At 37.5% G+C, this 144,179-nt stretch overlaps 1 pseudogene; it reads right to left on the bottom strand.

Moving 5' to 3' along the window:
* Positions 1-121,347: 121,347 nt before the first annotated feature.
* LOC104665614 lies at positions 121,348-122,309 on the bottom strand (annotated as a pseudogene).
* Between the last annotated feature and the right edge of the window lie 21,870 nt (positions 122,310-144,179).

The following is a 144,179-nucleotide window of genomic DNA, read 5'->3' as shown; positions in this document are numbered from 1 at the left end:
GGTGTCTTTGAAAGTATCACATTGGGAGAGCTAATAAAATGCCCATTTATGGATGAATGATAAAATCATGCTGTGAACAAGAATTAGAATCTAATTCTCTTCTTTGAGTTCAAATGCTGGCAGAGGGAATACAGTTTCTATCTTTGTGCATGCATTATTTCATATATGTGTAAGTATATCTATAAACTATACCTGAGAGTAGAATTTTTAGTGAAAGAATATTTTGAATTTTAAATGTTGGTAGATAATGCCCAAAACTCTACAGAGATTGAACTTACACTCCCTCCAGCAATACAGGAGAGTACTGATTAACTCCCACTTCTATCAATACAAAATGTTGTCATAAAATTGAGATTCCTCAGTGTGAAAGAAGAAACATGCCTCATTGAAATTATTACTGTGCATTACCGTTGAGAATTATCTTTTGTTTGAGAACAATTCATGTTTCCTTCTCTGTAAAATGTCCAACTTTTTATCTTGTTTGAATTATTTCTTTTTCATTCTTAGATCTTTACATGTTAAAAAGACTAACCTTTCCAATGTGGCAATATTGCAAATACTTCTCCCAATTTGTTTCTTTTCAACTTGAGTTCTATTTTTTAGCTATGTAGAAATTATGTATTTATTTTTGTAGTCAAATTTGTTAGTCTTCACTTTTATAACATTTGGATTTTATGCCTTGCTTTTATCACTTCTTGCTTCTTGATTATTTTTTTAAAAAGTTCCTCCCTTTTAATATTTTAAATCTCATTTTCCAAGTTGAAATATTTGTCCCAGCAGACATTTCTTAGATGTCCGTAGTGCAATCGATACTCATTTTTTCCAACATGTCTGTCTAGTTATCCGAACATCATACTACAATTTTCTCCGATGTTTTCAAAATGTCATCTTTATTATTTACTAAGATTCTCTATGTCATGCATCTATTTTTGCATTTTTCTACCATGTTTCATTGATCTGTTTGTCTATTGATTGTCAGTGTCACATTGTTTATTTTAGGCACTGCTTTATTGTCTGGTAAGCAACAGGTTTTATTATTACCTGCATTGTATAGATTTTATAGATTGTGTGATAATTGGGATAGTTTTCATTGTTTTTTACACTTCATTTTCATTTAAGGGACATATAATTTTCTGCTCTCATTGACTGGAATTAGCAACGTGACTTGCTTTGGCCAATGAATATGAGTGGTTCTGGGGCGCCCTGACCAGTCCCACTTGACAGAGGCATCTGTCCTGTCATTGCCTGGCTGCTTGCTATGTCACAGAAAGGGCACATCTTAGCAGGGAACAGGGATGGGGAAAATATCATTTGAGATTTGAGGCAAAGCTTACAAATAGAGTGTAGTTCATTCTTACAACTTTTTAAGAATTTGGCAGTTGCTTCTCACCTGTTGATATGGTTTGGCTGTGTCTGCACCCAAATCTCATCTTGAATTGTAGTTCTCATAATCCCCACATGTTGTGGGAGGGACCTGGTGGGACGTAATTTAATCATGAGGCTGTTTCCCCCTTGCTATTCTTGTGATAGTGAGTTCTCATGAGATCTGGTGGTTTTATAAGGGGCTTTTCCCCATTTTGCTTGGCACTTCTCCTTCCTGCCATCATGTGAAGAAGGATGTGTTTACTCCCCTTTCTGCTGTGATTATAAGTTTCCTGAGGCCACCCTTGCCATGGGGAACTGTAAGGTAATTAAGCCTCTTTCCTTTATAAATTACCCAGTCTCTGGCAGTCCTTTATAGCAGTGTGAGAACGGACTAATATACCTGTTTATATGGATTAACGTCTAAAAACATGATTCGAGGTTGGATGTGGTGGGGCATGACTGTAATACCAGCACTTTGGGAGACTGAGGTGGAAAGATCACTTGAGGCCAAGTTTGAGTCTAGGCAACACAGTGAGACCCCGTCTCTACAAAAAATGCAAAAATTAGCTGGGCGTGGTAGTGTACATCTGTGGTACCAGCTATCCGGACAGAATAAGAACGATGAGGATGAGTTCTGCTGTACAGGAGTTACCATGATGTGCTACACGACTCAGACCACAGTCACATTTCTCCCAAGGCTTAAAGTGTTTTAGGGATTCCAGCAACTTTTAATTTTTACTTGTTTTCATAGGACCAATGCTGTGTTACACTTTCAGCTTTTTTCTGAGCGTGTAGACTCATGATTGTTTTGATTTTTTTTCCTAATTACTTTTCATTTGTTTCCTCTGCATAGCTTTTCAGCATGAGGCCGTGGTTTGACCTGGGGACATTCAGAATCACAGCCCTTGTCACAGCAAACATCAGAGCCCTGCCCCAGCTGTCAAGCCTCCTCTCTACCCATAGCCTGAGGGCTCTGCCTGCTGATTCTTCAGCCATGCCAAACCCTTCTGCCTCCTGGCATGCACAGGCTGGTGTTTTTTTTTTTTTTTCTTTTTGAGATGGAGTCTTGCACTGTCACCTGGGCTGGAGTGCAGTGGCACAATCTCAGCTCACTACAACCTCTGCCTCCCAGGTTCAAGTGATTCTCCTACCTCAGCCTTCCAAGTAGCTGGCATTACAGGGGCCTGCCACCATGCCCGGCTAATTTTTTGTATTTTGAGTAGAGATAAGGTTTCGCTATGTTGGCCAGGCTGGCCTCAAACTCCTGACCTTAGGTGATCTGCCCAACTCAGCCTCCCAAAGTGCTGGGATTACAGATGTGAGCCACTGTGCTCGGCCCAAGCTGTTTTTTAAATCTTGACTTTGATAAGTTGAAATTAAATTGAAATTAGACTTTTGTTCAGAGTGATGGAAATGACATAAAACAAGGTAAGAATGTCGTGCCTCATCATTAAAAGCACATTTTCATACTATTGAAAGTTTTAAAATTTTTGTCTAGCATGAATGATCCAGAGTCTATTTGCTGTTTCCAGTGTTACTTATTTCAGGCATCTTTGTCCCATGTTAAATGATGACTTTTTAAAGGAAAACAAGGTCATAAACCTTTTCCCCACAAATGCCAAAACATTGTGGAAACAACCTGCAACTTTATCTGGTAATTTCAGATAGCACACTATTTATCTTTTCGATAGGTAGGGCTAGAATGGCATCTTTTTAATATTTTCTAGCTGCCAAGATTTCCAATATGTGTGGAGTTGTGAAAGCAGCCAGTGCTGCCATGATCTAAAACATTCCTCAGGTGTGACATGTTTGGAAAAGAAATGTTGGAAATATTTGAACCTATACTAATGGGATGAAGCCCCACCCCTTTAGAGTTTAGTTACCTTGTGTGGTAGGTATATGTGCATGTGTGTATATGCATGTATGTAGAACATCTATCACAGACTGCCCCCTGCCCCAAGACAGTATTGCTCTACCATCGAGGCTGGGGTGCAGTGGCGCAATCTCAGCCCACTGCAAGCTCCATCTCTCAGTTTCAAGTGATTCTCCTGCCTCAGCCTCCCAAGCAGCTGGGATTACAGGTGCCTGCCATCACACATGGCTAATTTTTGTATTTTTAGTAGATATGGGGTTTCACCATGTTGGCCAGGCTGGTCTCAAACTCCTGATGTCAGGTGATCCACCCGTCTTGGCCTCCCAAAGTGCTGGGATTACAGGCATGAGCCACTGAGTCTGGCCTATTACAGCCTTCTTAATGCAATCATAAAAATGTTTAGCTGCACTAAAATACTTCCTATTTTTAGCAAGATTCTATAGAGCACATCATAGTCAAAGTTTCATTTTCATTTTTTAATCCATATTTTTGGTCCCTTTGTCTACTGCACTATTCTTTCAGTTGTTCCAATCTGTTTTGTAAGGGTCTTGGGCTTTTTATAAGAGTTTCATTACTTCTGTCAAAGATGTCCCATTCTTTCTGTATGCATGCATTCAAGGGCTAAATTTCAATTAAAATTGTCATCAAAACTAATTATAAGAAGTGCTTCTCATCAATGGGCCCTGTACATTCTCTCAGTTATTTTTGGGAGAGAGCTTCCTGATGAGAGAGGTGCAGTGGCTTTGCTACGCGACTCTATCTGCTCTGATGACTCTGCCCTTTGATGTCTACATTTGAAATTAGAGATAAAGGTTGAAAGCCCCTAGCCTCTCAGCTGGAGGATCATTTCAGGTTGGATTACAGCAGAAGTTGGCAGAATAATTGACTCTTCCATCTGTCCATTGTAACACTATCAAACATCTTCCCTAACTGTGGTGGCCTAGAGTTTTACAAGGTGATGGTTTTGTACCTGGTCATGATTTTCTTGTCAATAGATCTTTATGTTTGTGGACATGTAGCTGCTGCATCTCAGGCACTAATTTATTTTCATATTACTTCATTCCTTGGGCTTCATTCAAGGGCTTTGTTCCCTATATAGGGTCTTGTTCTTTCATCTTTGGAGATTTTGTAGAGTATACTATACTCAAAATTCCTCAAAGGGGCTATTTCTTCTGTGATAACTTTGATTATCAAGTAAAGTATGTTTTCCCACAAGAAAATGATGTTGATTGAGTTTAATATTTCCACTACTATTAGATGACCATCCCTCTTTAATGAAATATTTAAATGCTTAATGGAAGGCATAACTAATAATTATGAAGAGTTTTTAAATTCTTGAATGGGGAATGTTTCAGAACATGTGGTATTGTGTGTATTCTGTGTATTTTCTATTAGTGTAACATATGCTTGCTGCAGTACGAAAGAAAAAACTAAAGACCAAATAAAAATAGTTGTTTTAGTTGCTTCTTGCTTCTATTACAACCTAATGCAAGTGTGTGTTGGCCTTCTAGGGTAACTCAGAAATCCAGGCAGCCTTTTTTTATGTGCTGCCATGTAAATACAAGTTCTTCCAAGTCTCTGTGAAAGCAGGAAGAACTGGGATGGTTGAGAGTGCATTTTATGGGCCAGGTGCCATGGCTCATGCCTGTAATCCCAGCAGTTTAGGAGGCTGAGGCGGGTAGATCACTTGAGGTCAGGAGTTCGAGACCAGCCTGGCCAACATGGTGAAGTCCCATCTTTACTAAAAAGACAAAAACTAGCTGGGTGTGGTGGTCTGTCCATGCCTGTAATCCCAGCTACTCAGCAGGAGGGTCACTTGAACCCAGGAGGCAGAGATTGCAGTGAGCTGAGATTGCACCACTACTGTAGTAGATTCAGCTACTCAGCAGGAGGGTCGCTTGAACCCAGGAGGCGGAGATTGCAGTGAACTGAGATTGCACCACTGCTGCACTCTAGCCTGGGTGACAGAGTGAGACTCTGTCTCAAGGGGAAAAAAAAAATAAGTGTGTTTTATGGCCAGGCCTGAAATGGAGCACATCACTTCTGCCCCTAACTCACTAAAGCAGAACCCAAATCAGCTGTGAAGAAGGGCAGTGACAAAACCCAATTGGTAATTATTTAAGAAGTCCCTGCTACATTCTTGTTATGGGCTGATTTTTGACATCTGTTCTCCCCTGCAAAATCCATGTGTTGAAATCCTAACCTCAGAATGTGACAATTTGGAGATGGGGCTTTTAAATACGAGATTAAGTTAAAATGAAGCTTTGAGAGTGGGCCCTAACCCAACTGAATTGGTATCCTTGTTAAAAAAAAAAAAAAAAAAAAAAAAATGAGGACACACAAAAAAAGAGACACCAGAGGTGCAACACCGTGTGAAGATGTAGGGAGAAGGTGGCTGCCTGCAAGCCAAAGAAAGAGGCCTCAGGAGGAACCAGCCCTGCCGACGCCTTGGTCTTGGACTTCAGCCCCCAGAACTGTGAGAAAATAGTTGGCTGTTTAAGCCTCCCAGCCTATGGCACTTCCTTATGGCAGCTCTAGGAAACTGAAGAAATTCCATAAAAGAATGACATATAATTTATAATTTGGGTAAATTGACACCTTTGTCATATTTCTTGCTGTTTAAGAATTTTCCATTTATTTAGGCCATTTCTTAGGACATTCTATATGGATCTGTAGTTTTCTTCATGTAGTTATGTACATCTATTTTAAAGGTGATGTTCTTGTCAACATTTTTTAGTAGTTTTTGGGAAAAGGATATTTATCATCATGTTTTCCTAATGATTATCTATGGTATAAAGGGAAGCAGTTGATTTTTGTGTATTATTTTGTAATCCATATATCCTAGTGAGCTCTCTTATTAATTCAAACACATTTTCATTTGTTTCTCTTGAATGTTGCAAGTAAAACTTATATCATTCTGTTCATGTGGTAGATAACCTATGCTGAGTGCATTTTAATAGATTTTCTATATTTTGGTTATTTAAAATACAAATGAGTGAGGGTGCACAAGGTTCCCTTTCATGCCTATCAATTTCTCTTTTTTAAAAATCTTTTTTTTGCATTGTATATTTCTATGATATGCATTTTTGAAGGGATGTTTTCCTGTTATATATTCATAATGAACTATTATAAATATCTTTTTAACTTTGAATTCTACATCATTAATTTTTATACTGTAATCCTTGCCTTTTGGTTATAATTGCTTGACATAGCTTATGAACATTTAATTTTAACGTTTGTTGACAGTTTCGTATTGGTGGTGTTGCTAGCTTATTTTGGAAATTAAATAATCCAGCCTGAGAGTCTTGCCTTTGAAAGAGAAGCTTTTCCCATTTTTCCCACAGTCTTAACTGACAATTTCTCTCTCTTCTGTCATCTTTTAATGCCTTCTCAGTCTTTCCTTATTCCTTTTTTCATGAATGAGCTTCCTCACCACTCCTTTCCTCTGTCTGTAATATAGAAATGATATATGCTGTTTGTTAGGGGCTGACAGTTTGGGTCACTCCAAAATTCATAGCCTGAAGCCCTAACCCCAGTGTGGCTGTATTTGGAGTAAGGAAGTCATTAAGGTTCAATGAGACCATAAATACGGAGCTCTGGTCTGATGGGATTAATGTCCTTGTAGGAAGAGAAGCCGGAGCTCTTGTTTGCATGCTCTCTCTCCACCTCCATATCCCTTTCCACCGCCTTCCCTGCTCCTCTCCCGCTTTACCTGCCTCCCTTCTTAGCTCCCTCAGATGCTCCAAAAGAGGTCATGATGACATATCAAGAAGGCAAGAAAGCAGCCACCTGGAAACCAAATGAGAGCGTTCATCAGAAACCAAACCAGTGACACTCCGATCTTGCACTTCCAGCCTTCAGAACTGTGAGAAAAAATACATTTCTGTGGTTTAAGCCACCCAGTCTGTGGTATTTTGTTATGGCAGCCCAAGCAGATGAATACACTGTTTTTACTTATTTTTATTTTCAATCGTTTTGGGGAGTACAGAACCAAACATGTGGTTTTGGGTTACATGGATAAGTTCTTTAGCAGTGATTTCTGAGATTTTGGTGCACCTGTCACCCGAGCCATGTACACTGTACCCAATATGTAGGATTTTATCCTTCACCCCCACCCCGCCCTTCCCCCTGAGTCTCCAAAGTCCATTATATCCTTCTCATGCCTTTGCATCCTCATAGCTTAGCTCTCTTGTATGAGAGAACATACAGTATTTAGTTTTTCATTCCTGAGTTATTCTAATAAGAATAATGGCCTCCAGCTCCAACCAAGTTGCTGCAAAGGCCATTATTTCATATCATTTTATGGCTGAGTAGTATTTCATGGTATATATATACATTTTGTTTATCCACTCATTGGTTGATGGGCATTTAGGTTGGTTCCATATTTTTGTGACTGCGAATTTGTTTTACATTATGTAAAGTTTACCTATTTAAAAGCAACGCAGGCCGGGCGCGGTGGCTCAAGCCTGTAATCCCAGCACTTTGGGAGGCCGAGACGGGCGGATCACGAGGTCAGGAGGTCGAGACCATCCTGGCTAATACGGTGAAACCCCGTCTCTACTAAAAAATACAAAAAACTAGCCGGGCGACGAGGCGGGCGCCTGTAGTCCCAGCTACTCGGGAGGCTGAGGCAGGAGAATGGCGTGAACCCGGGAGGCGGAGCTTGCAGTGAGCTGAGATCTGGCCACTGCACTCCAGCCTGGGCGACAGAGCGAGACTCCGTCTCAAAAAAAAAAAAAAAAAAAAAAGCAAGGCAATTTTTTTCTAATAATCAATATCAGCAATAAACTGTTGACATCCACATGAAATTCAGGGCAATTTTCATGCTTATTTATTTTAAACCAGTACTGGCTGTTATTGATCTGAAAACTGAGATGAATATTTTTTATTTTAGGTTACAAATCTTACATGTCAAGACATAAAATTATGTTTGCATTCTGGTTTATAACCATACTATAAGAATTACTCAGATAAAAATAGTTTAAATGGCATTGTGTGCTACTCATCAGTCCTTTTATCTTTTGGCCCAATGGCAAAACTTAGCCAGTGCGACTGAGGGTGGTATATGTGGTTTGAGGCTATGACGGGCAGGTGTGGCTGTGTGTAGGATCTTCAGAGGGGCTGTCTGTAGAGTGAACCTGCAAAACTCCCTCTAGACTGAGTCCTACAGCAGCGCATTCGTACTATGAGGCACTCACTGTCACTGATCCATGGGAAGTTTTTGGAGGATGGGGCTGGGAAAGGGCAGAAAGAGGAAACATGACAGGAAAATACAAAAGGAAACTGTGCTCCAGGAGGCCAGTGCCCCTCCTTGGGACCCTGGACATTGGATAATCTAGGAGAAGAGTGCTACCCTCTGGGAGCAGAGAGACCAATTTTGTTTTCTGGAACCCTGTGGCAGGATCCAATCGTAAGCAATTGAAATACAACACCAATGCATCTGCCTTCCACTCCTTAGCAAACTGCCTCCTGCCATTTAAGGATAACAGAATCATTTCTCTTCAGCACCTTCCCATTTCCAGTGTCAGGAAAGTATCCTGGACTAATGCATCTAGATTTTCGTATTAGCCATGGGAAAGGAGGTCAGCTCGCTAAGGCCACAATCTCTACTCAGAGGACAGAGTGTAACAGATGCATGTCTGGTTGATTATTTTCTAGTTATATCACTTTTGCAGCTTTTCTACTTTGGAGTTCCTCAGTGTGATTTATCAGGCTGCATTCTGTGGATACTCCCCCATAAAGGGCTGTAGGAAGTCTACTTTCTAAGCCTTTTGATATGGTTTGGCTGTGTGCCCACCTGAATCTCATCTTGAATTGTAGCTCCCACAATTCCCACTTATCGCGGGAGGGACCCTGGTGGGAGGTAATTGAATAATGGGGGTGGGTCTTTCCCGTACGGTTCTCATAATTGTGAATAAGTCTCACGAGATCTGATCATTTATGAAAAGGAGTTTCCCTGCACAAGCTCTCTCTTCCCTACCACCATGTAAGATGTGACTTTGCTTCTCCTTTGCCTTCTACCATGATTGTGAGGCCTCCCCAGCCATGTGGAACTGTGAGTCCATTAAACCTCTTTTTCTTTATAAATGACCCAGTCTCAGGTATGTCTTTATTAGCAGCATGAGAACAGACTAATACACCCTTCTATTGTCTCCAAACATAAATGAAGACCTAAAAGTATAGCACTCCTAGTCCACTGTTTGGTACAAAAGTGGTCTTTAATAATATTTGTCAAATAAATTACTGAATATAGAATTTTAGGTCATATGCTTTTCTATTTTTAACTCTGAAAAGTTCTGATATCAGGAAGAAGAAATCGGCATTCAGCATAAGTTTTCTTTCTGTGTCATTGATCTAATTTTTCCACTTTAATAATTCAAGATTATTTCCTTTCCCTTCAAGTGTAAAACTTTCATCAGATGGGGTCTACGTGTTTGATTTTTTGTAAAGGAAATTTTGCTGCTATCCAGAATGCTCTTCAACTAGCAGATTGAGACCTTCCATCCCAGAATTTCTTTTTTCCTATTATGCATTTAGTGTTGCTTTTCTGTCACTCTGTGTCTTTTCAAGGAACACAAATTACATGCAATTTCATGTTAATTATGCCTATTTTATATCTTCTCTCAGATTACGTTTAACTCTGTCTTTCTTATTCATGAACATGGGGTGGTTTCTTAAGCTTTTTATCTACTCTATTGATTCAATTTTCTACAGTATTGGTCCTGTTCAACTGATTCTAGTGTACATTATATTTCTATAATTAAACTTTTGCTTGTATTAAATACAAACTATTCCTTATTTGACTCTCCTTAGATTTTTGTTTGCCTCTTGGCCATATATTTTTAGTATCTGTCTATAGCCTTATAATCCAAGATTTCATACAGTTTTTTTGAAAGATAAGCTTTCTATTGGGATTATGAAAGTAGATACTTCAGAAATGTCTTTGTGGTGAATCGTGTGTTCTCATTTTGTATTATGTTTTCCTTCCCTTTTATTTTGTTTTAAAATCTTTATTAGGCCTTTCTTTTTCTGTTTACTCATTGTAAGTCATGTAAATTTTATCCACGTCTGGTACTTGACTGGATCAATTCTTGTGGAATCTGTTACTGCATGTCTTTAGTGACCTAATCTTTTACTTCAAAAATGTGCTTAAAACTAGGAAGAGAAGGAACTCAATCTAGTCCAGGGGCCTTTAAATGCCTCCTGAGTTCAGAGATGTCTGCAGGGCTTAAAGCTGATAAGCTGTTCGGTACACTTTATTTGTGATTAGGGCCTTAAGTAAAGCATATTCTTTTTATCAAATTAAAATCTAATTGTTAAAAATACATGGGTTATTTTATTAAACACTTGGTTATACTACTTGGTCCAAAAAGAAGTATATAAGTTCAGACTGTATAAAAGGAGAATTTATTTTCAAGAAATTATTCTGAAATTATTCAGGGTCACTATTCAGTGTGAATATTCACATAAAGAAATAACCTTTATGATAAACAATTAGAGTTCTATGGCACAGTTTCCCAGAATACATAATAACTACAGGTCAAGAAAGTGTGGTCATGGTTTAAACTGCATAAAATTTCAGCATCACTATTCTTTTTTATTAATCAAAAAGAAAGGATATGTGGGAATGTTATAGTTTTATGAGATAATGGAGAATTCACATAGAATTTATATTCATATCTATATATCTGTAAGAGTATCTCTATATACATCTACATCTATTTCTGTACTAAAAGATAAGCTGACCAGTCTGAACTTCTGTGACTTTTAAACTCACCACTTTCTGTAGCTTTTTAGTAACACAGTGTTTTCAGGTAAAATATAGAGCCACCAGCTGAATATAAATTTCAGATAGACAATGGATAACTTTTTTCAGTATGAGTATGTCCAAATATCACATAGGACATATTATTTATCCTAATAAAATACTGTTTATTTGAAATTCTAATTTAACTGTATATTCTATATTTTATTTGCCAAATATGGCACCCCTATATTAGAATTATGTTTTAAAAATCATTCAAAATGATGCTTACAAATTTATATCTAAGTATATTCCAGTTATGAAATTGGAATGTAATCTTATATATCCAAATCTAATTTTGAATTAAGAAAATAGAATTTCTAATGGAAAAGCCCACTGACCTTTGGATTAAAGCAGAATGTCATGAATAGTCAATAATCTTGTATAACAGCATTCTCAATGAGATATGTTGTGCAAGAAAGATATAAAGTTATATTCTTCTGATTCTGTAGGCTGTTTACTCTGTAGAGAGTTTCTTTTGTTGGTGCAGAAGCCTTTTAGTTTAATTAGATCCCATTTGTCATATTTTGCTTTTGTTGCAATTGCTTTTGGCATCTTCATTATGAAATACTTACCTTTGCCTATGTCCTGAGTGGTATTGCCTAGGTTCTCTTCTCGGATTTTAATAGTTTTGGTTTTATGTGTAAGGTTTTAATCCATGTTGAGTTGATTTTCATATTGATACTGTGGTGTAAGAAAGGGGCCCTTTTGGCTTTTTTACCTATTGCTAGCCAGTTCTCCCAGCATTTATTACACAGCGAATTCTTTACCCATTGCTTGTTTTGTCAGGTTTGTTAAAGATTAGATGGTTGTAGGTGTGCAGTCTAAATACCCATTAATGATAGACTGGATAAAGGAAATGTGGTACATATACACCATGGAATACTATGCAGCTATAAAAAAAGAATGAGATCATGTCCTTTGCAGAGACATGGATGGAGCTGGGGGCCATTATCCTTATCAAACTAAAATGGGAACAGAAAACCAAATACCACTGTGAATATTCAATGGCAGTAATTTACTCAAATTTGTGCTTTATTCTCCTAGAAATCTTTCCTAGATTCAAGCTACAGTGAATCTCTTCTCCTGGCTTGCATTTTGGCTTTTTTAGGGAAGAGAGGAATTTTTAGAGTGATTAGCTCAGAGTGCTTATATTAGTAATTTAGTATATTACATCAGTAAATTGTGTGCCTGTTTTGCAATAGGCACTATGAAGTTAGTTCACTATGGGACTATGAAGTTAGACCATGAGATATTTGGTTCTCTAGATGGCTAGAAATGATAGTGCCCAAAGAATGAAGGGAAAAAGAAGGAAATCAACTAAAAGACATATATAGCAGGGTGGGTAAGGGCTCAGGTGGAGAGGACAAGCATAGGGGGTTGGAATCTCAGGTCCACTAGGTACTAGTTGGGTAAACTGGGGAAAGTTATTTGCTTTCTCTGCACCTCAAATGTTCTGTGTGTAGACAGACAATACATACATAATAATGAAGGCTACATATGCATGTATACATACATATATGTAATATATATACATAACGCACTTATAACTAGTGAGATCACAATAAATGCCATTATCAATACTTGACTTTAATATAATCAATACTTGCCAATTGATTTGTATGAGGCTTTTAACTCTAAGCTTTCAAACCTGGATGATTTTGGAGTTTGTGTTGTGTGAAGAACTGTTAAGGGTTTGAGGTTTTACCCTGCTTGCAAACTAACAAATTAGCTTTCCATAGTTTCCCAGGTTCTGGTAGAAGCCATGAGCCTCTGGGATCAACAGTGAAGGACAGGTTAGTACCCACAAGCGCGGTAGTCAGAGAATCATCATTTTTATGCAAGTTCCCTGAGTCCTGATTCCCTCAGGATGATACATGGAGTCCAGATGTCACTTGCATGTGTAATGGAAGCCTGAGGTTGGGAAACTAAATCTTTTATAATGGGCAGTAAGCCTGCTGCCCTTTGCTTTAGAGAGAGACAAGCTGCCTTCTGAAGATGTTTGCTATACAACCATTCCTGAAACAATAGTCTGGAACAAGGAGAAGTCACTTCCATACATCACAAGACTGACACAGAGACACAGGAGACCCATGGAAAATTCTCTCCCCACACAGAAGGAACATAGAATTAGGCTGAAGGGAATGAGTGGGCTGGTATGCAAGCTAGGGTGTGTGTTGCCCATGCAAAATAGCAGGTCTGAAGATGAAAAGATAAGGGTAGAATAAGGGTAACAATTTGAGATTATTGCTTTCTTACACTACCTCTTTAAAATCTTGGCTCCAGGGTTGTTAAACCTGATGTTCCCATTTCCCCCAATATCTTGAGAAGTGTTTTATCTGAAATACCTTTCCATTTTCTGTATCTAAGAGAAGAATTAAATGTGAATTTTGCAGTATGCTAGCTTGTGGTAACACATCTTCGAAAGCAGTGTCTTTTTGAGTTTCCTGTTACTTTATAATCTTGCAGAAATGCAACTCCACAACCTGTTTTTAGTAAAATGGAACATACTATCCATTTTATGACTGCCTTTGTCAGCATACTATGACTACTACTAAGTATCAATGTGCTTAAAATCCTGTGATGTGAATATTAAGCAAGTTTTAGTGGTAATCCATTTCTCTATTCTTTTTTTTTCTATTTATAGAACTTCTAAAGTAGTATTTACCAAGCTTGAGGAGTTTAGAAAAATTCAAATTATCTGATAAGGGAAGAATATGGTAACATCATTGAAATGTGCTTAGAACCTGCTATTTCGGTTGACACCTAATAGTATTCATCACGTGAATGTCCAGGACCAGGCAGAGGAAGAGAACAGCTACTCCAAAGCCGATTTTCAAATTTCATACAACTGTGCCTGTAAGACAACATGGAGAGAACAGCTACTCCAAAGCCATTCTCAAATTTCACACAACTGTGTCTGTAGGACAACATGTCAAACTCCGTATAAAGTAACCAGATACAAAACAATCCTTGCTTAGGGTGAGCAAATTATCTGGACATAATTCTCTGAACCTGGCTTATATTTGGCCTCTTCTTGAGGGCAGGGAAGTATATGTTCCCACATTTAAAAGTGTAGGCAGGAATTTCTTGTCTTTAAATTAGATCACAAGATGATTATAATTCTAGATAATTCATGTATATGAAAAAAACTCATTGGTGACCAAAGGTCAAAATTTATTTTCTGACAAGTATGGACAGAGGGAAAAGGAAACTGAATTAAGTCACAGACCTAAAGATCTTCCACCCTTTCGAAAGACATGAGAAGAAAATGCAGTGACTTCTAGATAACGCTTCAGGGTGCATGGTGCTTGTACTTCACTTCACAGTTATGTGACATTGTATTATTATTAACAACTACTTTCTACAGACTTGCAGCAGGTCACACCCACTTAGTGACCTACAAACATTAATTTAAGGCGAAAAGTCATGCACTTTCTGTAGCTTTATTGTTTGCTTTTCAACTGTGTGTGCGTGTGCACATGTATGTATTCATAGTTACACATGAATGGACAGATGGAAGAATGTATGGATAGACAAACAGATATGGATAGGTCAATGGGGTGGATGGATAGATGAATGATTGGATTAATGAATGGATGAATGATTGGGTGGGTAAGTGGTTAGTTGGTTAGAGAGATGCATAGATCGGGAGATATGCATTGGAAGTTGCTGTGTTGCATTGACTCTTTTAGTATCACACATTGTGAGTAGGATGAGGGAGAAGGAGGCAAATGGCTTGCTTTTTCACTGTGTTAATGGTGTCTTTTGATTCAGAGGTTTTAAAATTGCAGTTCCAATTCAGTGATGTGTCCAATACACATCACTTAATGATAAGGTTACCTTCTGACAAATGTACCATTAGGTGATTTTGTCATTGTGGGAACATCGTAGAGTGTACCTGTATAAACACAGATGCTGTAGTTTCCTGCACACCTAGGCTCTATGGTATTTGAATGGATGGATGGATAGATGGTTGGATCAATAGTTGGGTTAGGGGATTGGTGAGTGGATGATCACGTGGTTGGACAGGCAGGTGGATACATGAATGGTTGGATTGCTGAATGGATGAATGATTGGGTGGGTAAGTGGTTAGTTGGTTAGAGGGATACTTGGATAGGGAGATAGATATGGCCTATTTCTCCTAGGCAGCTGTAATGGAGTACTTCATCTTAATCCAATAAACTAATTTGGGGCATTGTTGAAATCTTTCAATGTTTATTCTCCCATTATCTTTTCAACAGTAATAGCAAATATTTGTTCCAATGAGACTATGCAGATAACTCTTGAAAACTATACTAGTAACTCTATGTTGTGAAATTCTAAGCTCAAATATCGTTTTTTATCTAACTTGTCTTCTCTAAAAATTTTTGGCAGGATCAACTACTTCCTGTTTCACTTATTTATTTATTTATTTATTTATTTATTTATTTATTTTTTTGAGACGGAGTCTGGCTCTGTCGCCCAGGCTGGAGCGCAGTGGCCGGATCTCAGCTCACTGCAAGCTCCGCCTCCCCAGGTTCAGGCCATTCTCCTGCCTCAGCCTCCCGAGTAGCTGGGACTACAGGCGCCCGCCACCTCACCCAGCTAGTTTTTTGTATTTTTTAGTAGAGACCGGGTTTCTCCGTGTTAACCAGGATGGTCTTGATCTCCTGACCTCGTGATCCACCTGTCTCGGCCTCCCAAAGTGCTGGGATTACAGGCTTGAGCCACCGCGCCCAGCCTCCTGTTTCTTTTAACATGTGTAATGGTGTATATATATTTCAGAAAATAAAATGCACCGATTTTAAGTGTACAATTCAATAAACTTTATAAAATTTACTGAGTTGTGCAAACATCACCACCATCCAATTTTAGAAAATGTTTATCACCCCCAAAATGTCTAGTGTGTCTATCAGCGAGTTACTCTCATTTCTACTCCCAGCCCCAGACAGCCATTACACTACTTTCTGTCTATGTAGATTTGCCTTTTCTTGAATTTCGTATAAATGGAATCATATGATATATGTGGTATTTTTGTCTCTCTTCTTTTACTTAGTCTAATGTTTTTGAGGTTTATGTATGTTTTAGCATGTATCAGTTCTTTGCTCCTCTTTATTGCCAAATAGTATTCAATGTTATGCATATACCATGTTTATTTATTCACAGATGAGTTGATGGACGTTTGGATTGTTCCTACTTCTTGACATTTATGAATAATTATGCTATAAACACTAGTGCCTTCCCTTTGTCAACCTGGTGCCAACCTGGTGAAACCCCATCTCTAGTAAAAGTACAAAAAATTAGCCAGGTGTGCTGGTCTGCACCTGTAATTCCAGCTACTTGGGAGGCTAAGGTATGAGAATCACTTGAAATTAGGAGGCGTAGGTTGCAGTAAGCCGAGACAAGCACCACTGCACTCGAGCCTGGGTGACAGAGCAAGACTCTGTCTCCAAAAAATAATAATAATAATAATAAAATTAAATAAAACTAAATTGATAAATAAATAAATAATTTATCAGGTAGCTATCTAGGGGAGTAATTGCAGGATCATGTAGTAATTTGTATTAACTTTTTCAGAATACGCAAAACTATTTTCCAAAGTGGCTACAACATTAGACGTTCCAGCCAGTACTTGCCTCCTCCCATCTTTTTTGTGTCTGGGGGCGGGGTGGGGAGTGGAGCTTCTGGGTCATCTCCCTGTCTTAGTTCACTGACATCAGCCCCTATTTCTTGGCTGCCTTTGATGGGCTGTTCTCAGGCCCCTAACATCTAAAATTGGAAGGATCTTAAAGTTCATTTTTTAGATATGCTTTCTTCTCTTATCTATAATTACATAGGAGGGGATTTCATCCAGTCTCAGGACTTTAAAAACTTTTTCCCTGATAATTTTACATATTTGTATCTTCAGGCCAGACCTTTCCCCATGAATGGACACTCCCTTCTGTCTACTGGATATCTTCCCTTCGATATACAACAGACACTTCAAAATCAGGGTGTTCATAACTGAAATCATGATTCCTGCCCCACACTCTGCCTCCCAAATTCCTCTTTCTATATTCTATGGTCCTTTCTTTCTCAATAAATGCAAGCTCATCGTTAACAGTTGATCAAGCTAAATATTTCTTCACATTCAAATCTGTCAGCAAATCCTGTTAATTCTACCCCCCAGTATGTTTAATAATCTGTTCCTTCCTTCCTTTCATTCTACTTTCAAATAGTTCCACGAATTCCTATTTTACTAAGAATAAAAGTCAAATTACTTACCACAGTCACTGGGAATTACTACCTTATATGAGTTGGATTTGTTGCTAATCCTATTGTCCTTCTCCTGTAACTTTTCACTTCCTCACTCCATTCCAGACACACTGACCTCTTCACTGTTACTTTAAATTTCCAATATTCTCACCACTGGCTTCATCTGCCTAAATCCCAACCCTCTGCCCCAGCTACCTTTATGACTTTCCATCTCTTCTTGCTGAAATGTCACCATATCAGAGATAACTTCCCTATCTTTTATGAAACATCAACTATGTGCATCCTTCAGCCTTGCTACTTTTTACCTTCCTCTGATAGATTTTTCTCTATTTTGCTAATTTTTACATGGCATACAGGTTGTCCCTTATTCAAAATGCTTGAGACTAGAGGTGTTTTGGATTTTGGAATATTTGCACTTACATAATGAGATATCTTGGAGGGAACGCAGGTTTAAATATGAAGCTTATGTTTTATATATACCTTATACACACAGCCTGAAGGTAACTTTATACAATAGTTTAAATGATTTTGTGCATTAAACCAAGTTTGGCTGCATCCCATCACAAGAGATCGGGCGTAGAAATATTCTCCTTATGTTGTCATGTCAGTGGTCAAAACATTCTGGATTTGGGAACATTTTGGATTTCGGACCCTTTCATTCGGATGCTTAACCTGTGTAATATATTTGTTATTGTCTATGTCCTTCCATTAAAATGGAAGATCTATAAAAGCAGGGAAAGTGTCAGATTCATTCACTGCTGTATTCTCAGGGCTTGAATGATTCCCGGTATTGTAGTTTCTTAATACATATTTATTGAATAAAAGATTAAATAATAAACTACTATCAGAACAAGAATAAAAGATAGAAGACTCAAGCAAAAGTAGACCTGGGTTAGTGCTCAGGTGATTAGGGTGTTTGTAAAATCAAATTTCTATTTTACCTCCCTTTTCATAACAGCAGACTAGTTTTTCTTTGAATAAACATTCCTCCTCCATCCTAAAGTGCATGTGGCAGAGTCAGGAAAGCTGATTCATTTATAATAATTTTAGGACCCTCTAGACTGTTTTCATAGTGGCTCCACCAATTTACAATCCCGGCAACAGTGTACAGGGCTCCCTTTTCTCCATTTCATCATCCCACACTTGTTGTCTTTTTGATAATGGCCATTGTAACAAGTGTGAGGTGATATCTCCTGATGGTTTTGATTTGCATTCTCTAATACTGATGCTGAGCAGATTTTCATATACATGTTGGCCCTTTGTATGTCTTCTTTGAACAAATGTCTTTTCAATTCTTTAGCCCATTCTATAATTGGGTTTTTTGTATTTTTACTTTTGGGTTGTAAGAGCTCTTTATATATTTTGGATATTAACCTTGTATCAGATATGTGGTTTAGAATATTTTAAATAGAAGCACCATAGTATCCAACAATACTACTTCTAAGCATTTATTCAAAGAAATTTAATCAGGGTCTTGAAGACATAGCAGCACTGCCAAGCTCACCGCATTGTTATTCACAATAGTCAGGATATGGCAGCAACCTAAATGCCCATTGATACATGAATTGATAAACTATGATATCTACTTATAATGATATATTACTCAGCCTTAAAAAATAAGGAAATCCTGCCATTTGCAGCAACATGGATGAAACCGGAGAACATTATGTTAAGTGAAATAAAAGAAAGCACAAAAAGGATAAATACTACATGATAGCACATACATGAAGTATCTAAAATAACCAAACACATAGAAGTGCAGAGAGGATAATGGTGGCTGTCAGAGGGGCAAATGGGGAGGTATTAGAGTACAAAGTCTCTCATGCAAAATGAATAAATCCTAGGGCTCTATGGGGCAGCATGGTGCCCATAGTTAATGATACTGTGTTGGATACTTAGACCTTTGCTAAGAGGGTAGATATAACATTAACTGTTCTTATTTAAAAAAAAATAGGGTGGGAGGAAACTTGGAGGTGATGGATAGGTTTATGGCATGGATTATGGTGATACATTGATGAGTATATACTTATCTCTAAACTTGTCAAGTTGCATACATTGAATATACATGCACTTTGTATATCTATCATACCTCAATAAAGTAGTGTAAAAACAAGTTGAAGTGTTCTGGGCAAATTGGAATAATTGGATACCCTGAAAAATAAAAAGGAAATTGACTCAGTCTCATTGTAGAAGGTTGGCACATGATCCAAACTGGACCAATCAGGTGCCTTCCTGGAATTTTAGTGACACAAAGTCTGAAATCAACAGAAGCTTATTCATCCTGACAGGGGCATCTATCAGTCATCTAAATGCCAAGAGCTCCTCTGACTTTGACTTTTGTTGACTCTTAAGGTTTTTAGCCTTCCTTTTGGTTCTCTTCGCTATGACTCTCCTACCAATTAATATATATTTGTTAGTTTATTTCTGCTGTTAAGTATCTCAATAGATATTAACAGATTTAAAAGGTCAACTACATTTTCACAACTAAGTGTAAACTATTCAGGAGGTTCTTAGGGGAACTGAATGAGTTAATGCCTCATTTGACATTCATGATTCATTTGTTCATTCACTCAACATGTATCTACTGAGCCCCTGTCATATACTGACAGAACACTCTGCTTTGTATGTACATATATGGCTCTTTCATTAAAAATCTCAGAGCCTAATAGAGAATAATCACATTTCAATGTCTATGCAGGGTACATAGTGTCGGTATGAAGACAAGAATGATTGTACTGGTGACTGAGAGGGCCACGAAGGACCAACAGAGATTCCTAAGCTTCAGCTGGAGCCTGGGAAGATGAGTAGGCATTTTCAGGTAGACAAGGAAAGGCAGGATAGGGAATGGGGAAAGGCTTTGCATTCAGAGTGGGCATGTGGAATTTCCGCGAAATGGGAATTCCAGGTAGTATGCTGGGCAGCATAGGGAGCCTCTTGGTCTTAGTTTATCTACATAGATACCTAAAACGAGGTTATGAGAAAATGGCATCTCATTAGTATCACTTTCCCCAGAAGATGGTGAGGGTGCTTGAAGTTCTCTGGAAGTTCAACATCCAAATCTCTCTTTTTTCCACACTGCAGGTCTCAGTACCTGATACAGTGAGACACGGGCAGAAACCTAGGAAAGTGTATGGCAGATAAACGCCCATCGATCCAATATTTGGACAGTCATAGAGAAAATGATATTTTGTGAAATTATCTTTCTGCTGTATTATTCCTAAGGATGCTTAAAACGAAACACAAGCACTCTGAGTAGCTTTGAAGACAAAGACAGAAAACTCTGAACAGCAGGTGGCCACTTATGCTTTCTTAGCACAGCTTAGAAAAAGCAACTCCTTGTATAGTGATATGATCAAAATAGGGATCTGATATGATTGAACTCATTTTATTGTACAGATTCACGTGACTGAAGACAGGACTTAATGTTTAGAAACCATGCAGGAGAAATTAGAGAAGACGCCTCCTGATAGGAACCATAGTACTGTTGAGTCCAGGATGCTTTCGTAGCCATCCAGTTTAAAAAATGTTTCCTAGTGAACTGTCTTTTCAGACCATACAGAAGTATGTAAAGAAAGATGTTTAGAAATGTGAGGAACCAACATGAAGTTCATTTTCTGGCCTTTGGCTGAGCTAGAGGGAAAGAATTTGATATGCTAATTTTTGATGAATCAATTTGTTCCCCTTGGAACTGGTATGCCACATTATTACCAGAATATAAAAGAGTTAAACCAATCTCCAATGCTTGACTTGTTGATCTTCTCTGGCTTACAAGTGAAACATTTGTGAAAATAAAGAACAATGCACCCTCCACAATAAACTTAGTTATTGAAAGGCACAAAATTTTTGTGCACCTGCCATGTGCCTGGTCTTATACTAGGTCCCGGTGATACGTGAATGACCATGATACACGACCTGGACAAGGTCCTTTCCTTTCGCAGCTTCGTTTTAGTGCTATGGAAAGTAAAAATTCTCTAGGAAGGGAAGCTTCCCTAAAACTACTTCCAAATTCAAAATCTATGTAGTAAACATTAAAGTTCCAAAACAAATATATTGTTTAATATACACTATACATTTTAATTTTGAATAGCTTATGCAGTTAATAGGTGAATCAGATGATTATTTATATAGAACCATGACCTAGGAGTATGGAAATCTTTGTATGTGTATGTGACCATAAGATCTTCAAAACAAAGCTAGTCTCACAACTGCTCAGGAAGAGGAAATATATCTTTTCTTGTTCTAATGAATCTTGTGTGTTTTGTGACTGAAGAATATTGCCAAGAATTTTTGACCCCTCTATATGGTTCATACTGGTAGAGTTGATTTTATGATCCTATAATAATAATTTTTCCTTCTGTTCTAGTTAAAGGCTTGTCAGGTTCTCATTACACTCAGATTCTAATTTCTGAATTGAGTCTGTTTCGTCTTGGCAAATCAACAAGTACAAATCACATCACAAATCATTGTTGGTTACAGCATTATGTCTCACAGACTATGGTATGGAGTTTTGGCTTCTGTACCTTTGTCTCAATTTTATGTCAGTTCTGTATAGTTTGGATCGTGGAGGGTTGTGGAGTGTGTGTGTGTGTGTGTGTGTGTTTAAGCAAAGAGCAAGGTGAGAGGATTTTAAGAATAAAGAAGATGCTGCATTCCAGGTAGATGGTGGACAATTCACTTGGTACAATGCAAATCAATTTAAATAACAGCACATTAGAGGATAATTAGTATTTAGAAGAATGGCAAAATTTAATTACCCCTGTTAAAAATCCGTATTCCTTCCTTTCCTATGAATTCTCATTTTGAGCAGTGAGATGGCATACACACATTTAATATATTATTAGTAGATCATAGCAGTGTTACTTCTGGATTGTCAACATTCTGACTATAATGAAGGCAAGATCATCTTTTGTGTCTTGTGCAGCATATTGGAAATATGTCACGCATGCCTCCTTTTGACCTTTTTAGGAAGAATTAGTTATATTCAAGGTGCTATTTTGACTTGTATTGCCAAGGGACTGTAGTTTGTTAGTAAAAATTATTGAGTGTTAAGGAAGGCTATAAAGAATGAACAGGAGAGGAGAAAACCCAGTGGGTATTGGCTGCATCTGCTCTAATCCCCTGGGATGAAGTGATAGCAGAAATGATAAACACTGGACCACTTTCCAAGAGTTCCAAATCACATGGCACCACACCCCAGGGGAAGTATAACTTCCTAGACATCTGTTGGGTTACAAATACAGCGATCCCATGCTTCCTAAATTATGCTGGGGACAGCTTTATGATGCAGCAAGTTAGAATCTAACCAGACTGGAAGTCATTCTGACTTAACTTGAGAAAAACAAAGATAACTTGTATCAAAGTGTTGGGCAAAAAGAGAGGTGGATGCATAGGGCTTGGAGCAGGTCTGGCTCATCAAGACAAGGGCAAGCTGACATAGGGGCTGGAACAAACATATATTTAAGCAAAGAAGTTCACAGAAAAAATTTCTTTGACTTATTTCTTCAGAAAATTACATTTTTGAGAAATCTGGATTAGTGACAGCAACAGCAACTTTTTCTCGTGAGGCGATTGTGAATATTACCAAAAAATCAATTTTTCAAGAAAATATATGAAGTCTGAGGAAAAGAGTTGTTGGACAATTTAAAAATGAAATATTTATCTCATACAGAGTCTGTATCATTTCTGTGCTACATTCACACACGAATCCTCACATATTCCTGGAGATCTTTGGAAAAGGCGTGTTAGACCCTATCAGTGGCAGAGATACTAAGATATGTAACAAGGAAGAGCATGCACATCATTTACTTACTTTCTTCTCTAGGTGTATGATTATTCTACCTATCTCAGCCTTCCTTTTTCAGTGTGGTCAGCACATGACTGGTTTCTAGCCAAGATGCTAAGTTGGCCAGGCCTAGTGGCTCATGCCTGCAGTCCCAGCACTTTGGGAGGTTGAGGTGGGTGGATCACTTGAGATCAGGAGTTCAAGACCAGCATGATGGCCAACATGGTGAAACCCTGTCTCTATAAAAAAATTGTAAAAAATTAGAGAGGGAAATGGACATGATGAGTGTGCTCTCTTTACCCACTGGCAAAACGCAAGGACTCTGAACCCCAGCAGGGGGCAGAGCCATGATGTAGGGGGAGCCTAGGAGTTTCTAAGTCTACCTGACAACCAGGAGTATCTCTTTTCAACTTTCTGTGGGAAAGAAAGAATTCTGTTGTTCTAAGACTATCAGATTTTATGGATTTATCTATTCTAGAAGCTAGTTGGTTTTGTTTTTCCCCCTCTAACTAATATGATTCTTAAATCAGACTTCATGGGAAGGAAAATCTATTAACCCTTTTCTGTTTCAAGGACATTGTTCTATCCATTTTACAATCAACTTTACCTCTGTTTATCTGGACTGACTTAGGGATGTCTATTCAAATCAGGATGGAGCTGGAAGCCATTATCCTCAGCAAACTAATACAGGAACAGAAAGTCAAATACCGCATGTTCTCACTTATAAGTGGGAGCTGAACAACGAGAACACATGGAGACAGGAACAACACACACTGGGGCCTGTCAGGGGTGGGGGTAGGGGGAGGTAGAACATTAGGAAAAATAGCTGGTGCATGCGGACTTAATACCTGGGTGATGCGTTGATAGATGCAGCAAATCACAATGGCACACATTTACCTTTGTAACAAACCCGCACATCCTGGACATGTATTCCAGAACTTAAAATAAAAATTGAAATAAAGGCTGGGTGCGGTGGCTTACACCTGTAATCCCAACACTTTGGGAGGCCAAGGCGGGTGGATCTTGAGGTCAGGAGTTCAAGACCAGTCTGGCCAAGATGGTGAAACGCCATCTCTACTAAAAATACAAAACTTAGCCAGGTGTGGTGGTGGGTGCCTGTAATCCCAGCTACTTGGGAGGCTGAGGCAGAGAATGCTTGAACTTTGGAGGCAGAGGTTGCAGTGAGTCGAGATCATGCCACTGCACTCCAGCCTGGGTGAGAGATCAAGACTCCATCTCAAATACATACGTACATATATACATACATACCTACCAGTAAATATTTGGTTAGAGCATTTATCTCTCAAGGTACCATCCTTGGTGTTGGGTAGATTTCATTGGATAGACTATGAAGTAGGAAATTCAAAATTATAAGAACAAACTTAGAGGAAGTGGGTAAACTGTCACCCAATGTCACCAAGCATGCCTTCTCCATGACTACAAAGGAAAACGGAAGAAAGCAGTTTACAAATGCGCTATCAGATTGTATGGTTTCCACTTCATGGATACCTTTCTTTTTCCTATACGGTGTTTTTTTTTTTTTTTTTTTTTTTTTTTTTTTTTTTTTTTTTTTTTTTATTATACTTTAAGTTCTAGGGTACATGTGCATAACGTGCAGGTTTGTTACATATGTATACTTATGCCATGTTGGTGTGCTGCACCCATCAACTCGTCAGCACCCATCAATTCATCATTTATATCTTGCATAACTCCCCAATGCAAGCCCTCCCTCCTCCCCCCTCCCCCCTCCCCATGATAGGCCCCAGTGCGTGATGTTCCCCTTCCCGAGTCCAAGTGATCTCATTGTTCAGTTCCCACCTATGAGTGAGAACATGCGGTGTTTGGTTTTCTGTTCTTGTGATAGTTTGCTAAGAACGATGGTTTCCAGCTGCATCCATGTCCCTACAAAGGACGCAAACTCATCCTTTTTTATGGCTGCATAGTATTCCATGGTGTATATGTGCCACATTTTCTTAATCCAGTCTGTCACAGATGGACATTTGGGTTGATTCCAAGTCTTTGCTATTGTGAATAGTGCCGCAATAAACATACGTGTACATGTGTCTTTGTAGTAGAATAATTTGTAATCCTTTGGGTATATACCCAGTAGTGGGATGGCTGGGTCATATGGTACATCTAGTTCTAGATCCTTGAGGAATTGCCATACTGTTTTCCATAATGGTTGAACTAGTTTACAATCCCACCAACAGTGTAAAAGTGTTCCTATTTCTCCACATCCTCTCCAACACCTGTTGTTTCCTGACTTCTTAATGATTGCCATTCTAACTGGTGTGAGATGGTATCTCATTGTGGTTTTGATTTGCATTTCTCTGATGGCGAGTGATGATGAGCATTTTTTCATGTGTCTGTTGGCTGTATGAATGTCTTCTTTTGAGAAATGTCTGTTCATATCCTTTCCCCACTTTTTGATGGGGTTGTTTGTTTTTTTCTCGTATATTTGTTTGAGTTCTTTGTAGATTCTGGATATTAGCCCTTTGTCAGATGAGTAGGTTGCAAAAATTTTCTCCCATTCTGTAGGTTGCCTGTTCACTCTGATGGTAGTTTCTTTTGCTGTGCAAAAGCTCTTTAGTTTAATTAGATCCCATTTGTCAATTTTGGCTTTTGCTGCCGTTGCTTTTGGTGTTTTAGACATGAAGTCCTTGCCCATGCCTATGTCCTGAATGGTACTACCTAGATTTTCTTCTAGGGTTTTTATGGTATTAGGTCTAACATTTAAGTCTCTAATCCATCTTGAATTAATCTTCGTATAAGGGGTAAGGAAAGGATCCAGTTTCAGCTTTCTACTTATGGCTAGCCAATTTTCCCAGCACCATTTATTAAATAGGGAATCCTTTCCCCATTTCTTGTTTCTCTCAGGTTTGTCAAAGATCAGATGGTTGTAGATGTGTGGTATTATTTCTGAGGACTCTGTTCTGTTCCATTGATCTATATCTCTGTTTTGGTACCAGTACCATGCTGTTTTGGTGACTGTAGCCTTGTAGTATAGTTTGAAGTCAGGTAGCGTGACGCCTCCAGCTTTGTCCTTTTGACTTAGGATTGTCTTGGCAATGCGGGCCCTTTTACGGTGTTTTTTTATAGGCATCATTTTTAAACATGTTCTTTATAATGTTATTTTTTTCCTTTTGAATAATTGTATTTTTTCTAATATGTAAAAACTACCAATATTTCAGTTCCATTGTCCAACAGGAATCTCAGAGAATGCATAATATTTATAGGTTTATCAAAAGGCCATGCCAATAATGGCACTATTATAACAAAATACCCTAAATGGGAACTATTTATGACAGATTAAAATACCTTAGTACCGGAATAAGCTGACTTAAAGGTGCAATAACAAATGGCTACATTTGAACTCTAAATATTTAAGAAATTGTGAGAGTCTTGTATTAGATTATTTAACAAATAATGACTGAGCACCCAATTGCATGTAATGCATAGTGTTAAGCATTCTGTAGAATACAAAAAAAAAAAAATAGAAAAAGGAAAATCATCTCCTAAAGCAATCATCTTGCACTTATAAATCTCAAATAGGAGATTCAGGATGCTCTTGCATAATCAAGATTTATTCCTAGTATTGTACTAGAACTGAAGAAAACATGCTCTGAGTAATTAAAGGAAAGAAAACATAGCTCCATGGTTGACATAGAAGAGGCCTCCTGTTGGAGAAGCTATTTGTAGCGCTGAGTAGTAAAGTCTAACACACTGGCCCCCAGTACTGATAGATTTCCTGTTATACAGCGTTGCTAGTGATGTAGATTTACTCCTAAAATTGGAAACCAGCCTAAGCAGAGGCTCCTCACAAGACCTTCTGAGGCACTGCATCTGACGTCCTCAATGGGTCTCACTCATTTCCCCCCACAAGGCACTGCTGCTCTATGGGTGTTAGTTATTATCAGGGACCTCCTATCCTACTGAGGTCACAGTCGATTTGAAAGTCTTTGGAAGAACACAGAAGGACAGAAGTATTTTTTTTGTTCAGGTGACTGAGACTCAGCATCATTTTTTCTTTTTTTTAAACAGGATCTTGCTGACACCCAGGCTGGAGTGCAGTGGCGCAATCTTGGCTCACTGCAGCCTCCAACTCCTGGGTTCAAGTGATTCTCCTACCTCAGCCTCCTGAGTAGCTGGGACTACAGGCACCCACCACCACACCCGCCTAATTTTTTGCATTTATTTGGTAGAGATGGGGTTTCACCATGTTGGCCAGGCTGGTCTTGAACTTCTGATCTCAAGTGATCCACCCACCTCAGCCTCCCAAAGTGCTAGGATTACAGGCATGAGTCACTAGGCCTGGCCAACTTAGCATCCTTCTTAAACACCATAATGCAATTTGACATGACTTGATAAGAGGCATTGGATGAAGAAAGTGCTTTGGGGCTAGGGACTCTTTAGAGACTGCAAATAATTGCCCCTGTTGATGTTGGGAAAGATTTGCAAAAATATATTTTGCACTTTATGATAGAAATAAGATAATCTAAAAGAATTTAACCACAAATTGTCTACTAACTGATTTGGGGGACATCAGAACTGAGAAACCAAATGGAATAATGGATGCCAGCTAAGTTCCAGCAGTGACATTAAAGACTAAGAAGAAAGGCAACAGGCCACTATAAGTTAAAAGTTTGGCTTGGAAGTTCCTCATTTATTTATCAGCTTAATGCTGTTTCTAACACTAAACTTTTTCCTGTTGTAAGATGCAAAACTTTTGCACAATACTCACTGAAATCAGGAGGAAAAGTGCTTATTATATCTTGCTAAAAAGGCAAAATTTATTCCAGCAGCAGTAGATACATGGAGAAAGATACCTTCAAAGTCAGTTATATACATTTCAAATGGGGAGTTAATATATCTATCTCTTATTTCCTATCTTATTTTAACAAAAACATTTCTTAAGGATTAAAATGTTATTTGAATACTTTGCTCACTCATTTAGTGAATTATTTTATCTAGTCTTTCCACTTTGCTACTCGTATTTTTTGCGTCTTTTGACAAACCTATTTAAACATAGTATTATATTAGAAATTAAAGTTTGATTACTGTTATAATTTATTCCACATCAGTGCTCTTTCATGTATATTTCAAGTAACTGTGACAAAAATTATATGAGGCAATCACCCTTTTCACAATATGCTCTTTTATGTCTTTTGTTATCGGTGCTTGTAAAATTTGTATTTGTTATCTGAATTTATCATATCAGCCATCAACATATTGCTTAATGAAGCAAGTACTTTTGTTCAGAGAAAATGAATGTCTACCCTTTGATTAGCTGTTTCTTTAAAATGTGCTGATAAAAGCAAATTAGTTAGCTTTCTATTGGCTAATTTGCATTGTTACCAACTTTGAAAGAAAAACTATGTGTACATATTTACAAATGTGACTATGACTCATAATTCATCTAGAGGTCAACTGGCAGATGTTTTTAGATTGATAATGGAACTAAAGTTCCAACTTTCTTAAGGTAATTTAAGGATATATGTGAGGTCCTAACATCTCAATTTTAGCATTGAAAATTCCTTGGAATGGGACACCTTCTGATTTTTACACCTTTAACCATAAATAACATCAATGGAGTCTCAAAATGTCATCGGAACTTGCACTTATATTTCAGCACTTGTTTTGGGCTCTCAGCATGGGGTGTATTTTATGTAGCTGATAGCTGTTAGCCTTATCACTTTCAAAGACGTAATTTTAATCTTGATCTAATGATACATATTTTTATTTGTCCTTGGCAAATGTAAAAATGCATTATAATCAAAACAATTTTTATACGTTGTAACTCTTGATTCAACCAATATTATGTTGGCATGCTAACAGGCACTTATAAGCACAGGATGTGAGGGCGATCTGGCTGTGACATCTGTCACCCCGTTGATCACCAGGGTTGATTTGGCTGATCTGGCTGGCTAGGCGGGGGACCCCTTCCTCCCTCACCACTCCATGTGTGTCCTCCTGAAGCTGCATGCTTGGTCGAAGAGGATGACCATCCCCGATAGAGGGTGACCGGTCTTCCATCAAGGGTATATGAGTAGCTGTGGTCCCCTGCTAGAACCTCCAAAGAAGCTCTCAAGAACAATAACCGTTAATACGTATAGATACATACCCTTCTCAGTTAATATAGTGTCCTTAGGATGAACTGCTGCTGGATAATTAAAGCCATAGAAGTTATGTGTGGCAGTCCTGGAAATGAATCTATCAGCAAAATACCAGATACCAGGAGTGCCCATGTAGAAACTGAAACTCAAGGGAGAACACTAGCGAAAAAAGAAAGTTACAACAATAGTTATTGTAGAGCTGTGGAGGGGCATGTCAGACACCCAATTTTGGAGTTTGAGAGAGGAAACTGATGATGGAATGGATCTGGGACCATTGTCTGACTCTGAAACACTTTGCCATCTCCATTGCCTTCGGTTCTTAAAGTGCTCCCAGTGGGGACGGGGACACATCACAATTCTGAAACTGCCTTGTGTGGTGTGTTAGGGTTTGACAATAGGGCAGGGAAGAGAGCTCTGAGCCTGGGCAATGTCCAATAGGAGAGGGGTGGTAAGAACTTCTGGCTACGGTTGGAGAAGCAGGATAGGTAAAGTATGCACCACCAGAGATCAAGTTTGGGAAGAACTATCTTGAAGGGGTGTGAGACCACAAAAAACCTCTGCGTGCACCAAAGCAGGGAAGAACAGAGCCATAGTACCAAGAGTCAGGAAACTGGAGTTTTACAGAACTGTCACTAGCTGACTGGATGACCTCGAATCAAATCATGACATCTTTCTTGGCCTGTTTTGTTACTTAAAAAATAAAGAGGGTATTCCTCCTTTATTGCTATATAATGAATTGCCAGAAACTTAGCTACTTAAAATGATGCAAACTTACTGTTTCAACAGTTTCTGCTCATTATAAATCGAGGGAAGACATGACTAGATTCTCTGTTCCAAAGAGCTGAACTGAAATCAAGGTGTCCTGGATGCTGTGCTTCTCATCTGGTGCTTAGAGCCCTCTTCCAAGCTCACAGGTTGTCTACATAATTATTTCCTTGTACTTGTTGGACTGAGGGTCCCATTTTCCTTGTGGCTGCTGTCTGAGGAACACCAGGCTTGGAGAGGCTGCCTGCAGTTCTTGCCACATGGCCCCTATAGATAGCTCATGACATGTTTGATTTCTTCCTGGCCAGCCAGAGTGTCTCTCTCTCTGACATTTTCTGCAGCCAGCAGGAGCAAACCCTCTGCTTTTAAAGGGCTCATGAGGTTAGGTCAAAAGTACCCAGATAATCTCCCTGTTATAAGGAGCACTGATTTGGGAACTTAGTTATGTCTTTATATTCCCTTTACATCAGCACCCAGATTAGTGTGACTGGGGCAAAGTTTGTGTACACCAGGAAGCAGAATATTGGAAGGTGCATCTTAAAATTCTGCTTCTTCCAAAGAGGTTTTCTTTTAAAACTCACTCTGATTCTAAATTCTATAAGTTTGTTAGTCAAGTAAGTACAGTGGCTTTTGTGAAAAGCATTGTGATGTTGAATCTAAGAGTTCATCCCCCTGAAGATTTAGGCATCTGTAGTGCAAACAAGGTCTTCAGACAGACACCAATATAGTCTGATAATAAAATAGATAATATAAAACTAGAAAACCTAAATGTGCTAGATTTCATGTTACGTTTCAGAGAGGATGGCACTGAATTTGGCCAAGGTGTTGGGGTTGGTCTCACCTGTTAATCTTTCTCTTATATTCTTCTAAGTTAACTCCTACTTTTTTTCTCAAAATGAAAGTATGCATTCAAATGGAGCAGAAATAAAAGCATCGATTTGTTCTTAAATGGCACCTATGTTATTTAAATTATACTTTTACCATTATTTCCAGGCTCTTATTTCCTTCCTCATTTATTGACATCTAATTTATATAGCTGTTGCTTTCACAAGAGATCTTGGGTTTAGGATCCCTGGATTCTGGTCCTGTTTCTTCTAATTATAACATACGAAAGTTGCTACATGACCAAAACTCAATTTCTTCTTTATTTACAAATGGAAATAATGCTACCTCCTTCACAGGTTATTGTGAATATATGAGACAATCAACATAAACATTTATTTTTAACTATGAATCACTCTACAAATATAACATATTAATAGTTACAATAGCCCTCTAGTATTGAAATTTTATCCCATAAGTCTATGAATTAGACACATCAATGGTTTAAATATAATTTAAATTCATCCCACATCTATAGAAACCTCCTCTGCTTCCACTTGCTAAGAAATCTTCAATGCTTACTTATTAAAGCCTACACAGATTTTTCTGGCATTAAATTCCTTCTGTTCCTGGCATTAAATTCCTTCTGTTCCTGGCTCTAACTCATTCTCTGACCTTGTCATCTCCTCCTTCTCCCAGCCTCTATTCCTGCTGGTCTTAAAGCAAACTCCATGTGAATGCTTCACTCCGTTATCTCCACCTGTAATGATTTTACCTCGAATCCAAGGTACACCTCAGATATCTCTTATGGGAAGAATTCCTGGATTTTGGACAGTTAACCTCTAACTCACCTCTGCTTCTCATGCAGCCCTTCATACTCAAGCATTTCTTATATTTTGCTGGGAGGAAGGTTATTGGTTTATAGATCTTATCCCACAAGAACATAGGGTACTCAAACACAGGAGCCACGTCTTCATCCTCCCTGTTTCTTCATCAGCCTAGTGCTCTCTTTGTGAAAGATGCCTAAGAAACTTTGAATAAATCGATTTGAATGAATAAGAAAGTCCACAAAATCTGGCTCAATCAATGCTTTTCAACTGAGGTCAAATTTATGTCTCCAGTCTATACAGAAAGCCCATTGACTGTATTGTGTAATGAAGCATCTGGCTATGGAAGTCTGATGGCGTGGCAAAGGAATGTTCCTGCTTCTGAGAGTGGGAGGAGGCATTCGCTTTGAAGTAAAACACGTATCTGCATTTTCTTACTGGCATTTTGATAGCCCACAAATAACAAAGATAAAATGTGTAAGAATTAAAATTATCCAAGAAGAGAAAGACTTTTGTTATTTTTGCTTAAATCAGGGAATGGTTGCTTTAGACATGCATTATTTTGTTTCTAAGAATGCATGTGAGACTAGTGCAGTGATTTTCTGCAGGAAATGATGACATTTTACAAGCTCAGTGTGTGTGCAGATACCAAAACCCAGAAAAGTAGGGTAAACATGAAACACTCACTAGTTTAATAGTTAAAGTGAAAAACAGCACAGGGAGAAAATCCCCTTAGGAGACCAACTTAATTATATTATCATTACAACATAGGCTGGAAATTGCCATGGGTGTTAGACATTTCCTATTAGCACTATGGCCAATTGTTTTCTTCCTCTCAGTATCATATACATGTGAGAGAAGGAAAATGCGTTCATTTTCCATGTTGCTTGCTAACAATTCTGACATATTTATTTGAATCAACCTTACTCCCTCCCTCCCTCCCTCTTCTTCTTCTCCTTCTCTTCCCCAATTTGGTATGGGCTCCTTTTCTCTATGGCTATGGATTTACTTATGTCATAATTATTATAATTACAATATATTACAATAGTAGCATGATATTTCAAATGGTTCCTCGTATCAGAGTCTAAAAGTCTCTTCTGAAGATTAAGAAAATGTAAAGCAAAGGGGCAGTTCTGAGTTTCTCCACGGTGCAAACCTTGCCATGTGGTCTCCCAGGTAAAGTCCTGGTTTGAGAGGAAAATGTCTGTGTATGTCTGCCAAGGTGAAGGACTTTCTACTTTGAATGAAAAGTAGAGAGAAAGCAGCAGTCAGCTTTCCAGCATTTCCAGGGGAGTCGGAGAGGAGATGGAGGAATACAGAGACAGAGGGAGGGAAAGACAAAGAGGCATAAAGTTGCATGTATTTGTGAATGAATGCATGCCTGGATGGATGAACACATGAGTGAATGGATGGAGAAATTAATGAACGATAGCCAGGCAGGTAAGATTTTAAAACAACTAGCGACTTAATTGGTTTGAAGGACATGGGATTACAGGTAGAAAGCGGTTTAAATTATAATTGTCTTAAAACTCCAAAGTTAACAAAAAGTGAATCGATATTTACATTAACATAGCTATTAATTGTTAATAGATGGCAGCTTAGTATTTCTCTCAAAATTAATTCCACTATTTCTTCCTATTGCACTTCAATTTCTCTTCAGTTTAAGTCATTCGTTTTTATTCACTTAATCATCCATGTCTATTGAGCACCAACTCTGCTGGTTGCATGGTAACCATGGCCAGTATAACATGAGCATATCAGAAGTGGATGGCTCATAATTCACTGTTTTAATAGTTATTTTATCATCAACATAAACTCTTCTCCTTTGAGAATTACACATTTGAGAAGGAATCACAATGTATTGATTTGTGAGCTTTATCCCAACTTTTAGGCATCAATGCCTTGTCATCTGCCGGTGCACATCAATACTCTTTTGCCACCTGTAGCTCTTTCCTGAATCATACCCACGGCAGGCGATGAATCACATCAGCTGCTAGGGGAGCTTGCCTTGCATTTCGATACTATTTCTCATGAATACATCTCCTAGCCCCTTTACGATCTCAAGTGTCCCTGTTGTGGGTGTTGTAAGTCATGTTCTCCTTTGCACAGGGTCTTTACATTTTTTTTAGGAACAGCCAAATGAAATTTTACCTACTACCTCCAAAAAATTAGGATCTGTATCTGAGCCCCTGAAGAAGTGTTAATGAATACGTATAGTCAGGGCTGCCCTTGTAGGTCAAACTAAATACCAATCCTAAACTATGCGGCTTAGGTACCAAGTAATTCCAACTATGTCTCAGCTGCTTTCATTTCCTCATTCATCATTTTCAATGAGAAAGCATGAAACAGGGCAGAGCACCGTTTATCAGCACCGTCACTTAGAGATGCATGTGAATTTGAGATGTGCACATGCGATGCGCTTTTTTCTTGTGGCATTTACCTGGAATATGTTCAGATAACTTCTGGAGGCACAGTCTAATCTACTTTCACCCCAGGCTCTCGAACAGCCTGACAGACTCTTGGGTAGGAAGTATACTGGCTTTATTTGCTTACTGTTTATTATCTTCCCGGACTCATTTCTTCCCACCTGGGAAGGGTGGTTGTATGATATAAGGAACTTAGACTTTCTACTTTTTGTTTCTCTTTTGTGTATTTTAGTTGAATATACTTGCTTTTAATTTTCTTTATCACATCTTCTCATTCAAAAGATAGCCATTAAGCAACTACAAATGCCAAGTGCTGTACTATGTAATGCGGCTGCAGTGCTGAGCAAAACACCCACAGTGCCTGACCTCATGGAGAACTCTGTCTGGCAGAATTACTTCATTTCAGTTATAGGGCTAGCTGTATTGTCCTGTGGGAAAAATTTTTGCATTTACACTTTTGAACACCATCCACTTTGCCTGAATAGTATCCCATCCAGGTTTATGGGGAAATGTCTAACCACCCTCATTTCAATGAGCTTATATACTGTTGCCATGTTCTTAAACCCATTCTCACCCCCACTGCCGAAAAATCCACAGCGCTCCACGTTTCCCTCACAGCGCTGCGTTGGTTCTATTAGGTGTGGGTGGGCATTAGATCCACACAAAAGAGCTCCGGGACCTTCCTGGGGGCTTCAGGTGTTGCCTCAGGAGGAAGTGGAGGCTGTGAGAAGTTCTAGAATTCCCTCTCCTACTCCCTTCAGAATAATTCAACCATTAGCTATTCATATATTCCTGTCACACGAAGTTTCTGAACAACACTAACAATTCCACTGTAAATACACAAAACAAACACAGAAATAGAAAAATCAAGGTTTGGAAGCAATTTGCTAGGTGCAACACCCTCACGTTGGAAATGTTGACAAGGAATGGAGGTCTACATATGTAAAGTGGCTGGATGGTGGCGAAGCCAGGGCTACCGACTTACCTCCATTCCCTTTTGCTGTCATGGGCCACAGAGCATCCACCCTCAGCCCAGACACTGTGTTAAGTGTGGTCCCTGGAAAGAGCGCCCCAAATGACATTAGCCACACTGAATTTTGAATGCTACTGTCATCGTGGTCAGAGATGGGACTTGGAGAAAGAGAAATGTGTTTTTCAGTCTCTGCATTGCCTCCTCACTGCCCTAACAGCGTCCTCTTTTCGCTTCTCATTTTTAAACAGGTACATACAATCAATTTAAAGCATCCAGGTGTTTTATATTTGGAAAGGTCCTCTGACAGAGACACTCTTCAGATCTGTCTCATCTACCTGGGGGTGGAGGGGGCGCTACATGATTTCCAGGCCAGCTCCAGTGACCTTGTCCATAAAGTCATGCCAGAGCCATCAGGCAGCACTGAGCAACCTGCCCCTGCACCTTCCTGTGCCACCCATGCTTCTTCCACAGCACGGATGGGCCGGACTCTCGTCTTTCTCTGCTAGAATGTGAACTCCTTTAAGGCAGGGACCATTCCTATTTATCTTCGTCTCTCAGACCAAACTAAAGTACTTGGCCCAGGGTGAGCTCTCTCTCCCGTTGTGTACGGAATTGGTGGGTTCTTGGTCTCATTGACTTCAAGATTGAAGTCGCAGACCCTCGCGGTGAGTGCTACGGTTCTTAAAGATGGTATGTCCGGAGTTTGTTCCTTCAGACATTCAGATGTGTCTGGAGCTTCTTCCTTCTGGGGGGTTTGTGGTCTCGCTGACAGGAGTGAAGCTGCAGACCTTTGCAGTGAGTGTTAACACCTCTTAAAGGCAGCGCGTCTGGAGTTGTTCATTCTTCCCAGTGGGTTCGTGGTCTCTCCGGCTTCAGGAGTGAAGCTGCAGACCTTCCGGGTGAGTGTTACGGCTCATAAAGGCAGCCTAGACCCAAAGCGTGAGCAGCAGCAAGATTTATTGTAAAGAGTGAAAGAATAAAGCTTCCACCACTGCAGAAGGGAACCTGAAAGGGTTGCTGCTGGCTGATTGGGCAGCCTGCTTTTATTCCCTTATCTGGCCCCACCCACATCCTTCTGATTGGTCCATTTTACAGAGAGCTGATTGGTCCACTTTACAGAGAGCTGATTGGACCATTTTGACAGGTTGCTGATTGGGGCATTTACAATCCTCTCACTAGACATAAAAGTTCTCCAAGTCCCCACTAGTTTAGCTAGATACAGAGCACTGATTGGTGTATTTATAAACCCTGAGCTAGACACAGAGTGCTGATTGGTGCATTTACAATCCCTTAGCTAGACATGAAAGCTCTCCAACTCAGGAGCCTGGCAGGCTTCACCCAGTGGATCCTGCACGAGGGCCACAGGCGGAGCTGCCTGCTAGTCCCTCGCCATGCATCCACATTCCTCAGCCCCTGAGCAGTTGATGGGACTCAGCACTGCAGAGCAGGGGGCAGCGCTGGGTCAAGGAGGCTCAGGTCAAGCGGGAGCCCAAGGCGGGGTTGGGTGTTCAGGCATGGCGGGCTGAAGGCAACTGAGGCCTGATGAGAACTCTAGTGTAGCACCGGTGGGCTGGCACTGCTGGGGCACCTGGTGCACCCACCACAGATGCTGGCCGGGGTGCTAAGTGTCTCACTGCCCTGGGCTGTGGGCACCAGTGGGCTGCTCCCAGTGTGGAGCGCACGCCTGCCGGGACTGAGCGGTGGCCCGCGAGGGCTGCGTGCAGCCCCAGTTACTGCCTATGCTTCCCCCTCACACCTCCCCGCAAGCGGAGGGAGGCGGCTCCGGCCTTGGCCAGCCCAGAGAAGGGCTCCCACAGTGCAGTGGCGGGCTAAAGGGCTCCTCAAGTGTCGCCACAGTGGATACTAGAGGCCGAGGAGGTGCCAAGAGTGAGGGCTGCTAGCACAATTGTCACCTCTCACCATGAGGACAGAAAGCTTGCTTAGCATGGCCAATTTGGTATACCATTTTACTAATATACCAAATATATTTAATATTTAATAAAAGTGTTACCATATTAGTAATAAATACATATATTACTAAATAGATAATACAATAAAAAGAATATTAGTAATATATGTTTATATGTTATAACAAATATATAAGTATATTAACATATATATTTATTAAATGACTTAATTCTGTCTTTTCCCAATATTATCTGTGGTATAATGAAAAAGTCACTTAACTACTTTGATCCTGTTTTCTTAAAAGTGGGTGCTTTTTAAAAGTTTGTTACAATGATAAAAATAGAAAATATGTGAAAGTGCTTTGTGAATGTGTGTGTACATGTATCTATACATATACTTCTTCGAGTTTGTTTCTATGCAATAACACATTTTAAAAAGAAAATAATTGTGAAATACTAAACCACCGATTTGTCAACCAAAAAAGAAAGAAAAGAAAAACAGCAATCATGGTAGCAATCCTTCAAATATTTCTCTGCATGCGATCAACAAGCTGTGTTTGTTCCTTTCTTTCTCATTGGTCTCTTCAACTTCCGCATGAATTATACACCTTCCTCCAACAACTCTGTGCTCTTTGCAAAGTAAATCAACTGGGTCTGTCTCTGTCTTAGGTATTTCCTCTATATATTTTTCACATCAGGCAGCAAAGACAGTTTCTCTGTGGTGGGCCGGAGAGGAGGAGAGCAGGAGACAATGTTAATTCTGTTTTATGTATGTATAGACTCATATACACCACTGCACCTCACACAAATGCAAGCAGGAAATGTTCACCATGTTATCACTTCTTTCCTACTGTTCTCTGTTTGATACTTACTAGATCTATAGCCTTAAAACTGTAATGTTTTCTTGTATCTGTGGGCTAACTCATATTGAAATGTGAAGAATGGAACATACACAAAGCAAATGCAATAATCAGGGAAGTATACTTTTAGGAACGTGTGTGTGTGACAGAGAGAGACCTGTTTTAAATATGTGGTGCATTCATGTTTAAAAGTCGAAACGATTAAACAAGGCATGGTCTCTTTTCTCCATTTCATACATACATGACAGCATGATATTTACTATTCTACCCCTTGCTTTGTTCAGTTTCCTTATCAGGGACACAAAGGCTTTCTTGATTCTCTAACTGTACAGTATCTCTATAGTTTATTTAGCCCTCTATTGAGGGGTTGCAGCCAATCCTTTTTTATTATGTACAGCACTGTTGTGCGTAACAAACACATTCAGTGTATGAGGGTGACTTTTCTAACTGGGAACTTTGAACAAGAAATACTTTATAAATTTTTTTTTCCTCCTCTCTCTCCATCCTATTTCTCTTCTCTTTTTTCATTTTGTTTGGCAAACTCCAGTGACACAATAGATCACAGCCTAAAATAGTCTAAATATTTACACTTTTTGAGAGCATATGACATAAAACTCATTGTCTTTATTCTTTTTGAACATGGAGTCTTTCACTGTCTCTCTGTCTTCCCCTCTCCTCCTCTCTCTCTCTCCCCACTTTTCCTCTTTTCCTCTTTTGTTGCACTGATCCCTATCGCTCCAACCTGTACCCAGGGTGATGGGAATTAGAGGATTCTTATTCCCCTGGATACCTGTTGGATCTTCATTATTGGTCCCTTCCTCTTTCTAAACTCATCAGCAATAAGAACATTTAATCATAAAGAATTGAATTTTTCTGCATTCTATTGAGCCTGTCTGCAAACTTTAAATAGTTTTAGTGAATTATCTTTCAGTTCATTTATTAAACTTTTATTATATACAACGTATTGGGTAGGGGACCCAGTAGAGACAGGGTGAAAAGACAAGAAGAAGCCATTTCTTGCTTTTCGTAAGCTCATCTTCAGAATGGAAGATTTTCTTTCCCTATGTTATATATTTGAAGTAATGTTTTCAATAAATCAAACTTTTCTATTAAACAATTAGAAGCAATTAATGTCTGTACATATATGGAAATAGCAGACAGTGGACTGTTTCACTCAAGTTAACTTTTCATATTGCGACAGTTTACCCTTAATGTGTTCAACCTTTTGAAGGTGCTCAACCATTTTAGATGGAAATTTTCCTAAAATATATTACAAATGTTTCTACCTTAAAAAAAAATTATAATATGACCTTTACTTTCCTCACTAAAAAGTGAGAAGGCTGTTCAGGGTGTTCTCTGAGGCCCCTGTGCTTTCAACGTTTTACAATTAGATGATGATTATACCAGTCCATCCTGCAGCAGGACTGTGATACTGCCATGCTCCATGGGCTTACTGTGGGCTCAGTCCTATTTGCTCCTATAATAAATGGCTCCAGATAACTCTGCTTCTTAAAATTACTAACATAAAGACGATACAGGGAGCAATTGGGAAATATTAAGATAAAGTCATAACATCCCACCAGCCTCCCATTTTCTTTCCTTGACTTTTCTCTTTGTAGTCTAGCTCTTCCTATGGGAGCACTTTGCTTCTTTCTCATGTACATTCTTTAGAATTTCCTTTAGTGACGTTTTCTCAATTTTCTTTTGGCCTAAAGATGCCCTTATCTGCTATGCGAAGATTATTAGGATTCTTCTTAGTAAATTCTTTCCACGCTTTTACTATATCATTTTACTTTTTTTCTGGTTTCTAGGGTTTGTCTTGAACAGTCTACCCTTTGTTTCCTTTCCTTCATAGGTAATTGTCCTTCCCTGGTAGGTAATTTTGCTCTTCCTTTGTAGGTAATCCTTTTAGTGTTTTCGCTTTGTTTGGTGTTCTGTAACTTAGCACAATTTGAGACTGTATTTTCCTTTGTATTTCCTTTTGTCTTCTTGGTCATTATTGCCTTGAATTTTGCTTCTTCCCATGCCATTGGCACTTTCATAACCCATCCAGCTTAGTTTGGCCTCTTTCCTGTACCCTTTCATTCTCTTTACTTCTCATCTAAATTCTTAATGTCTCATTTTCTCTCTGGTGCTGCATTCTGTGTTGCTCCTGATTTAGCTACTAATTCCACTGTCATCTTGTCTATTCTTCCACCTCTCTATTGTGCTTCTAACTGTATTTATACTTGTATCTTCTAAGATCTTTACTATTTTGGTTATCTTGTTACTTATAATTTACTTTTGAAGCTATTTTTTTAATACATATAAACATTATCTTATATTTCATATCTTTTAATTCTAATGCAACCTCTGTAGGGGTGTTAGGGGGTCTGAATCTGTAGTCTTTGTTTCTGTAGATTCTTTCTCTCTGTGGATAGACATCTTCGATTTTGTTCTATGAAAATCTAGGCCAAATTTTGATACATAATTTCTCTCCAAATCAACTTCATTGAGATAACAAAAAAACTATTCATTTTTGAATTTGAGATTTGTTGGTGTATACCAACAAATCACAATGGGAGAGCATTTTTATGTGTTCATTCTCATTGATCATTCATGTGGCTTATGTCTTATGTACTGGTTCAAATATTGCCTCGTTTTTACTGTGTCATCTGCAATGTTTCATTGAGTTGTAAGAGTACTTTTTCCCATTCTGTAGCTTGCTCCTTCATCTTCAAAATGGAATCATTTAAGGGGAAAAATTTTTAAAATTTGGTAAAGTTGCCCATATTTTATTTTATGATTTATGCTTTCTATAAACCAGGTAAGAAATTTATTCTTACCCCTAAGTCACAAGTATATTCTTCCATGCTTTCTTCTAAGGAATGTTACACTTTTAGGTTTCACCTGAGTTTATGATTCATTTTGAGGTTTTTTTTCTTTTCTTTTCTTTTTTTTGGAGACAGTCTCGCTGTCACCCAGGCTGGAGTGCAGTGGTGCGATTTCAGCTCAGGGCAACCTCCACCTCCTGAGTTCAAGTGATTCTACTGCCTCAGCCTCCCAAGTAGCTGGGCACCCACCACCACGCCGGGCTAATTTTTATTTTTATTACAGATGGAGTTTCACCATGTTGGTCAGCCTGGTCTGGAACTCCTGAGCTCAAGTGATCCTCTCGCCTTGGCCTCTCAAAGTGCTGGGATTACAGGCATCAACCACCATGCCCTGCCTTTAAGTTTTTTATTTGCATGTTTTGTAGATCTAAGCTCTTTTTGGCATATGAATACTCAATAATTCCAGGATTTGTTGAAAGGACTATTGCCTTTGCACCTTTGTTGAAAAGCAGCTGAGTATATGTCAGTCTAACTTGGACACTCTATTCTCTTTCATTGATCTATTCAGTTGACCTAGTTGAATAGTGTCCAGTCTTACTACTGTAGTTTTATAATGCTTGAAGTCAGAAATGTACATTTTCCAACTTTGTCCTACTTCTTTAAAATAATTTATTGGTTCTTCTATATTGTTTGCATTTCACTGTGACTTTCATTATACAATAGTCAATTTTTACACAAAACCCATTGAGATTTTGATTTCAATTGTATTGAACTTACATATCTGATAAAAGTCCATGTCAGTTATGGACCTAGACATATTCAGTGTTCCTCCAAAATTTATATATTGAAGCCCTAATTCCCAGTGTGATGCTATTTGGAGATAGGGCCTTTGGGAGGTACTTAGGTACAGAGAAGGTCATGAGGGTGAGGTCCACATGATGGGATTAGTTTTCTTAGGACAAAAAATACCAAATAGCTTATGGTTTCTCTCTTTACATGTGCGGACCCAGCATGAAGGGGGCTGTCTGTAAGGCAGGGTAAAAAGCCCTCTCTAGGAACCAGTGCTGTCACCTTGATGTCACACTTCAAGCCTCCAAAGCTGTGAGGTAATACATCTCTTCTGTTTAAGACATCAGGTCTGTGGTATTTTATTATGGTAACCAGTACTTACTAAGGCAATATCTTAACAACATTGAGGTTTTTGAGCCATGAATATGATGTGTATCTCCATTTATTTAGATATTATTTAATTCCTGTCAACAGTGTCTTGTAGACTTCAGCATATAAATCTTTTGTCAGATTTATCCTGAGTATTTAATATTTAATGTTATTGTAAATTGTATTGATTTTTACATTTTAATTTCTAATTCCTTGTTGTTAGCACATAAAACTAAATTGATTTTATATGTTGATCTTTTATCCTGCAACTTTGAGGAACGCATCTATTTATTAGCTCTGGTAATTTTTTTTGTAAGAGTTAATATTTCTTTTTGAATGCTTGGTGAAATTTACAGACATGGAGTCTTCTTTCTGAACAGGTTTTTAACAATTCACTTTATTAGAGATAGAACAATTTACATATTTTTCTTCTTGTGTGAGTTTTGAAAGTTTGTGTCTTTCAAGGATTTAGTCCATTCCATCTATGTTTTCAATTTTATTGTCATAACATTTTTTGTAATATTTTATTACTGTTCTTTAAATATCTGCAACATATATAGTAATGTCATTCTCTTTCCTAAAATTAAAATTTTTTGTTTTCTCTGATAAGTTTTATGTGGAGGTTTACTGATTTACTGCTTCTACTAAAGAACCAGCTTTTATTTCACTTATTTTTCTCATAATTTTCTAGATTAATTTTTACTTTATAATTTTTATTACACTCATTTTAATTTTTATTCTGAATATATAATTCTATGATTTTTTTTTTTTACTTTCAACACATTAAAAATATTCCTTTGTTGTTTACGTGGTTTCTAAGGAGAAATATGAAGTCATCTTTGTTTTTTCTCCTATGCCTTATTTCCTTGGTGGATTCTAAGATACTCTTTTCATCTCTGTTCTAAAGCAATTTGATTTTAATTGTGTTTTATTCATATTTTTTGTGTTTGGAGTTCCTTGGCCTCCTTAGATCTGAAAGTTTCTAGTTTTCATCTAATTTGAAAAAATTTAGCTAATAATTCTTCAGATGTGATTTCTACCATCGCTTTTATCTCTTTTCCTTCAGAAACTCCAATTAAACATATATTAAGCTCTTTAAGTTATCTCATTTCTCATGAATGCTTTCCTTCTTTAGTCTCTTTTCTCTCTGTTTCACTAAAAAGCTTTTATTACAATGTTTACAAGTTCCTTAATCTTTCATTCTGCAGTCTAAACTGTAATTCCATTCTGTGTGTTTTTCTACTTAGTGTTACAGTTTTCATCTCTAGAAGATTGATTGATTGTTTACTATCTCTTGTCTCTATTTATCCTGTTCAGCCATCCCTCTAGCTTCTTGAACGCATGGAATACAGTTGTAAAAATGTATTAATGTGTCATGTCTCAGCTGATTTTAATTTATTGACTTTTCATTATCATTTGTTTTTTGGCTTCTATGTGTGCCTAGTAGTTTTAACTTGTATGCCAGTTGTGCATTTTACCTTTTGAGGTGCTGAATACTTAAGTATTCCTATAAATGTGCTTAGCTTTATTCTTAGGATACAGTTAAATTACTTGGAAAGCTCTTTATACTTTGGGTGTTGCTTTAAGCTTTGCTGGGAGTCAGCAGAGCAGCATTTGCTTTATGACTAATTTTGCCTGATTACTGAGAAAAAAACCATTCTGATTACTGTTCCTGATGGCCTGTGAATTATGTTTTCTGCTGTGACTGTGGAAGCAGGAATTATTCCTGACTCTACATGAGCTAGCTAAGGGGAGTGTTTCCTTTGATCTTTTTGGGAGATTATTTTCTTGGCTTCCTATAGTTTCTTTAGATGCCTGGGCTAATAAGAACTTACTTTAAGCCTCAAGACTACTCTCTTCAGATCTCTGGGTATCTCTCCCGTGCCTTGCTCCTCTCTGGTGGTTTTTCCCTCAACACTCCAGATTCCTTACCCTCCCTGAACTCCCAGAGATACCACCAGGTTCTGCCTGGGCTTCTCTTCTCTGTGCCACAGCCTGGAATCTAACTCCAGACATTAAGCTGGGGCAATCATAGGGCATATCTGCATCATTTGCAATCTCTGCAGAATCCTTGTCCTCTGTTCCCTGATGCCCAATGTCTTGAAAATACTACTTCATACATTAGATCCCTTTGAAATTGATTGTTGATTAGATTGTAAATCCATTCTGTTATTACTTCATCTTGGCCAGCAGGCAGGTTTCACTTTCACTTTGAAGGATGGTCTTGCTGGATATGAAGTTTTTGGTGCGCAGTTTTTTTCTCTTAGTGCTTTGATTGTCTTTCCATAGCATTTCTGCCTATCATATTCCTAATGAAAAGTCAGCCATTAGTCATATTTTTGTTCCCTTTTTTGCAGTAAGTAGTTTTTGTCTTGATGCTTTCAATGTTTTATCATGTCATTGGCTTTTGGCAGTTTGACTGTGCTTGTGTGTGAATCTGTTTATGCTGCTTGGAATGTCTTGGGTTTTTAGACATGTACGTTAATGTCTACCATCTAACTTGGGAAGTTTTCAGCCATTATTTCTTCAAATTTTTTTCTACCCCTTTTCCCACCTGTCTTTATCACATGTATGCTTGATATTCCCTGATGTGCTTGGTGTTTAACCATGCAGCTGTGAGGCTATATTCATTTTTTCATTTTTTTTGATTTTTAAATTGAATAATTTATCCTGATCTACCTTCAAGTTCATTTATCTTTCCTTCTGTCATCTCAAATCTATTGAGTTCATCAAGTAAAATTTTCACTTTTTAAAAACTATTCAATGGTAATATTTCCATAGATTTGATAGGTTCTTATTTTTTTTCTCTTTTTGTTGAGTCATTGCATATTTTTTTGTAATTATGTAAACATACTTTTCATTCATTATTTGAACATATTTGTATAGTTGCTTTAAACCATTATCTGCTCAATCCAACATCTGGGTCCATTCTGAGTTAATTTCTATTGACTTTTTTTTTTTTCTTAATTTTGCATCCTTGGTTATGCCTTCTGTTTCTGTGCACACTTTGTAATTCTCTTTGAGAACTGGTTATTTTAGTTATTATATTGCAGCACTTCTGAGCTCAGAATTTTTCCCTTTACTTTTTTTAAAAAAAATGTACTTGGACTTAAGACTCTGTCTTCCATGTTGTTTACAGTTGCTGAAGTCTATGTTGTTTTTGAATTCTTGTTTTTAGTTTTTAGTCTATCTTCTTAGGGTTTGATCCGGTGTCAGCGTAACTTAGTGGTGAGCTAATGATTCGGGCAGAGCTTGTGCTTGAACATCACGAGGCCATACATTTCCAGTCTCTGCAGATGGATGTGTATGTGTGAGAGAAGTGGGTGTGTGTTGGGGGAGCACATTACATGTTTTCCAAGTTTTCTCAGCTTTTACTTTCCACTGGAAATTCTCAGTTCTCTCCTCCAATATGCAAATTGTTTCCCAGGCAGCTAAGGCTTTGTGGAGAGCTTTGATGGCTCTCTGATGTCCAAGCTCTTCCTGTTAAATTTCTGGCTGTCCTTCATTGTTGCCACTAAAATGGAAATCAGGCTAGCAGAGCTACAAGTTTTCCCCATGCATTGCTCACAGAATTTGATAATTTTACTGATGCTGCTGTGGGTGTTCACTGACCACCTCAAGTAAACTTTGCTTCCTCTGGTCTTTGTCACCAGCTCTGCCTGATAAAATACCATTCTCTTCAACTAAATTTGGGGAAATGAGAGAATCCCCAGGCAAGAAGCCCCCAGACTTCCGCTTTTCTTAACCAAAGCTCTATCAGCTCTTGAATAAAAACTTCTCAGTTTGCCTTTTATCAGTTTCCAGAATCTGAAATGTGGTGTTTCTGAAAATGCTATAAAGTGTGTGTGTGTGTGTGTGTGTATGGATGGAGGATACTTACCAATCTCTTCATGCTATAATAGCTCGAAATCTTATTTATCCTCTAAAGATATAGAAAATGAAAAGAATGTTATATGTATATGTAGATACAGATATAAATTTATGAATATATTAAACATCCCGTGATATATGTGTGCCTGTGTGTGTATATGATTTTCTTCTTGTCTGAAGAACTTTATTTTACCCCTATTTCAGTGCAGATATGTTAATTATTGCAGTTTTCTGGGGGTCTGAAAACATTATTTTGCTTTCTTTTTTTTTTTGTTTTGTTTTGTTTTGTTTTTTGTTTTTTGAGACGGAGTCTCGCTCTGTCACCCAAGCTGGAGTGCACTGGCCAGATCTCAGCTCACTGCAAGCTCTGCCTCCCGGGTTCACGCCATTCTCCTGCCTCAGCCTCCCGAGTAGCTGGGACTACAGGCGCTGCCACCTCGCCCGGCTAGTTTTATGTATTTTTTAGTAGAGACGGGGTTTCACCGTGTTAGCCAGGATGGTCTCGATCTCCTGACCTTGTGATCCGCCCGCCTCGGCCTCCCAAAGTGCTGGGATTACAGGCTTGAGCCACCGCGCCCGGCCGCTTTCATTTTGAAAGATAGTTAATTTGCAAAGAACTCTAACTTAGCAGTTACTTTTCTTTTACAATGTTTTACCCTTGACTGCAAGGCTTGTGGTTTCTGATGAGTGATTGCTCACACTTAATTTTGTTTTTTCTATTTAATGTGTAATACAACCATCATCCACCAGTCTTTGATGGAAGCATGTAGAGTTTTTCTCTTTATCACGGGTTTTCTGCAATATAATTATGATTGCCTTGGATTCTTTTTTTCTTATGCTTATTCTCCTTGGGATTCGGTGAGCTTCTGGAATTTTGGATTGATGGTTTTAGTGAAATTGGGAAAAAATGGTATTAGTTTTCAAAATTTTCCCTGTCTTTTCTCTTTCAATAATGTGTATATTTGACTGTATGCTAGTTGACCCACAAGTGACTGGTGACCTGTTATTTTTTATCTTTTTTTCTTGTGCTTTACTTTAAATAGTTTCTATTGCTATGTCTTCTAGTTTACTGGTTATTTCTTCGGGAGGATCTGATCTGCTGTCCATGGCACTCAGTATGTTTTTTCACTTCTGCTACTGTATTTTTTCTTATCTAAAAGTTGTATTCAGTTCTTTTGTTTTATTTGCTTCCTCATCATACTTGTACTTTTCTCAAGCTTCTTGAACATATGGAGCCTATTTCTAATTGCTTGTTTTTGTCCACTGCTGATGTATCATCCCTGCCATTTATGGGTCTCTCTGTCTGGACTGACTTTACTATTTTCTATGAGTTATGTGATTCTGCATCTTTGAATGTCTTGTAAATTTTGATTGAATGCTAGGTCTGGAGAATTTTACGTTGTTATATTTATGTTTTACTTCTATACTGCTGGAGTTTGTTTTGGCATGCATTTAATATACTGAGGATCCTTTCAAGACTTGTTTTTAAGCTTTCATAGGGGTAGGTACAGGGAAGCCTTCAGTCTAGGGCGAATTTATGTCTTTGGAAAGGCAATAAATATCCCTCTGAGGAACTCTTCTCATGTATTCTAAAGACTCTACCCAGTATGTTACCAAGTCCTCCACTGTGGTTGGAGTCCCATGTGAGTTCTAGAGCTTGTTCAACCTAATCCTTTTTTATTGTTCTTTCCACATTTAATTCCTTCCCTCTATGATTAGAGTCCCTTCTTTTGTCAATATCTGCCATATTCTGTACAATTTCCTAGTTTAACTATGGCTGGTGGATAAATACAGTTCCTGTTGTTTTGTCTCGGCTAAATGTGGAAGTCAGCTTGAATGATGGTTTAATGTCAAGCAAGCTCAGATTGCTAGAAAAAAAGAATCCTATTGTTTTTATTATCCACTTTATATATTGTATTTACTTATGACAGATTTTTACTTCTATAAACCCAGGGGACACTGATATGTAACATTATTTCCCCCATCTTTCCAATGTCTTTGTGTTTTTGGTATCAGGATACTGGTAGCCTCACAAAACAAGCTGGGGAATATTCCAACAAAATAGAAAATTTTGTGAAAGAGTATATACAAAAAAGTTATTTCTTCCTTGAATGTTTAATAGAATTCACCAATGGAACCACCAGGGATTGACATTTTCTTTGTGGGTAAATTTTTTATAATTGATTCAATTTCTTCAATTGATTTTATTTTTGTGCTAAATTGTACTAATTTTCTTTTGTATTTTTATGACAGTATCATGCTGTTTTCTTTATAACAACTTTAGAATATATTTTGAGATTAGGGAGTGTGATGTCTTCAGTTTTGTTATTCTAGCTCAAGGTTGCTTTGATGATTTGGGGTCTTTTCTGGTTCCAGATGAATTTTAGGATTTTTTTTTTTTTCTATTTCTGTGAAACAGGACATCGTAATTTTCATATAAATCATATTGAATCTGTAGATTGATTTGCGTAGCAGAGACATTGTAACAATGTTAATTCTTCCAATCCATGTAGATAGGATGTCTTTCCATTTATTTATGCCTTCTTCATTTTTTTAAACTGATGTTTTATTGTGTTCACTGTACAGGTCTTTTATATCCTTGGTAAGATATATTCCTAGTTTCTTTTTGATGCTTTCGTAAGTGGGACAGTTTTCTTAATTTCCTTTTTGGATAGTTCATCATGTATAGAAACACTATTGATTGGATATGTTGATTTTGTAACCTGTGGCTAAACTCAATTGTTTTTATTAATTCTAACCATTTTTGGTGGATTTTTAGGAATTTTGTATATGAAGTCATGTCATCAGTAAACATAATTTCACATCTTCCCTTCCTATGTACATATCATTTCCTTTTTCTTGCCTGATTTCTCTAGCTATGATTTCTGGTATCGTGTTGAGCAGAAGTGTTGAGACTAGGCATCCTTATCGTGTTCATGATCTCAAGGGAAAAGCTAAGGGCTCTTTTCAGTTATACTCTCCAATGCAAAGCAACCCATCTCTCCATTTTCATGTGTTCCCAAACCTGAACACTATCAACATGTTTTTGCCATCCATATGCGTTCTTTGATGACAGATCTGTTCATATTTTTGGCCCTTTATAAAATTGGGTGTTTCCTTATTGTGCTTTGAGAGTTCTTCATATGCTCTAGAGAGAAACTTTATTAGATATGTAATTTGAAAATATTTTTCTAGTCTGTGGTTTGAGATTCAGTATTTACAACAATGTCTTATGATTATTAAACATTTAATTTTCATGAAGGCCAAATGACTGAAAATAAATTGTGGGGTGAAATATATCAAATGTTTGTCTAATGTAAGTTCACAAAGATTGTCTCTATATGTTATTCTAAAAGTTGAATATTTTAAGGTTTTACACCAAGACTTATGGCCAATTTTGGATTATTTTTATGGTGTGACATTCTCATCAACATTTATTATTTTGCGTATGGATAGCCAATTACTCCTGCGTCCTTTACTGAGAACACTATCCTTTCTCTAATTTGCTTTCATACCTTTGTCAAAACTCAGGTCTATTTTTCTCTACTCCCTATTCTATTCCTTTCATCAGTTTGTCTCTATTTATGCTCATATCACACTTTTTATTACTTTAGTTTATAATCTTTTATTGTAGGTAATTTTTGTCCTTCAAATTTGTTTTTATTTTCCACAGGTGTTTTAGCTATTAAGATTTTTTTTTTTTTTAATTTGGTGGTTGGGATTTTGACTGTATTTATTCTTTAGATCAAGTAGGGAAATGTGAACATCTAAGAGTAGTGAGTACTCTGATTGGCAATGTTACTTTTAATGCTTTTGGGTAGTGCTTTCTCCTGGTTGGTGTGGTTTCCTAAAGTTCGTGTGCTGATTACTACTCTGCTGCCTACTCAGGGTAGACCTTCCCACAAGATCTGGAGTTACTGCCATGTGCCTCTCCTCTTAGGTATTCTTCCTGCAAATTCTATTCACTTCCTTGAAACTCAGCAACATCTCCTCAGCTCAGAGACTGCCAGACTCAGCTTCAGTTTCCCCTACCTGAATTGCAGTCTGGAAACTCAAATAAGTTAATTGAGAAAATCAGAGTTCACCTTAGTTTTCTTGGCTTGGTAATCACTGTTCGTTATGGTGTGATATGCAGTGTTTGGAAACGATTATTTGATATTTTGTGTTCACAGTGTCATTTGTTAAATCTGTACACTATTTCTTGTTCCTAAATGTTATTTTTGATTGAAACCGAGTACTAAACTTGAAATATAAAAATTCGAGTGTAGTAACTTTCCACACCTACACTTATAAGTGACTTTAAGTGCTCTCTGCATGAATTTATTTATCTGTGAAATAACAACAGTAATAGATGCCTTGCTTCACTCCAGAATTTTTGGCAGATCAAATGAATGATGTTGTGAGACCGCTACTCAATCGTAACTCATTACACATTAAAACGATGAGGATGGTGATGAAGGTGATGATGATAATGAGTTATACTTGAGTCATTCCGACAAGAGGGATAGCTAAGACGTTTGTCCACCAATCTAGACTTTTGCCTTTCTGCAACAATGGAGATACTAGCAACTATTCTATAACAAAATTAAATCCTTTCTTCAGTTTAATGAGAAGATTAGAGTTATATGTGTTTGAGGGATAAAATAACTTATTTGAAAATTAAGGAAAATGTGCCTAGAAAAATGCTGCTGTTTATCAAAAAAAGAAAAAACCTAAAGTAAAACAAAATGAAACCAAAACCAGAATGAGTATTTTTGTTTCCCTGGTGAAAAAATGTCAAAGCTAAAAGAGAAATGAAAACAAAAGTAAGTAGTCTGCTAAGTACAGTAAACACACAGAGATTGGAAATCATTCCATGAGAGTTAATTCTCTTTAAAACTCCATCAGATAAGAATTATTATCTCCATTTTTAGAGAGAGAGAAATTGAGGATTTTATTAAGCAGCTTGCCAGAGGTCACAAACAATAATGTTGGGCAAAATATTTTTTTCCCAGGTGTGTCTAGCTTTTGAGATACGCCTTAAACCACTAAATTACACTGTAATTTATCTTCCACTAAAGAGAGAGATACAAGTTGTGGAAAGAAAGATATCGTCATATAACTTTAAAATACCCATGGCTTTTAAGAAATCCTCACTCATTTTCCTCTTACTCGAATCAAAAGCAGCCCATATGTCAGAGAAAAAGGTATTTCTTGTTTTCTTTAAAACACATCAGCAACAGAAATTCATTTCTATGTATATTTATTTACCAAAACCTAACATAAAGGAGATATTTAATAAAATTAGATGTTAAAAAAGTAACAATATTTTATGTTGTCTAGGCTAATGATTGTTGTGAACTTGTCTGACTTAAATATCAGATAAGTATAACTATAGCTTAAATCTATTCTAAAATTTTTTCTGAATTATAACTAAATATTTGCTACATCAATAAGTAATATATTGTGATATAATATGAAACTTCATTTTTTTCTTGATATAAAAATATTTTAACTTAAAAATGCCAAAATATTAAGTATTCACTACAAACCACTATATGAATATAATCTAACCATGGCCTGTGGAGTTAGGCAGAAATGTACTCAAATATTTTTTTCCCTTCTTACGTATGTATATTCTTGAGCTTTTAATTTAAATGTTCTGAACTGAGATTTTAAAAAATGTATATGTTGCTGTAGACTAAATGTTTCTCTCTCTCTCTCTACATTTATATGTTGAAACCTTATCCCTAATGTGATGGCATTAGGAGGTGGGTGCTTTAGGAGGGAATTAGATCACAGGAGTAGGGCTCTAATAGATAAGTGTCCTTACAAAAGAGACCCCCAAAAGATCCCTTGCCCCTTGCCTGTGATGACACAGGGAGAAGATGGTCATCTATGAACATGGGAGTGGGCCCTCACCAGACACCAAATCTGCCACCACCTGGACCTTGGACTTCCAGCTTCCAAAACTGTGACAGGTGTGTTTTTTATAAGCCATCCAGTCTATGGTATTTTGTAATAGCAGCCCAGACTGACTTGGGCATTTTCCTAACTGGTGGCATTGTTTTGATAATCCTGAGACATGGAGAGTATTTACTAAAAATAAGTCCCCTTTCTTCTTTTCGTGAAAAAAAAAAAAAAAAAAAAGGTTGAAGAACAGGAAGTCTACAAACAGCATAAAAACTTTACAGAGCAGGACCATTAGGGTGTCAACTTCTTCCTGATGATTATACCTTCCTGAAGAGGTGAAGAATTCAGATACGATTGTTTTTCATAATGGCACCTAACTAGAGAAATGGAAAGATAAGGCAGTAAATAATGAGAAAAATCAAGGTTCTTTGCTAAATACTACTGGGAAATTCTTCTTCTTATAGTTTTTACACATCAGGATGATGATGATGATTATTATTTTTACAAATTATTAGCACTACTTATCATCACTGCCTGGCAGACATGCCTTTTAAAGCAAAAAGAACATATGACTAAGGTTTCACAAAGTGCCAATTCTTTGCAAATATATGTAATATACATTAAAATAAGGTATTTACCCTGTAAGCAATGAAGGGAAATAATTTTATTAAATTTTCAACTTGCAACCCTCAACTCAGTAGACAAATACACATCCTCTCTCTAATTGTTTATTCTAAAAGAATGCAAATTTGTCATAATTTACAAATAGAAAGTGGCAATTTTCCTTGCACACAAATAAACCTCTATTTGTAACTACTTTCAGATAATTATACTTTCTAAAAACTTTAAGCCTGAAATGACTGACTGTGATCTTTCTGAAAATATTTCTTGTTTCTCAGAAGTATCTTGTTTACTGATAAAATTTCTTCTCATTAAAAATCAGTTGGGAAACCTAAGATTTAAAAAAGTTGATATGTGAGTTGAATTCTTAAGAACAATTTTATCTTGACTTGCAATGTCAACTGTTTTGAAGTTGATGGGCACATTTTTTATTAGGAAATGGAAGCTAAGAGTTGAAAAATATTAAAGAACTATAGAAGCCATGTAATCTATTTTAGGGTCTTTACAAATTAAGAAAAAGTAGTCACTAGGTAGTATTCAAGAAAAAGTCTATTATATCCACACATGCACTTGTACACAAAGATTCATAGCAACACTAGTTATAGTAGCCAAAATAATGAAAACTCAAATGTCCATCAACTGAAAAATAGGAGAAACAGAATATGGTGCATTCATACAGTGGAATATCATTCAGAAATAAAAAGGAACAAATTCCTGCAATATATAACAACATGGAGGAAGCACAAAAATTGTCATATGTAAAAGAAGCCAGGCATAAAACACCACATATCATATGACTCACATATCATATGACTCACATATATGAAACATCTTCAAAATGTCAATCAATAGAGACAGCAAGTATGTTAGTCACTACGTGAGACTAATGGTAGGAACATCGAAATGACAGTATTGCTCTTACTGGTTGTAAAAACACAATAGGGTTTTTGTTTCATTTTGGATTTCATTGGCAGGACGGTTTATTGTTTGTTTATGTTATTTTCACCAAAACATATTTTCCCAAGTAAGTTAGAAAAATAAGTTGAAGGTTCATAAAAACTTAGGTTTATGTTAATATTTTATTAACGAATTCATTTTCTTTCTGGCAATATAAGAAAAGGGAAGAAGACACTGATCTGATGAATTAAGTATCAATTCATAAAATATTTTTATTTTTTTAAACTATCATTCAAAATATTAAGTATTAAATATAAATAAAATGCCTAATGTCTGTGAGAACGTTTCTTTATTATGCTTTAAGTTCTGGGGTTCACGTGCAAAACGTGCAGTTTGTTACATAGGTATACATGTGCCATGGTGGTTTGCTGCACCCATAAACCTGTCATCTACATTAGGTATTTCTCCTAATGCTATTCCTCCTCCAGACCCCCACCACTCAACAGGCCCCAGTGTGTAATGCACCCACTGTGTCCATGAGTTCTCATTGTTCAACTCCCACTTATGAGAACGTGCAGTGTTTGGTTTTCTGTTCTTGTGTTAATTTGCTGGGAATTATGGTTTCCAGCTTCATTCATGTCCCTGCAAAGGACACGAACTCATCCTTTTTATGGCTGCATAGTATTCCATGGTGTATATGTGCCACATTTTCTTTAATCTATCATTGATGGGCATTTGGATTGGTTCCAAGTCTTTGCTATTGTGAACAATACTGCAGTAAACATACATGTGCATGTGTCTTTATAGAATGATTTATAATCTTTTGGGTATATACCCAATAATGGGATTGCTGGGACAAATGATATTTCTAGTTCTAGATCTTTGAAGAATCATCACACTGTCTTCCACAATGGTTGAATTAATTTACACCCCCACCAACAGTGTGAAAGTGTTCCTATTTCTCCACATTCTCTCCAGCATCTGCTATTTCCTGACATTTTAATGATCACCATTCTAACTGGCATGAGACAGTGTCTTGTGGTTTTGATTTGCATTTCTCTAATGACCAGTGATGATGAGCTTTTTTTCATATGTTTCTTGGCTGCATATATGTCTTTTGAGAAGTGTCTGTACATATCCTTCGCCCACTTTCTGATGAGGTTGATTTTTTCTTGTAAATTTGCTTACATTCTTTATAGATTCTGGTTACTAGCCCTTTGTCAGATGGATAAATTGTAAAAGTTTTCTCCCATTCTTTAGGTTGCCTGTTTACTTTGATGATAGTTTCTTTTGCTGTGCAGAAGCTCTTTAGTTTAATTAGAACTCATTTGTCAATTTTAGCTTTTGTTGCCATTGCTTTTGGTGTATTAGTCATGAAGTCTTTGCCCATGCTTAGGTCCTGAATGGTATTGCTTAGGTTTTCTTCTAGGGTTTTTATGATTTTGGGTCTTACATTTAAGTCTTTAATCCATCTTGAGTTAATTTTTGCATAAGGTATAAAGAAGGAATCTAATTTCAGCTTTCTGCATATGGCTGGCCACTTTTCCCAACACCATTTATTAAATAGGGAATCCTTTCCCATCACTTGTTTTTGTCAGGTTTGTCAAAGATCAGATGGTTGCAGATGTGTGGTGTTATTTCTGAGGCCTCTGTTCTGTTCCTTTGGTCTATATCTCTGTTTTGGTACCAGTACTGTGCTGTTTTGGTTACTGTAGCCTTGTAGTATAGTTTGAAGTCAGGTAGCATGATGCCTGCAGCTGTTATTTTTGCTTAGGATTATCTTAGCTATGCAGGCTCTTTTTTGGTTCCATATGAAATTTAGTTTTTTCCAATTCTGTGAAGAAAGTCAGTGGTAGCTTGATGAGGATAGCCTTGAATCTATAAATTACTTTGGGCAGTATGGCCATTTTTATGATATTGATTCTTACTATCCATGAGCATGGACTGGTTTTCCATTTGTTTGTGTCCTCTGTTATTTCCTTTCGCAGTGGTTTGTAGTTCTTGTTGAAGAGGTCCTTCACATTCCTTGTAAGTTGGATTCTTAGGTATTTTATTTTCTTTGTAGCAATTGTGAATTGAAGCAAAGTCTCAGGATACAAAATCAACATGCAAAAATCACAAGCATTCCTATACACCAATAATAGAGCCAAATCGTGAGTGAACATTTCTTAAATTATATGTATGAGAACCTCTAAGATACTGAGTTTCATCAAGAGTAAAGAATGCCTGACAAATCAATGCTAGCAACTAATGTGGAAAATAAAGGGCCATACTCTAGAGTAATGTAGCTGAAAAGGCTTTTTTTCCCTGACAACAATCAAATTATATCAAGTGACTCTGAATCCTAAGTATTGTTTAACACTATGTTTAAAACTCAGTTATATAATTATGTAAATATGTTCATTTAAGAAAATAACCCCCACCCAGCTTCTCTTAGTGTGAACATCTTATCATAGTGATTTTATGCATACTATGAAATTAGAATTAGACAAATCTTGGTGGCATGTGCCTGTAGTCCCAGCTACTCAGGAGGCTGAGGTCAGAGTATCACTTGAGCCCAGGAGGCAGAGACTGTATTAGCTGAGACCTAGCCATTGTACTCGTGAGACAGAGAGGGAGAGAAAAGAAATTAGAATATAGTAAAATACTCATGACTAATTCTATAGCTTTTATCTGGATTTCACCAACATTTTTACCAGTGTACCTTTTTGAGTTTCAGTACCTAATCCAGCAGACCATGTTCCATTTAGCCATTTTGTCTTAGTCTCCTCAATGTAAGACAACTCCTAAGTCTTCACTTGTTTCTTGTGACCTTTACTTTTCTAAATAGCCATTTAAATTAGACAATTCATGAACAAAAGTGTGCACAAGACCCTGGTGGAAAAAGCATCCATGTGAAAAATAGTTGAAAGTTTGGTATAATAAACATTTTACATCAATGATGATGAATTCTGGCTCTTCAATTCAGAATACAAATCATACCCTATTAGAAGGGTAAATATCAGACATTAATATAAAAGTAGAAAATATTTAGAGCATAGAGTAGCACCTTTAAAGGTATTTTGGGTATACAGAGAGCTATCTAATGTTTTGTTGGGATTTGTCAATTATTCTAGTTTGTGTAGACAGTCACTCTACAAATGCATATTCATATAAGCAAATAGTGCCAATGAATACTTATAGTCAATATCAAGTATTGACACACTCTGGTGTCTAAATTATCTTTCCTGTAAGGTACACTTTATACACCCAAGAAACATTTTTTCTTACTTTCAGTCTGTTGTCCTATTTTTAGGGTTGCTATCTTAGAGTAATTGTAGGTATAATTTGAATAAGAATTCTAACTATAATCCTAGAAACCTTTAAGGTTTTTATGCAAACTGTATCTGCTGCATTTGATGATGGAGGATTGAGGTCCTTGTACACTGGGTTGGTGATTCACAGTAAACAAATGTTTAATAAACTACCACCTACACTGCTGGTGATTGTGGCATTGTCATCTAGTTCAATCTCTAATGAGTATTGGGAGAAAGGTATTTTCTTCATGTTTTTATTGCTGAGGAAACTAAGGTTCAGAGAACGACGTAATTACTGAAGTCATATGGCTAACATGCAATTGAGTAAATAGACCCAATTTTGAAAACAAACTCAGTTCTCCTTTCACTGCACCACAGAATCTGTTTATTCTTCAAACCCTCTAACAAGGCACAAATATTTTTTTCCAGCTTATTTTTATTTCTTCCCCAGATCATGAATTGCATCTTCTCTCAGGATCCATTCTTAGGTGTGTTGCATATATTTTCTGTCTTTAAGCAAGATAGAATTGCACCATGATGCTGAAATAAATGCAGTGAGTGTAGATGTATTATTTTCTGTGAAACATTTTTTTTCCCCCAGTAATGACCAGAAAATGATACCAGTCTGATGCTCCTCCCTTCACCTTTTCTCCACATGTGGCTTGCTTTCTTCTGTCTGGGTTGAGGCCTCTCTCATCAGCACCTTCTTCTTTTACTGATGCTGTTACTGCTTCCAAGATCTCCCTAAATCTGAGGACTGATTCTCCATTATCTCTCAGCTTTTCTTTTCTTTTAAAGTCCCCAAAGCCGTGGTCTTTACCTGCATGTTTTCTGTATATCTACATTTCTTATTATTACCATCTTTTGTTTTTAGCTTTTCATTTCAGCTCTGGTAACTGTTTATTGCAATATGATTGAGTAGTGTTTTTCAGGCAAAGTTCAGTAATATCATTGGAGATGAAGATAAAGATCATTTGATAATAAGAACAGGTGGCCATGGCTATATTACAGGAAAATGAAATTCAGGTACAAATACCTTTAAAATGGAATTTAAAGTGCAAGTATTTATTTGCTTTTAATATTTAACAAACATAGGAAGATGATGAAGTTTTTCTAAAGAGTGGAAAATATATATCCAAAGAACAACTGTGTTCCACATGGAAAACAAAATAAGCAATTTGCTAATATTGTATATTGAGTAGTGTTGCCTAAATAACATATAAGTAAATATAAAATTGACATGTAAAATGTGCTTGAAAGACAGTTATGCTGTAAAATACAGCTGTCTAATCCTAGCAATTGTTCATACTTAAGGATTTCTTAATGTAAACACTACTATATATCACATTATTATTTCATGGAGAAATATGGAGCCTGATGAGATCATCTATGTAGGCTATAAATTAACTTTTAAAAGTTCATGTGCATTAATTGATTTCACAAGAGCCACAGTGAACTTTAAATCCTGTAAATTTAGAAAAGAAAAATAAATTGTACCTCATAAAAATTAAAAAAAGCTTTCGTTCTTCAAAAGACATATCAAAGAATTTAAAAAAACCTACAGGATAGGAGACATCATTTACAATTTATTGCAGGTAACTAAAAGGGACTGTATCTAGAACATGTAAAGAACACTTGCAACTCAATAAAAAGGCAAATAACCCAATTTAAACATGGGTGGAGAATTTGAATAGACAATTTTTTTTTTTTTTAATTTCCCTAGGTTACTGGGGAACAGGTAGTGTTTGGTTATATTAGTAAGTTCTTTAGTGGTGATTTGTGAGATTGTGGTGTACACATCACCCTATTAATAGTATACACTGCACCCTATTTGTAGTCTTTTATCCCTCACCTCCTTCCCTCTGAGTACCCAAAGTCCACTGTGTGATTCTTACACCTTTGCATCCTCATAGCTTAGCTCCCACTTATGAGTGAGAACATACAATGTTTGTGTTTCCATTCCTGAGTTACTTCACTTAGAATAATAGTTTCTGATCTCATCTAGGTCACTGTAAATGCCATAAATTCATTCCTTTTTATGGCTGAGTAGTACTCCCTCATTCATATGTATACATGTCATGTGCGTCCGTGCAAAGAGACCACCAAACGGGCTTTGTGTGAGCAATAAAGCTTTTTAATCACCTGGGTGCAGGCGGGCTGAGTCTGAAAAGAGAGTCAGCGAAGAGAGACAAGGGTAGGGCTGTCTTATAGGATTTGGGTAGGTAAAGGAAAATTACAGTCAAAGGGGGGTTGTTCTCTGGCGGGCAGGAGTAGGGGTCACAAGGTGCTCAGTGGGGGAGCTTTTTGAGCCAGGATGAGCCAGGAAAAGGAATTTCACAAGGTAATGTCATCACTTAAGGCAAAGACCAGCCATTTCCACTTCTTTTGTGGTAGAATGTCATCAGTTAAGGCAGGGGCAGGGCATTTTCACTTCTTTTGTGATTCTTCAGTTACTTCAGGCCATCTGGGCATATATATATATATATATATATATATATATATATATGCAAGTCACAGGGGATGCAATGGCTTGGCTTAGGCTCAGAGGCCTGACAATACATATATTGTTTTTATTTGCTTTGTCGAAGATCAGTTGACTGTAAGTATTTGGGCTTATTTCTGGGTTATCTAGTCTGTTCCATTGGTCTCTGTGCCTATTTTTATACCAGTACCATGCTGTTTTGGTGACTATAGCCTTATTGTATAGCTTCAAATCAGGTAATGTGATGCCTCCAGATATTTTCTTTTTGCTTAGTATCACTTTGGCTCTGTGTGCTCTTTTTGGTCCCATGTGAATTTTATAATTTTTTTTTCTAATTCTGTGAAGAATGATGCTGGTATTTTGATTGTATATATATCACAGTTTCTTTATCCAGTTGCTGATTGATGGGCATTTGGGTTGGTTACACGTTTTTGCAATTGCAAATTGTGCTGCACACATGTGCAAGTATCTTTTTCGTATAATGACTTCTTTTCCTCTGGGTAGATACCCAGTAGTGGGATTGCTGGATCAAATGATTGTTCTAGTTTTAGTTCTTTAAGGAATCTCTCCATAGTGGTTGTACTAGTTTACATTCCCACCAGCAGTGTAGAAGTGTTCCCTATTCACTGCATCCATGCCAACATCTACTATTTTTTGATTTTGGCCATTCTGGCAGGAGTAAGGTAGTATAGAATTGTGGTTTTAATTTGAATTTCCCTGATCATTAGTGATGTTGAACATTTTTCATGTTTGTCGGCCATATGTATATCTTCTTTTGAGAAGTGTCTATTCATGTCCTTAGCCCACTTTTTGATGGGATTTTTTTTCTTACTGATTTGAGTTTGCTGTAGATTCTGGATGTTTGTCCTTTGTCAGATGTATAGATTGTGAAGATTTTCTCCCATTCTGTGGGTTATCTGTTTACTCTGCTGATTGTTTTGCTGTGCAAAAGCTCTTTAGTTTAATTAAATCCCAGTTACTTATCTTTGTTTTATTGCACTGGCTTTTGGATTCTTGGTCATGAAATCCTTGCCTAAGCCCATGACTTAGGCTTTTTCCAATATTATCTTCTAGAATTTTTGTAATTTCAGGTCTTAGATTTTAGTTCTTAATCCATCTTGAGTTGATTTTTGTATAAGGTGAGAGACAAGGATCCAGTTTCACTCTTGCCTGTGGCTAGCCAATTATTCCAGCACCATTTGTTGAAGATCAGTTGGTGTAAGTATTTGGGCTTATTTCTGGGTTCTCTATTCTGTTCCATTGGTCTATGTGCCTATTTTTATACCAGTACCATGCTGTTTTAGTGACTATAGCCTTATTGTATAGTTTCAAATCAGGTAATGTGATGCCTCCAGATATCTTCTTTTTGCTTAGTATCACTTTGGCTCTGTGTGCTCTTTTTGGTCCCATGTGAATTTTATAACTTTTTTCTTCTAATTCTGTGAATATTGATTCTACCTATCCATGAGCATGGGATATGTTTTCATTTGTGTCATCTGTCTTTTCCTTCAGCAGTGTTTTGTAGAAGTTCAGTCAGGCTGGTGGGAAAAATTTTAAGATGGAGTTGTAGGATATAGACACAAATCTTCTTGGAAGGCAGGAAGGTTTTGCAAAAGTCTCGGGATAGGGTTATGGGTGAAAGCAGTCTAATCCTTACCTTGAGTAAATAACTTAAAGTGGGTACAAAGGAATGTAGAGTAGTTTATCTAAATAGCTTGTTTACTCATGTGGTCCTAAGACCAAGCTCTGATCATCTGTGGGTGCATAATTGCTCTCTACTCAGGGGGTCAGAAACCAGGTTAATTACCCTCTAGTTGTGTTTACTCAAGATCTTTGTCATTTAATCTGTACTGAATAAATGCAAGCTTTTGCTGGCTGATCAGGGCCACAGGTGCTACTCTTTACAGCACCTTCCTCAGTGTCTGTGAGGGGCCCAGATCCTTAGGCGGACTGACAGGATATCTGTGTATGCTATTCATCTGTCACTGGGTCTGCAGGATGGACCCTGCAGCTGGTGCCCCATGTGAGGTACACTGCAAATGGAGCAGGATGGATCCTTCAAAAATGTAGGTGAAAAGGACCGCGTGGTCAGTGAGTCATTGATGCCCACTTGGGATTTCCGTTTTGTGGGGGGATTGTTTAGGCTAAAGTTTCATCATGGGACAACAGAAACAGTATATAAAAGTATTGAAACAGCTGCTTAAGGCTCGTGGAGCCTCAGTTTTGCAGGCTCAAATAAGGGACCAAATGCAAACTGTTGTAACCCGTAATCCATGGGTCCCAAAAGAAAGCTCTGGGAACAAGTGGGGAGAAATCTTAAACAACATTATACACAAGGGCAACGGGTCCCAATAACAGCCCTAACACTGTGAGCCTTATTTAGTGTGGCCCTGGCTCCATTATACACAGAAGAGCCTAAGAAGGGGAAGGAGGAAGACCTGTCACCAACTTTACCACATCCTTTCCCTCAGCCCTGCTATCACCAGGTCAAAATAACGAAGAGGAAGCAGAGTTTTTGCCTGAGCTCCCTCCTCCAAAAGATACACTCCAGCTATAAGACGCTGTCTTAAGCAAGCAGCATTGAAAGGGGAGCTCTTAGCCTGCCCAATAATGCAAGATCAACAAGACAATTGGGCATATAGACCCAGTCTTTTAACGCTTATAAAAAGATGAAAAAACAAAACAAAACATGAGAGGCAGGAGCCACGCCACCAAGTGAGCAGTAGGCAAAAAGGAATGCTTGATAGCGGGAAAGCTTACAAACCTAGAGGCAGTGAGTGGTCCCCAGGAAGTTGACCTGTGCAGTGGCAGTGGTGATGGGAAGCCAGGTCCAGCACACTGGAGTTAGCCTTCTGGGGAGTGGCAGGAGGCACACGCAGGAAGGTCCACCTGGCCTGCAGCAGTCGCCTGGAGGAGTGGGGAAGGGAGCAGCACAGGTGAAAAGCAAAGCAGTGCAGACAAAAAGTGGCAGCGCTTAAGGCTTAAGCAGGCACCACACGGCGGCTGCCCCTGGACCTCCCCATCTCTGCAGGCGGTCCATGGCAAAATTTCATGTGTTACTTGTATACAAGCAACATCCCAGATTATAATTCTTTGCTAAGATTTAAGTAAAATTTAAAAAATATGAAAGACCTATTTCTGATAATGGCCACAGCTGTTATCTGTCTCCTACCCTTGATGTGGCTCTCTCAAAATCCAATTTTAAGTAAAGCAGTAATCTTTAAAGGTAGAGAAATTACAAATTCTACTAATAAGCTGCAAAATCTATTTTCTATTTTAAAAGGCAATACAGCCCTAGATTCTCCCAGACATTTAACCCCTGCAGCAAATGGAACAGGCTCTCTCTCTAAGGCAACAAGATTGCATAGATACAGGTTACTCAGTTCAACTGTTTCCCACCAAACACTCCCCTACAGTGTTAATAGGACAGATGACCTCAGGCCTATACTTACTGGGATGAAAACACTCTCTCCCTACATCCAGTTACTTAGGAAAGTCATCCATTCAGGTCACAAACGATGCAGTCTGTTGCTAGGTTATATCCTAATATTATTAGGATTCCTTTAAGTAAAAAGCAATTTGAAGCAGTATTGCCAGTATCTATCGATTTGCAAAGAGCACTCTCCGATTACATGGGACAATAGAACATGTCCTTCCTGCTGATAAACTCCCTTTCTTATCTTGTACTCCTGTAATCTTGCCTACAAAAATAGTTCACTCCCCCAGACCTCATGCTTTAACACTGTTTACTGATGGTTCAGGTAAATATGGAAAAGTAGTAGTCTGATCACTTGATCTGGGTTTACTAGCACTCAGAGAGGTGAGATTGGGGCCCTGATATTGGCATTGGAAACGTTCCAGTCAGCCCATCAATATTGTGAGTGACTCTGCTTATTCTGTTTGTTGCAGAATCTGAGACAGCCCTAATTAAGTCCACTCTGGAGCCTGCCCTGTGTGCTCTTTTTTTCTGACCTCAGCAATTGCTAGATCAACATACACATCCTATTTTTATTACACACATTTGAGCCCACAGTTCACTGCCTGGCCCATTGGCTTATGGCAATAATCAAGCAGACCCGCAGGTTATGACATCACTGCTTGATCAAGCCACTGAATCATATCAGTTCTTCCACCAAAAACTGGAGAAACTTGTCTAAACAATTTCAACTTACCCAGAGACTAGCTAAACAAATTATCCTGCAATGCCCAGATTGCCAGCTCACAGGCACGTCCCCCTCCTTCAACAGGTGTTAACCCTAGAGGATTAGAACCTAAACAGTTATGGTAAATAGATGTTACACACATTCCTGAAATACGTATCCATTGATACCAACATTCATCTAATTACTGCACACACCCTTCCTGGAAAGTCCACTTGATATGTCATTAAACATCTTTTAACTTTTGCATTTATGGGATGGCCCACAAAAATTAAAACTGATAATGGTCCAGCTTATGCCAGCTCACAATTTCAACAATTCTGTCGTACATGAAACATCTAACATTCCACTGGCATCCCATATAACCCCCAAGGACAAGTCATAGTAAAACGTGTCCACTCCACTGTTAAAAAAAATGCTCAAAAAAGGGAGAGTATGGGTAAAGGTCTTGCAACATTACTGGCACAAGCCTTATTTACTCTTAATTTTCTAAATTTAGATGAATTTCAATCAGCTGTAGAAAAGCACTTTGTTAAAACCTCTCAAGACATAAAACCTGCAGTTTTATGGAAAAATGTAAACAATCATGCATGGTGTGGCCCAAATGAATTAACATGGGGAAGAGGGCATGCTTGTGTCCACACCTCCTCAGGTCCTCTTTGGATTGCAGCACGATGCATCAACCCATACCATGGCCTGGCTAGGACCCAACCCAGTACCAGAAATGAAGGCACTGACCCTACAGGACCCGCAGCCCCAGAAGATGTGGCTTCCACGGACGACATAAGCTCCGGATGTTACCTAGGGGATGCTGAAGAAGACAACTCAGGAGGCTGAACGAATGCTGCTCCAGACACAGACACCATTCACTCCAGATAATTTGCTCCTTGCTATGCTTTGTTGTACATTGCAGCTCGTGTAGGATATCGATCCTTTTTATGCTTTTGCTTTGTCTGCAACCTGTACCTGCTATACTCTATTGGTCTCATATCTTATATTTGCTTTTCTTTTGCCCTGTCGCCTGGGCAGATACCCCATGCCCAGCCTTTAATAATGTGACTCCTTGGCTAGAAGGGATAGATTTGCCTGCAGTGGGGTCCCTCAGTCATGGCACACATTTGACTAAGGTGCCAGATAACACTACATGATCATCCCACTGTGTAAGCTATAAAGGTTCTAATCCGTATTGTGTACCTGCTCAAACACAATTAAGGCTATATTATAGCTATTATAGCAAAAAAAAAAAAAAAAAAAAAAAAAAAGCCTTAAAAGTCTTAGCTGCAGTTAGCCTCAAACAAGGTAATGCAATCAATGCTGCTTTCCCAAACATTCCTTCCTGTGCTAAAGAACAAAGCTGGGAAAGTAATGGGTTTAGCTGGGAGGTCTGTAGGGGAAACAAGCCCGTAGCCTCCAGTTAGGCAATTATAACATCTTACTTTGGAGCACCTGCGGCCGTTTGCAGGGCAAACTTACTGATGTCCTCATCCATCATGTCAGCAATCCCAGTTTCATAGCCTCATCATATGCCCCTATGATTTGGGCTGAAGGGGGGATGAGACACCCTAGACCGCAAGTAAAGTCCATGCCAGCCCAAGACACTTCATGGTACCTGGGACATCTTAGCACAGGACATAATTCCAGTCGCAGCTTTACTATAACCTTTATTCATAATCACACTGTTCAGTGCCTAATTTGCACTACCCATCCATATGTTTTCCTTATGGGAACTGATATTTCCATTACACTTCAAAACTCTGTGACCCGGGTGCAGGGACAGGCTTGGTTTCCCTCATGTATCACTAATTACAGCTAGTGTCATGGTATTAAGGAGACAATCTGAGGCATTCTTACCAGTCAACTTGACACGTGATTGGCAAGGTTCCTCTGCCCTTGCCTTGGAACATGCCATATCCCAGGTCAGACCCAAAAGATTCATAGGTGCACTTATAGCCTTTATAATCTTAGCCATAGTCATCCTAGCAACTACTAGTGTGGCTATACCATGTATTGCTGAATCAGTACAAACAGCTGCTTTTGTGGATAATTTAGCCAGAAATGTGTCTAATGAACTTCTCTGATTCTTACATGTCTGCAAGCCCTCGAGGCTGGCTTGGAATATGTGGGGGAGTGACAGGATGCATTGGCATTCCAATAGCAATTAAACAGCAACGGGGAGCATAAACATATCTGTGTCACTTCTCTTCCATGGAATCAATACGTAATTGGGATGAGGTGAAACAACACCTCTGGGGAACCTTTACATGACAATTAACAGCAGATGTAAAGCAACTTAAAATTACAATTTCAGAATCCCTTCCCACTATAGATCTATACACCCAACAAACAGCCATATGGAAGGGTGTGCAAGATCATCTTTCCTGGTTATACCTCCGTTCCTGGGTGCCACTCTTTGACTGGAAAAGAATGTTGCTGATTATGCTCATGATTGTCTTATGTTATTTGCTAATTGTAGGATGCAAAGTTGGAATAAGAGCAATGACCACACTGCCCAACAGACCTGTTGCTGCACACATCTGTATGCTTCAGTCAACAGAACCCAAGGCAAAAAAACAGAAAAGGGGGAGATGTGGGAGTTCAGTCAGGCTGGTGGGAAAAATTTTAAGATGGAGTTGTAGGTACAAAGAAATGTAGTTTATCTAAATAGCTTGTTTACTTATGTGGTCCTAAGACTAAGCTTTGATCAATTGCGGTTGCATAATCGCTTTCTACTGGGAGTTGGGGGGTAATTGGCAACTAGGTCAATTACCCTCTAGTGGTGTTTACTGAAGACCTTTAATCTGTACTGAATAAATGTGAGCTTCACTGGCTGATCAGGGCCATAGGTGCTACTCTTTACAGCACCTTCCTTAGTGTCTGTGAGGGGCCTAGACCCTTACCCAGACTGACAGAATGTCAGTGTACATTATTCATCTGTTGTTGGTCAGGGTCTCTGGGATGGACCCCTGCAGTGTTTTGTAGTTCTCCTTTTAAAGGTCTTTCACCTCCTTGGTCAGGTATATTCCAAATTTTTGTTTCCCAGCTATTTTAAAGGGGTTGAGTTCTTGCTTTTATTCTCGGCTTGGCCACTGTTGGCATGTAGAAGCGCTACTGGTTTCTGTACGTCTCCCATTTCATTTATTATTGAGTTTATTTGGATTTTCTTTCCTGTCTTCTTGGTTTGTCTTGATAATGGTCTATAAATTTTATTTATCTTTGGAAAGAACCATTTTTTTGTTTCATTTACCTCATGTTATTCTTTGTTCTATTGAGTTGCACTCTGATCTTGGTTATTTCCTTTCTTCTGCTGGGTTTGGTTTGTTCTTGTTTCTCTAGTTCCTTGGAGTGTGACCTTAGATTGTCTGTCTGTGTTCTTTCAGACTTTCTATGTAGGTGTTCAGGGCTGTGAACCTTCCTCTTAGAGCTCTATATCTTGAAACAAATCCCAGAAACACATGAAAACATAACCTCTTTAAATCATAAATCTCACAGGACCTGTAAAACAAAAATACAAACAAAACACAAAAAAGGTACACAGGCAACGAATAGCCCGATGAATGGAATGGTACCTCTCATCTCAATACTAACATCGAATGTAAGTGGCCTAGATGCTCCACTTAGAATTTCAGAATGGATATGAATTCACCAATCAACTATCTGCTGCCTTCAAGAGACTCACCTAACACATAAGGACTCACATAAACTCAAGATAAAGGGGTGGAAAAAAACATTTCATGCAAATGGACACCAAAAGGGAGCAGGAGTGGGTATTCTTATGTCAGGCAAAACAAACTTGAAAGCACAGCAGTTAAAAAAGATGGGGACATTATATAATAATAAAAGGTCTTATCCCACAGGAAAATAACACAATCCTAAACATATATCCATCTAACCCTGGAGCTCCCAAATTTATAAAACAATTACTAATAGTCCTAACAAATCAGATAGACAGCAATATAATAGTGGGGGCTTCAATACTCCACTGACAGGACTAGACAAGTCTATTTGTTCCAAGGTATAGTTTAAATCCACTGTTCCTTTACTGACTTCATCTTGATGACCTAACAGATATATACAGAACATTCTATGCAACAACTGCAGAATTTACATTCTATTCAACAGCACATGGAATTTTTTCCAAGATAGATCATATGGTAGGCCACAAAATGAGCCTCATAATTTAAATTTTCTTAATCAAGCATTCTCTCAGGCCACAGTGAAATAAAACCTGGAAATCAAAAGGAACCTTCAAAATCATGCAAATATATGAGCATTAACCTGCTGCTGAATGATCATGGGGTCAAAAATGAAATCAAGGTGGAAATTAAGAAAAAATTATTCGAACTCAATGACACAACCTATCAAAACCTCTGAGATGAATAGACATTTCTTCAAAAACATACACAAGTTGCCAATAAGCACATGAAAAGCTGTATGTCAGTCATTAGACAAATGCAAAATAACCAAAACCATAATGAGATAGCCCTTAACATGGACTAGCAGGGCTAGAAGCAAAAGTCACATAATAAGTGTTGCCAAAGATATGGAGACAGAACCCACACACACTGCTGGCGGGAACACAATCTACCAGTTCCTCAAAGGTTAAACGTAGAGCTACCATGTGACCCAGCAAGGCCAATCCTATGTCTATAACCAAGACCAGTAAAAACATAAGTCTACACAAAACTTCTGTGGCAATGTTCACAGCAACATTATTTATGCTAGCCAAATGGTAGAAACACCTTACATTCTCATCAGCTGTCAAATGGATAAAGAAAATGTATTATATCCAAATGATGGAACATTAATTCCATCATAAAAAGGAATGAAATACTGGTACATGCTACAATATGGAAGAACCTTGAAAACATGTTAGGTGAAAGAAGCTAGTCACACACACACACACACACACACACACACACACACACACACACACTCACATATTCGAATGATTCTGTACACACGAAAGGTCTATGGAGAGAAAAACAGGTTTGTAGTTGTGTAGGGCTGGGAGGACCAGGGATTGGGTAAATAGCTAAAAGGCATTTGGTTTCTTTCTGAGGTGATAAAATGTTCTAAAATTGACTGTGAGATGGATGCAAATAGCTGTGACTACACTTAAAACAACTACATTGTATATTTTAAATGAGTGAGTTGTATAGTATGTGAATATTACCTTAATAAAGCTGTTAAAAATTTGAATTCAGAAAATTTTAAAAGTCCATTATCAAATTTCAGTATTTACTATAATATAAAATGAGGATCTCACAAATTCATTTCAATAGATATATTATCACTAACTTTATTAGAATTTGTTCAATCGGTCTACCTAATAAAAGTAACAATAATAGCTAATACTACCTGAGCTCTTCTGTGGCAGGCACCATTCTAAGATTTTGCATGTAATAACTATTTTAATCTAAACAATTCCCTGGCAAAGTGGGTTCTGTTCATTATGAAAATTTAAAGCATGTGCATGCTAACATAGAAAGAGGTTAAAAAACACATGTTTCACGATTTTTAACTGGTAGAGCATCAGGACAATAACAAAAGTTATAATCTGTCTTTTGTTTATTATGCAGAAGTTTGGTCTCAGTAAGGATTTTTAATTATTTTCCTCTTTGGAGAAATTATTGAGAGGGGTGCTTCTCCAAGACATATCAGAAAGCTGGAAAAGAGTAAGTTATAGGCTTGAGGACCTAAGGGTTCTGTGGCAGAATACTAGTAGAAGGAATCTACAAGATTTGGTGAAAGAAAATTTAAGGATGACAAGTTCAGCAGACCTAGAGCACAGCTGGTCCAAATTGAAATTGAATTATACAAGATTCTAGGAACAGAATGACTTCAGAACATTAAACTGAGAGAAAATACAAGCATTTGAAAAAATCAAGGGCAGTTACTTTTCAAGCAAACATGTTAAGATAAATTAGATACATAGAAAACACACACAAATGCATGCACAGCCAATGAAGAAGAGAATTATATACTACTCAAACAATAAAACTTGTAAAATAAATGAAATAAATTATGGCATATTGTATGATTTGGCTGTGAATGTTTACACAATCAAAATAGTAAAAATAGTGAATTGTTTACACAAAAATTATTGGTAAATATTAAAAGGATGGGATTAAGAGAAATGTGTGTGGCTGAGGGGAAAAGTTCTAAGGAAGCTGAACCCATCGTTCCCACTGTAGAAAGTCAATGATACCTGTACACTAGGTATTATTGAAACATCAATCACAGTATAATCATGTTCTAAAAATATAAATACATACATGGTATACATACCAACTGACATAGTTAAAAGGGGATGCCTTTGAAATTCAGGTGGGGACTACTGGGAAAATCTATTATTTTTGTAAGTATTTGACTCATTTACATTTATTTTTATGTTTGATGAAAACTAAAATCTTGAAAAAATGAATTTGGAGGAGTACTACAAGAAATATGTACTTAGAGTTGGAGAGTGTACATTTTCATCGAGAATTTTCTCTATGCTTATCTATTTGTTTTAATAAAATTTTACAGATAAATTTGAGGCCCATCTCTCCTCTCCATTCAAAGTTGATTATTATCAGAAGGGTGGTATGCTCCTTACCTTCTATAATTTTGTAGTTTAATGTATGTTCTGTTCATGTACAAAGATTGATATTTTGTAGGTTTTATATTTTTACATAAACGTGACACACTGCTTCAAATGTGAAAGAAAAATCTTCTGAAAGATATTAGCATATGACAGAATTTGAAATCATATTCAGAAGTTTTGCACCAAAGTTAAACTGTGATTTTACCATAGTTGATATTTAATTTCATGCATTTTACTTACAGTGAGACCCACCTGTTTTTATTTTATATCTATTGATATTTGTGTTATACAATACAAATTTCTTGCTGACATGTCTCAAGCTCAGAGCAGCTTAGCTGCCAGGAGAGTTTCGATAACAGGAAGCAGTAACAAACCAACTGCAAGAAATAATGCAGGTGAAATATCCAACAAAGGCATGAAAAATCTGCTTTCTGGAGTCATTTAATGGATAGGCAAATAGCTCTAAGTGCCTCAGTAGGATCTGAGTTAGTGCCAAGAGTTATTTGATGTCCATAATGATAATAGTTTCACTAATAATAAAATGAGTGAAGTTCCATATACTCGAGGAAGATAGGAGACAGCACAACAATGTTTAAAAAAGATTGACATTTAAATCTTCAGAGTAATTTTTCCAAGGATGTCAGAAAAACAAAAGGTTTCTGTGATTAGCAAGAGTTTTAGAAGAGAAAGTTTCCAATGACAAATGTAGTATATATAGATAAGAGAAGACAAGACGTAGAACATGTAAAAAGTCTTGCAAAAGTAGGAAATATGAATCTTCCATGAACATTCTTCAAGTAACATAATGCAGGTCAAACTTATGAAGTAACACGATAAATAAGAGTTGTTTCTTGGAAAACAAAAAGCAATTAGATTCATGAAACACTTATTATAAATGACTGCAAATAAAACACAATTCATGTAGGAAAATACAGTGCTAGCTCAAAGTTAGCCTTAGACTTCTTCCTTGCATTTTATCCGTGTGGACTTTTACTCTGTGTCTCCACTTAAAGCTATAGGGTGTGATTTGCCCAACAGGCTGGATGGGGCTTCTTTTTATTGTTGTGGATCCTAATATTTATTCTGTGCTAGAACTGTTTGAGAATCTAAGAAGATAGAAAATTCTGACTCAGTAAAAAACACTCACTAAATTATATGTATAATTATATATGTTATGTAATTCTCTATAAAATGTTCTATTATATAGAGAATTATCTAATCATGATAGAGAATTGTCTCTACATATTATATATAATAGAATTCCATATTTAATATATATAATTCTCTAAATTATATACATAATTCTCTAGAGAATTTTATAATTTTCTGTATGGTTTTATGTATTTATAAACCTATATAGAATTCTATAAATATATATAATTTATATATACTTGATATTGATAATTTTATATATATATAAATTATAGAGATAATTTTTGATTTTTCCTTTTAAAAATCTTACATGAAAATAATTTTTAAATGCTTATTTGGTTAAGGGTATTGAGCTGTCTGGCCTTTCTTACAATGTTCACACATTTTTTGACAAAAAAACAAGAATTCTCTCTGAATATATGTGTGTGTGTATTCTGTATGTGTGTGTATATGTATATACACACATACATACATACAGAATTCTACATACATAATTTAGTGAGAGTGGTCTCTCTCTGTCTCTCAGGAAAGTCAAGAAAGATCAAGGACTCAGAAAAGCCCCTTCTATTGATACCAGGACACTTTATTTCAGTTTCTAATAGTTGAAGTAAAATATTTCCATGATTTGAAAAGAATATGCTTTTATTGGAAAATGTCTGTTTAACTCAGTGGTCATCTTTTGTCGGAGCAGTTGAGAAAGCACAGAGCCAGTGTGTTACACAGTCACATATATGAGTGATCTATGGCCACCAATGGGATCTATTTATAGTGTCTTTGAGTTCCAAAGCCTTTATACCTCTGGTCGTCACTTATGTTAAATTGTTGGGTTTTTAAAAAATATTTTTTAAGTAAGTAGTATACTTCTCTGGGCTGAGAGGGGAGATGATTTGAATAAACAATGTAGATCCATCTTACAAGAGAAAAATGTCAGTTTGTATACTTATGATACTCTTCATCACATTTTATCCCAAGCTTACAAAGATAACATTGGATTCTCTTGAAAATTTTCTAATTAATTGCTTTGTGCAGTTGCACCTTTTTCATTTGTAATTGAAATAAGACAGGGAGGTGGGAATATTGAAAGAAAGGGGAAGAAGAGAGAAGGTAACAGTTAAAGATAAACAAGACATCAAAACGCATTAGGTAACATTTGTGCAGTGAAAGACTCCACCTCCAATGACTCCTAGAATAACATACCATCATACAGAGACAGCTACACACTATTAAAAGTATTGTGAATGATATTATCCCTTTTTATAATTATTTGGAGCGACACACATAGGTAAATCGTTACATAGACATTGATATTCAAACAACTTACGATGTACAAAATAACAGTGTTATCATTTCTATATTAGTGAATTACATAGGATTTTTTTTTCACTTATCTGCACTTTTCACTTATCTCAATCTTTTCCTTTTAATAATAAATGGAACAAAACTTGTGAACATTGTAAGAGAAACCAGATAGCTCAATAACCATAATTGAATAAGCATTCTAAAAATTTTCTTATAAAATTTTAAAAAGGAAAATAATGCTCATGTTTAGCCTCTCTGAATTAAGTTCAACTTCAGTCAACTGGTTTGAAAAATATATACACATAAATACTATTCTGAGGACATTTAAAGACATTTCTAAGGATATACAGATACATAAAAAATTGATATGCCTAAATGTTATTTGATGAAGATATCACATTTTTTAAGGTAATGTATATTGTTGAGAGGTAGTACAGTTCTGAATAAAATACAGTTTCCATAATACAAATGAAATGTGTATGGTATCTTCCTAGGACTTGAAAGTTAAAACTTACTATTGACTTTGAATTATACAAGTCATACATTTCTTTTAAAGAAGAATATACTGAAGTGAAAGACAGATTTCTTTGGGTTTTGGGTTTTTTTTTTTTTTTTTTTTTTTTTTTTTTTTTTAGAACATTACAAGCAACTAAAAAAATGTGTTATAATGAAAATCAATATTCTGTATTCTAGTGTAACCCATGCATCTCATATACACTATGCATTTGAATATGTAGATTTGTGACATTCATAACAATTGCTCCTTTCTCAAATGAACAGGACGAAAAGAGTATTAACTATAGAAGGCATAAACTTCTAACATAAAAAGTGAAACTAGTATTTTACTTCTTAATATTCAGAAAATGGCATGTAAATCATGGCTCTAGCTTCAGAGCTAAAGACATCCGTCCCTGTCTGCATTTTGCATCTCTTACTGAGGCTTTTCTACTCTTCTAATATCAAATCCATTAGAATGTTAAAATAAATCTTAGAATGTTAAAATAAATCTAATGTATTAATCCTAATAAAAATCATAACACAAAGACTGGGATTTTTGCTTGTTTCTGCTAAAATATGTAGTGTACATATTGATCTTGTTCACTTATGGTTTTATGGGAAAACAGCAGATATTCCAGTGGATTCAGAGATAAATTATTTTTGACCATTGCACATTTGTTACTTTTCATTTGCAACCAACAAATTCATACAGTTTGTAATTATAGAGTAACTTAAAGTATATCATCTCATGTTACTAATACAGTGCTAACACTATAGAATGAAAAACTTAAGAAAATAATTTTAAAATTTCTTATAAAATATATATTATTAAATAAATATCAGAAGGACTGAGTCAAACTAAGCCAAATTGGTCTCTACTACAACTTATCAGAACTTTAATGTGTCATTGACATGAAGACCATGAATTTCTAAAAGGAGCCTGTTGTATACAATGTTCCCATAACATCTATGACCACAGTTACCTTTTGGTCAATAGGATTTACAAGACTCTCATTCTGCTCTGAAGCCAAGTGTTTAACAAAGCAATTGTTTCTTACTCATCTCTAAATCCTCAGATTTCATCAAATTCTTAATATCTAGTAAGCACTCACTAAATTCAGATGAATAAATGAATGAATCACATCTATATTGCCCCATAAAGTAGAATGACTATATGTTACGTGCCTTTGAGTCACCATATTAAATGACTTCAAGAGACTGATGACAATCATCCAAAAGGATGTAATTATTTTCTTCCAAATAAAATAATCACTTTTGTAATCTTTTGGGATGCAGAGACCATGAAGTTACATAGGAGGTTGGATTTCAGAAGTGTTTATTTGATGGTTACAAATGACTGGTCAGACATATAAAGCAGCTAAGGTATTAAATTCAAACAATTTTCTAAGTTTATGCATAGAAGATACTTCCATAAGTTTTTGTATTGCAGAAAATGTGCTAATTTTATCCAATATAATATGATAATAAGGTTTATAGACTGTCACAGAATTATCTATGATAATCTGTTTATACAGTAAATTCTTATTAAAATATGAATTAGGTGAAGCTTATTATTTGTTTACTTGAGGGCTTGTTGATTCTTTCCCAAATAGGTGCCAATAAACACTGCCAGAAAAGAATCAGATATGTGTGGACTATCCTAATAAAATCCATTCATTTGTTTATATATTATTCATTCACTGTTCTCTTTCCTAACAGCTATTATTTATCAGACCCTATCCTAGGTACTAGGGTGACAGAGATGAATAAGCCCAAGTCTGTGCCAAGAAGAAGCTCACAGATGTCAAATTATGCTGGAAAACAGGGGCCAAGATCTTAAAGAGCTGTGTTTGCCTTGATAGAACTTTGAAAGGTGAGGGAAAGGTAATAAAAACTTTTGACTAGAGGAGTTTGACTGAATATATTTGAAGGTGATAAAAGGCTGATTTAAAACCATATAAAAATAAAGCAGTGGATTGATGAGACTAGGAAGGGGTTAATAAGACTGAAATTATATGTATCTATGAGAAATATTTGCCAATATTAGGGTTTCTTCTGAGTTTCTTGAAAAACTAGATAAGTAGTTGTTGCATGAAGTAAGGATCATAGAAGTCTTGAAGTAATTATAAAGTCACAGAAATTATCTTTTGTTAAAAAACACGTTTGTCAAATTAAATTTAGTGGAACTTATGTGAGCAGAGAACAATGCATAAAATCAGTAGCCCCCAGAATCAGTGGAGGTTCAGAGAGCTCCACCCATAGCCAGTTTTTATAGGCTGAAGACAGAAGCAAAGTAGAGAAATCACCTGACTGACTAGAGCTAGATGTGTCTTATTTGGGCATGATATGAGTTGGCTGTCTTTGATTGGCTGAAACATGGCTACTTGGCTGAAATTTGCTATGAGGTTTTGGTTTATAAACTAAGTTACATTGCAGCTTGCTACTTATAAACTCAAGGTAAGAGACAACCTCAGCCTAAGTTGATTATTGCCTCAGGCATATGAAGTTTATGAGACAATTCTAGACAAAGAAATTCTAGACAAGAAAGAAAGAATTAAGCATGTGGAGGTTAAAGCCACCCCCCCAATACACACACAAAGATCAGAGTCTCCCAAAAAGGTGAGTGACAAGTACAGAAACGTAGGGAATAATAGCATTTTAGATTAGCATAGTGAAAATATGATTTTAGTGCTCAATACATAATTTATTTTAGATGATATTTGAAGTTTAGTATAAGATGCAGTACTAAGGATAATTAGCATAATTGTTTTAATCAGTGATGACATAGAAATAAAGTCACAAGGAGTCTTATTAGGCTAAACATTGTTTTTCAAACTTATCTATCTGTATAGAAATTCTGAGTTAAGGAGGACTAATAATTGGCAGAGTTGTGTGTGATGCTAGGGAAACTATCAAACATGTTTATAAAGTTGAGTATTCTTTATATTAATTTGCAAAACATATTTCCATTGAATACATTTGATATAGGTCTCATTTCAGGCAGTAAAGATACCTCAATGAACAAAACAAACTTCATATTCCACATGGACGAAGGCACAGATAACCAAGTACTTCAATATAATATGTGACATATAACATTTATCATATACATGACTTACATAAAATAGTGCATCACATGCCATGCAGTAATAAATGCTATAAAAAATTAAGATAATAAAGGAAAGTAGAGTTAGTTGGGGACATGTAATTTTAAATGTAATAATCATAAACACCTTATTTAATGACAAGCTGTTTAAGCAGGAGAGTGAATTTGATAAGGGACTAAGCCTTGGGGAAAGAGCATTTCAGGCAGATGGTAATATAAGTACCAAAGGCAGGAGTATGTTTGGAGTGTTTATAAAATATGCAGATGTTTCTAACCATATTGAAACCACTGAGGATAGGAAGAATATGAAATGACTAAGGGAATTTATGGCATTTCTGAATCCAGCACAAAGACCAACCAAATTTTATAATTTATAAATACTTTGTGTACATAAGAGTAATATTTCTTCCTACAACAATAAAGCTGCCCCATACTATGAACTTAAACTTTCTTAAAATATGAACTCTCTTTGAAATGTTTAAATATAATCAGGTTCTGTTGAATGGATGCCTACTTGTAAAGACTCTTCTATGTTGTCTCATCAGGTATCCATGTTCTGATCATTATGTCTCATTCTGGTTAAATATTTTCATGACTAACACTAAAATCTGGTTCTCCTACTACATCCCCCAACCAGAGTCAAAGCACATCAGCAGCAAAACTCGTTTTCACGGTCTTCCCAATAAGCAATGTGTGGTATCTAAGACAGTGAAGTTAACCAATGAATGTGGTGTGTGTTCTGAAGGCTCTGCTGGTCAGCCATTCTCCTGTTCCCTGTCCTCAGGCCTCCCTAGTCCCTGAGACACAACGGTATTGAAATTAGGCTAATTAATAACCCTAAGATAGCATCTAAGTGTTCAAGCAACAGAAAAATTCCCGTATCTCCCCGTTTAAAAGCTAGACATAATTAATCTTAGTGAGAAGGCACGTCAGAAGCTGAGATAGGCTGAGGGAAACAGCTTTGTTGCTGATATGAAGAAAGTGTGAATGGTCAGGATAGAAGATCAAACCAGCCACGATATTCCCTTAAGCCAATGGCTAATTCAGAGCAAGGTCCTAACTTTCTTTAATTCTATGAAGGCTGAGAAGGGTGAAGAAGCTGAAGAGATGGTTGAAGCTAGTAGATGTTATTCACAAGGTTTAAAAAAAAAAGAGCCATCTTCATGACATAACAGTGCAAGCTGAAACAGCAGGTACTGGTAACTACAGCAAGTTATCCAGAAGATCTAGCTATAATATTGATGAAGGTGGCTACACTAAACAGCAGTTTTTCAGTACAGATGAAACAGTTTTCCGTTGGAAGAGGATGCCGTCTAGGACTTCCACAGCGAGAGAGAAGTAAATGCCTAGCCTCAATGCCTCAAAGGGTAAACTGACTCTCTTAGGGGCAATGCAGCTGGTGACTATAAGCTGAAGTCAACACTAATTTACCATTTCAAAAATCTCAGGGACCTTAAGGAGATAAATGATAAATCTAATTCTAATTCTATAATGCTAAATCTAACTCTGCCTGTGCTCTATAAATGAAATAACAAAGCTGGGATGACAGCACGTCTGTTTACAGCATGGTTTAATGAATATTTTAAGCCCAGTATTGAGACCTACTGTTCATAAAAAACATTATTTCTCATTGACAATGTACCTGGTCACCCAAGAGTTCTGACAGAAATGCACAAAAAGATTAATGTTACTTCCATGCCTGCTTGCACAAATCCATTTTGCAGCCCATGGATCAAGAAGTAAGTATGAGTTTCAGGTCTTATGATTTAAGAAATACATTTCATAAGGCTATAGCTGCCATAGATAATGATTCCTCTGCTGGAATTTGGCAAAGTACATTGAAAACCTTTTGGAAAGGATTCCTCATCCTAGATACCATTAAGAACATTTGAGACTCATGGGAGGAGATAAAGAGATCAGCATTAACAGAAGTTTGGAAGAAGTTGATTCAAACCCTCACGAATGACTTTGAAGAGTTCAAGACTTCAGTGGAGGACATAACTGCAGATGTGGTGGAAATAAGAGAATCAGAAGAGGAGCCTGAAAATGCCATGAATTGCTGCAATCTCATAATCAAACATGAATGAATGAGGAGTTGCTTCTTAAGGATGAGCAAAGAAAGTGATTTCTTGAGATGGGATCTACTCCTGGTGAAGATATTGTAATCATAATTGAAATTAAAACCAATAACTTGAAAAATTACATCAACTTAGTTGATAAAGCAGCATCAGTGTTTGAAAGGGTTGACTCCAATGTTGAAAGAAGTTCTGAGGTGGGAAAAATGCTAGTAAACAGCAATGCATGCTACAGAGAAATCTTTCATGAAAGAAGAGTCAATTCACCCCGCAAATGTAGCTGTTGTCTTATTTTTAAGAAATTGCCAAAGCCACCCCAATCTTCGCAACTACTCTGATCAGTCAACAGCCATCAACATCTAGGCAAAACCCTACCCTATCCAAAAGATTATGGCTCTCTGAAGGCTCAGATGATCATCGGTGTTTTTCAATTAAAGTACATACACTGTTTTTAGACATAAGGATATTGCACACCTAAGTTATTACAGTAAAATGTAAATGTAATTTCCATATGTGCTAGGAGGCTTACTGAGAAGTTTCCTTCTTGGGTTCTGTAGTCTGCAAATTAAGTTACTTCAAACTCCCCGAACTCGGACCTTCTCTCTTCAACACATAACAGTTCTAATCTTGGATTCCTTTTCTCTGCAACATGTTACTGAACTTGCCTATTTTCAGAGAGCTTAGAGGAGGGCCAGATTCACCTTTTTCCTTCCTTTCTCTCAGGGATCACAGGCTTATTAGGTTATATATCTGAAAATAATTCAGAGATTATTCCCAGGCACAACAAGCCTGTGATGTTCCCTTCATTTTGTGCTGTGTTTTACTTATTTGCGGTGAGGGATTCTAGGTCTCATTTCTCCCATGTGCACAAATCACCGGCTTTGTGATCTAGTTTTAAATCTAAATAGAAATTCTCCTGAGCACTTTTTAAATTACATTTGATGGTCTACATTACTATAATATACCAACAAAAATTCTTAGATCCTAATACCAAATGGTGAGTTAAAGTTAAATTATTGCATTCAAAAGTTATTATACCAGTCCCACTTAATTTGGCCTAGGAAAAGCACATAGAAATAAAAACAGGACAATTTAAGAGATAAATTTCAAGGTCATCGTAAATATGAATTATTTTTATTAGATAAACTTTTCATGTTTCAAAGGTCTGTAGCCTACCTAAAATATATGAAATATGTAATTATATTTCATAGGAAATATTACATTTGAAAATAAAGCAGTACCGAAAAAAAAAAAACACCTTCCTAATTTTCTTCCCATGATATCTCAAAGTACATACAATTTGTTTTTAGTTTAAACTAATTTTTTAGTTTTTAGTTTAAAAGAAATGTCCTTACTTTTAGAGGCCCAAAGATTTAATCAAAACTCTCAGGTAAAATAATAAGTCTTCAACAAAGAGATTTGTCGAAACGAATTGAAAAGTTACACATGACCATCCAGGACCACAAAAATTCTAGTCTGCTTGTGTTTACACATACAGTTATCTGAAGCTGTGGGTCTCAATTAGGAAAGAGGGGTGTGGTGATTCACACACACACAAGACATTTGATGAGGTCTAAAAGCATTTTTTGGTCTTCACAAATAGGGGAAGAATTACTGGACATCTAGGGACAGAGAATGGCATAACTTGAAAGAACCCACCATATTTAACCCCCAAATATGCCTCTTTGAAAGACATATTATTAAGATAGAGACACAGTAGAAACAGTGGTTACAGGAAAGAGCTGTCTGAACAAGCTTTCTTTGCTATGGGAGCCCAAAAAATTCCCTCTGGAAAAGGTGCATGGAGGCCTGTTTCCCCCACTTCCTGCCTGAAGGCTAGGAGAATCTGGGAGCAAATTGTACTACTCTTCCTTAATTTGTCCACCTTGTGGAAGCCCTGAAACTGTGTTTTCTTTTGTTTTACTACTTCTGAATTTATTCTGTTAGACTGCTGCTTTAGAAGCCAGGACTGTAAGCCACCATCTCAAGAGAGATTTTTGAACTGAGGTTTATTCCAGGTAATGTGCACAGCACATGTTAAAAATAAAAATGTTATTTTTCTCTTGTTAATCTGTCTTTTGTCATAGAGGTGTCCCAGATCTGAACTTATTAGGGTTGAAAAAATATATTTTTATCCCTTTTAGAATGAAGAATTTGCAAATTAAATCGTTCATCTATGTTATTTCTATATTAGTGACTTTTGCCATTACAAATCATGCAATAAAAATTATATTTAATCATGATATCCTCTTCAAGCCACCCTATTCCTATCCTTTTTAAAAATCGTATTATTTGTACCAAGACTAGCACCCCAAAATAATGTGTATTTCAGTATGCTAATTTATTTTAAAGGTAAAGGACATATTTTTCTAATGTTTAATAATGTTTCAATGGTGGAGAAATTCATGTATCAACTATACAAGCTTATGCTTATGAGTGTTATCAGATATTAGATCTCAGTGGTATGAAAACTTCTCCAACCCATACAAATATTTAAGACAAGCTTATGTGAAATTACAGATTCCTTAGTCATGTGAAATGTTTCTGTGATGTGAAGGTTGAACATGATTATGAAGATGTAGAAATACTGCAAAACTCTGCTGAGTTATCAAATTATCAAAATTATATTTATAATATAAATATAATTATATTATATATATATTATACAAATATATATATAAAATTATCAAAAATATATTTATAACTGAATGGCATCACCTAAACCATGACCTTTTTTATATTTTCCATTCAACATCATTGATTTTTTTTCCATGATCATATATTTCTGAAGTAATAGAAATGCATTCAAAAATAGGGTTTTCTCATATCAATTAATATTCTTTATTTTTGTTGGTTACTATTTATTTGATATGCACCCAACTTGCTCATGTTTTAGTCTTTTAAAAATATAATATGAATTTAAGAAAACATTCCATTATAATTTAACAAAACTTGAACAAAGAATCAGTGTCCTCTTGCATTGTTCCATCTTTTTAATCCTTAAGTGAGTTTCTTTATAAGTTTTGTATTTTCTTAACTAATTACTTGAAAAGAAAATGTAAAGAGTAATTGTATTTGACTTCAGGTTTCCAGGGGGAAAATCAATCATCCTGCATTTAATATTTATTTACTTAGTAATTATTAATCAGAAATTCAATGTTGTCTGGACTCACAGTCATCTGGGTTTCAGTTAATTGAATATTTTTAATTAAAGTAACTGAACTCCATCTATCCAACTTTAGATATAGCCCCAAAGGCAGTAGTTATTTAAACAGCTAACCAAAATTAACATCTGAAGTAATGCACATACTCAATAGGTTTGCAAAGAGAATTAGTTCAGAACTTAATAATGGTGCCTACAATACAATGACTTGAGTTTAATACTGTTTTGTTGAAATTATTATTCAAATTAATTGACTTTCATATCCAAGTATCAAAAAGTAGTGACCTAATTGCAAGTAAAATAATTTTTACATTGTGAGTGGTAATATTTTCAAGGCACAGAAAAATCTAGAGATAGGTCCTGTGGTCTCTGGAGTTTTAAAGTGTGTTTTATTGATTCAGAAGATGGCCTGATGGATTCTGTATACAAATCAAAGTAGTTTGTATATGCTCTGAAAGTTTCTAATTTCAATTTCTCTTGACTTACACTCTAACTTTGCAAAAGCTTAAATGTAATTAAGAAATAAAATATGGCAGACTGTGTGGTCATTCTTGATGAATGATGTGTCTCTGCTACATGAAGTCAGTAGCAGAGCCCAGGACATGAGTTCCACTGTGGTCGTTAATCAAACTATTCACACTATCTGGAGTTCCTGACTGTAGTAATAAATGGCACATAACACATTCCCAGTTTCATATAGAAGATTAATTTTATTGAAATCTACCACCAGACCAAAAATAGATGGGATATCTAAAAATAATTCCAAATCATAATTGGATTCGTAGTGACCTTCCTTGGTAAATAGCTGGGGCAACATTCTACATATAGAAAAGACAACAGCTTTAGTGATGAGTGTGAAGGATGATGTGAGGCAAGATGCATAATAACATTTGTTATCATTTACCCAGGTAGCCCTACAATTTCAACCACATCCTCACCAAAGCTTTGGTGACTAGAGTGTTCTGGAATCCTGAGAATAAGAAAATAAAATAAGACCAATATTGAGATAGGACAAATTAAATTATTGAAGATCTTCATGTCTGATTAATTTGTTTCATGATTAGTTTTCAGAATACAGAGTTTTATGAGGAATAGACATAAGATAGGTACATTCTAAAGAAGAAAAAGAGAAACAGACCCCAAAAATGTGGGTATATGATCTTGCTGAGGCAGTCAGGCTAGATACGGAGAAGCTCCAAGGAGGCCCAGGGCAGGGGGAGAAGATTGAGAGAGGGCTGCATGGGTGGGAAGGAAACAGCCTTCGAAGAATGAAGAGATAATGTGTGTGGTTTCACAAAAGGTCAATCTAAGAGAAAGCAACAACCATAGTGTTCTTTCCATAGATGAAATCCAAGCTTAAAGTGGGAGAGTGTGCTAGGCACTTAGATGCTAATCATGAAACTAGATAAAACTTAAGCAACTTTAAAAATATTATTCATATGTACACACACACAAAACTAGCATTTAGAATCTATTCAAGGTCACAGACTACCTTTCCAGCCTCACCTTCTGCAACAATCCTCAAACACACCCTGCTATGTGTGATGGCCACATGGACGAATGGACATTTCCAAGCTAACAGCACATTGCTAAGTTTCTGTGGGCGGGTGAGCAGCACAAAGTCAGGGGCAGGGTACTCTTGTCTAGGAGCCTCATGAGTCCATTTCTCTCCAGATCAATGCTGCTGCTTTTGTAAAGCTTTCACAGATTCCCTAGGATGCAATTATCTTGCCCTCTTTGCTGCAGGAGATTGGCCAGGGTGGTGGGAAAAATTATAGGGAAAGACAGAGACCTTCTTGGAAGGCTGGGAGGTTTTGCAAAGCTTTGGGAGAGAATAAAAGCTGAAGGCAGCGAATTATCTTACCCTGAAGCAGAGGACAAGGGGTAGATAACAAGGGAATGTAAAGAAACTTATCTAGATAAATTAGTTTACTTATGTCTCTGGAAACCAACCTTTGATCATTCATGTGTAGGACTGCTGTCTACTTGGGGGTTGACAATGTTAATTACTCACAAATTTTGTTTGCTCCAGGCCTTTGTCATTAAATCTGTACTCAACAAATACAAACAGCTCTGGCTTATTGGGGCTGCACTCTTGTCAATGGTGCTAAGCCATGCAGTCCCCTAGCCATGCTCTCAGGAAAAATACCTATGTCTGCATACTCTTTTTATCCATTGCTCAGCCGGGGTCTGCGGGATGGACCCGGCAGGTGGTGCGTTGTATGAGGAATGCTGCAACAGATTGTGATGGAACCCCTGAAAACAAAGGTGAAGAGACGGTGCAGTCACTAAGTCCTTGGCGCCTGTTTGGGATTTCCAAGTTCAAGGGAATTGTTCAGGCAGGGGTTTCATCATGGGACAACAGTTATCAGCCCAACAGAAACAGTATGTAAAGGTATTGAAAAAGCTATTTAAAGCTAGTGGAGCCTTGGTTTTGCAGGCTCAATTAAAGGACCTAATGCAAACTGTTGTTTCTCATAAGCCATGGTTACTTGAAGAAGGGACAATGGATCTAGAGCTCCGGGAACAAGTGGGGAGAAATCTTAAACAACATCATATGCAAGGGCTTGAGGTCCCAGTAACATTTTTAAAGTTGTGGACCTTAGGGCTGCTTTGGCCCTGCTCTACACAGAAGAACCTAAAAAGGGAAGGGAGGAGGAACCATCACCTACCTTACTGCCTCCTCGTCCCTCAGTCCCGCTGTTACTGGGCAAAAATAACAGAGAGGAAACAGAGGTTTTGCCTAAGCCCCCTCCCACAATAAATTGGAAGAAAGACAAGGGATACACTACAGCTATGGGACCCTGTCTTAGGCAAGTGGCATTAGAAGGAGGCTCTTAGCCTGCCTCGTAATTCAAAATCAACAAGGCAATCGGGTGTATGAACCCATTTCTTTTGGTGCTTATAAAGAGATAGGGAAAAGCTTTAGAGAAAACGGAGTCACTAGCCCATTTGTGAAAGGATTGAGACCATAGCAGAAAACCTCCATATGACCCCATGGGACTGGTTAGTGCTAGCTAAAACAACTTTAAAAGTCAGCCAATACCTCCTCTGGAGGACAGAATTTGATGAATTCTGTGAACAGCAAACCCTTTTCTATTAATGGTCACTGTATTATCCCTCCATTACCCCTGACATGGCTCTCTCAAAATCTAATTTGGATAGAACAGTAGCCTTTAAAGGGAAAGAAATTACAAAGAGCCCATGAATTAGTTGAGGAGCAATTAAAAGACACCGATATAGAACTATCAAACAGCCCTTGGAATTTACCCATTTTCGTCCTTCCCAAAAAGTCTGGTAAGTGGAGACTTTTGCATAACTTACAGGCCATCAATGCTAATTTGCAACATATGGGACCCCTTCAACAGGGTCTCCCTTCCCTCACAGTGATTCCTTGAGATTGCCCCATAGTCATCATTGATTTAAAGGACTGCTTTTATACTATTGCCCTTGCAAAACAGGACAGAGAAAAATTTGTGCTTACAATACCAGCTATCAATAATGAAAGCCCAGCTCACTGATCTCATCAGAAAGTACTTCCTCAAGGGATGTTGAAGAGTCCTACCACGTGTCAGCATCATGTAAATCAAGCTTTGATCCCCAGTAGAAAAGAATTTTCTAATTGCAAATTATTAATTTTATGGATATTTTACTAGAGCCCCAACAGAGCCAGTACTTTTAAATTTATATGCCTCTGTCAAAAGGAATACACAGTTAAGAGGTTTAATCATAGCACCCGAAAAATTACAAATGTTCTCTCCTTGTAAGTATCATGGATACATACTAACTTCTCAGTCAGTCATACCGCAGAAGATTAAATTAAATACTAACAATTTACATACCTTAAATGATTATCAGAAATTACTAGGTGATGTTAACTGGCTTTGCCCCACCTTAGACATAACTACTGATAAGTTACAAAACCTGTTTTCTATCCTAAAGGGCAACACAGCCCTAGACTCTCCCAAGTATTTAACTCATGCACCAAAAAGGGAAATTGCTATTTCTCAGAGGCAACTGGATCACATGGACCCATGATATTCAGTCCAATTGTTTGTTTTTCCTACTAAACATTCCCCAACAGGATAAATAGGACAGATGACCCCAGGGCTACACTTTCTAGAATGGGTTTTTTGCTCACATACTGGGACTAAAACACTATTCTCCCCATATCCAGCTAGTTAGTAAAGTAATCTATACAGGCCGCAGACAATGCAATTAGTTGCTAGGTTATGACCCTGATGTCATAAGAATTCCCTTGAGTAAAAAAAAAAATCCAAGCTGTCTTGCCCTTATCTCTAGACCTGCAGATAGCCCTCTCTGATTATGTAGGCCATATAGAACGTGCCCTTCCTGCTGACAAATTACTTCAGTTCTTACCTCATACTCTTGTAGTTATGCATACAAAGGTAGTTCACTTCCCCATATCTAACACTTTAACGCTTTTTGCTGATGGCTCTGGTAAAAATGGAAAAGCAGCTATTGGTGGGAACCCCCAAGGACAGGCCATAGAATGTGTCCACTCCACCCTTAATATGCTCAATATGCTCCCTCGTTCTGGATTTACTAGCACTCAGAGAGCTGAGGTTGGAGCCTTAATATTGGCCCTAGAAACATTTTCTGCTCAGCCCATCAATATTGTTATTGACTTTGCTTACTCTGTTTATTTATTGCAGCACCTTGAGACAGCCCTCATTAAGTCTGCTCTTGAGCCCACCCTATGTGCACTTTTTCTTTAACTTCAGCAATTGCTGATGTACATATCCTATTTTCATCACACATATTTGAGCCCATGGCTGACTGCCTGGCCCACTGGCTTATGGCAGTAATCAAGCATACCTGCAGGTTATGACGTTACTGCTTGACCAAGCCACCCAATTGCATCAATTTTTCCATCAAAATTGGAGAAATTTATCCAAACAATTTCATCTTACCCAAAGACTAGCTAAACAAATTATTTTACAATGCCAAGATTGCCAGCTCACAGGCACATCCCTTCCTTCAGCAGGTGTTAATCCGAGAGGACTAGAACTTACTCAGTTATGGCAAAGAGATGTTACACACATCCCTGAATTTGGAAAACTAAGATAAGTACATATATCCGTTGATACCAATTCCCACCTAATTAGTGCCCATGCTTTGCCTGGAGAGTCCACCCAATATGTCATTAAACCTCTTAACATTTGCATTTATGGGGTGGCCCACAAAAATCTGGTAATGGCCCAGCTTATGCCAGCTCACAATTTCAACAATTGTGTTACACGTGGAACATCCAACATTCCACAGGTATCCCTTATAACCCCCAAGGACAGGCCACAGAATGTGTCTGCTCTACCCTTAATATGCTTGATATGCTCAAAAAACAAAAAAGGGGAAATATGAGTAAGGACCCTGCAACACTATTGGCACAAGCCTTATGTACCCTTAATTTTTCAAATTTGGATGATAAATTTCAATCAGCCATATAAATGCATTTTACCAAAGCCCCTCAAAACTTAAAACCTGTGGTTTGATGAAAAGATGTATATAGTAATGTATAGCATGGTCCAAATGATTTGCTACCATGGGGAAAAGGATATGCTTGTGTTCACACCCCCTCAGGTCATCTTTGGATTCCAGCACGATGCATCAAACCTTACCATGGCATGGCTAGGACCCAACCCAGTGCCAGAAATGAAGGGAATGACCCTACAGGACCTGCAGCCCCAGATGATGCAACTTCCTTGGATGACAGAAGCCCCAGACATTACCTGGGGGATGCTGAAGATGACAACTCAGGAGACAGAGCAAATCCTACTCCAGACACAGACACCATTCACTCCAGATGATTTGTTCCTTGCTATGCTTTCTGTTGTACATCACAACTCTTGTAGGATATTGGTTTTTATTTTCTCACTCTGGTTGCAACTGGTACCTGCTACAATCTATTAGGCCCATCTTCTAAATCTGCCTTTCTTCTGCCCAGTTACCTGAGCAGACACCCCCTTCCCAGCCTCTGATAACGTAACTGTTTGGCTAGGAGGGATTGACATAACCCCAGTGGGGCTCCTTAGTAATGGCTCACATTGGACTGAGGTGCCAAGCAACACTACATACCACTCCTTGATTGGAAAATAAATGTTACTAATTATACTCATGCTTGTCTCATGTTAATTTACTAATTCTAGAATGCAAAGCCAGAATACGAGCAGTAACTGCTACACCAGACAAATCTGTTGCTATACACATCTGTAATCTTTAATCAACAAAACCTGATGCCAAAAAAAAAAAAGTGCGGGAGATATAAGAGATTGCTCAGAGTGGTGGGAAAAATTACAGGGAAAGACGGAAACCTTCTTGGAAGGCTGGGAGGTTTTACAAAGTGTTGGGAGAGAATAAAAGCTGAAGGTGGTCAATTCTCTTACCCTGAAGGAGAGGGCAAAGATAGCCTCGTGTAGATAACATGGGAATGTAAAGAAACTTATCTAGATAAATTGGTTTACTTATGTCTCCGCAAGTTAACCTTTGATCATTCACATGTAGGACTGCTTTCTACAAAGGGATTCAACAATGTTAATTACCCATAAATTGTGTTTGCTCCAGGCCTTTGTCATTAAATCTGTACTCAATAAATACAAATGGCTCTGGCTTACTGGGGCTGCACTCTTGTCAGCAGTGCTAAGCTGTGCAGACCCCTAGCTGTGCTCTCAGGCAAAATACCTGTGTCTGTATACTCCTTTCACCCGTTGCTTGGCCACAGTCTGTGGGATGGACCTGGCGCTTTACCATTCCAACATTTGTATTGTATTTAGTTCAATATTTGAGAAATCTCCATACTTTCTCATTTGTTTCTCGGTTCATTGAGCTTAAAATGCACTCTTTAGTCAGCAGGTGCTGTATATCTGTGTGCTGAAGTGAATTGAATGGCTCCTTGAGGCAACTTTAGAAGAGGAGTTGAATATAGGCTGTGCAAACTTTTCATCTGCCCTGTAGCTAACTATTCTTTATTGGACTAGTAGCCTTCATCCATATCTGATATAGAGAGTCCTACACAGACCAATTTAACTTCTATCTCAGTCAAGAAAGAAGGATATGTGTGAGCTGGTGACTTCAGAGGATTAATAAGCAGGCACTGATATAATATATATTTTAAAGAGGTGAGGTTGCTTAGCATTCCCTCTGACAAGAATTCAGCATAGTTGGCTATGCTTTGTTATTGGCTACCATTTACTGCTGCTAAACTTGTGTTATTTTTTGTCACTGGCCAAGAAGAGCTAACCTTCAGGCAATGCCCTTAGTTCAATACATTAATGCTTGCTTGGTGTGTAGGCAAAAGGAAGACTGCAAAGTAAAGTCTTTGCAGTTAAAAATGGAAATGTAACTGTGTGTTGCAGTTCTTAAAAATATAAATACACATTTTTCACATTTTGCCATGTACATTGACACATGAATAATTAGTATTAACATTACTAATTACTAAAAGAGTTAGCTTAAATTTTTTAAATTTTTTTATTTCAATAGCTTTAGGGTTACAGGTACCTTTTGGTTACATGGATGAATTGTTTAGCCATGAAGTCTGAGATTTTGGTGCACATATCACCCAAATAGTGTACACTGTACCCAATAAATAGTTTTTCATCCCTCACTACCTCCTTCCCAAACTCCTTCTGAGCCTCCAGCGTCCATGATACTACTCTGTATGCCTTTGCATACCCGCAGTTTAATTTCTGTCTGTAAGAGAGAACGTGTAATATTTGGTTTTCAATTCCTGAGTTACTTCACTTAGAATAAAAGCCTCTAGCCCCATCCAAGTTGTGCAATAGACATTTTGTTTGTTCTTTTAGTTGTATTCCATAACATATATATGGATATATACCACTTTTTCTTTATTCGCTCATTGGTTGATAGGCACTTATGTTGGTTCCATATTTTTGAAGTTGTGAATTGTGCTGCAATAGAGGAATTACCATGCATGTATCCAATTAACACACACATGAAAGTTTCTTTTCCATATAATGACTTATTTTCCTTTGGGTAGATAGCCAGTAGTGGGATCTCTGGATTGAATGGTAGATCTATTTTTAGTTCTTTGATAAATCTCCATACTGTTTTCAATAGAGGTTATACTAATTTACATTCTCACCAACAGTGTGTAAGTGTTCCGTTTTTACTATATCTACACTAATATCTATTGTTTTGCTTTTACTTTTTACTTTTTAATAAAAAGCACCCTTATTGTGGCTGAGGTAAGATGATATCTCATAGTTTCAACTGTATTTCACTCAGAAGTAGTAATATTAAGCATTTTTAAAAATGTGTTTGTTGGCTATTTGTATATCTTCTTTTTAGAAATGTCTGTTCATGTCATTTGCTCACTTTTTGATGGGATTTTTTTCCTTGCTTGAGTTCCCTGTAGATTCTTGATATTGGTCCTTTATTAGATGCATAATTTACAAATATTTTCTCCCATTCTGTAGGTTGCCTATTTACTCTGATAATTAAATCTTTTTTTCTCCCAAAAGTTTTGTCACATTTAAAGGACAAAATCAAATACACAGATCCAGATATGTGAATCATATATACATATGTATACAGCCATTATTTAGACCTATACAAACCTATATATATATATATATATATATATATATATACTAATTTATCTATCAATACTGTCCCTTAAGTAAAAAGCAACATATCTCTTTAAAAAAAACTTAGGTTTGCTATCAGTAACACTGTCGAATGTAAATTATTTTCACTTTATCACTTGAAAGGGTAGAAATAGGTACCTCCTAGAAATAGGGTAATTATCAAACATATATCCAATTTGTATAGATTTCTTAAAATACATTCTATATGAATAATTAACCAAAAAATCTGCCAATCAAAGTCTTTGGGCATATTAATTCTAACAAAACTTGAGTCATGGGAAGACATAGAGTTAATTAATTGCATTCCAAGAGTTTTGTTTTGATTTTGGTTTTAAATGAAAAGGGAATTTATTTTGTTTAGTAACAGAACACTTCCAAATCATATTTCCTGTGGAGTTATAGTGATAAATTTTTCAGGGCTACCTACAGCTATTAAAAATTAAACTGATCAATAATGGACATATCTGATTTTTAACACTGTGTAGGTTATTTCAACCAAAATGCAAGAGCACATTCTTTAAGAGAAAGATAGAACTTTTGGACTTCTAGATACAGAATGTACAATGTCACTGAACACAGATATCCTGCTGATCAGGGGGACTAAGTTGTAATACCTTCTTTGTTCTAGGATGTCATCTATCTTACATGAAGACCACAGGATACTAAGCCTCAAGGTACCTAAATATCTCCATTCCAGGCACAGGATTTCATTAGTGCCTGCTCCCACAACGAGGACCACATACATGTAGAGATATAGATCATTACCAAAGATTTATATTAATGGCTTTACAATAGCAACACAAAATGTACTCACTGTCACATTTCCAACGGAAAGGTTATATATACACTATACACTTCAGCCTTGAAACATAGACCCCCAAAATTCAATTTTCAGTAATCAATGAATATGGTGAGGGTCCCACACCCTCAAATCCTAATTTAGCACAGCAAAAGCCTCTCCTTGGCTGCCAAGCACTGGCGGTGAACTTTTTCTTCAGCTCTTCATGATTTGGATGCCAGAGTTTCATGATGATCCTTTCAATGTTAAGGGTATAGACAGTATGTGTAGGGATGACTTCCTTGTGTACTTGCAGAGCTTCAAAAAGTTCATATATGTTCACTGGAGGCAAAGATGCAGATAGAGTGTCTCCAGAGCGTGCCAGCAGGAATGCAGCCTGCTGCTCTGCTTCATTGGGAGGTGGGTGAGAAGCTGGATTCTAACCAGCACAGGGAGCAGTAAAAGCTGGAGGGCTTTCTATTAACTTGTTGCCATGTTTTAGCAAAGAGACTGGTGGCATTTTGCCCCTGCCCTACAGATCTGTGGAACTTTAAACTTGAGAGAGATGATTTAGGGTACCAGGTGGAAGAAATTTCTAAGCAGCAAAGCATTCATGAGGTAACCTGAGTGCTGTTAAAAGCATTTGGTTTTATGTATTCATAAAGACATGGTTTGTAATTAAAACTTACATTTAAAAGGGAAACAAAATATAAAAATTTAGAAAATTTGCCACTTGAGATGTGATAAAAAAGAAGAAAGGAGAAATTCAACCAGGCTGCAGAAATTTGCATAAGTAACAAAAGCCAAATGGTAATTGCCAAGGCAATGGAGAAAATCTCTCCTTCAAGGCAGATCCTCCCATCACAGGCCCAGAGCTCTAGGAAGAAAAACTGGTTGGGTAGGCTGGGCCCAGGCTCCCCTGCTCTATGCAGCCTTGGGACATGGTACCCTGAGTCCCAACTGTGGCTCAAAAGGGCCAACATAGAGCTCAGGTCATTGCTTCAGAGGGTGTAAGCCCCAAGCCTTGGTGGCTTACCCATGGTATTGAGCCTCTGGATGCACAAAAGTCAAAAATGGAGGTTTGAGAATCTCCACCTAGATTTCAGAGGATGTATGGAAATATCTGGATGTCCAGGCAGAAGTTTTTGCAGGGGCAGAGCCCTCATGGAGAACCTCTGCTAGGAAAGTGCAGAAGGAAAATGTTGGGTTGAATCCCCGACACAGAGTACCCACTGGGGACTGCCTAGTAGAACTGTGAAAAGAGAGCCACTGTCCTCCAAACCTCAGAATGGTAGGTCCACCAACATCTTGCACCTTGTTCCTGGTAAAGCCACATACACTCAATGCTAGCCTTATAAAATCATCTGAGAGGGGGGCTGTACCACGCAAAGCCATAGGGGCAGAGCTGCCCAACACCATGTGAGCCTACCTTTTGCATCAACATAACCTGGATGTGAAACATGAAGTCAAAGATCATTTTCGAGCTTTAAGATTTAATGACTGCCCTATTAGATTTTGGACTTGCATGGGTCCAGTAGCCCCTTTGTCTTAGCCAATTTCTCTTATTTGGAATGGGTATACTTATCTAATGCCTGTATCCCATTTTATCTAGGAAGTAACCAACTTGCTTTTGATTTTGCAGGTTCATAAGTGGAAGGAACTTTCCTTGTCCCACCCAGATGAGAATTTGGACTTGGATTTTGAGTTAATGCTGAGTTAAGACTTGGGGAACTGTTGGGAGGACATAATTGTGTTTTAAATTGTAAGGATATGAGATTTGGGAGGAGTCAGGGAAGAACGATATGGTTTGACTCTGTCCCCACTCAAATCTCATATTGCATTGTAGTTCCCATAATACCCACGTGTCATGGGAGGGACGAGGTGGAGATAAATGAATCATGGGGATAGTTTTTCCCATCCTATTCTGGTAACAGTGAGTTAGTTTTCATGAGATCTGATGGTTTTATACAGGCTTTCCCCTTCACTTGGCAGTCATTCTCCCCTGCCACCTGTGAGGAAGTGTCTTCTGCCATGATTGCAAGCTTTCCTGAGGCCTCCACAGCAATGCAGAACTGTGAATCAATTAAATCTTTTTTCTTTAATAAATTACCCAATCTTGGGTATTTCTTCACAGCTGCATGAGAATGAACTAATACAATGAATATATGAACTGTTTTCAGTTTAAGATATAATGATAAAGGTGGCCAAGTGCAGTGGCTTATGCCTTTAATCCTAGCACTTTGGGAGGCTAAGGCAGGTGGATCACCTGAGGTCAGGAGTTTGAGACCAGCCTGGCCAACATGGCAAAACTCCGTCTCTACTAAAAGTACAAAAATTAGCCAGGCATGGTGGTAGGTATCTGTAATCCTAGCTACTCAGGAGGCTGAGGCAGGAGAGTCACTTGAACCTGGGAGCTAGAGGTTGCAGTGAGCCAAGATTGTGCCATTGCACTCCAGCCTGGGTGATAAGAGCAAGACTCCATTTCAAAAAAAAGAAAAAAAAGATATAATGAAAAAAGATCTGTGGACATTTGTGTACAAATCACAAGTCTTTTTGTAGGCTTATACTCTTATTTTTCTTGGGTGAAGAACTCAGTGTAGAATTATTGGATTAGAGGGAAATTTAAAATCTTCCAGGGTTTTCCAAAGGACTTACAAGAGCTTACATTTGCATGAAAACTTGAGGAGGGTTTCTGGTTGCTCTTTATCCTCACCAACATTTTGACATAGACAATTGATATTGTCTATGTCAATCTTTTTCATTTGGCCATTTTTAGCTAATGAGTAACTGCATTTTTGTTTTACTTTTTATTTGATGAACAATAATGTTGAGCACCTTCACTATGTCTGCTTGAAGGTTTGTCAAGTTTTAATTGAATGTGTGTCCTTTTATTATCAGTTTGCTGGATATATATGTATATTCTTGTTTAGGTATCACTATTGAAAATATTTCCTCCCGGGTAATAATTTGCCTTGTTATTCTCTTAGTGATATTATTTGATAAGGAAAAGCTGCTTTTATCATTTTGAAGAAGTCCAGTTTGTCATCTTTTCTTCCATAATTAGTACTCTGTGTGTCTTAATTATTTGCTAACTCTCAAGAATATCAAAGGTATTCTCACATAATATTTTCTCTAAGTCCTGCATTTAAGTCCTATGATTCATCTTGAATAAATTTTTATACAGCTATGAGGTTAGGGCCAGGGTTAATTTCTTCACATATGGATTTCTAGCTCTTCTTGCACTGTCTGCTGAAGTGATTTCCTTTCCTTCTGTAATTACATGAATGCATTTGTTGAAAGTCGATGGACTTCATATGTGTGGATCTATATTGGTTCTATTGTCTTCCATTGATCTTCTTGTCTATCTTGATATTAATATTATGATTACTGTTACATTATTTTAATTTTTGAAATTAGTGATCTTTCAAATTTATTCTTTAAGAATGTCTTGACTGTTCCAGGTCTTTGCATTTTCATATACAGCACAGTATCACATTTGTACTTTTGATGAATTTTTTTTTTGAATTTTGTTTTGGCTTACCTAAACTTTATAAAATCATTTGTAGATAATTGATATCTGTACAATATTCACTCCTACAAATTACAAACATGACAAAACCATTTATTTAGGTATTTTTAAAAATTCTTAGCAATTACTTATTTCATTTCCAATGTATAGGTTGTAAACAAGTTTTGTCTAATTTATTCTAAGGTATTTGGTATGTCTGATGTATCGTTAAGATGTATTTTAAAATTTCATTTTCCAACTGTCGCTAGAGTATAGACATACAATGTTTTCATATTGTCATTGTATCACATTTACATGTAGTAATTTGCATTGGGAATTTGACCATTCCTATGGATTTTGCAACTACCAAATCATATCTTCTGCAGCTTTCTTCTTTTTCTCATGTTTATGCCTTTTACTTTTTCCCCGCCTTACTACATCAGCTGCGATGACCAGTTCAATGTTTAGCAAAAGTGGTGAAAGTAAACATCTGTATAATGTTTTGATTTGGGAAGAGAATGCTCAATATTTCAACGAGAAATTTGACACTACTAGTAGGTATTTAATTGATGCAGCTTATCAATAAAAATTTTTTTCTATTTTTTTGAAAATCTTTGTTTTAACCCTGAATTCAAGATCATTAAATTTTATTAAATTAACTTTTCACCACTACTGAAATTAGTATTAAATTTTCCACTTTGATTTCTTTTTTAATAGAAGAAAAGATTGTAAAAGCTGACCTAGCTTAAGCTTTCTGTTTTGGGTTGTATTAACCAGACATTTCTCTTTTCCCATAACACTGAATTAGCTTAAAAATTACAGTCCTACTAATTTTCAGAAACGCAAGTTTTACTGTGCTTACTTTTATCAGCTCTATCATTTGAGTCACCCAGGAGTGCACTAGGAGTTAATACCTTAATATCTGATCAAGGACCCTAACAGAATTTAGCCAATCTTGAACTTAAAATTCACAGTCATCCAAACTGCCAAATATACCTAAGATTCTGACCCCAGCTACAATTTCAGGGGTCTCCAGGCCCACCTTCACTTCAGGCCAGCTGACTACAAATGGTAAGATCTTCATAAACGTCTTGAATTTTGGTAGTTTAATAAAATGACTCACAGAACTTCAGAAAGTACTGTACTTATACTTACAATTTTATATCAGCAGGAAGATATAAATCATAAGTAGTCAAAGGAAGAAACCCATAGGGTAGAACCTGAGACTAGGAGGGTTCTAAATATGGATCTTCTGTGTCCTCAGTCATGCATTGCCCTCCTGGCATTGGTGCATGGCAATGCTCACATGTAGTACACCAGGCCAGGACACTCATGTGAGCTCCAGTGTACAGCATTTATAATCGGGTCTTATTGTGTTGACACGGTTGATTGGATCATTCCCCTTGTGGTTGAACTCAAACTCCAGTGCTTTCACCTCCCCAGAATCCAGGCTGATACCCCTCACAGGGATCAAAGTCCCAACCCTCCAGTCACATGATTGGTCTTTCTGGTGTGGCCCGACTCCACCCTGAGACCATTGCAGTAACCAGTCTCAGTCCTGGTCATGAGTCATCTTATTACCATAACCTGTCAACTGTGGTCCAGGATTTTTCCATGAGTACAAAGGTACTCCTGTCACTCTTGAAATCCCAAGGTTTAGAAGTTCCCTTGCAGGAACTGACATCAAAGGCTAGCTAATGCTTTACTACATAGAAGACATCCTTAATTTTATCATTTTTATCAGACTGTCAACATATCACTAAAATAAATATCTAATGATTTTAATTTATCTTCATCCACGTATGTCTTCCTCTAAATACCTAGCTCTGTCATAGTTACTTCTGGTAAGCAAAGTAGTGCCCATTAACAAACATTGAGAAAGGTGCAGGGACATTTTCGCTGTCATTTGAGTGGCATGAAAGTCTTCTATTAATTTTCTTGAATTTTGATGATGTTAACTCATTTATGAGTTTAGAATTATAGTATTTGTACCTAGAAAGCCTCACAGAACAGAAATAATTTTATTTTTCACTTTCAACTATCACACAGCTTTTTTTTTCCATTGACTTTTTCTTTTGAAAATAGTATGTATACCAAAATAGCCTAACAAGTATTAACAAATTATAAGATTTCAAAATTTATATTCATCAGATACCTGAACATTTTAATCAGATATCATATTTAACATATGTAACATTTTTAACATGTTATATTATTGTGTTTAACATGATATAAACAGAAATTAAAACATATGTTCCAGTTTGAACCAATTACTGGGAAATAGATATGCAATATCTATTTGACTTTTTGAAATACTGAAGTTAAATTTCATTCCCTAATTCATTACATTTGAGAAGTCAGACTTCAAAACCCCGAATCTAATCTAAATTCCTCATCTTGCACATGAGAGAACTGAATCTAAATGAAGTGAAAAGAATTTTCTTAAGATTTTAGAAATGTTTAAAAATAAATTAATTAAAGGTTCTTAATCAATGTAATTAAGCAAGAAAGAAGTCATCCAATATTTTTATTCAGACTTTTCAGTAAAGTGTTTTATGTATAAGAAATACATACTCATATTTATACTTGGAAAGGATACCTGGGTCATATCTAAAGAGAATTATTACTGTACTTATGAAGACAGTGTGCTGCAATAATCTAGGAGAGAAACACATAAATCAGTTTAAGGCGCAGAGTGAGAGAAGGAATGAGAACTGTAAGAGTGTGATGTCATGAAAAGCAATGCCAGATAATATTTTTAAAAGAAAAGAGTGATTAAGAAGGATAAATGCAGGAGAAACACATAATTCAACATCAAGAAATATAATTGCTGTAACATTTCTCAACGGCATTTGATATCACTGTGTATGATGGCAGAAAGCAGTACAGTGTTGGAGAAAATTTAGGTTATAATGGGAACAGACATGAATGGGAGGTAAAAAAAATAATAATGGTGAAATACGTGCAAATAACTTTCTCAAAAGATTTGCTATGAATGGGTTTGGAGAGCTAAGGGGGAAGTTAGAAGTAATTGCAGGGTTCAAAATTCTGGCTGTTGTTGATTTTAGGATCAAATAATGTTGACCTTATTTAAATGCTGATGTAAAGGAGCCAGGAAAATAAAAACTTAAAAATACAGGATAGGAAGAGTGAATGAAGCGAGGTATCTATAGCAGACCAGATGTGATGGAATCCAGGGAATTAAACCTCACTACACCATCATCCTAACACATTGGCATAACTTCCTAAATGTGTTCCCTAAATACGTCTTCTAGTCCTGTTTACAAGTGTTTTTAAAACAATTCTACAGATTTTGCTCCTATGGTGTTATTATCATTCATCCTTTTTTATTCTTTGCTTTTGGCACTCTGTGATAGAACTTTACAATGGATTTCAATAGTAAAATATTTGATACAAGTGAAATAACAAATAAATGCTAGTAAAATAATATAGTGATATGACTGCTGAAATGAACTGTGTTTCTAAGACTATGAAGGAATACCACAGGCATTCACAACAAAGAATCAGTTTATCCTGGATGCTGATTATGGTTACAGAAAACTGCTTATTGCAGCCAATTCCTCCTTCCCTAATGGGCTGATTGGCCACCCTTCCAAGCTTCTCTCCATCTCTTTCAGTCTTGGTTTCTATCTCAAGGCTAAACTTCCTTGATACTGAAAATTTCATGGCCCGAAATTTCAGCTTATTCATTATTTTGACCTCTTTTATTAAAAAAATTATATATCAGCCACTATCTTTTAAATAAACATTTTGTTTTGTTCCTAAGAAAAAGAGTAAGGTTAACATGATGACAGTTTATAGCAAAACTAACAGACCCACACACTGATGCTCCTAGAATTTGATTGACCAACAGACATTTGAATGAGGATTTGGTGTTGGCAAGGACCAGGCATTTTGACAGACTGTGTAATGCCGTGGCTAAAAGCTTGGTCTATAAATCAGATAACTGGACTCAGATCTCTCTCACCACTTACAAACCCTCGATAGTGAACAATTTGCCTAGGCCCTGGGCTTCAGTTTTTTCCTCTGATAACTGGAATGACAGCAGTGCCTAATTTATAGAAAATTGTTTTGTAAATTAAAAGTGAACTTGCAATAAAGGAGTGCACAAACTCCTTAGTATACAAATACTCATTAGAGATGAGATATAATGTTGGTGATCATGATTACAAGAAGGAGAATGATTTTGTATAATATCAAATTAAAAATTAAACCATTTAAAAAGATTTTAGTAGACATGTGAATTATAAACACATTTGCAAAAGCAACTTCAAATGTGACAAAGAAAATTTTTCCACTAGTTACTTTCAGAAAACCATTCTTACAACATTTTTAAAATAAGTAATTACACATTCAGGTAATTTCAGTAGAAGGCAAAGTACAGAAGATAACATAGGATCAAACTATGTAGAATAAGAGCAATTAAAGAAGTCAACTGCATTGTAAGTGGGGAAGGACAAAGTTTTAAAATATTTTTATAAACTTCGTTCTTTGCCACCTTTATGACACTTAGCATCATGAGGGATGGAAAAATATTAACATTTATAAATAACATTAAGTAGTCTTTGAAATATATTTAATGGGCCTCTGTATAATGGAAATATACTATATGCAACACACAAACCATTTAAGTTTCTATTTTGATAGACAGCACACATAGGCCATTTAAATTATATTTCTATAATGTTCTCACTTAAAAAAATCTAGAAGGATATAATAAATGTATTCCAGAAATCATTTCAATATTGCCAGCAATCAGAATTTATGAATCAGGTGTTTGTTATTTTATTATGTATTTAGTTTGAAGGGAAGTTATGGCTAAGTCTTCTTGACACAGTTGAATTTTACCACGTTCAATATTAGCTGGAAATCACTTTGTTCTAGCCCAGGCAAAACCCCTCACCTTATACAAAATGATAAGAAAAATAATATGAAAAACCAAAGAAAAATAGGAGTAAAATATATATCTTCAGATTCATTAATATCTTACTGGATTCTGCAAAGAAAGTTATGATACTAAGAATCTCAGTGCTTTTCTAAACTAAAACACCTCCATTTAATCCTTCAAAGATGATATTGAAACAAAATATCGCCTTAGGAAGGGACTAATGGAATGTTTCAAAATAGAAAACAATGTAAGAATATGATTGCAAATTAATTTTTAATAAAAGGTTTCAACCATTTCCTTTAAATTAGAAAGGTCAAGAGGACTGTATTAGTATTAGTCTCTTATCACACACACACACACACACACACACACACACACAGATGTATGAGCTCATGTGAATGTGAGGCGGCAAATCTGAAATCCCCAGGGCAAACCAGCAGATTGGAAATTCAGGTAAGAAATGATGTGCTCTCAAGTCCTAAGAATGGAAACTCAGGTGGGATTTCTATGTTGCGGTCCGGAGGTTGAATTCCTTCTTTTGCGGGAAATGTCAGTCTGCTAAGGACTTCAACTAAAGGCTTATCTGTGTTATGGAAGAGAATCTGCTTTGTTTAAAGTCAACTCATTTTTAAGTGTTAATCACATTTTAAAAATACCTTCACGGCAACATCTGGACCAGTGCTTGACCAAACAACTGGGCATGTGGCCTTGCCAAGTTTTCACATAAAGTTAACCATCACAAAAGCTTCTTCTCATAAAATGATGAAAATCAGTAAGAAAGATAGAAAACACATTGCATGTTAGTATATAGAAATTCAAAATATCTCACAGGTTTTTAAACTAATAAGATAATTTAGTAGTCACTGAAGTATTTAAAAAATCTATTGCATTTCCATCCCCTAGAAGCATAAACCATTAGTTTAGCAAGAGATTTACACAAAGCTCTCTCAGTTCTCAATAGATAAGGCTGGCAAAAAAGTCAGTGAAATTACAGAAACTAAAATGAAATATTAACAAGCTTGACATAAAACCTACTTTGTATTATGGTTTATGAACTGTATTTTTTGTATGAATTATAAAATATATCAGAATTGTGTTATCATAAATCCTTTATTTTTTAATAACAGAAATGCTGCATTAGTCAAACTTGTTTAGTAGTTGCCTTTGTATTTGTAAATGTATGTCTGTAGAATAAATTCCTAGAAGAGGGATCATTGCGCTGAAGGTTAAACATTCTTTATTTCATTTTTCATTTTTTCCTTTGAGACAGTGTCTTGCTCTGTCACCCAGGCTGGAGTATAGTGGTGCAAGCCTGGCTCGCTGCAACCTCTGCCTCCCGGGTTCAAACAATTCTCCTGCCTCAGCCTCCCAAGTAGCTGAGATTATAGGCATGCACCACCACACCCAGCTAATTTTTGTATTTTTAGTAGAGACGGGGTTTCAACATGTAGGCCAGACTAGTCCTGAACTCCTGACCTCAGTTGATCCACCTGCCTTGTCTCCAAAGTGCTGGGATTCCAGGTGTGAAGCAGTATTGCCCAGCCTATTTCCATTCATATTAATGAATTTCTTCACATATGCTGTAGAAAAATTTGCACTCCTAACGCAAATGCAGGAGAGTGCTTACTTCTCTGGACCCTTGATAACAGTGTCCATTGTCAAATTTTCAATTTTAGTTAATTCAATAGTTGGAAAATAAGAGCTCACTGTAGTTTCAATAGGGATTTCTGACATCCAGAATATAAGCAAATTTTCATACATTTAAGCAACATTTTCTCTGTAAAATATTTGCTTAGGCTTATTGCCATTTTTTCTATAATATTTTTCTCTTTCACTTTGTATCTAAAAGGCATTAATATACATTAAGAAGATGAGACATTTATGTATAAAGCTGGTGCATATATATCCCTAGCTTGTACTATGGTTTTAGACTTTGCATATGGTATTTTTGTCAATCCTAGCTTCTTAATCTTTTTTGTATATTGTGAAATTACACTTTTTCTTTTTCTTTCTTTCTTTCTTTCTTTTTTTTTTTTTTTTGAGATAGAGTCTCAATCTGTCACCCAGGTGGCTGGAGTGCAATGGCACAATCTCGGCTCACTGCAACCTCTGCCTCGCAGGCTCAAGCAGTTCTCCTGCTTCAGCCTCCCAAGTAGCTGGGACTGCAGATGCCTACCAGCATGCCTAGCTAATTTTTTGTATTTTAATAGAGATGAGGTTTCACCATGTTGTCCAGGCTGGTTGTGAACTCCTGAGCTCAGGCAATCAGCCTGCCTTGGCCTCCCAAAGTGCTAGGATTATAGGTGTGAGCCACTGTGGCCAGCCAAAATTATACATTTTTTTAAACACCATTTACATTTTTAATACTTCAAAAAGCCTTTGCCACTTTGCCATTATACAAGAACTAGCCCATATTAACTTACGGTAAATTTTCATTTTTACATTTAAACCTTTGTATGAGTTAGAGTATACATTTTGATCTGGTCTTATTTTTCTATGTCAGGTGGATATCCCATTGCATGAAATGAAGTTCCTGCTGATATAAATAAAAGATCAATAAATAACTGGAGGAAAAACACAACCCTTCCTTACAAAAGAATTCTAAATCATATTGTTAAAACAACTCCCTCTAGGAGGTGGAGTTCAAATCCCCTCCTTTGAATGTGGCTCATACTTGGTGACTTACTTTTAAAGAATGCAGTATGGCGAGGGAAACACTGACTTTACAATAGAGAAATTGTAAACTTGATACCACGTGATCAGAGGGACTTCAGCTCTGAGGTCTCCTGCTGCAAAACTCCTGTCTCATTATGAGAAAGGCATCAGGCACACGTGAATGGAGGAAAATTCTATAGACCTAGCCAATATCCCTCCAAATTGTTTTTTTTTTTTTAAAAAAAAAGAAAAACAAGAAGACTGACACTATAACAAATCAGGTAAGACTAAGCAGATAGGATGACTCAATGCAGTGTGGTAGCCAGAAATGTATTTTTGAACAGAAAGGATATTAGTGGAAAAATTGGTGAAATCTAAATAAAGTCTGGAGTTCCATTAATAGAAATATACCAATGTTGATTCATCGGTTTTGATGACTGTACCACAGTAATGTGGGATGATGGCATTAAGAGAAACAGAAACTGGTGAGGGGTATACAGACACTCGAACTAAATCCACTTTCTTCTTCTCCTTTGTTGAGAAAGCACTTTTACTACATTCTAAAATACTGTATTCAAGTTTACTTCAATAGTTTTCAGTATATTTGGTTTCATAGCTTCATCTGTGTATTCATGGAAGAGGGCCAAACTGTTAGAGACTTCATGATACATTGTACTGTCATAGGAGATAGTAGGATAGTAACTTCATTCACTATTTTTCACTTCGTTCACTTTTATGTTGCATGCATCTTGTTTTCATTTCATAGGACTTTTAGATTCTACTTGTCTAGTTCCAAGCGATAAAACTGTTGATATTTCAATTTATAGTGGTTTATATTTATAAACGTAATTAAGAATTATCATTTAATAAAATACTGAGAATGCCTATTCAAGAACAGATATGTGTTTCCCTGTGTGTAGGTCAACTTTTAGGTTCCAAGAGTGTCAAATGCTTTTTTCATATAGTTGTGCACATTTTTATTAAGTATATTTCTATTTGTTTTTATTTTATTGCTGTTTTTCTTTCATTATGTATTCCAAAGTGTTAAGTATAATTTCTATTGATATATTTATATGTTGATATATGTGTATTCATATTTTACTATCTTTTGTATTCTCTTGTTTCTAGATTATTGGTTATTTTTGTGTCTCTCAGAGTATAGCCATATTATAAAAAATAATAATAGTTTTATCTATTTATTCCTAATAATTATGCCTCTGTTATTTCTCTTGGATAATATATTCGATGATATTGTCATTAGAGTTAATCTTATTGGTATCAGGGGTGGTTTATCTATTTCATGGCTTCAGTAGTTATAAATCCACCATTTTGCTGGACATGTATGTTAAATCTATGACAAATCTTTGCTCTCAAGGGTGCATGCATATGTATGTGTATTTAAGATATTTTATTGAGTTTTTTTTTTATCAAGAGTATCATAACTTGAAACTTTTCAAATGCCTTTTCAGCACCCATGGAGGTGGTAACTGATTTTTCTCTTCAGATCTATGAATAAAAGTGCATCTAATATCTTCTGTGTAGCACTTCATATCCCCTTGGCCTCTCCTTGTGCTGGCCTCTGCTCCACTGACCAATTGCAGCAGGTTTTGCTGAGCTTTGCACTGGTGGAACTGACAGGGGCAGGCCATGGCCCCATGTAGTGCAGCTCTCACTTCCTCCCACTGGGGTACCCATAGGAACTACCTTTAGACATGCTCAGCCTAAATATGCAGGGCTGTTATGCCCAGTGGAGCCCTCATTGATTCATGGAGTATAAGAGCCAATGGCTGTGCTCCCCACTTTCTTAGGCAAGAGGCAAGAGACAAACTTGATGAGACTCCTTAGGAGGCCTTAGGGTCAAGTAAAGGATTGAAGAATATGTCACCCCAAAATATGCTACTTTGGCATAAAGATTATTTTGACCTGAAGATGGCTGAGAATGAGCAGATAAACAAAAAACTCTCTGCCTTCCCTCTATTTGCCTAAAATAAGCACATAAATTTATAAAGTATCAGTGTCCTGCTGGGAAGGATAGAAGTTAGTTCCTGGAGATCACTCTAGACTCAGCCTGGAGATGGCATCACAGGAATCCACATAACAAGCTTTACTGATCAGCCCTCATCTGCCACTTGTTTCCCGATATATGTGCCTTCCTCCAACTTGCCACACTAGAAACTCAATGTGTTTTCACTTTGTCTTATCTGTTTCCCAAAAATGCCCTGTTCTTTTGCTAAGATGTTATATCAACCCAAGTCCTAACTACGCCTTTGAGTTACTCATCTCTGAGAGCTCTTATAGATATAAATGGTACATGTTAATAAATTTTTCTCTTGATTGCGATAGGAGGTGAGTTTGACTCTGGAGGTGAGGCTTGACACTGGACCAGATTGAGGACTAGCTAAAACAGGGAAGAGGTTAAAGCAGCTCTCCATAAGACATGCTCACCAATATGCCATGTGTTTACCATTGCCATGGCAACACCCAGAGGTTACCGCCCATTTCCATGGCACTGACCTAACAACCTGGAAGTTATCACTCTGTTTCTAGACATTTCTGCATAATCTGCCCTTTAATTTGCATATGATTAAAGGTGGGTAAAAATGAGTGCAGAATAGTCTCTGAGCTATTACTCTGGGACACTGCCTGTGGGGTAGCCCTGCTCTGCAAGGAGAAGTCCCTCTGCTGCTTCTGTGCACTGTCACTTCAATACAAGTAGCTGTTTGACACCACCAGCTTGCCCTGGAATCCTTTCCTGGGTGAAACTGAGAATTGTCCCAGGAAGAGCCCAGTTCGGGGGTTTACCTGCCCTGCATCAATTCCCTCTGAAATTTCATTGTTTTTAGAATGCGCATTTTCTTATAATGCAGTAATATAGCATGTAAAGCACAGCTTCACCATCATTTTGTTTAAAGATTCACGCTTTTATCCTGTATGTGCCTGAAGTGAAAGGTTTCTCTCTGGCACACACAGATTCTTAAAAGGCTGATTCTGCCCCCATATGTCTTGTATTTATAAGCATATGTGGGTCATCTCTGTAGCAGTTGTGATATTTTTTGCTTGTGATATTTTGGTTCTCCCCAAAATTGTCTAAAACTTTAACATGTTTGTAATGATAAGGGAATACAGGAGTCTATTGCTTTCTGAAAGTAGAATTTACATATTTGGAGTTCTATGTGAAACTGACTGTATCTGAGGAAATAGAGTGGTAGATAGTTTAAAATTGCTAACTGCTCTCAAAAATGCCTGCTCATAGTTATTCTGACGCTAAAACTAAGCAACATTTATAAACAACAACATCAAAGCAAAAGAAACAAACAAAAATAAGCAAAGAATTATCTAAAAAGTAAAACAATGAAAAAACTTTTTGCAATACTTTAGTATATTTTAGGTGAACAGTTTAAAAAATATGATTGGAGGATGCCCAACTCTCAGCTTAACAACTGGAGGACCTACTAAAACTTTTAAAAACTTTTTAAAGTTCCCACAAATATAGAATAAGGACTTTATTTCTTGTTTATTCATATTCATCTATGTTTCTGTAACCTCCCTTACTGAAGCAAAACATAAGCAATTATGTTCCCAAATGTATTTCTTCAAAGTAAAAACAAGGTCTTAGATTTTTTTTTTTAATGGATGGAATCACTTACAAAGCAAGACCTACTGGGAACTAATCACTGCTCAAAAGATAGGTAGCAGAAATCTATGGGAAGAAGAGAGGTTCTAGAAAACTTCCAGCTAAGTAAGATTCATGGATGTGGAAGGGAGAAAGGGTACCCAGGCTCTTCCCCATGTGATTAACTGGAAAGAAATTTAGAATAGCTGGTTTGGTTATTTCTCCTTTGCGTAAACCAGGCAGTGGTTGTCTGGCCCATTTATGCTAAGTTTAAAGCACTGGGGACAGCCAGGAAGGATTAACAGGTAGGTGAGTGCTCCAATTAGCAACTAACTTCCAAAAAGAAAGCTTATTTCACAGGCACAGAAAACAGGTAACACCTCCCCTGGAACCACATTCCTTCCCTTCTCCCACTAATTACCAGAGTTAAATCACTGTATATGGAGCAAGTATTCAAATCCATGCAAAAGCTAGGAATAATTGGGGAGATCCAAAACATAATTATATGAATAAAATACATAAGTCCACACAGAGACTTACACAACAATCTTCACAGTAGCTTTATTCATAATAGAAGAATACTGGTAACACTGCAGATGTCCCTCAGTATGAGAATACATGACAAACTGATACATGCATGCAATGGAAACAACTCAAAACAGCAACAGTAACAAAGCCACCATGGAAGAAGCTCAAAAACATCATGCTAAGCTGAAGGATCCTTGCACAAAAGACTGCCCTCTGCATGATTTTATTTATATGATTTTCTAACAGCAAAGCTAATTTATATGATTTTCCAACAGCAAAGCTAATTTATATGATTTTCCAACAGCAAAGCTAATTTGTGGCAGAAAACTCATCAGAAGAGCAGTTGCCTTTGGAGAGTGATAGTAGATATTTACACAGAGGAGATATGAGAAAACTTTCTGAAGTTATGGTTATGATGTATATCTTGATAGGAGTTTGGATTGTAGAGGTAAACATGTTTGCAAATACTTGGCAAATGTACACTTCAGATAACAGCATTTGTTTGTATGCATGTTTTTACACAGAAAAAAGAAAAAAGAGAACTTTAATAAAATGAATGCTGAAAAATTGAGAGCAGAGGGTACTAATATTTGTAATTTACCTAGAAATTATTTAAAAGATGGTGTTAAATATAGTGAACCCCAAGTTCCTCTTCAAAGAATCACTATGTCAGTATGTTCAGTTCTCTTATTCTTGGATTCTCCATTTTAAAGTCTAATTTCCTGGTTCTCTTCAGCCCCTTGTTTTAGTTTGAGTAAACAACTTTTCCACCAGTCCTAATCAGTAGTTTACATCTGTTCCCTGGCCACCTGCTCCATCCCGACTCATCCTGGTCACCTGCTCTGACCTAAGTCATCTTTGGTTACCTGTTCCTAACTGTCCTTCCCACCAAACTGCTCACTCTGCCACTCTGGCTCATACCCTTGCTCTCTTTAAAATAGCCAGTCGGAATTAGACTGTGCAGTCCAACCCTAGCAAATAGAGGAATGATACAGCAGTAGGGGCTACCTGTATCAGGAATAAGAACTCCTTCCCCTCCCCTGTCCAGGTGTGCTCTCACCGTTACTCCATTTGTGAGTTGCACCCTTCTATAGAAGTAAAAATTGCCTTGCTGAGAAAATTAAATTTATGTTTGAGGGCTATTTCTTTGTGACACTGAGGAACAAGCATTTCTAACAGTTTAGTGGCCCATATGGGGAGCCCATTCTCCCCTGGGGGTGGTCTCCAATCCTCTCTCATGAGGAGGCACCCCACTGCCTCATTGTAGTGGCCTCAGGGGTGAGGAACTAAGACCCACCTGATGTGATGAATAAACCCAGAGTCTCAGCAATGTGGAAAGAAACCGGCTGGTGACCTGGGGAAAAGGATCCTCACATACTGCAGTGATCAGGTGACTCTGTGCACAGACCAAGGAAGGAAAAGCCACAGGAGCTGGCAAAGTACTTCTTTGGTGGTTGGGACCAAGGTAAGAAAACCATGGCAGGTATGGGGTCAGTGAAGCATTCCTTGGTTAGGATATCTTGGAGGTTGAAAGTGTCAGGGAAATTGAGCCTCACCCCCAAAAGTGAGACTTTTCTGGTAAGGCAAATTGAGCCTCACCCCAAAAGGTGAGACATTTCCAGTAAGGGAAATTGAGCTTCACCCCAAAGATGGGAAATACCCCAAGCAAGACAGGGAGCAAGAAGGATAAAGATGGTAACAAAGATATTCCCCTTGATAGTCCCCGAGGTCTCATGTTAAGATACTGGAAGGATAATGAAAGGACTAATCATAAAGAGCAACAAATGACAAAATATTGCTGTTTTATTTGGAACCCATCCCTCAAACCCTCAATCTTCTGGCCAAAGTTTGGGTCGAATGAGGATGCAATGTGTCAGCTTCTAATTCAACATATTAATGATAAAAGTCCAGTTTCTCAAGAGGAACTGGACTATGCTCTTTGTTGGAGAGAGGTAGGGACTTGTCCTCCTCTTTCCCTTAAAAACAACTAGGGAAGAACCCAATCTGGCACCTCCAAATGAAAAGTCAGGTGAGCCAGTTCCCATGCCTAAAGACTCCAAGGCATGGGATCCCCTACGTCATCTCCCCCTGCTCAGTGTCCCCAGTCTTTCCCCTCAGGCAGCCACTGTCACCTCAGATCCCATTCCAAATCCTTCCTCTGCTCACATTATCCATCCTTCTTATAGCCCTAACTCTTGGAAATTGCCATCCCATGAGCCTGCTCCCTCCCAGCCTAAATACCCCTTTCTAAAATAACACTCTCCGGCGTGAGGTAGAATAATGTAAAAAAGATATTCAGAATTTCCCATTTCCCACTGCACCTAAAGAGCCAGCTCTGACCCTCTTCCCCTTAAAAGGTGCCTCAAGGCAGGGAGCCACTGGCTTGTAAATGCTCCCTTAACCAATTCAGGAGTTCAGAATTTTAAAAAGGAGCCTAAGTCACTATCAGATGACCCTTACAGAGTGACAGATCAAATTGCACAATTTTTAGGACCTCAGTTATACATTTGGGTGGAGTTAATGTCCATCTTGGGCATCCTCTTTTCAGAGGAGGAAAGGAGTATGATTCACGGGGCTGTGATGGTAGCTTGGGAACACGAGCATCCTCCCGGTCCAAACTTTCCTAGCGCAGACCAAAAATTTCCTGCCCAAGATCCCCTGTGGGACAACCTGACTCACTGGGAAAACCTGCAGGACTGGAGAGAATGATAGTAAAATGAATTCAGAAGTCAGCATCCCAAACCCAAAATCTCTCTAAGGCATTTTATATACAACAGGAAAAACATGAAGGATCCACGAGATTCCTAGACAGGCTGAAGGAGCAAATTAGGCAATATGCAGGCCGCAATTTAGAAGACCCTCTTGGGCAAGGGATGTTAAAACACCAATTTGTCACTGAAAGTTGGCCAGAAGGAAACTACAAAAAAATAGAGAATTGGGAAGACCATCCCCTAAGTGAACTTCTCAAAGAAGTTCAGAAGGTATATGTAAGGAGGGATGAAGAAAAACAGAAACAAAAGACAGAACTTATGTTAACCACCTTCCAGCAGAAGGCTCCACACTCATGTACTCCTAAGCAGAGTTTCCAGGGGGCCAGAGACCATAAAGGCTCCAAACCCTCCTTTAGAGGACCTAAATCTCCATCTAGAGGACCAAGGCCCTTGTTTACCAGGCCCTCCAAAGGGTATGGGGGAGCAAATTTAAATAATCCCAGAACTAAGAGGTAGGAAGGGCAGGATACATGCTACAAGTGTGGAAGAACAGGTCACTTCAAGAGACAATGTCCCAAATTTAAAAAGGAGAGAGAAACCCTTCCACTCATGACTTTTAAAGAAGAATAGGGGGGTCAAGGGCTCTGTCTCTTTTATCTTGAGTTCCACCAGGAGCCCTTGATAAATTTAGAAGTGGGACCTAAACATGAGCCTGTCACCTTTTTAATGGACCCCAGGGTGGTCTGTTCCTCTGTTTGCTTCACTCCTTCTAATATTGCCTGTTCTTCAGAAGAACTATTAGTCTCTGGGGTAAAAGGAGAAGGGTTTAAAGCAAGAATTTTAGAGAATACAGAAGTTAGATACCAGGATCAATGAGCTCATATTCAGTTTTTGTTAATCCCTGAAGCAGGAACTAACTTACTGGGGAGACATCTCATGTTAAAATTAGGCATAGGCCTACAGGTCAGCCCAAGAGGATTCCTCACCTCATTAAACCAACTCACCACTGCAGACGAAAGATATATTAATCCTAACATCTGGTTCGAAGAAGGGAACCGAGGGAAACTCTGAGTCCCTCCAATCCACATCAAGCTAAAAACCCCTGGAGAAGTAGTAAGAAGCAAGCAATACCCCATTCTCCTAGAGGGTAGGATAGGGTTGAAACCTATAATTGAGGGTCTTATTAAAAATGGGCTTCTTGAGTCCTGTATGTCCCCTTATAACACCCCAATACTGCCAGTCAGGAAATCAGACAGGTCAACCGGCTGGTACAGGACCTTAGAGCTCTCAACCGAGAGACTACCCACCACATCATCCCCAATTCTTACTCTATTCTCAGTAAGATTCCATATGATCATCAATGGTTTACTGCAATAGATTTAAAGGATGCTTTTTGGACATGTACCCTGGCTGAAGATAGCCCAGATATATTCGCTTTTGCATGGGAGGATCCCCATTCAGGGCAGAAACAACAATATCGATGGACAGTCTTGCCCCAAGGGTTCACAGACTCCCCTAATCTTTTTGGCCAAATTTTAGAACAAGTATTAGAAAAAGTTGTCATCCCAAAACAAATATGCTTGCTCCAGTATGGGATGATCTTCTTGTATCTGGTGAAGATATAAAGAAGGTAACTGACTTCTCTACACATATTCTTAACCATCTGCAATCTGAAGGGCTACAAGTCTCAAAAGGAAAGCTTCAGTACATAGAGCCCAAACTTAGATATTTAGGCCACTTAATAAGTGCAGGCAAGCACAGAACAGGGCTGGAATGAGTTGAGGGAATTCTGTCCCCACCCTTGCCTCAAACAAGAACTCAGGAAATATTTAGGGTTAGTTGGATATTGCCACTTACGGATTGACTCATATGCACTACACAGTAAACTGTTATATCAAAAACTTGCCCAGGAGAAGCCTGACCACCTCCTGTGGACTTCTGAGGAAGGTGATCAGGTTGAAGAGCTGAAAGACTCGTAACTGCCCGTTTTAGCCTTATCTTCCCTTGGGAAGCCTTTCCACCTTTTTGTGAATGTGAACAATGGAGTAACTTTGGGAGTGCTTACTCAAGAATATGGGGGTCATCAACAGGAGGTGGCCTTCCTTTCAAAAGTCTTAGACCCAGTTACTTGTGGATGGCCTCAATATTGCAGTTACAACAGTATTGGTCAAAGAAAATAGAAAGTTAACCATTGGAGGAAAATTGACAATAAGCACACTTCACCAAGTTAGAACTATCTTAAACCAGAAAGCAGGGAGGTGGCTCATGGACTCAATCTTAAAATATGAGGCTATTTTGTTAGAAAAAGATGATTTAACATTAACCACTGATAATGAGCTTAATCAAGCAGGTTTCCTAAGGGGGGATCCCAATCTAAAGAGGGAACACACATGTGTAGACTTAATTGATTGTCATACAAATGCCCAACCAGATGTAGGAGGAACTCCTTTTAGGATGGGATGACACTTGTGTATAGATGGTTCTTCCTGGGTGGTTGAGGGGAAAAGACACAATGGGAATTCAGTAATTGATGGAGAAACTCTACAGAAAGGGTCAAGAAAATTGCCTAATAATCGGTCTGCCCAAACTTTTGAGCTGTTTGCACTCAGCCAAGCCTTAACGCACTTGTAGAACCAGGATGGAAACATCTATACCAATTTTAAGTACACCTTTGGAGTGGCTCATACATTTGGAAAAATTTGGACTGAACAAGGTCTCATTAATAGTAAAGGTCAAGACCTTGTTCACAAGGAGCTAATCACCCAAGTATTGAATAATCTTCAGTTGCCAGAAGAAATAGCTATTGTCCATGTTCCTGGACACCAGAAAAGCCTTTTTTTGAAAGTCCAAGAAATTACCTAGCAGATCAGATAGTCAAACAGGCTGCTGCATCCTAGAAAATGCCTATTTTCCACTTAACTTACTACCTTCCTCCTCTTACCATAATCCCCATTTTCTCTTCCATTGAAAAATAAAAACTAATAAAAATATGTGCTAATGAGAATTCAGAAGGAAAATGGATATTGCCAGACCAGAGAGAAATGTTGTCTAAACCCCTTATGAGGGAAATCTTATTCCAGCTATGTCAAGGGACCCATTGGGGGCCCCAGGCCATGTGTGATGCAGTTCTCAGAGTTTATGGGTACATAGGAATTTGTACCCTGGCCAAACAAGTTACAGATAGTTGCTTAGTATGTAAGAAAACTAACAAACTATGAAAAGATTACCCCCGGGGGAAGGAATCCAGGCTTAAGGCCATTCCAAAGTATCCAAGTTGACATCACAGAAATGCTTCCAATAGGTCAGCTAAAATACTTACTAGTGATAATAGATAACCTCACTCACTGGGTTGAAGCTAACCCTTTTCAAATGCAACAGCCAATCATGTAGTCAAGGCCCTAATTGAAAATAGAGTACCCAGGTTTGGACTAATAGAAAATACTGACTCTGATAATGGAACTCATTTCACTGCACACATCATTCCAAAGCTATCCCAAACATTAGACATTAGATGGGAATACCATACTCCCTGGCACCCACCTTAATCAGGGAGAGTAGAAAGAATGAATCAGACTGTTAAGAACCACTTAACCAAATTAGTTCTAGAGACTCGGTTACCATGGACCAAATGCCTTCCTATTGCCCTGTTGAGAATCCGAACTGCCCCACGGAAAGACATTGGTCTTTCCCCTTATGAGATGCTCTATGGGTTGCTTTACTTACACTCTACTGCTGACATTCCTGCCTTCGAAACAAAAGATCAGTTTCTTAAAAATTATATACTTGGTCTATCTTCTACTTGCTCTTAAAACTAGAGGCCTCTTAGCACAGGAGTTGCCAGTGCATCACCATCAACCTGCGGATCATGTCCTCATCAAAAGCTGGAAAAAGGAAAAGCTCGAACCAGCCTGGGAAGGACCTTACTTAGTGCTCCTAACTACTGAAACTGCAGTCTGGACAACAGAGAGAGGATGGACCCATCACACTCAAGTCAAGAATGCGCTGGCCCCTCCAGAGTCATGGGCCATAGTCTCAGGGGAAAACCCTATCAAACTAAAGCTTAGAAAAGTTTAACCCTCCTTCATTTATTTTATTACTCTTTCTTCTTTCCTTGCTCTACTGCTGACCATCTCATTCTTCATGTAACCAGGTCACCTTTTCCTCCATCACATTTGATGCCTGTCTCGCCATACCTTGCAGGGATCTCCAAAACCAAAGGCAACTGGCCTCCTTAGAAAAATATCTCCGTCCTTCCAAAGTCATTTCTGATATCTGTAACCCTTGCTTAATGGAAACTGAGTCCCCCATGTTTCTCACATTTTGGAAACTAAACAAGGACAAGTTTCCAGGATGGCACTGTCCCTCCTGGGACAATGTCCTTTGGATAACTGAGGAACAAGGGCAGACTTCCTCATAGGGTTGCACCTCTCTGAAACCATACCTCTGTTTCACCAAAGAAAGTGTTCCCTCTAATTATCAACAGTACCAATGCAATCCAGTGCGGCTCTCTATTCTTACCTCTACCTCTACCGATCCTGACTCCACGTTAGGTTGCTTCTGTTGCAGAGGAGCTAACTTTGCTGGCACATACCTCATAGGGTCTTTTGAAATGTGTTTTATTAATCCCTCACCCTCTTCATCCCCTTCCCCCTCTTGTCTGTTTGGACCTTCTTCTGATCAAACTGTCATCCCTCCCATACCCAATGATAGGACCAAAGTAGACATTGTAGAAGTAAATGATTTAAAACAAAGTTTAGCAATAGAAACAGGATATCAAGATGCAAATGCCTGATTGGCACGGATTAAATATTCCATCTGCACATTAAAAAAAAAAAAAAAAAGCAATTGTTATGCTTGTGTGCATGGCAGGACCAGAGGCCCAGATTGTCCCCTTTCCACTAGGATGGTCCTCCAGTTGACCATGCAAGGGCTGTATGGTAACTCTTTTCCAGGATTCCACAGCCTGGGGTAGCAAGTCATGCCAAGCTCTCTGCTCTATCCCAAAATTCAACACCCTGCAGGTCAGGCCCTGAGGGCCGTCCAGTCTCTGTCTCCTGACACTAAGTTCACTTCATATCTCTCATGACAAGGAGTTTGTAGCATTCCTTGGAGATCTGAAGGGATGCAGTGAACTTAAGACTTTTCAAGAGCTTACCAGTCAGCCCTTGTTCATCCTGAGCAGATGTGTGGTGGTATTGTGGTGGACCTTTACTGGACACTCTGCCAAGTAACTGGAGTGGCTTTTGTGCTCTAGTCTCATTGGCTATCCCTTCCACTCTTGCATTTCATCAACAAGAGGAAGGAAAAATACAACATCATAAAGCAAGAGAAGCCCCTTATGGGTCTTTCGATGCACACGTCTATTTAGATACAATTGTACTCCCATGAAGAGTACCAGATAAATTGAAATCTGAAGATCAAAAAGCTGCAGGATATGGGTAGATATTTTGGTGAGTGACAGTTAATAAAAATATAAATTGGAAAAATTACAAGTATTACAACCAACAGCAGTTTATTAACTACACTAGAGATGCTGTTAAAGGAATAGCTGAGCAATTAGGGGCTACTAGCCAGATGGCTTGGAATAAGAATAGTCTTAGATATGATATTAGTAGAAAGAGGAAGAGTTTGGGTCATGATTAAAACTCAATGTTGTACCTTCATCTCAAACAATACCGCCCCAATAGAAGTAAAAACAAAGGCATTGCAAGGTCTAACTGCTCTGTCCAATGAGGTAGCCAAAAACTCAGGGGTAAATGATCCCTTTACAAGGTGGCTAGAAAAATGGTTCAGTAAATGGAAAGGAATCATAGCCTCAAATCTTCCTTCTTTTGCAGTTGTAGTAGGTATACTTATTCTTGTCGGGTGTTGTGTCATACCATGCATCCGAGGGCTGGTATACAGACTCATAGAGGCAGCACTTATGAAAACCTACCTTCACTCTCCTCCACCTTATTCAGAGAAGCTTTATTCTTTTAGGGAATCAAGCAGAACAACTAAGCCAAGACATGGTAAGGAATTTTGAAGAGAAAAAACTACAAAAATTCAAGTTGGAGGATTGTTAAATACAATGAACCCCAAGTTTCTCTTCAAAGAATCAGTACATCAGCATGTTCCCCACTCTTATTCTTTGATTCTCCATTTTAAACTTTAACTTCCTGGTTCTCTTCACACCCCTTGCTTCTAGTTTCACTAAACAACTTTTCCACCAGTCCTAATCAGTAGTTCACATCTGTTCCCTGGTCATCTGCTCCATCCTGACTCATCCCTGTCACCTGCTTTGACCTGAGTCACCCCTGGTCACCTGCTCTGACCTAAGTCACCTTCGGTTACCTGTCCCTAACCTTCCTTCCTGCCAAACTACTCACCCCACCACTCTGGCTCATACCCTTGCTCTCTTTAAAATAGCCAGTCAGAATTAGCTTAGACTGTGCAGTCCAACCCTCGCCAACAGGGGAATGACACAGCAGTAGGGGCTACCTGTGTCAGGAATAAGAGCTCCTTCCCCTCCCCCATCCAGGTGTGCTCTCGCCATTACTCCACTCATGACTCACACCCTTCTATAGAAGTAAAAATTGCCTTGCTGAGAAAATTAAATTTATGTTCAAGTGCTATTTCTTTGCGGCACTGAGGAACAAGCATTTCTAACAATGGGCAGTCAGAAGGTAAAAATAGCTCTACAGATAGTCACATCATAGAAAGACTATAGTAAACTGTTACTGGTAGAATCTAGGTCACAGGTGACTTCTCCCATGCACATAAGAAAAATAACACAAAGTTCATGATTTTGCTTCCAAATATCATAAAAGAGGACTTATTATCGAGGACAGCATAATCTTGATATCAGAAATTCATAAGGATGAAAAAAAAACCTGAAGTCCAAACTGTCCTAGAACATAGGTGCAAATTCTTCATATAAAATATTAACAAATCAAAATCATTAGTATAGAGTAGAATATTGTATCACAAGTACAAATATCCCAATCCAAAAAAAAATAAATAAATAAAACCAAGAGTTAAACAGGTAATAAAATATATAAATAAAATTATATATTTTTAAAAATTAATATGTAGCTTTGGTGAAATTTTAGGAAAATGGAAACTCATAAATAAGTATCAAGCTTGTAATTGGTGTAAATATGTGGAGAGTAATGGGGAAATATTTACCAATAAAGGTCTTAAAATGTGCATGTAATTTATCTTACATATCTAGTGCTTTTAATTTTTCATGAGGAAAATTATGTCACTTTTACACATAAAATAGATCTTCTTAAGCTCCAATCTCTTCAATCTCTTCATTAATTAAGGGACTATCAAACACCATGAAACCATTTTATGGCTTTCAGTTTTAAACTCACAATAAAAGGAATGATTATATACTGCCTCCCAGTGATTTTTAGGATTAAGTTGATTTTCTTGCATTAATAAACTAGAAAAATGTGAAATTGAAGAATTGACTTTTGGATTAAAAAAAAACCCACAAAATTTTAAATGTAATAGTAATGGTAAAATCCTAATGAGGAAAAAGAGAGACACTCTCATATTGTTTTATATTGTTTTTATACTCAGTACCTGTTTTAAGAAAAAAACAAGTAAGTAAAACCAAAGACAGGAAGCATGGTGTCAGGCCCAAAACCAGGCCTGGGCCTGCCTGGCCTAAACCCAGTAGTTAGAAATCAACTCATAACTTAGAAACCGATGTTATTCATAGATTCCAGACATTGTACAGAAGAACACTGTGAAACTCCCAGCCCTGTTCTGTTTCTCTCTGACCACTGGTGCATGCAGCCCCTGTCACGTATCCCCTGCTTGCTCAAATCAATCACGACGCTTTCATGTGAAATCTTTAGCGTTGTGAGCCCTTAAAAGGGACAGAAATTGCGCACTCGGGGAGCTCAGATTTTAAGGCAGTAGCTTGCCGATGCTTCCAGCCGAATAAAGCCCTTCCTTCTACAACTCGGGGTCTGAGAGGTTTTGTCTGCCACTCGTCCTGCTACATTTCTATTAATCCTTAATACTTCTAATTACTAAAATAGGAAGGAATATAATTAAAAACAAAATCTTCCACCCCAAAAATACTGCAAAAAGAAAAAAAATTGTCTTATTAAATAAATATTAAACCAGAATTTGATTTGCATCATACGTAGTTCAAAAAGAGAGTGTAAAGACAGGAAGAATATCAACCTTTTATACAGCTAAACAAAACTCATTATATTACATACATATTCTCATGATAAATGCTGGATTTAACAGCACATTTTGTCACACAAAGTTCATCCTAGATTCCCCAGGTAACTGGAGTAGTCACCTTTCTGTGGAAGCTAAAATTGGCTTTATCAAAAGAAAAAATAAACTTCATGTATTTTTAAAACAGAAGGTAGCTTTGTAACTTGGATTCAGGTGCCCATAGAAGTTAGTCTCCTGCAGAAACGGGGAAACAGGGCTGTGTCTTTCTTGATAATTATTCTTAAAGAAAACGCATTCAGGTTCTTGACAAAGGCATTCCTGGGGTGTCAAACAGGAAAGAGGCTCTTCTGCAAATCTACAATTCAAATGGGCAGAGAAAGAACTTGCAATTACAGCTTTCTGAAGAAAATATTCTAAGAGGCAGTGGAGGAGTATTTCACTGTAGTGGGGAATTTAATTTTTTTAATTTGTATTTATTCTTACACTAGCTGGTTATTAGCACTAAGGAAGGTCTGAAAAATATTGGTTTGTATTAGCAATCTTTCCCAATTAATTTATCTCTTGCAAGTTATCTCTTGATGTGAATACTAACTTTACACCATCTTAACTCAAATTGAAAATAAAACAGAAGTTTAATACGTCATTTAATAGCTATGATCTCATGTAGATGATTACCAACTTCTCTAAGGTATTTCTAATTTTAAAAGCTCCAATTGCTATTTCCTATCTAGCTATCTTCATTTCCAGAAGTGCAAAGACTAACTGTAGAAATACTGATTTCCAAAATATTGAGAATCATAGGTGCAGTAGGGAAATCTTTAATTGACTCAAAAACAGGAAAAAAAAAAAAAAGTCAGGAATCAAGTTCACTTGGAAGTTAATGATGCCATATAAGCAAAATGAAAGTGAGCTTTCCTGGACACAAGATCACACCTTAAACATCCCGTGGATAAAGTTTCCTTTCTGCAGGGCAGTGCTCAGCAGCACAGGAGTCCAGAGCAAACTCAAGTTCTTAAAAATCTCAACTTCTGCTTTAATTATTCTCATAAAGACTTAGGTATGTTCTGATGTCAGGAAATAAAAATAAATTTGTCAAAATATTCTCCATAGTATATAACGGGTACTTTTATTATTTCATAACCGTAAACTTCCTAGACATTTTATGTTTTAGGTTCACAAAAAATTTGCAAAGTGGGTATTAATACACTCATTTTATAGATGACAGTGTGAAAGTGTCCAATTAGGCAACAATCATTGAAAACGTGTGGAGAAAACACATGGGTGCATGGTTATTTTTTTTGCAGCATTATTTACAAAAGCAGAAGATTGAAAATCAAGATCTGCATACACAGAGGACACCCATCCAAGGAGGTATTATGCTCCTCTAGAGAAGCATCAGGAAGGTTTCCACACTTCAATGAAACCATCTCCAAAATTACTCAGTGAAAAAAGAATCCAGATGAGTGTCATAATTTTTGTAAACAAGGGAAAATTACATATATATTAAGTATATGTGTAATTATATACCATATAATATGAATTATATATGTAAACTTGTTACTGCATGCATAAGACATCTCTCTGATTGTTAGTAGCCTTCAGGAAAGGAATTTTGTGGATGGGAACTAATACTGGTAGGAAGACTTTTAGTCTTAGAAGTCTTGAACCATGTGAAAGTATTAATTCAAAAAAGTAAATAAAATTTAAAACAAAAATCTAATTTACATGTTTTTCACACATAAGCGTTTGTTCTTTACATGTCATCTAGTACCTTAAACATTTCAGAAATAAACGCAAAAGGGATTATTGTGGACGATCAGTCAGAGTGGCAGAAGAAATTATAGGAATAGAAAGGAGCAAACCTTCTTGGAAGGCCAGGGGTGGGGGTTTGCATAGCGTCAGATAGTTTGGCTGAAGGCAACCAGAGTCTCTTTTCAGAAGCCAAAGAGCTTAGGGTGCTGATATAAAGGAATGTAGAGTAGTTTATCTAAATAGCTTGTTTAACTTATGTGGTCCTAAAATCAACCTTTGATCATCTGTGGGCAGGATGGCTCTATCTGAGGCAGGGCGACCAGGTTAATTACCCACAGGTGTGTTGACTCAAAGCCTTTGTTAATTAAATCTGTACTAAATAAATGTGAGCATTGCCAGCTTGGAGGGACAGCAAACTCTCTTTGGCCCCTAATGCCAGCAGCCCCCTGGCCCACTCTTTCACTCAGTATCGGTGTCTGAGTACGTGTGTCATCCGTCGTGCAACTGGGGTCTGCAGGACAGACCCCCGCACATTATAAATAATAACGTATCTAAATGAATACATTCTTTCAAGTTTCCAACCATCCCCATCAGTCTAAAGCAGTGCATACAAAACATTATCATGGAGCCGGGCACGGTGGCTCACACCTTTAATCCCAGCATTTTGGGAGGCCGAGGCGGGTGGATCAACTGAGGTCAGGAGTTTGAAACCAGCCTGGCCAACATGACGAAACCCTATCTCTACTAAAAATACAAAATTAGCTGGGTGTGGTGGTACATGCATGTAATCCTAGCTACTTGGGAGGCCGAGGCAAGAGAATCACTTGTACTTGGGAAGTGGAGGTTGAAGTGAGCTGAGAACATGCCATTGCACTCTAGCCTAGGCAACAAGAGTGAAACTGTGTCTGAAAAAAGAAAAAAAAAAAAAAAAAGATCATGGATTTCATTCTAGGAATACCAAAAATGTGTGTTACTTTTCAGGCATGTTATTGAAGTGACCAACACAAGCAGTCAATCTTTCACTAGCAAATGCATAATTAACTTTAATCCATCAGGGAAAGGTGCCATCTCCTAAATAGCACAATTCCTTCCTCAAAAAGAAACCATGCATTTTTCTCTCTGTGTTCAATCTATTAGCCTTGATGTTATCTAATGGCAATTATATATATATATATATAACATGTTAGGAAGATGCTATTATTTAAACTCATCCTTCCAAAAAGGTATATATTTTTTGTTTTTATTCATACATTAAAAAAAAAAAAAAACTAAATAAAATCAAAGTAAAATGTTCTTAGCAGAGCGGTTAATTGCATTTTTCTTTCCCTGGAGTCAATTTGGATGATGGCTAAACTGGCTGCTAACAAAAATTGTATATCAGAGAAACACCTGGCATTTGAAGTTGACGTATAGGTATTCATGACATTGCATATGCAGTGGAAACAATCAGCTCATGATGCTGCAGGAGTAGCAGGTGACAGGTGAGCACCCTCTAACCCATCATCCAGGGATGCTGCCAGATGGATTTTACAGTTGGAACAATTACAGACATAATTTAGGAATACTTTAAAACACATTATAAGAAACAAGAGTTTTTATCTACATCAGATTCACCTAACCTAGACATAAATTGTGTAATGATCACAATTTATGTCTAGCTTTTTACCGTTAAAGAAGAAAAATAAAAGGAAATTTTTCTTTTTTAGTTTATGTAAAAATTTATTTGACCAAAATGTAGAAAAAGTGATACTATTACATATGATACAGTTGCAAGAATCTAAAGAAAAGTGTGGATTTGATTCCATTGCACAATTTGCTAGTGTATTTCCTGGGTAGTGTGGTGCTGAATAAATAGGAGTGGGGTGGTGGGGTGGGTAAGGGATTCAGATAAGCCAGACGCAGGGTGATTTTTAGTCAGAACTGTAAACTTTAGTCGGCCCCCACACGCTGCTGGGGAATGTGGAATGTTCCAGCTCTGAGATGTTAACTGAGAAAAGAGAAGTCAAACAAAACTGATACGTGCAGCCCCCTCTACAGAATCCTTCATTATCCAGTTTAATCAGGAGTTTCTTGGTGTTTTATTAACTTGGTCCCAAAGAAGGAATTCAAGTCCTAGATAAGTAAATCTTCAATGTGCTATTCCCTGAAGTATGGAAATGAAGTTGGGCCAATTTTTAATCTCTGCTGCCAGAGAGGCCCTTTCCACTAATAGATAGAAACTCTTTTGCTCAACTTATTAATGACTTGTAGTCGTTCGGATATGGTTGACCTGAATTGGACAGAACTCCACCATATTCCGGCTGAGTGGGTCATTACTGGAATGAGACATTTGCTCTTCAGAGATCTTTATTTTATTTTTTTTCTTGAGATGGAGTCTCACTCTGTTAACCAGACTGGAGTGCAGTGGTGCGATCTCGGTTCACTACAACCTCCACCTCCTGGGTTCAAGGGATCCTCCTGCCTCAGCCTCCCGAGTAGATGAGACTACAGGCAGGCATTACCATAATTTTTGTATTTTTAGTAGAGACAGGGTTTCGTCATGTTGACTGGGCTGGTCTCAAACTCCTGACCTCAAGTGATCTGGCCTCCCAAAGTGTTGGGATTACAGGCGAAAGCCACTGCACCCGGCCAGAGAACAACTTTAGAATGAAGGAAATATGCAAAAGAACATCACATCAAGGATCTATTAATTACCATCTATTAATTACTATATGTGGGTAATTATGACTATTACCCAAGCATTCTATGTTGACTGCTTGAGAGGATGTTTGTTCTGCATGGTGGAGTGTGGAGAAGGGCCAGGATTCTTAGTTTAATCTATCTGTGGGTTATGACTTCCCACAATAGGCACCCCCCCCCCCCGCCCCCAACAGCCCTTTTATTGGCTTTGGATGGAAAATCCCTACCTATGTGATGGTCCCTATAATTTGACCAACAGTTGACCCAAAAGGTTATGGTCTGAAGCATTTTAATTATATCCACGACTAGATAATGGGGTCTGTGTTCTTCAAAGTGTGGGGCTGCCTATTCTCCCAGGAACCAAATGGCCTCTGTCTCAAGAAAGTACGCTGACTAGGAAATACCCTGCCTACCTTAGGAATAAATGCAACTCAAGGAAGAAATAAGAGAGCTGAAAAAGCTGGTGCCTTTTGAAAAAAAAAAAAAAAAAAGGGAAGGAATGAGATTTAACTGGTGCTCAAAGCTTCTCCATACAAAATATTTGGTGATGTATTCATAATTCGCTCGACATTTCCAGCAAACCGAAGATGGCAATAACAAAAGGAACTTCATACAAGAGAAAAGAAAGACCCACGGAGCTCCGGAGTTTCTGTTGGAACAAGACTCTTCTGTTTTGCTTATATACAGTTAAGTTCGTTTAGTGTCTGACCCAGTGTCTGATGGAAAGCCACGTTCTCTTCTTTGGCCTGGGCAAGTTTCTCTTCCAGGTCATCAACTGTCTTTTCCAGTTTTGCAACCGTTCTCTTTGCAAATTCAGCACGGATCTCAGCCTCTTTCAGTCTGTCAGACAGAAGTTTATTTTCTTCTTTATATTTGTCCTCCTTTTCAGAATACTCTTCAGACGCAGCCTCCAGAGATTTCAGATTGTTAATCACATTCTTGAGTTCTTCTTCCAGTTCGCCACATTTTAGTTCAGACACCTCCGCACGCTCGTCTGCCTTCCCAGCTCACCCCCTAGGAGGACCAGCTTAGGAGCTACCTCCCCGTGTTTGAGGTCAGCCTCATCCGCAGTGTGCTTGGCCTCTTTGAGCTGCGTCTCCTGAATTTCCATCTTCTACTCATCCTTCATGGCCCGGTTTTCTATCACCTTCATTCCTCTCTCACTCTCATCTGCGGCCTTTCCCGCCTCCTCCAGCTTCTGCAGGGCGGTGGCCAGACGTTCCTGAGCCGCGTCCAACTCCTCCTCAAGGAGCTGGATGCGTCCGCTGCGGGCCGCCACATCGCCTTCCGCTTTCTCGCGCCGCTCGCGCTCGCCGTCCAGCTTCCGCTGCAGTCCCTGCGCGCGGTCTCCCGCCTCTTCCGCCGGCTGCTGCGGGGCCTGGATCTTGCGTTTCACCGCCTCCAGGCAGCTGAGGCCGGCCAGGCGCCGAGGCGCGGAGGCGCACGGGCAGCGGGCGGGCGCTCGGCTGGACTCCGCTCCGGCCATAAAGGGAAATTTCTTATTCTTCTGAGTGGTATGCTTTCGACACCCCTTTTCCATGTGTCTGTGTACGTGGTTTAGAAATGATTTGTGATGGTCTGTGATGCTTTTCATACACTGATGTAATATATAAAAGGAAACAAAATGTGTGATATAAGGGAAAATGTCAGAAGTTTTAGATGCAGGGTAGAGATATTTAAGGTTTTTGCCATTTGCTAGTTAATGATCTTTTGAAAAAGTAGAATGCTATGATATTTTAAAGGTTTTACAACTAAATCTTTAAAATTTTCACGTTAAATCAGAAGCCAACATGGGTTCCCACCAAAGGATCCATGGTGTGCTTTGACTCAGACATGTATACTACCAAAAAATTAAAAAAAAAATAAAAATTCCTAAACTCAGCTGCCAGTCTCTCTAAGGAGAAATCTAAAGCCCGAGTTGGTTGACCTCAAATGATTTTCTGGATCCTAAATGGTCTTCTTTACATATCATGTCAAAATATCAAAGATTGAAGAGTAGTTTTCAAATGATACCCCAGAAACGATAAAGGGAAGTGATGGGTCCCTGAGCAAAGATGGAGCACGGACACCCTTCTGGCCCTGGCAAGGAGAGGAGCAGAGGGAAGGGAGCCTGAAGACACCAAGAGAAACTGCAGGTACCGTTAAGTGTGACTCAAGAAGGTACAGATAAATTAAATTGTTTCAGGATGCCCAATATGAGATGTGAGCAGACTGAGAGCCATTAGACTCAGAAACCCCCACTCACCCATCTGGGGAGTGTCCATGAGTTTACTTTTACCCTGTCTCATGCCACCATCTACATTTAGACATGAACTTGTTCAGGCAGACAATGAAAGCCAGCACATTGACAGAATGAGCATTTGTCAAAAGAAGCTGAGTTAATCTGATAAGGAACATTGTAAACACCAGCACCAATCTATATAGGGTAAGGCGAAACTAGTTTTAAATGAACAAAGCCACATTTGCACATTTGAATTGTAAATACAAACCATGACCATGCCACTCATATCACAATACTGTACTGAATCTTAGTTTCTTGTAAAAATCAAAATATTGTCCTGCTGAGAAGGTGCTTAGTATGAGGATAAAATGCTATTGTATAAATAACAGTACTTTGCAAATTAATGAGCGCTCTGCCAAAGTCAACACTTATATCGTGAGCATAGAGAGAATACGAATTTACATGGTGTAAATCCAAGCATACAAAAAACTTGAAAGACAAATTTTGAAATGGAATTTAGCTTCTTTCTGGCTCAGGTTTTTAAAAAATATATTTAGTAAAATTAAGCTTTAGAAAACTGTTCTCTCTTTCATTGGGAAAAGCACAATAGTAAAACATACCACCCCCTTTTATGTACTTACGTACTACCACGACTACTATAAAAAATTATAAAACAAAATCTGAATTATGCAAATGTTGCACTATCCAAAATTCATCACCAGCAAGCAATTCTATGTATTGCTGTTTTAAACTCTTATCGAACAGCTTGACTTTGTAATGTCCAATAGTTTGCAACTTGATAAAAATATTAGAATACATTGAGGAACACTTCAAAAATTGAAACCAACAGAACTCATCACAGGTTTCGATTTAATTCCCTTGGTGGAGAATCCTGGCATTGATATGTTGAAATTTCTATGCAGTCAGGGTTGAAAACTTCTCCAGGGAAGAATGAAGAAAAAAAGAGGCATGATGGCAGTGTGCCTGTCTTGACCTTGAATCTGGGCACAGAGAAATAAGAATATCTTTTGAGAACCTACAAACACAACTTGATCCTTGATTGGTTTGGTGAATGTTTTGATTCTAAAGAGATGATTTAACAAGGCCAGACACACAATTTGCCCTTTTTAAGGAGTTACACCACGCACCCAGAAGAGAAGTCTTCAGAGGAAAATTATACCAGTTCAGCACTCAATCTGATAACAAGAAATAAGCAAATAAATGCATAAATAATAAACTCACAATATATGAAAAATATATAATTATATAATTATACACATTTGCTTTATATAAATATAAAAATTGAAATTATCCTATATTATTGACTTTTTTCACAAATGATATTTAAACAAAGTGGTATGGTGGTGGTAATTAGTAATAATTACTAATAGGATAATTTAATTGTGTATGAGAAAATATAGCAGTATTTTATATTTCTGTCCTCCAAAAAAGCAATGCTTTAACTTTAAACTCTTTAATATTTAAAATCTGTAAGCCATACTATTGTATATTCTTAAAATTAATAAATGCATCTTTTAAACTTTCATTTTAGGTTCAGGCATACATGTGCAGGTTTGTTAGATGGGTAAACCAGGGTGTCATGGGGTTTGGTGTACAAATAATTTCCTCACCCAGGTAATAAGATTAGTACCTGATAGATATTTTTTCTTGTCCTCTCCCTCCTCCCACCCTCCACCCTCATGCAGACCCCAGTGCCTGTTGTTCTCCTCTTTGGGTTCATATGTTCTTGTTTAGCTGCCACTTATGAGTGAGATCATGAAGTATTTGGTTTTCTGTTCCTATGTTATTTTGCTTAAGATAATGGTCCTCCAGCTCCAACCATGTTGTTCCAAAGGATATGATCTCATTCTTCATTATAGCTGTGTAGTATTCCATGGTATATATGTATCACATTTTCTTTATCCGGTCTACCATTGATGGGCATTTAGGTTGATTCCGTATTTCTGCTATTGTGAATAGTGCTGCAGTGAACATATGTATGCATGTGTCTCTATGGTGGTATGATTTCTGTTGCTTTCGGTATATACCCAGTAATGAGATTATTGGGTCAAATGGTAGTTCTGCTTTAATTTCTTTGAGGAATTGCCACACTGCCTTCCACAGTGGTTGAACTAATTTACACTCCCACCAGTCGTGTTTAAGGATTCCCTTTTTTATGCATCCTTACCAGTGTCTGTTATTTTTTGACTTTTTAATGGTCCTTCTGACTGGTGTAATATGGTGTCTTCCAGTGGTTTTAATTTGCATTAGAAATCACCTTAGTGATAATTAGTGGTGTTGACTTTTTTTTCATATGGTTTTTGGCTGCATGTATGTCTTCTTTTCAAAAGTTTCTGTTCCACAGTGGCTCATGCCTGTAATCCCAGCACTTTGAGAGGCCGAGGTGGGGAGATCACCTGATGTCAAGGGTTCGAGACCAGCCTGGCCAACCTGGCAAAACCCTTGTCTTTACTAAACGTACAAAAATTAGCTGGGCATGGTGATGGGCACCTGTAATCCCACCTACTCGAGGGGCTGAGGCAGGAGAATTGCTTGGACCCAGGAGACAGAGGTTGCAGTGAGCCGAGATTGCGTTATTGAACTTCAGCCTGGGTGACAAGAGCAAGACGCCATCTCAGGAAAAAACAAAAACAAAACCCAGAACGTATCTGGTCATGTTCTTTACTCAGTTTTTAATGGGGTTGTTTTGTGTTTGTACATTTAAGTTCCTTATATACTCTAGATATTAGACTTTTGTTAGATGTATAGTCTGCCAAAATATTCTCCCATTCTGTAGACCGTCTGTTTACTCTATTGAGAGTTTCTTTTGCTGTGCAGAAACTCTTTAGTTCAATTAGATAACAGTTGTCAATTTCTGCTTTTGCTGCAATTGCTTTTGGCATCTTCATCCTGAAATATTTCTATGTCCAGAATGATATTTTACCTGAATTGTCTCCCAGGGTTTGTATAGTTTGGGGTTTTACATTTAAGTCTTTAAATCCATCTTGCATTGATTTTTCTATGTGGTGAAAGGAAGGGGTCCAGTTTCAATCTTCTGCATATGGCTAGCGCATTTATCCCAGCACCATTTATTGAATAGAGGGTTCTTTCCCCATTAATGTTTTTGTCAGCTTTGTCAAAGATCAGATAGTTGTAAGTGTTTGGCCTTATTTATGAGCTCTCTATTCTGTTCCATTGATCTGTGTGTTTTTGTACTAGAAGCCCTGTAGTGTAGTTTGGAATCTGGTCATGTGATGCCTCCAGCTTTGTTCTTTTTGCTTAGGATTGCTTTGACTCTGGGCTCATTTTTGGTTCAAAGTGAATTTCAAATAGTTTTTCTCTATTTCTGTGAAAAATGCCATTGGCAGTTTGATAGGAATAACATTCAATCTGTAAATTGCTTTGGGCAGTATGGTCATTTTAACAATACTGACTCTTCCTATCCATGAGCATCGAATGCTTTTCCTTTTGTTTGTGTCATCTCTGATTTCCTTGAGCTGTGTTTTCTAGTTCTCATTGCAGAGATCCTTCACCTCCCTGGTTTGCTGTATTCCTGGTATTTGATTGTTTTTGTGCCAATTTGAATGAGATTGTGACCCTTATTTGGCACTTGTCTTGGATGTTGTTGGTTTATAGGAATGCTACTGATTTTTTATACATTGATTTTTCATTAGGAAACTTTCCTGAAGTTGTTTATCAGCTGAAGGAGTTTTTGGGCCAAGACTATGAGGTTTTCTAGATATAGAACTATGTCGTCTGCAAAAAGGGCTAGTTTGATTTTCTCTCTTCCTGTTTGGACTGCTTGTTATTTATCTTGTCTAATTGCATTGGCCAGGACTTCCAATACTGTGTTGAATAAGAATGGTAAGAGAGGGCATCTTTGTCTTGTGCCAGTTTTCAAGGGGAAATGTTCCAGCTTTTGCCCATTCAGTATGATGTTGGCTGTGGGTTTGTCATAGATGGCTTTTATTCTGAAGTATGTTCCTTCAATGCCTAGTTTATTGAAGGTTTTTAACATGAAACGATTTTGAATTTTATTGAAAGCCTTTTCTGCGTCTATTGAGAAAATTATGTGTTTGTTTTTAGTTCTGTTTATGTGATGAATCACATCATAAATGTATGTATTTTTAAGTGGAGAGTATAAATAGAATTGAATAAATATTTATACAATTAACAACAAAGTAACAATGACATTGATTTCTGTTCCATAATGTGGTAGAAAGTTTACTGTTTTGGTTTCCTTTTGCCATAACTTAGGGTATCCTCCTTTTCCTTTATGTAAAAGTCAAATTAAATACAGACAAAGCTAAATGAAAGCTTGACTTGCAGCTTTTCTCTTACCAAATTCACATTATACTGGTTCTTGGTGTTGGTCCAATACAGAAAAATCAAGCTAAATATCTTCCCAGCAAAACCATTTTAACTTCTGGAACATGTAGGAATTTATTTGTAGGAACAGCAGATTTTTGACTTGGAGGAAGTATTTTCCAGCTCTACAAAAATGTTCATTCACTTTGTATCTACAGGCTTGTTTTGGTGGAACAGCTGTTTGTCATTCAGAATCTGCATCTATAAATCCATCATAAAGACTATCCAAATTTAAAAGATCCATTGTTTGTAAACACTTCAAAACATATTGGCTGTCATCAAAATAAAACCCCTCTTTCTCTGGGAAAATGGTTTTAAAGCACAGATTTAATCTGTATTAATGAAATTGAAGTTGGTTTCCAAATATTTTGTTTAAAAAACTAGAATTTCCTGTTTAATTTGGCTGCCCTTTACGTGTATTTTTGAGTTCTGACGCAGCCTTATTTCTGCCAAAAATAAATCACTTTTTCATTGGATGAGTTTTTGTTGCAACCTACAGATGGCATTGAACAACCCGGGGGGAATGAGTTCATCCTTTCCTAGACAACTTATGGTATTTTCCAAGATCATTAAACAGTTTTGGAAAAACAGCATATACATTTCTGATTTTCTTTCTTTTTCCATCATCATCTTCAATGTATTATTAAATCAGAGAAAAATATTCTTTTTTCCCTGCATTTTGAATATATGATTTTATGGCAGGTATCTTTACATCTTTTTCTATGGCCAGCAACATTGATAACAAGCTTCTAGGCACATGTATAGGAGATTTATCTTCTTTCATTTCTTTAAGCTAAAAAAATGTTAAGTCCTACTACGTATTTTGGGCAAACTGAAATGTGACCAAAATTTTTCCTTATAAACCACCACCACAGATGCATGCAGGCTATGGAGCAGGTAGCACTGTTTTATTTTGATGGGTAAGAAGTTTATAGACTAAATGGAATTGGCCAAATTTTACCCTTGCATTGTCTGCTGAAGATGCACATAGATAAGCCAAATTTAGTTTCTAGGTGAACAAGATACCAACTATATACAGGTTCACCGTCTTCATGGATACCAAGAAGATCATTTGAAACTATATAATTTTTTCCTTTTGAGTTGATACATGGTAAGTGTACAAATTTCTGGGATACAGAGTGATATTTTGATTCATGTATACAGTGTAGAATGATCAAATAAGGGTAACTGGCATATCTTCCACATTGAATACTTATCATTTGTGTTGTAAACATTCAAAATCTGTTTTTCTTTTTGAAAATACATATTTATGATTAACCATATTTATCATACAGTGCTACAGAAGACTGGAGCTTATTTATCCTATCTAGCTGTCACTTTGTATCTGTTCACCAACATCTCCCTTTTCTCCCCGGCCCCCTACCCTTCCCAACTTCTAAAGACCATAGTTCTATTGTCTACTCCTATGACCTCAGTACCTCATTTTTCTTTAGTTCCCACATATAAAATGAGAATGTGTAATATTTATCTTTATCCCAGGGAATAGTTTCCCAGAACTTTTTTTTTTGTGTGTGTGTGTGTGTGTGCTAAAACCAGGACAGTACTGGAAAAAGCAGGTATGGCAGTCACCCTACATTCAGAGTAAAATACTAGTCAAAAGTGTAGAGCACGCTTTCAATATATTTCCTATAATGTGGGGCCCAGAGCCAATATCCAAGAAAAAAGGAATATGGGTGTGTTATTGGCAATAGCTTATAGTGTCTTGCAAAAAATACCTCCAAAAAAAGTTCCTTAAATCGTACAAGTATCTTGAACATGCCCTCCTTTCTTTTGTTCTTCCTCGATAAAGGCATATTGGTGTCACCTTTATCGATGTGCAGTTGCAAACCAGGAGGCGGCTGCTGCCTGAACAGAGGCTGTGCTCTGTTTCAATCGGCAGTGACTGACCCATGAGTTCCGATGCAGGGCCCTTGGCTCTTCTGAGTAGCTACATCCTTCATGCCAGGGTGTGCCTGATGTGTTTCCTTCCTTGTAACATGGTCAAATCAGAAGATGCTCTTCTTTCTTTCCACTGGAAGGATAAGAGATCACTTGTGTATTCTTGGAGTGGTCATGGGCTGGGATAAAATTCTGATACAGTGCAGGTGATGGTGGAGGTGGGTCTCCAAACCATCACTGCAGGACTTTTTCAAAAGTCCCTCATATGTACACCATCATCTCAAAGTCATGTGTATGACAGTGGAAGCTCTTGAGGCTTTTGAAACATTCTTCTTTCTCCCCACCTTCTCACTTTCTTGAACCCATACACTCAAGTGCTTTCCCAAGGTAAAATGCCAGTGTATTAGAATCGATGTTTCATATGAGGTATGCCAGGCACTTCAGTTACACTGGAGGAAAGGAAATAGCAACAGAACAGTTGCAGTCATGATTTTCCTGAAACATTTTGTACAAGTTTCAGTTATAACATTGCAACGACCAAGTCAGCTACACCAGGTTATGAGAAAGAATTTTGAAAACACGCTAGCAAAATCTTTCTAGTTACCATCAAGAGAAAAGAGACTTAGGAAACTGACAGAAGAGACTCATACTTAGTGTGACTTCTTTGTATGTTTAATAAATCATTAAATATTTAATACATATCTAACAGTCCAGGGTCTTCATATGTTAGTGATTTTCTCTTATACTTTGTATTAGGTGCTATAGGGATTACTATGCTTGGACAATTTGATTACAGTAGAGCAAAAGTTATGCTAGGGGAGGTACTGGGCTCAATGAGACCAAATAGAATTTTAATCAGCAAATTGATACTATGTACAGAAATGTTTCCAATATTTTCTATTGCTGATATGTTTGTACACATTGCTCATCAATGCAAATACAATACAATATAAAGTGTTTTAAGTTCTTCAAATTATTTCATAAATTATGTTACTTATTTTTTAAAAAGTTATTTTCTAATTTTCAATTGAGACAAGTTTTTGCAAGAACAAGCCCTAAAAGTAGGAAAAGCAGAGTGATGCTGAAGCCACATTTTTCTTGATCTGGATTTTGTGGTGAAATTAAATACTTTCTCATTTAGCTATATGAGTAGACTTACATATGGAAAGGTATCAAGCATATATGTGAAAAACCCTATTGTGGGTAGGATGAGATATGCGTAACAAATTAAGAGGTTTGTATAATGACCATTTTGTCATGATGGCTTCAGATGGGGGGAAAAAAACCTGTAAAACATTAGACTAGGCCAAAATTAAGTGCTTTTATTTTGAAATCAAGAATACACAAAACTGTCATGAAATAATAAAAGTATGACCCAAAAGGTGACTGTTTTCTTAAAATTAAAATCTACATGCAGAGGCATAGATGCAAGTTGATGAGTTTACAAACATTACCTCTGCTCTCCCCTTCTCTGCAGTGCCCTAGTTGTAGGCTGGACCTTGGCTTCTTGCTTCTTGTCGTTATGAAAAGTTTCCAGCCTCATTAGCGCTGGTGTGTGGGGAGGTGCTCACCTCTGGGAGGGTGGGTTGACACCATACTTTTGCCTTCTGTAGGGGTCCTTATCAAACAAATGAAACTTCCTCTGTTGGATGCATTTTCATAGCCACTTGGATAATTTTAATGTGGTTTTTGATGCATGGGACATTTATGTTGTCAGAACAACAGTTTTACGTGATTTGTACGGGAGCTTTTTATGGCTTTTAAAAATGATTCTAAAATCCAGAAGAGGTTTAGCATGAGTGATGGGTAAATGGGCCCAGTAGGAGAAATTGAATATCAAGGAAAAGTCCTTTCACTTGTGAATGTAATTACTGTAACTTTGGTAAGGTCTAATCTGCTAGTTTTTAAGCTAAGTAGAAGAACTAGACATAAGATTATAGCTTATAAATAAATTATATATTTTGAACACAAAAGCCACCATTGGACTGTAATAATACATTACATTTGTACATAACTCATGGTTTTCAAAGTACTGTTACCTGCATTATTTAATTTGACCTTCACAATCACCTTGAGGTTCAGGCAGGAATAAAAATATTTGTACTGTCATACAACAGATGAGGAGACTGAGGCTCAGATAGGATACAGATTTGAGCAGAATTTTTATAAACTTTTCTTGAGATTTTTAGAGTTGCTCATGAATGAAATAAATTTCACCAATTAAATCCATAGGATTTCTTTTTTTTTTTACTTTTTATTTATTTTTTCTGAGACGAAGTCTCGCTCTGTCGCCCAGTCTGGAGTGCAGTGGCGTGATCTCAGCTCACTGCAACCTCCGCCTTCTGGGCTTAAGCAATTCTCCTGCCTCAGCCTCCCAAGTAGTTGGGATTACAGATATGCACCACCATGCCCAGCTAATTTTTGCATTTTTAGTAGAAACAGGGTTTTGCCATGTTGACCAGGCTGGTCTCAAACTCCTGGCCTCAAGTGATCTGCCCACCTCAGTTTCCCAAAGTGCTGGGATTACAGGCATGACCCACTGCGCCCAGCTCATAGGATTTCATAGTTGGAATTAACAGAAGCTTATTCAATCCAGCAAGATGATCATCTATGTAGAAAAATTATTGAACAGTCCCTATTAATTAAATGACTCCACATTTAATAAAAAGTTATGTGGATGCATAAGAGAGAAGCAACAATTAGAAGAAAGGGACAGACCATGGTAGCGATTCGCTCTTTTGTCTGTGGTTTAGAAAAGTTTTTTTCTAGCAGAAATATTATCAAGAAGTGGCTCCCAAACTGTAAAAGAGAGCAAGTGATATGGTATTTATTAATTCTGAAAAGCTGAAGTACCATTAGCAGACAAGGGCTTCAGGCAGGAAAGTCGAGTGTGCAATATGGCAAAGAGAAGCATATTGTTTGAGTATCACAGAATTCCAGAGAAAACTGAAGGAAAAACAGACAAAAACATTTGCTGGTATTAAGTTTCCCTTCCAGAGACTGGATGTGTATTCACTATAGTTAAGATGTGAGGTAAGGGGAATAGGCCTCCTTTGCAGTTTATGGCTGGTAAGCAGAAAAACAAATGGTAGAATAAAAGCAAATGGGAAATTTGAGGAATGTAGAGTTGGAGTCAGGGTCAAAGTAGTCAGTTTGAATTTGCTAACAGTAACGATATGAGTAAAGGCTCAGGATACCGAAGAGACCAGGATAGCGGAGGCATTCATCATATGAAGGGGAAGGTGGCTTTGAAATGCTTGGAAGTATTTGTAAGTAACAACAACAAAAGAAGACAAAAAAAGAAGGGGTTTGTATTGGCTGAATCATATTAAATTGACATTTTTGTAGGACAAAGTAGGTTGAATGACAGCAAGTTGATATGGTTTGACCCAAATGCATTTTTTCCGGATTGTGTTAGTTATTTATCTTGATACAGAAATGATGCAAATAACGAGTAAGTGAAAGGTTCTGAAGAGAACGTAATATTTTCTCATCAATAATTATAGAATATTACATTAATGAGAAATATTTACCATTATAAAAAATAGAGATTCAGTAATTCCTCTTTCCTCTCTCTCCACCCAAATTTGAGCTCAATCCCTGCACTTCATTCTCTTCTTTGACCCTCCTCCTTCCCACACCTTAAACACATTTCACTTTTCCTCTTCTTTACCTCTCTGTACTCCTTTCTAAGATTCAATGATCAATTGCTAAGAGCTGGATTTCAAGCAATGCCAGTGTCAGGGATGTGAACCTGCCCAGGCTCTGGATGAACTCACTAGTTAATGATGATTTATGATATTGGCACATCTAAGTAGAGAAGGAAAATGCATTTCCGAATGAAAGGCTGGCAGTTAGTGTTGTTCTAAACAATGTATTTAAGGGGAAATAAAAATTCATTTTCACTAAATATTAGAAATTGAGTTTTACTGTTCTTTTTAATACATAAATGGATATTTAGCAGACATGAAGCAGAATCAGATTACTTGTAATAAGATCCTTTTCTATAACTGAAGGAAATAGATCCTTGTAATAAGATCCTTTAATAAAGATATTATCCTTGTAATAAGATCCTTTTCTATAACCTTAAGAAAAATAAAACAAATAACAGTAATTTTATCCAAAATTTGTTTTTACTTCATCAAATTATAGCATACATATAGCAAAGTTATAATGTGCAAAACTCCTAAATGCACCTGCAGTTCAGGGGATTTTCACACCACCGACAGCAAGATGTGCATTATTTCCTACAGCTCAACAGGCTCCTTTGTGCCTATCCCTAGTCAATATCCCACAGATGCAGCCACTATTTTGAATTTCGTTATCGGAAATTATTTTTGTATGAAGTACAAATAATTTTTCATATGGAAACTTATTCTGTATAGCTTTGTAAGCGTCTTCATGTAAATATATTCAGAACAAACATCTCAAAAACTAAATCAAAAACATTTGAGACACAAATGACTCAGAAAACAAAACAATTTACCAGCATGAAGATTCAGATTTTTGATTGAGATACCACGTCCTGCCTGTCTGAGATGACCTGAGATTCTGAATATGGAGGGCGTGCCCATTGTGGTAGCTCTGTTTTGGTCTTCAGCATCTGTGACATCTGTTAGTTTTTTAGAAGCCACAACACCTCCCCCTAGAAGGGAGCTATCCAGAATGAGCCCTGTGCATCCCTGAAGGTATATGAAGAGGAAGCAGACATGTGGATTATTCATTACCAGTCTTAGTTTCTCTTCCTGATAAAATACATGGTTTCTAAGATGAGAGTTAAGGCAATAGGTGATTATTTAAGCTGAATTTATGCTGGCACACCTGGTCTACCAGGAGGGCATTTGAGAAGAGTTGGCCAATGCAAATCATCCCAGAGAATCTGGGCTTTGTCATCTGACTATCCCCACGGCCAATTTATTCCCAGCTTCCAGGGTTTTTTGGACTGCAGCATCTTGGTAGTAAAGACACCAATATCTCAGGTCTTAAGTTATGCTCTGTATGTTTGATGTACAGTTCTTCCACTTATTGGTAATATAATTTTGGGCAAGAAACTTACTGTTTCTGAAATTCAGTGTGATCCTCTGAAAATGCGAATGATTCTATTTGACATTGTGTTAGAAATTTAGCGAATTAACACGTGTACGATGCTTAGAAGAGTGTCCTGTGACATATGCCCAGTGGCCAGGATGTGAACCTACCCCGGGCTCTGGATGAACTCACTAGAGTTCATCCTCTTTGCCTGAAAATCATTACACTTGCAACCATGATTGAGCCTTATCTTAGCCAGGCACTATGAACCCAGTTGTTGAGGGTGGGGACTTCACATCTGCTCCCATTTATCCTCCAGACCTCCAGATGTGAGGAGCCTCTACTCCACCTATCAACACTTTGGGTCAGCTTTCTCCGTGTTTGCTCCAGTCTTCCCTGTGAGAGCCTGGTGAGGTCCAAAGAGGAAAGCTCGCAGGAAGTTCAGAAACCCCTAGCTCTGTGGTCCCCAGGGGTTCACATTCTCCTAACCCATATTCACCCTTTAGCAATTTGTTCAAGTTGTTGAATTACTGAATTACTGACCTTCCTACTGGGTTTTATGGCATGCAGCAGGGTCCGTCCAAGTAAGTACCTGCTGAAGCCCTGTTTAGCCCTGTAGGTGCCTGTCTCTCTCCAGGTTTTGAATTAATGATTTGCCATGTGACCTCGATTCACTGATGGGTTCAGGACAATACATTAATTTGTGATTGTCTAGATTTTTCTTGTTATAATCACAAAAATGACTTTCCTCTCTATAATTTCAAGTTGAAGCTAGAAATCATTAATTTTTAATTTTCCTTATTTTCCTAAAGTACTTAAAAAGTGATGTAAAGCCTGATAAATACTGTTTAGCTTAAATTCATAAGTTTCCCTTTGTAGCATTTTTGTTAGTGTTTCAATTCAAATACTTTTTATAATTTTCAGATTTATGTACAATTTAGAACATGATCTGTGGAACCAGAGTGTTTTGATTCATATTTTACTTTCCTTTTGTATGATTTTGGGCAACCTTATTTAACTCTACTCATTGGGTTTTTTACATTTGTAAAATGGTCATGAGAATAGTAATACACATGTGGTAATTTGGAAAATTAAGTAAAATGATACATGTAAATCATTTAAAAGAGAGGGTGGCAGTATTAAGAAGGTAATACATTTCAGTATTATATTTATTATTTGGAACACATTTAATAATAACAATACAACAGAATATTTTGCTAATCCTTTTGATCATATTATCTTTCATTATCATTTATTATCATGTATTTGATAATGTTTTCTTCCTTTTTTTAATATTGTTGTGTGATTATATGGTATATAGTTTTTGTATATGTTTATTAAATTATATAAAGTAGCATTATATAAAATACAAGTATTTCATAAATGTATAATTATGCAAGAGCCTTTACATTATATCGTTTTAGACATAATTTTATATTTAGATACCTATCCATATGGATGCAGGTAGACAGTACTGATTTTACCTGTTGTATAATATTTTGCCATGAGACTAGTTCATAATTTGTATATTTATTTCCTTGATGGAGTTTTAGATTATATCAACAATTTCCTTACAAGCGAAGCTAAAATTAGATCCTTATACATGACTTCTATTCACATGTGGATATATTATGAAATATTTTAATGTCACAAAATAGAAACACATTTTTAAAATAGGTATTTCCATATCTTTTTTGGAGTGTTTTAACCTATCAGCTTTATATGTGGATTCCTGTTTGTACACATCCTTGTTCATATTCACATTAGTAAAAAAGAATCTCTATATATTCTGGATTTACATATATCTTTCATTGAATTATTCAACTCATTGTTACACACTGTTTAATTTCAGTAGATGTTTAAGGTAAATGCCCCTCCTGACTACTTTATCTTTGACTTTTGTTTGTTGGCCGTTATTGTTTTGTATAAATTTTGAAATGAGTTTTTTCAAATTCTAAAAAAATTGTCATAATTTCTCTTGGAACTGTATTGAAGTTAAAGATTATTTGGGGGATAGCTTTCTTTATGGTAAAGTCTTTGGTGTATCATGCAAGTATTAGATTATTCTCTTTATAATCTTCTATCATTTTTATTCATGAAGACTAATATAATTGTCTTAGAATAAGTACCATTAATGTTACCCTATTTTTACCAATACTGTTTTAGGAGATCAGTCACAGTGGCGGGAGAAACTATAGGGAGAGGAACAGGCCTTCTGAAAGGTCAGAAGGCTCTGCATAGCTTCAGGGGAGAATAAGCTAAAGGCAGCTGTTCTCTGCCCTGAGGCAGAGGGCAAGGACTAGGTACAAGAAAGTATAGGGGAATTTATCTTAAATAGGCTTGTTTACTTATGTTGTCCAAAAACTGACCTTTTATCATCCACACGCACTACTCCCTGAAAGGGGGAATGATGTTAATTACCCGCAGATTGTGTCTGCTGCAAGCTTTTGGCATTATGTCTGTACTGAATGAAAGCAAGCAGCTCCAGGTGTTTGAGACTGCTCACTCTTTGGTCACTACTGCCAGGCAGTCCCCTAGCTGCCCTTACACTGCATACCTGTGTCTGAGTACTCCTTTCATCCATTGCTCAGCCAGGGTCTGGGGGACGGACCTGGCAGCTGGTGCTCCATGTAAGGAATGCCACAACAGATTGTGATGGAACACTTGAAAACGAAGGTGAAGTGACTGTGCAGTAAGTAATTGGTGCCCGCTCAGGATTTCCAAGTTCAAGGGAATTTTCAAGCTAGGGTTTCATCATGGGAAAACAGTTATCAGCTCAACAGCAACAGTATATAAAAGTATTGAAACAGTTGCTTAAAGCTAGTGGCACCTTGATTTCGAGGCCAAATTAAGGGACCTAACGCAAACTGTTGTTTTTCATACCCATGATTCCCAGAAGAAGGCACGCTAGACCTAGAGCTCTGGGAACAAGTGGGGAGAAATCTTAAATGACATGATACACAAGGGCAATGGGTCCTAGTAACATCTTTAACCTTGTGGGCCTTAGTTAGAGCTGCTTTGGCCCTGCTCTACACAGAAGAGCCTAAAAAAGGAGAGGAGGAAGAACCATCACCTACCTTACCATCACCTCCTCCTCCTCCCTCAGCCCCACCATTACCGAGTAAAGATACCAATGAGGAGACGGAGGTTTTTCCTGAGTCCCTTACCCAATAAATTGGAAAAAAGACAGGGGTACACTCCAGTTATAGGACCCTGTCATAGGCAAGCAGCATTAGAAGAGGAGCTCTTGGCCTGCCCTGCAATGTAAGATCAACAAGACAATCAGGTACATGAACGCATTACTTTCAACACTTACAGAGAAATAAGAAAGAGCATTAGAGAAAATGGAGCCACTTGCCCATTTATGAAAGTATTTAATTGAGGCCATAGCAGACAACTTCCATATGACCCTGTGGGACTGGTCAGTATTAGCTGAAACAACTTTAGAGGTCAGTCAAAACCTTCTCTGGAGGGCAGAATTTGATGAATTGTGTGAACAATAGGCCAACCAGAATCAATTGGCTGGGCAAAACACAATGGCTGCAATGCTCCAGGGGAGGGGTCCCTATGTTAATATACAATCTCTAATCATGCCCATCCCTGTTAATCTTTGTGGATGGGACCTATTAGCCCAATGAGAGGTCAACCTCCAGACCCCTTCCTAATAATGACCACTGTTGTGATTCCTCCCTTACCCCTGACATGGCTCTCTGAAGATCCAATTTGGGTAGAACAGTGGCCTATAGAGGGAAACAAATTACAACGAGCCCATGAATTAGTTGAGAAGCTATTAAAATCTGGCCATATAGAACCATCAAACAGCACTTAGAATTTGCCCATTTTCATAATTCCCAGAAAGTCTGGTAAATGGAGACTTTTGCATGGCTTACATGCTATCAACGCTAATTTGCAACCTATGGGGTCCCTTCAACAGGGACTCCCTTCCCCTGCGGCAATTCCTTGAGATTGGCCAATAGTCATTATTGACTTAAAAGACTGCTTTTATACTATTCCCCTTGCGAAACAGGACAGAGAAAAATTTGCATTTACAATAGCAGCTATTAATGAAAGGCCAGCTTGCCAATTTCATCGTAAGGTACTTCCTCAAGGAATGCTGAACAGTCTTACCATGTGTCAGTATCATGTAAATCAAGCTTTGATCACCAGTAGAAAAGAATTTCCTAATTAAAAGATGATCCATTATATGGATGACATCTTACTTGTTGCCCCAATGGAGCTGATACTTTTGAATTTATATGCCTCTGTCAAAAGGAATACACAGTTATGAAGTTTAATCATAGCACCTGAAAAAGTACAGATGTCCTCTCCGTGGAAATATCTTGGATACGTACTAACTTCCCAATCAGTAAGACCTCAAAAGGTTAAACACTGACAACTTTCACACCTTAAATTATTATCAAAAATTACTGGTTGATTTTAACTGGCTTCACCACACCTTGGGCATAACTACTGATAAATTACACAACCTGTTTCCTGTTCTAAAGGGCAATGCAGCCCTGGACTCCCCCAGGTATTTAACCGCCACTGACAAAAGTGAAATTGAAGAAATACAGCAAGCTGTTTCTCAGAGGCAACTAGATCACATAGACCCATGATATCGCAGTCCAGTTATTTGTGTTTCCTACTAAACATTCCCTAACAGGATTAATAGGACAGATGGCCCCAGGGCTGCACTTTCTAAAATGGGTTTACTCACATATCAGGATTAAAACACTATCTCCTTATGTCCAGCTAGTTAGTAAAGTTATCTATACAGGCTGCAGACAAGGTAATCAGTAGCTAGGTTAATACCCTGATGTCATAAGAATACCCTTGAGTAAAAAGCAATTCAAAGCAGATTGCCCCTATCTCTTGAACTTCAGATAGCACTCTCTGATTATGCAGGCCATATAGAACATGCCCTTCCCGCTGATAAACTACTTCAGTTCTTATCTCTTATTCCTGTAGTTATGCCTACAAAGGTAGTTCACTCCCCCATACCTAATGCTTTAACGCTTTTCACTGATGGCTCTGTAAAAATGCAAAAGCAGCTAGCTGGTGGGAACCGCATAACTCCCTCACTCGATCTGGATTCACTAGCACTCAGAGAACTGAGGTTGGAGCCCCAATATTGGTCCTGGAAACCTTTTCCGCTCAGACCATCAATATTGTTAGTGACTCTACTTATGCTGTTTATTTATTGCAGAACCTTGAGACAGCCCTCATCAAGACCATTCTTGAGCCCACTCTGTGTGCACTTTTTCTTTGACTTCAGCAGTTGCTGGATCTATGAACACATCCTGTTTTTAGTCACACAAATTTGGGCCCACAACTCGCTGCCTGGCCCACTAGCTTATGGCAGTGGTCAAGCAAACCTGTAGGTTATGACATCACTGTTTGACCAAGCCACCCAATCACATCAATTTTTCCACCAAAATTGGAGAAACTTATCTAAACAATTTCAGTTAACCCAAAGGCTAAACAAATTATCCTGCAATGCCCAGATTGCCAGCTCACAGGCACATCTCCTTCTTCAACAGGTGTTAGCCCTAGAGGACTAGAACCTAATCAGTTATGGTAAACAGATGTTACACATGTCCCTGAGTTTGGAAAACTAAGATATGTACGTGTATCCATTGATACCAATTCCTACTTAATTAGTGCTCATGATTTTCCTGGAGAGTTTGCTCGATATGTCATTAAACATCTTTTGCATTTATGGGGTGGCCCACAAAAATTAAAAGTGATAATGATCTGGCTTATGCCAGCTCACAGTTTCAACATTTTTGTCACACATAGAATGTCCAACATTCCAAGAGCATTCTGTACAACCCCCAGGGACAGGCCATAGAACATGCCCACTCCACCCTTAAAAATATGCTCAGAAAACAAAAAATAAACAGGGAATATGTATAAGGACCCTGCAACACTACTGGCGCAAGCCTTATTTGCCCTTAATTTTAAAAATTTAGATGGTAAATTTCAATCAGCTATAGAAAACCACTTTGCAAAAATCACTCAAGATATGACACCTTCAGTTTTATGGGAAGATGTAAATAGTAATGTATTGTATAGTCCAAGTGATTTGCTAACATGGGGAAGAGGATATGCTTGTTTTCATATCCCCTCAGGTCCTCTTTGGATTCCAGCACGAGGCATCAAACCTTACCATGTTGTGGCTAGGACCCAACTTGGTACCAGAAATGAAGAAAATGACCCTGTAGGACCTGCAACCCTGAATGATGTGGCTTCCTCAGATGACACAGGTCCAGACATTACTTGGGAGATGCTGAAGAAGACCACTCAGGAGGCTGAGCAAATCCTACTCCAGACACAGACACCATTCACGCCAGATAATTTGTTCCTTGCTATGCTTTCTGTTGTACATTGCAACTCTCATAGGGTATTAACCTTTTTTATTCTGTTACTTTTCCTGCTACCTGTACCTGCTACAGGGCCCATCTTCCAGATCTACATTACTTCTGCCTTATTACTTGGGCAGACACCCACTTCCCAGCTTGTAACAATGTGACTACTTGGCTGGGAGGGATTGACATACCCCTGGTAGGGCCCCTCAGTAATGACACACATTGGACAGAGGTGCCAAGTAACATTACATATCACTCCTTGATTCGAAAAGAATAATACTGCTTATACTCATGTTTGTCTGTTATTTACTAATTCTAGGATGCAAAGCCAGAACATGAGCTTTAACTGCTGCACCTGTCAAACCTGTTGCTGAACACATCTGTACTCTTAAGTCAACAAAACCTGATGCAAAAAACAAAAAAGGGGTAGATGTAGGAGATCAGTCAGAGTGGTGGGAGAAGCTATAAGGAAAGGAGCAGGCCTTCTGAAAGGTTGGAAGGTTGTGCATAGTTTCGGGAAAGAATAAGCTGAAGGCACCTGTTCTCTGACCCTGAGGCAAAGGGCAAGGGCTAGGTACAAGGAAGTATAGGGGACTTTATCTTAAATAGGATTGTTTACTTATATTGTCCAAAAACCAACCTTTGATCATCCATGCATGAGACTGCTCCCTGAAAGGGGGGATAATAATGTTAATTACCCACAGATTGTGTTTGCTCCAGGCTTTTGGCATTGTGTCTGTACTGAATGAAAGCAAGCAGCTCCATGAGTTTGACACTGCTCACTCTTTGGCCTCTAGTGCCGGGCAGTCCCCTAGCTGCTCTAAAACTGCATACCTGTGTCTGAGTACTCCTTTCATCCGTCACTTGGCCAGGGTCTGTGGGATGGACCCGGCAACTATAAATGAAAGTGTTTAGTTCCATCTATTTTACTTATGTAGTCATATATGATATATAAAAATGTTACCAAATTTTGTAATCTTGAATTTTATCTAAACGTCATACCAATGCTTTTATAAGTTATATTTTAAAGATTTTCAATTTAATATGTAGAGAATCAAACTGAGAATAGGTTTTCAAATCTGTCATTACAAACATTATACAGGTGTGTGTGAGCGTGCGTGTGTGCGTACATATTCTTTTGGCTTGGTTCTCTCACACAGTGTTGACGAGGGATAGTGACATCATATGCCCTGCATTATTTTTGTCTTTAGTAAAAATACCTCAAAAAATTCACTATTAAATATAACGCTCCCTGTGGTTTTTAGTAAGCAAATTAGAAAAGCAACTACTTAAATATATGTGCATATATATTATGTATATGGAGACATATATATGGAGATATATATATGTACATATACGCCTAAATTCCTGATTAATATTACCAAGGAATTTACCCTATGTGGAAAAATACAATTTTCACCTTGAAAATGTTATCTTTTGAATTACATCTGTGTTAAATTAGAGGAAATTTTACTTTTCATAATGCATTTTATATATACCTGTTATATTAAAGTATATTATTTTAGTATTCGTTAACAATTTGTAAATAATAAAGGTTGGGTTTTCATTGAAATTTTAATGACATGTTTATATAAAACCCTCTGTACCTGATATTTTTTATAGCTGAGATTGGAGGAATAAAGAAGTTTAATGTAATTACCATTTCAAAACTTATATATGTTAATATAACCCAATTCCATTTCAATCAATTATGGTAATTTTATACAAAATTCTCCATTTTTAAAAATTATACAAAATTTTTTGAAATAAAAATGTTACATCTCCACTTTCTTTGAATTTATGTCTCTTTTATTTTTTTCCCCTCCTTTTTCCTTTTTCAGTTTTTGTAGATATTTGTATGTATCTACTTTCTTAGTTTTTGAACTAAGGGACTTTTGCAATTACTGGTGTTTGCTATTATTTCCTTGTTTTCTATCTGACCAATTTCTCTTATTATTACTTTCCCTCAATCTGTTTTGAAACAGGTGTTATTTTTAAATTCCTTAACACTTTTGCCATTAATGTTCACTCCTTCTTTCCTGCTTTTTAATCTGTTAATTTCCTGGGACATGTTTTAACTGCATCCCATAGTTTGACACTTATACTTTCATTACCATTCAATTCCAACACATACACTATTTTCATTAACATTTTTAAATATTTAATTAGAAGTCACTTCATTTAAGTTTCAAGACATGTGATTTGTGCTATTTAAATCATTTCTAATGGTGTGACTTTGTGTTAGAAAACATTTTTGTTTCACCGATTCATTCTAATTTAATGAGGCTTTGTGACCTAGTATATTTTATTTACAAGTATACACAGAAGTGGTTATATCTTGTTAAATTTATAACTCCTGTTCTACGTGTCTTATTTTTGATATGCATCATTCATTTCTGAAGGAAGTTTGCTGAGCTCTTTCACCATGAAGTTCTCTATAACCTAGTATGTCTTTCAAGTCTGTCTTACATATGTTCAGATTACTTTTTAAAGTCATCTTTAGGAACAATAAACCGAATCTAGTTAAAGTGCACAAGGCAATGCATTTTGACAAATGTAGATATCCATGAAACCACCACTACAATGAAAAATCAGAACCTTTCTAAATCACCAAAAGATTGTTCCTTCCATGTAGAAGTTGATCCTATCCTCTGAATCCTCAACAAATGATTTACTTGTCACCATAGATGATTTCCAGGGTTTCATATTAATGGAACCACATAGTATGTACTCTTTTTCACTTCTTCAATTCTTCATAATAATTCTGACATTCATTCATGTCTTTGCATGTATCCATAGTTCCTTTGTATTTTGTGGTGGTACTCTATTTTGCTAATGAATTCACCTGCTGCTGGAGGTTTAGGCAGTTACCAAGTTGAGGCTATTGTAAATAAAGGTATTGCTGAAACAGGATAAATTCCCTTATTCCCCTCACAGGGTGTGCAATAGGGATGTGGTTCACTTCTTCGGTGCCCTGCTGCTCAAACCCCTATGGGGAGCGTGCAGACGGGCAGGTAGTGGCAGCGTCTAGGGTTCAGTGTTTACAGCTCCTGAAGAGTTGGCCTGTGTTACAGGTCTTTCAACTTCACCATCTGCAGGTGGCTCAATTAGACCCTCTGCCTTATCACAAGGACAGAGGGCTTTCTGTATCCCGGGTTCTGGCCCTTGTGTACCAGAGACATAATTGGATCAAATGTGGGCTTGAGAATGAGTGCAATTTTTTTTTTTTTTTTTTTTTTTAGACAGAATCTTGCTCTTTCTCCAGACTGGAATGCAGTGGCACGATCTTGGCTTACTGCAACCTCTGCCTCCCGGGTTCAAGCAATTTTCTGCCTCAGCCTCCCGAGTAGCTGGGATTACAGGCATGTGCCACCACACCTGGCTAATTTTTTATATTTTAGTAGAAATGGGGTTTCATCATGTTGGCCAGGATGGTCTCGATCTCCTGACCTCATGATCCGCCCGCCTCAGCCTCCCAAAGTGCGGGAATTACAGGTGGGAACTACCGCGCCCAGGCTGAGTGCAA

Source organism: Rhinopithecus roxellana, chromosome 9, assembly GCF_007565055.1.
Source record: "Rhinopithecus roxellana isolate Shanxi Qingling chromosome 9, ASM756505v1, whole genome shotgun sequence".
Taxonomy (NCBI): Eukaryota; Metazoa; Chordata; class Mammalia; order Primates; family Cercopithecidae; genus Rhinopithecus; species Rhinopithecus roxellana.
This window is presented reverse-complemented; position numbering and strand designations above follow the sequence as displayed.